The sequence below is a fragment of the Sminthopsis crassicaudata genome, chromosome 3, assembly GCF_048593235.1.
Source record: "Sminthopsis crassicaudata isolate SCR6 chromosome 3, ASM4859323v1, whole genome shotgun sequence".
NCBI lineage: Eukaryota > Metazoa > Chordata > Mammalia > Dasyuromorphia > Dasyuridae > Sminthopsis > Sminthopsis crassicaudata.
The window spans coordinates 9985582-10125001 of NC_133619.1; the positions used below are offsets into that span (position 1 = coordinate 9985582).

Below are 139420 nucleotides of genomic sequence, written 5' to 3' on the forward strand. Positions count from 1 at the left end.
CCCGGTCCAGGACGCCGTCCTCAAAGAGCCGCTTCAAGGTGGTCAGGTCCCCGCTCTGGGCCGCCAGGAGGGCCCTCTGGTCGCCCATCCTGCAATCCTGGCTCACTCCCGCCGGCACCGGGGCTCCTCTGGGGAGCTGCTTGTGCTCCCCAAGGGTCCTGTTTCCTGCGTGGCCGGGAGCGGCCAGCTCTGGTTACCTGATAAGGCTCGGTGGCGGGCAGGCAGATGGGAGGCAGCGGGCAAAGACAGGGAGGAGCTGCAGGAGGGCTCCTTAGCAGGCTCTAACCTCCCAGATGCCCTTGGAGACCCATTTTTGGCCAGGGGGTTCTCTTAAGGTGTGAGGAGGCAGCCCAGGCCAGGACCACCAGGCCTGGAGCAGGCAGGGCAGAGTCCATCAGCCAGCACTTAGGAAGTCCCCCCCCATGGGCCAGGCATTGTGCCGACTCTCGGGCACACTCAGCTCTACCTGAGCGGCTCCTGCATCCCCCAGCCTGCATGGTGTCCTAGGGAGACTGAGCCCAGGCCTCAGTCAGGGCGCATTCACGGCCCAGAAAGCCCATGGTCCAGGCCATGTCTGGGCTCCCACGGGCCCTGACAGGCCAAGCATCCTGGATCGCTCTTGGGGACATCTCCCCCCTGTGTGCGTCTCCCAACAACAGCGTCCCTGAGCCGGCCGTAATCCATCACCAAGGAGGCATTTCCAGAGGCCAGACGAAGAACGACCTCGGAGATAATTGTCTCCCAAAGAAAGATGGGGCCATGGACGGCTGGCTGGTCCCCGTGCGGGGTCCGGACATCTGCCAGAGGAGGAACGCTGTCCATGGGGAGGGGGCGCTGGCTAGGGACGTCACTCTCTCCTGAGGAGGCGGCAGGGGTGGGCTGCCATCTGAGTCTCTGGAGAGAGCGACCCCATCAGGGTGCTCACATGCTCATACATCCGGGGGTGGCGGGAGCTCACATGCTCATACATCCGGGGGTGGCGGGAGCTCACATGCTCATACATCCGGGGCTGGCGGGAGCTCACATGCTCACATCCGGGGGTGGCCATCTGGCTGGGGATGCAGAGATGAGAGAAGGAGACTCCGAATTTCCAGGTTGTGAATCTGGCCCTGCGATCCCCCGGGCCCAACTAAGGTCTCTGGGCCTCGGTTTAGTCACCTGTGAATTAGGGTGACACCTGCAGTATTTCCCACTGGTATGGGACGTTTAACAAACAGATCACGCCAATAACACACTTAGTAACCACGGAGTGGTGAGCCTTAAAGCACAGTCTAAACAGCACCGCTCAGAGTCCTTACTGATTTATAAGTGTGACAGTTCTTTTTTTTTTTTTTTTTTTTTCCTGAGGCAATTGGGGTTAAGTGACTTGCCCAGGGTCACATGGCTAGGAAATGTTAAGTGTCTGAGGCTGGATTTGAACCCAGGTCCTCCTGATTGTAGGGCTAGTATTCTGCCCCCTGCCCCACCTAGCTGCCCCATAAGCAGGACATTTTAAAAGGTTCAAAAGACCCATCGTTTCTGGGAAATCTAATCATTTTATTAATAAGGTCGCCAGATTGTCAATAAAAGAGTGGCCCCTGGGCTGTCTCTCCTCGCCCAAAGACAGTCCTGGTGGCGAGCTCACAGCTGGTGTGAGCGAGGGGCCGACGTCGCCCGTGGCGGGAGCGAGGGGCCCACGTCGCCCGTGGCGGGAGCGAGGGGCCGACATCATGCATGGCGGGAGCGAGGGGCCGACATCATGCATGGCGGGAGCGAGGGGCCCACGTCGCCCGTGGCGGGAGCGAGGGGCCGACGTCGCCCGTGGCGGGAGCGAGGGGCCCACGTCGCCCATGGCGGGAGCGAGGGGCCGACATCATGCATGGCGGGAGCGAGGGGCCGACATCATGCATGGCGGGAGCGAGGGGCCCACGTCGCCCGTGGCGGGAGCGAGGGGCCGACGTCGCCCGTGGCGGGAGCGAGGGGCCCACGTCGCCCGTGGCGGGAGCGAGGGGCCGACATCATGCATGGCGGGAGCGAGGGGCCGACATCATGCATGGCGGGAGCGAGGGGCCCACGTCGCCCGTGGCGGGAGCGGGGGGCCGACGTCGCCCGTGGCGGGAGCGGGGGGCCGATGTCGCCCGTGGCGGGAGCGGGGGGCCCACGTCGCCCGTGGCGGGAGCGAGGGGCCGACGTCAGCCCTGATCCCGTCACTCTTGGTCACACAGAGCCCTTTCTCTTCCAGCCACTCAGCCTGGGCTGTTAGACAAAAGGATCTGTCTCTGCCAAGGGCAGGGAGCACAATGGGCTTCCCCGCCCAGGGGAGATCCCCTGCTGACCCAGGCAGAGACCGTCCCTGCTGTCTCCTCAGTGTCCTACAAAAACCCAAAGCCAGGAGCTTCGGGTGAGCCCCCCGCATGCGGCCTGTTAGGAATCCCTTCTCTCACGAGTCCGTTCACCCCCGCGTGCTGAGTGCACATTCCCACAGACACCGGTGGTGTTGGCGTGCCCAGGGCAGCTCTGCACATCCTCTGCCCAGCTCCCTCTCAGTCCCACAAGCGATGTGCTGCAGAAAGACTGGGAGGGTAAAACTGAGTTCGAATCCTGACTCTTGCCAAACACAATGTGGGGGGGAAGGGCAGTGGACTCTGACTAAGGAGATCTCTGGGTTTGGATCCCACTTCTGGCACTTAACGTCATTAAGCCTCAGTTTCCTTACCTGTAAAATGGAACTAAACTATAGTCTCTATCTCTGATGGATGTTTGATCAGCGTGAGCACTCTGCAAATGATAAAAGGGTTTGTAAGCCTTGAATCTGTCCCTTCAGGCCGTTCCTCAGCCACCAGGCTGAAGATAACTAAAAGCTCACCGTGTTGGGCACTGTCACAAACACTGCCATCTCTGGGCTACGTCCTACCGGGAATACCAAGACAAATTATGAGAATAGCTGCTATTATCCCCCTTTTAAAGATGAAGAAACTGAGGCAGATAACTCTAAGTGACTTGACCAAGACCACTTAGCTCGTGTCTGAGGCAGAATTTGAATTCGGGTTTTCCTGACTGAGACCTGGGATTCTGTGTTCTGTGGCACCCCCTAGTGACCTTTGGGAAACTGAACCCGACAGGTCTAGGGGGCCTCCATTTCCTGGTCAGGCGAACAGCAGCAAAGGACTGATGCTTATGTGGCAGCCTCTCAGCCCTGAAGGCTGTCCCCCGGGCCGGCTCCCCTTCCACTTCAGTCTGGCCCTGGAGCTTTTTCCAGTTAACTGTTTGTCCATGCGGCTGCTGGCTGAAATCAGGCTGAAAAGCATGGGAGCAAAGGCCCAGCCCCCATTCCCTGTGACTGGGAAGTGCCAGAGTGTCACCCTGATCCGGGACGGACACGGGGGGGGGGGGGGGGGGGGCAGCGCTGCCAACACTGGGGGACAGCGCCAATTTATCCGGGGCGGACACTGGGGGCAGTGCCGATTTATCCGGGACGGACACTAGGGGCAGCGCCGATTTATCCGGGGTGGACACTGGGGGCAGCGCCGATTTATCCGGGACGGACGCTGGGGGCAGCGCCGATTTATCCGGGGCGGACGCTGGGGGCAGCGCCGATTTATCCGGGACGGACGCTGGGGGACAGCGCCGATTTATCCGGGGCGGACACTAGGGACAGCGCCGATTTATCCGGGATGGACACTGGGGGCAGCGCCGATTTATCCGGGATGGACACTGGGGGCAGCGCCGATTCATCCGGGACGGACGCTGGGGGCAGCGCCGATTTATCCGGGGCGGACGCTGGGGGCAGCGCCGATTTATCCGGGACGGATGCTGGGGGACAGCGCCGATTTATCTGGGGCGGACGCTGGGGGCAGCGCCGATTTATCCGGGACGGATGCTGGGGGACAGCGCCGATTTATCTGGGGCGGACGCTGGGGGACAGCGCCGATTTATCCGGGGCGGACACTAGGGACAGCGCCGATTTATCCGGGGCGGACGCTGGGGGACAGTGCTGATGAGCCTCTCCAGGCAAAGCCATTTTGCCTTGATTTTCCACAAGGCGTCCCAGCGGATCAGATCCAAGGCCTTGTTCAGATCCCCAAACGTCTCTTTCCTGCTCCCGGCCTTCTCCTGAAGCTGTTGGGCAGTAAATGGCATGTTGACTGTTCCCTGGCCCTCTCTGAAGGCACGCTGGCTCTCAGGTAGGTGACCGCGTTCCAGGTGAAGGACCAGCCCACTGAGGAAGACCTGGCAAGAATCCTGCCAGCAAGGACTCAGAGCATCCTGGGATTGTCACCAAATGACCTTTTCCTTTAGACAGACGGCCCATAGACACTCTTTTATCTCCCCTTGCCATATAACATGGAAAATTCCAGCTTTTGTGAGAGCTGTGGGGCCTCCCCCTCCTCCACCTGACAGATCTCGCCGGAACAGAATCGGCACCAGGTGCTCTGCCCCACAAGGGGAACTCACAAAGCTTTCAGAGGGGGACTGATTTCGCTGTGAGGTAGAGGGTCAATGGTTCTAGCACTGATTGATGAGGGTGCGCTCTCCTGTGTCACCACGACCATGTCCTTATTACTAATCAACGTGGCTAGCAGTCCTGAGTAGTCAGGTCTTTGGTTCCCAAATAGCAGTCAGGGCACCGTGAAAGTACTTTGAATTAGAATATCAGCATAAAACTGAATTTCCCCTGCCATCTTACTGAGCCAAGACTCCTGCATGAGCCAAGACTAATTAGTTTTGCGGGCAACGTGCCCGTGCCTATGGGCCCAGAGCAGAGGCGCGGCCTTCCCTGACCACCCTGCACTTGCTACATGAGGAACAGCGTCCCCTCCAGAATCCCTGCGCTGAAGCGTCAGTGGGGCCCAGTCCCCGGGACTTCCCAACTGTGTTATGTTCCCGGGCTGTCCCTCTCACCTGGAATGTTCCCCTCCTCCCCGCGGCTCTCTGGTTTCCCAGCCTCCCCCGAGTCTTAGCGGAGATCCTGCCTCCTCCTCCCGGGGACGGATGCTGAGGGAAGTGAGCGGAACCGGGAGATCACGGTACACGGCCACAAGACTATGATGAGCAGTCCTGAGGTGATTCAGGCCATTCCCAAGGGTCTTGTGATGAGGAGTCATCTGCACCCGGAGACTGTGGGGACTGAGTGTGGATCACAGCGCAGCATTCTCATCGTTTTGTTCACTTGCGTTTTGTTTCCTTTTTGATTTTTCTTGTGCAGCAAGACGACTGTCTCTGTTTACACATGTTGGATTTCACATATATTTTAACCTGTGTAACATGTATTGGACTCCCTGCCATCTGGGGGGAAGGAGAATTTGGAACCCAAGGCTATGCAAGGGTCATTGTTGACAAATTACCCATGTAGATGTTTTGTAAATAAAAAGTTTTAATTAAAAAATCCTTAAAAAAAACCCCAATCCTACCTCCTCCAAGAGTCTTCATCCTCCTAGTGTTGGGGGCTTCCAGTGTAGCCCGTCTCTGTGTTGAATGAGCCTGCTTGTCTGCATGTTCTCTCCCATTACCTTGAGCCACTTGAGGGCAGGGCCCATGTTTCTGCCTTTTTGTAGGCCCCGAGCTTCGCCCAGAGCCAGGCACATGGCACCACACGGGCGGGCACTAATAAATGCCGGCTAACCCAGCGTCCTATAAATTCCCCAAACTCGACCTAGCTGACTCTACTACCATGAAGCATCCCTGACTCACAACATCTTTGAGGAAGGAAAGGCTCCAGCCCTGAAACAGAGACCCCTCATGCCAGGCTCACTGACCCTCTCCTGCCTCTCTCCTCCCAGAGGGCTGCACCAGTCTGAGCTACCAAGGAACTGGACTGGGCCATGGGCCTTGGCTCTGCCGCCGTCAGCGGCGTCTCCCTCCAGAACGAAAGCTGCCTGGGCCCAGCACCGCGTGAGCCCTCAGCCAGGCCGGGAGCAGGGACGAGCAGGGCAGCCACGACGCAGGCATTAGCATAAAAAGACTTTATTAGCTGAAAACACGGTGGTTTTCCTCGGTAACGAGCACATTGGGCACAATTAAAATAGAGACAATCTGCTAAAAACCATTCCTATTTAGATCCCAGACACTGGACAAAATCTTTGGTGTCTAAGCCAGATGTTTCAGAGCCCACGGCCACAGCTGTCGTCAAGCCTGGGGGAGGGCTCCCAAGAGCCCCAGCTGGAGCAGGCCGGGTCGTCTCCACCGAAGAAAACCTTTGTTGCCATTGGCTATTAGTGGGGGACTCTGGGGCACACAGAAACAGCCTTTGGTACAATTGCTATTCCCCAAAACGCCAGGACAATAGCTGGCTGCCTGGAGTTTGTTCAGCTCCGAGGCTGCCGGAGCTTGGGGACGGTGACCCAGGGAGCTGTTGGGGTGACTTGCTTTCTGGTCAGAATGCCTCCGGAGGGGGGCGGACATCAGTGGACCCCAGAAGGGGAACAGCTACAGCATAGATTGAGAAGTATCTTTTCCTCGGATTTAAAAATCCCTTTTCTTTTTGAGCGAGATTTACAAAGCTTTAAGCATTCCGTTCCTAAAATTAAAGACTTTCCTATGAAAATGACATTTATAACCCTGAACATGGAAATAAAACGGATAATATCATATCCGGCCTCAAGGTGGACCTTACTAGGACTGAGCAGCTCTCATTAAACTTAAGTCTTGAGTTTTATTCCAAACTAAGATTTTATGGACTTGAAATTGTTAAAAAAAAAAAAATCTATTATCTGATTTTGCTGTGCAAATTCACTATGGGCCGGCCGGCCGCCAAAGCCCTGCTTCAGACGGGATGGCCGGTGAGGGACGCCAGCCGCCTCCTTCCTTCCTCTCCCTTTGCCTCCATCTCCACCCAATAGCTCCTGAGGGGGGCTTCCCGATCTGGGTTAGACCTCCCTCCTCCCTCCATAGAAAAGCCCTGGTTCTGCCATGGGATGCCCACCTACGGGGTCCCCTGCCTTCTTTCCTATGAGAAAAGGAGACCCCCAGCGCAGAGCCTTCCTGGACAACTCACAGATCGGTCCCAATTCCTACGCCATCCTATGTCGGATGCAAAATTAAAAATGTCTGATTATCCTAGATTTCTTCTTCTGGGTTAAATAAAGTATTTCCTAAAGTCTTCCACGTTAGCTATTCCAGGACTGGCCGTGGAGTTTCCTATGAGTCAGAGCAGCTTTCCTTCACTGAGGCGGGACCCCTGCCCTCATCTCATGGGGAGACGGGCCCCTCCCCCTGGCGGAGCTGCTCCATCTTCTATGAGTTCAGGCTCTTTTCAAGCTGAGAGACCGCCTGCTTCAGGTCCTCCACTGCCAGGTCCACCTCTTCCTTGGTGGTGGTCCGGCCCACGCTGAGGCGGAGGGCATTGCGGGCCACGTCAGGGGCGATGCCGCAATTCAGCAGGATGGGCGACGGGCTGGAAAGGAGAGCCAGGGCTGTGAGCCGTTTGCTGAGGAAGGACCCACCCGAGGGAGAAAGGAGTTTCTGCCCACTGGCCTCCGAGGCTGGATGCTCGTGGGACTCCTCAATCACTAACTGCACAGCCTTCCCAGGAGGTCCCTACCCCTAGTGGGGGCCAGCCAAATGAGGGGACCGGGCAGCCACTCTCAGCCCCGGCCTGAGAAGGAGCCGGACATTGCTACTGCCCCCGGGCTGAACGTGGCCCCGTCTACGGCCTCCCTCCAGAGCAGACGAGTAAGGGGCCCCGGCTGCCCGTCCTCTTCCCCTGGGGGGGGAATCATTTCACGTTGTGCTCATTCATCTGAAGCACAGAGAAATCCCAGCTAAATCTGGTGGCCCTTGTAGCCTCGGACTGGCTGGGCCAGGGGAGAGCCCCCTGAGTGCCTCCCTTAGGGACCTGGGGGGCAGAGGGACCTCCGAGAAAAGGCGCCTCCCAGCTGGGCCTTCTGGGGCTCCCACGGGCCATCCCCAAGGACGTAGCGCACAGGCCCAAATCTGCCCAAGTGTCAGTGCCAGGGGATTCTGGACCGCACAGAGGAAGCACAGGACCCCAGCGCCCTTTTCCAGGTCAGAAGCCATCCCAGCGCCCCTCCTTCCTCCCCCATGTTGCTTTGTCTCCCACCTTCTCCAAGTCAGAAAACTTCTCCTGAAAGAAGAATACTCACAGGTCGCCCTGGTGACAAGCAGCCCCCACGCTGGCCAGGAGCATCCTGCAGTGAGACAGCACCAGCCGGCCTGCGCACACACACAGACACAGACAGACGTGGCCAATTTGGGATTGGAAGGCCAACACAGAAAGGGAGCCTCTCTGCTATGGAATGAGCTCTTCTTCCACCCCAAAGCCCCCTCACCCTTTCCCTTCTCGTAAGGCAGCAGCCCCCACCTCCCCCCAGGATCTCCCGGGTCCCGGCCTGGGGCCTTGACCTCCAGGAAGTCCCAGGCTTTTCCAGGCACAGCTCATTTGAGAATCACAGGAGCGCAGCTTTGGGCTGGGTTCTGTCACAGCTGCTCTGGGGGCCGAGGGGGAGGAGGAGGATCCCTGTGTCTGGGAGTTCATTTAAACGTGCCCACAGCAGGGCAGTTCAGGGTCAGCAGGACCCCAAAGTCTTGATTTCAGCCATTTTGTTCCCACAGGTCCTGCTCCGTCCCCTACCAGCTGTTAGGGAATGGAAAGGGGGGTCCTGACTGAGCAATGAGGGCCGGGGCCGGAGTGGGGTGCCAGGTCACCTTGCAGCTGCGGGCCGCTGATGGAGAAGTTACAGGTGTTGGCGAGACGCTCAGAGCCTGGGAACAGACTGTTCAGGTGGATCCTCTTTTCAAACACAGCCTGGAAAGACAGGGAAGTTTGGGAAAGCTTCTCACCTGGACACTTCCCCCAGGAAGCTCGCCCCCTCCCAGCAGACATCCATGTGTCTGGGCAAAAGGGCAGATGGAGGGCCGAGTGGGCAGAAGCTCCCTGGCACTCGGGGCTGCCCGCCTGCTCCGGGGCCTGGGCCCGCTGAATGTCTCCCTCTTTGTTACTGTAACAGGTTCCTTCCTGACTTTCTCGGGCTGCATTTCACCCTTCAGCCCAACAGGCCTCCTCCTGGGCCCTGCTCCCCGCCCGGGCCGCCCCGCCAGCCGATCACAGCTGATGCTTCTCCTCCACGGCCCCAAGGCCAGGCCCTACCTGTAACCTGTCCTCCAGGTAATCCCGCATCTTCCTCATGTGGGTCTCATAAGTGTCGCAGTTCTTATTCACCAGCTCCGCCGCCTACAAACAGAAAGCATGGTCCCGGGGCTGCCCCCTGCTCGGGCAGCGCCCCATTCTGGAGCCGCGCATTATTTAATGGAGACACAATCTCTCTTTTAAAATCCAGCCGGAAGTCAGCTTTAAAGAGCAGGATAAATCACAAGATACTAAAGAAGAAATGACAATTAATAAAGAAAGGAGAGAAAGAAGAACAAGAAAGGAGGAAGAAAAGGGGAAAAGAAGAAGCAACCCTCCCTGTGGCTAATTAGTTCCCAATTACTTATCAGAACTTGCTTCAGCTTCAGCCAGATAAACCCCGGCCCCGTCGGCCCCCACACCCCAAACTCCACCACCGGGGTTTCTGACCCCAGTCCCCCGCTCTGAGCCCGGCCTCACGCTTCCCACTGTGCCAGGGGCCAAGGCTGCCCCAACTTGAATTTTCTGTCCCAGAAACACTCACTCAATGCCCAGGGGCCTGTGTGCAAAGTTAATTTTTAATCAGGCAGCGATCAAGGCAGAGAATTGAATAATAAGACATAAAATGGGTTTATTTATAAAAGGCAATTTCACATCTCACAAGTTTTCAAAGCAAGCAATGAACCCTTCCCAGCAAGGGGAACGCCGTGCCAAGTCGCCTTGTATCCAACAGGTGCTTAATAAATGGCCATACAATTTTGCCAGGCTACACGCTCCCTGTGTAAGACCCCCTGCTCTCCCGGGGTCTGCAGCACCCACACTCGGACCAACTAGAAGCTTCCCTTCTACAGACTGCAGGGGAAAAGGCCCCATGAATCCAGTCTGGAGGAGCCCGGGGAGGGCGAGCTCTGGGCTTCCCGTCAGGACCCCCAGCTGACCTAAGCTAATATTTGGCCAAAACTCTGATAGAAAACGATGCCCCAGAGCCATGGCCCTTGTCCCAAGCCAGCCAATGCCCCGGGGCTTCCGGAGTCCTGCGGCCGACTTCCGCTGAGCCTTGGCCATTTCCATTCTAATGGTCCCGAAGTCTACAGAAAAATGACATTCGCTCACACGGCGGCTCCGTTTGATGCAGCCTGAAACTTAAGGCCTGGACGCTTCCCGGGGGATCTTTCCGTATCTCTAGGCTATTCCTTTGGGGCAGCAGATGGGATCTTGGGACAGAATTATACAGACGTGAACATTTTGGACCAATCACCCAACGTGACCAACCAAACTGAGGTAAAAGTCAGCAGCAATTCAAGTCCACTCAGCAAATAGAGACGGACTCTCCTGGGCTCCAGGGACACCCCCGGGTCCCTGGGACCCTCCTCACTCCCACCTTGTGCGAAGGCGCTAAGGACCAGCTGGCAGTTGGGGGGTTTCTAGGCCCTTGCACCCTGGGGGAGACGTGAAGCACCAGAGCCCCTCCTCCTCACCTTGCCGAGCCCAGCAATCATGGGGGTGTTCTCGGTCCTAAAAGAAAGGAGATTTTCAAGATTAGATCCCCGGGAGAAAACAAAATGGCGCTCCCTGACCCGATGGCATGTGGTGGTAGGAGCCAGCTACCTTTAGGTGAATAAATTCATTTTATTCACAAGAGAAAAAGCTTCATATAATCACACAGGGCTTGCCCTCCAGCGAGCGTGCTGCCATGGGAGTCCCAGGCCCTTCTGTGCCGCACGGGGAGCCCCCCCCCCTCCTCTCTCCCGGGGGACCTGCCGCCAGACCGGGGGCCACCTGCCGGTTCACACTAGAACCTGACTCAGGAAGACGCCCGCACTTCAGTCCTTTCTCTCTAGTCCTAGAATGGTGGGAGCCGTTTCCCTGGTTCACGGGTCTCTGGGCAGCAAGAAACAGGTGGGGAGATGGTGGGGGGAGGGGGAGGGGGATGGATGTAAAATGAAAAAAAGATGGGCGGGGCAGGAATCTTTCAGTGTTTTTGTGGAACTTGGGGAGGAGGGGCAGGGAGGCAGGGGAGGGTACAGGTGAACAGGCAGGGCCCCGACCTGAGGGAGGGAAAGAAATGGGGCCTGGGTCAAATCTGGGAAACCAAAAGTTCTTTTATTTTAATAAAATTTGAAAAATGAGCAGCCATTTATGTTCCCATCCTCCCACCTTCCCCAGCTCTCACTGAAAAAAGAAAACCCTTTTAAAACAAGTCTCCATTGTCAAGAAAAACCAGTTCCCTCCTTGGCCAGGTCCAGTCTGGCAGGAGGAGGGCAGCGGGCTCTGCCCCACCCCGGCTCCTCAGGCTCCTGTCCGGGAGTGCTCACTGAGCCGCCCTTCCTGAGAGCCCCAACGGGCCCTGCCCCTGCCCCCACATGGAAATTTGGGGGCAACACTCAAAATCCCCGGCCACCTGAAAGGCCAAGAAGGACCCCCAGTGGGTGTGGGCCTGATGTGCCAGGAGCCCGGTGACAGCAGAAGGCTCCAGCCCCCCCCCTCAGGGCCCATGGCAAGGCCACAGAAAGCAGGGCAGCCCCAGCCCGCAGACCTGCCCAGACCACCGGAGGGTGGGGGAGCCCAACCCAAGGCAGGCCGGGGGAAGGGAGGGTCGGCCAGAGTCTGATTCTTCCTCCCCTGGTGCCGGGAGACTTAACCGGAGGGACCGGGACACTGACCGACCTCTCGGGTGGAACGTGGGGGTCCGCTAACACTAGGACTTGTGTGAGTCTCTCCGTTTGGGCAGCAACAAGCGCAAGGCTGCGGGGGGAGCACCCCCAAGTGGGCACCAAGGGCCCGCTGGCCCCTCCCATGAGCACTCGGGCTCTCGGCTCCCCGGCCATTCCCAGGCCTGTCACAGGCCTCTCAGGAGCCCAGGAAGATGCTCTAGGTCCCCCCCCCCCCCCCGCCCATGTCCGCAGATGCCCACAACATTCTTCTCAGAACCCAAGCAAAAAGCCAGTGTGGCCGCTTCCATTCCCCAGGCCTCCTGCTGGGTCTGGTCTCTCGCTTCTTTTTCCAGAACCAGGGCTTGGGCACCCACCATCCCCCAGGAGCTGCTCGGTGGGCCAGGAAGGAGCTAACCTACAAGGGCAGTCAGTGTGGAACCAGTGAGAGAGCCAGGGCACCGAGGGCTCGGGGCCTTCACGGGCTTCTGCTCCCTTCCCCCAGGGCTCTCCTCAGGGCACTGGCATTTATTCCAGAAACACTCAAAGTGCCAACAATTACCCGCCACAAGCAATCCTCAGAACTGGGACGGAAGCTCCTCGACCACCCAATGACACGCAGAAAGAAGCTAATATAATCTGACCCAACGGCGCCTACTTCAGACCCAACAGCGCCCACCTCGGACCAGCAGTGCCCACGGCCAAGCCACCTTCCGAGGCCCCGGGTCTTGGAAAGGTGAGGTGGAAAGGTCCGAGGGGGAGCAGGGAGGGAGTGACTAATTCTAACCAAGAGCGTCAGCGGACCAGAAACGGCGGGAAGAACCCCGGCAGCGGCAGCGCGGGGACCGGGCCACAGCAGGGCGGGGCTTGGCCATTTTGCATCTCAGGATACAAACCGTGCCAGGTGGAGATGGGTCGTCCTCCTTGGTGCTGGTTCATATTGGGCCGCGCTCGTAAGAGTGAGGAAGGCAGCCCTGATTCACTCCTGCAGAGCCTTGCCCCCACAGCATCACCTCGGGTCTCGGGCACCGTTTCCCCAGGGAAGCAGAAACGGCAAACCAAGACGGTTAGAGGACCCTCGCCCCCGAGGCCGCCGCCCCGCGTCCCGCCTCACCCTGGTCGGAAGTTCCCCTCCTGGCCGCCTCCAAACAGCATGGGGTGCAGCGGGGTGACGACGCCCAGGCCGCGCACGTAGAGCGCTCCGATCCGGGGCCCGTAGAACTGGGAGGAAAAGGCAGAACCGAGTCACAGAGGCGCCCGCGCTCCCACGTCCCCCCAGGACACCTCAGCCCAGAGATCGGGCAGAGGGCATGGCCCAGGGCGGCCACACTGGCTCCATCTCACCCCTGATGTCCCCTCTCCCCAAAGCGGAGCCGTCACTCACTCCCCGCCAGCTTACTTCTTCAAAAGGTAGAAGCTTCAATGGTGGGAAATAATCTTGGGGGTTTGAATCTCCCTCAAGTGGAAACCCTGGTCGCTAGGGTGGGAATGATGGGATGGGAGAACACTGAGAGAAGAGGGGAAAGCTGGGGGTGGTCCGATCCCGACCCCTGCATCACAGCAGGGCCCGTGCCAAGGGTTCAGATGCCCCTGGAGACGGGGAATCCCCCTGACCCAAATCCCAGCGGGAGGGCAGCCCCCAGAAGACAGGAGAACTGCAAAGGACTCCATTCTGAAGACACAAAGGGAACCCATTCACAGGCACAAAAGGGGCAGCGATTGTGCTTCTCTCCCTCTGCCACAGACAATGATCTTTGGGTCAGAAAGGGGAGAACCCACATGGCCAGTGAGCTCTTGGTGCTTCCCTGGACGGATCCGAGTCACCGCGCCTGGCTGACCCCCATCCTGGGTGCTCGGAGCGGGCAGAAGCGGCTGGGAAGCCCCTCGTGTGGTCTGGGGAAGCTCGGGGACAATGGGAGGGGGCCGAAGAGGCGGGGTTAGGGCGAGGGGGCCCCCAGATAGAAGGGACGGTCCGCAGGGCCCAGGCAGGGGACGGGGAGGACTTTTACGCAGTTAGGAGACCTGGTGCTCAGGAGGTGTCACATGCACAGAGTTCAGCCATATTTCACCAAAGCACTCAACAAGGTCATGGACACGTGGAGGGAACAGAGGGGGGCAGGGTCTGACAGCATTAGGTGCAGCCATAGCTTGAAGCTCTCAGGGGAAGGGGGGAACCCAGGAATCTGCAGCCGGAGCTGGGGGTATCTAGATGCAAGTACAGAGGACAGTGTAAGGGATCCAGGATTGGTCTCGGAACCAGGAAGGTTCCCAAGTTCTCCCTCTGTGAAATGGGCCCGTTAGCCCCGCAGGCTCCACCTCACAGGGAGGCGGGGAGGTTCAAGAAGGAAGGACTCTCGGTATCCTGCCCATCGCTTCCTTGGCTTGCCTTTCACCCCGATCCAAAGGAGAGCTTTTGGAAGGCTTAGATCCCCGAGAATCCAAGGCTAGCCCTTGGAAAGTGCTCGCCCCCCAATGGGAATGTTTTACATTCGTGTCTTTGCACCACTACCACAGGCCCTTCCACGTCCCTTGCTGAGTGGGGAGGCAACAATGCTATCCCCTGCCCTCCAGAGTCCTAACTGTGGGACCATCCAGAACTGCCGGGAGACTCTGATGGACACAAGGCGCCTCACAAACTTGCGGGGCTCCAGCAAGGGCACTTGCTCCATATTCTCACTCTCCCGTCCCATCTCGGGGCCTGACTCTTTTGAGTCTCCCCCAAGCCCAGGACGGGGCCTGTATCCTGGGGCCACCAGGCAGGGGAAGGCCCAGATTCTCTCCGTTCTGGGGGGACCCTCGGGCTCTCCTACTGAGAATTGGCTCCGGCTCTGATTGGCTGAACAGCCAACCGTGATCCGAGAGGAAGGAGCGAACTGAACCTCAGCGTGGATCCCCTTCCCACTTTCCACATAAAAGGTGACAAAGAACAGGGTTCTCCACACAATGACTTTGCAGTCGGCGGGCAGAGAACTGTTTTGTTTCTCCAGAATTTATTGAGAAGTGAGCATGTGAGGACGTGGCAAAGGGAGCGGCGCGGAGCCCTCCTTACCTTGTGGCCCACAATGGTTAGATAATCCACCCCCAAGTCCTGCACGTCCACGCGCCTCTTCCCCAAAGCCTGGGCCGCGTCCGTGTGCACGAGAACGGCTGGCAGCCCGGAGGCCGCCCGAGTCTGGTTCAGGGCTTTGATCCGGCGGCTGATTTCAGAGATGGGCTAGAACGGGAAACGAAGGAAGCTTGGACCTCACGTGGCTCTGGTCCCGAAAGGGTGCGTGAAAGCAACCAGAAGCAGACACTGGAACCAGTGGGCACCCGTCACTGGGCAAAAACCACAGGGAAAACCAGGAGATGGACCGGCAGAAATTAGGTGCAGGCCGCCATCTCACACCACACATGGACACATGAGCCGAATGACCACATCATAAACAAATTAGGGCCCTACATGAGTCCTGAAGAAACATATAATTTTAAAAATAAAAAATAAAACGTACTAAAGCGAAAAGAAAATAAAATAAACAAATTAGAGAAGAAGAAATTAATGCTTGGACTATTTTGGGGGAAGAGTTTCACAACCAGACAAGTGAAAGAGAGTACCTTGGAATAAGGCACTGAGGAAAAAAAGTCTTTTCAGTCAATTTCTCCGATAAAGGTAGTTCTAAGATTAGGGCAGCAAGGTGGCCCAGTGGATAGAGCGCCGGGCCCCAAGTCAGGAAGAACTGAGTTCAAATGTGACCCCAAACTCTGTGACCTTAAACTTAACCTGTTTGTCTCAGTTTCCTCTTCTTAAAATGGGGATCAGGATCGTTGTGAGGAACAAGTGAGATTCTAACTGTAAAGCACTTGGCGCAGTGCCTGGCACACGGTAAATACTTAATAAACATTAGTTATCATTGTTATAGAAGAAACCTAAATTTACAAGAGCCAATAAGAGCCGTTACCCAATAGAGAAATGGCCAAAGGCCTATATCGAAAATTAGAGACATCCTTACTAAAGCAACTCAGAAGCTCCACTTCATACCATCGGAGCGATAAAATTGACTAAAAAAAGGAAAATGGCCAAAGTAGCAGAGTCCGGCGCATGAATGTGCTCCTGGGGGAGCTGGGAAAGGCTCCATTCAGTCAGTCAGTCAGGACCTACTGTGCGCCCGGCACCATGAAGCTATTTGGAACTATACCCAAAGTGTGATGAAACCTCACACCCTTGCAGCTGGAGACCCCAGTTCTAGCTTTGTTCCCCAAAAGATCCAAGAAGAGGAGGGCCGTTGGACACAAAAATGCCACACACATGGTGGCGCTGGCAAAGGCCTGGAAACGGGGGGCTGCCACCCCCTGCGGAATGGCTGAAGGAAAACGCGCTCTCTCCAAGAGCTGAGGAGGGCCCGGGTGCCCCAGGAGCTTCCTAAAACCGAAGCGAGCAGAACCAAGAGAAAAGCTCATTGCAAAGACACAGAGCCTGGAAGGGATCGGCCCGGGGACACCTCCTGCAGAGCAGTCCCGCCCTCACGAACCCTTCCTGCTTACCATGATAACTCCGGTCTCATTGTTGGCCAGCATGACGGTCACCAGACAGGTGGTGGGTCGGACAGCCGCAAGGACATCGTCGGCTTCTGCCCGGCCGCTCAGCTTAGACACGGGGACAAAGGAGACATCTGCAGTGAGGGACACGAGGGCCCAGGTGAGCGGCCTGACCCTGTCTCGGGCCACATGTGCTACTTCCCTGCCCTTGCCCATGGCCCACCACATGCAGTGTGAGCTCGTCTGTGTCCAGCCGGGCCCAGCCATGGCCACGGGACCGGCTCTCCAGCCTCCTGCTGCTTGACTGGCCTCATGCCACACGAGGGTTCCGATGCTCTGTCCTTTGCAACCGGGCCTTGACTGCCCTGCCCCCCACCTCCTGCCTCTTCTTTCCTGGATTTCCCACACTGAAAGCTGACTTCCCCTCCCAGTACCGAGGGGGGCCCTGACGTCTCCGGGCACCGAGCATGTAATTAGTTTCTAAAGCAGCTGACCCTACTCTTTCGTATTGTGGGGTCTTTGCTTCCTCAGTTTCCTCACTTGTAATGAGGGGGGTTAGACCCAGTGGTCTTCAACATCAGCTCAAAAAAAAAAAGGCCATGTAAGCACCCACTATGTGCCAGGGCATGGTCTCCCATGAGAGCGGAGGCTTCTTGTGTAAACTCCAAACGCCCCCCGCACCCATCACGGTGCTCCAAACACATTCATTAAGTGTTTAGTGGATGAATGAATGAATGAACGAACGAATGAAGCGTCTCACAAGGACCTCAAGTTTCATTCCGTGAAGGCCCAATGGAAGGTGCCAAATGCTGCCCAGGAGGGGCATGTTTGCTCGGCGTTGGATCAATTCGAGATCCCCAAACTCTGGAAAAGGGAATCAGGATTTAACAAAAACTGGACAGTGGAATGGCCCAAAGGGGCTTGGACTTCACGCTTGAGGAGCAAAAAAAAAAATCTCATATTTGTAAGTTGTGAAGGATCAAATGCACGTGGGATTCCACCCAGCACGGTTTTGAGGAGCTGAGAAAGCTTTATCTGGTCAACGAGTGGAATTATGGGAAACAAAAGTAGATCCAAATATATTGAAATAATTTTCATAGACCAGAAAGCAAGGCACCCATAACATAAAGGAAAGGGGGAAAGAGTCTCGCTAACTATTTCTGGTTGGTCCGGGGCAGACTTCCATCACTACTTGGGCCGGCTCTCCCTCCCTCCAAAGATCCATAGGAAAGCCTTCCTTAAGTGTCTGCTAGGACGGAGCACGGGGCTGGGCCCTGGGGGCTCCAAGGCTCCCTCCAGAAGCTGGTGTAGCCAAAGAGATGCCATGGACACCAGCAGATCAGAACCAAGTCAATGCAAAGCAAATCTGGGGGAAGGGGAGGAAAACTGGGACGAGCCTGCAGAAGGAAATGAGGGGTCATGGGGGATGTGGAAGGAGGAGGAGCCTGTTCAAAGCCATGGAGAGAGAGCCAGAGAGTGGGTGGCCAGGAGGGTGTTTGAAGAGTATTGGAAGGGGGGGGGGGCTGCGCAACACCAAGGGGGAGTGACCTTGGGAGAGGAGGGGTCCCTTTGAGTGGGGGTCTCAGCTTGCACTCACCGGCCACTCCCTCTCTCACCAGCTGCTCCAGGGGCAGGCGGATCGAGTCGTGCTCCACCGTACACGTGATGAAGTGGGGCTTGGCCCTGCCAACCAGTCCGGCCTGCTGCTCGGCCAGCCAGGCCCCTTTGGATCGCTGGCTTTCTTGGAACAGCTTCATGGTGGAGTGGATCACCAAGTTGTTTGACTGTTGGAAGCCGGGGACAAGAGGACAAATCACAGAGGTTAGTTTGCTGCTTAAAACCCTTTGGGACCCTGGCCTTAGACCTTGAAGGGGCCCTGGAGGTCCCCCAGTGCCATTTGACAGGGGAGGAAACTGAGGCCCGAGGCCCGCCTTCCCTCCTCAGACTCGGCTCTCCTGCCGAGCAGCTCTGTTAACTGAGCGCTCTCCTACCCCTCATTTCCGGGGTCTCAAAGAGCCTCTTTTGCCTCAAACCTCCCGCTGTCCCGTAAAGCCCAGGCCTCCCACGTTGAGGGGGGGGTTTGTGATTTAAGCCCTGATGAGAGTGGAAGCTCCATGAGGCTGGGAACATTCTCATCGATAGTTGCCTCAGCACTGGGCAGGGGGCTTACACTAGGTGCTTAATAAATGGCTGCCAAATTAAGCGCCTGATCTAACAACACTTCTCTCTCAGGAGAGGGAGGCTGTGTTTAAAGCCCTTACCTCTGTTCCCCCTGAAGTGAAGATGATATCCTGAGATTTTCCACCAACCATCTTTGCCAAGTTTTCTCGGGCTACGTTGATCATATCCTTGGCTTTTCTGCCTTCAAAAAAAAAAAAAAAAATTGATCACAATTGCTGTAAGACGCCAGATCAACTGTGCTTAAAGGCCTCCTTGGAGGCAGAACCAGTGGACCCCGCCTCAGGGTCAGTTAGCAGCCCACCCTGACCTGGGCACCTTCTCGCCACGAGGAGGTGTCCAGAGGCCCGGGGCTGGACCTCCCTCAGTGATGTAGGTGTAAAGCCAAGGAGGGCAAGTGGTTCTGGGCCCATGTCCGGCCAGGGGCCACCAGGCTCCTCTGGTCCGTGTGTGCAGAATTAGACAAGGTTCCATGTAGCCAAGAGCGAGCGGAGGCCGGAGTGCCACAGTCCCCTCAGGCGGGCCCCCCTGCCTGGCAGTGGTGGTGCTCTAGTGGCCGCCCTCACACATGCACCCACGGATGGGCTCTCTTGTCCTGGGGCCATCCCCCTCTGAGTGACTCCAGAATCCCCAATGCTCCGCATCAAGTCTGGCCCAGGAGTAGAGCTGGCTTTGGGGCCTTCCCAGCTGCTGCCGGTGTAGACCTCCAAGGCCTTTTCCAAAGGGAAGAGCAGCCAGCACCCCCTGCTGCAGCTTGGTGAGGACATTCCACGAGTAAACAGGGCGAAGTCACGGACCCCCAGTGACCATCACAGGAAGGGGAAGGCAGTTGTGTGGCGGGAAGTCCATCTTCATGCTGCTGCAGGCGGTTCCGGGGTAGGGCGGGACGCCAGTCTCCAGGACACCAGCAGGGAGGCCCTGTATTTAGTCTCTCGGCCTGGGCCTGCCTCCCGCCCAGGCAGCAGGATCAGAGGACCTGACCTGTGTACGGCACTTTGACCTTCGGAGGCCACAAACACTCGTTCTCGATTCTGTTTAAAGAACGAGCCCCATGCAGCTGAGGAGTTGTCGGGCTCCAGGACCGGCTCCACCAGTCACCCTGGGCACGCCCACTGACCATTCGAGCCTCAGTTTCCCAGTGGGTAAGACAGAGAGAACCACACTTCCCAGGGCTTTCCCCATGGGGAAACAGGAGCAATGGTTGGCAGGTAGTCCTCATTTGAGATCCCCAAGGGAAGCCCCTTTCCCCGGGGATCCAGTTGCCCTGGTTGGAAATCTGGTCAAACGCAGTTCAGTGCAGGGTGAGCTCCAGCCGGTGAGAGGGCGGGGGCAAGGTCCAGGACGCCCGCTGGGGAAGGCTGCCAGATGGACTAGGGACATTAATGAATGACCAGCAGCGGGACCCGGAGCCAGGGAGACTGGGGGTCCCTGAAAATTCGGGGTGTTAAAACAATCTCTTCCTTTAAGCTTCTATAAGGACCAGATTCACTCTAAGACTGAAATTCAGCACATAAGCCGAGAGGGGACGGCTAACCACGTGATGCCCGCAGAAACCAGAGCTCCATGACTCCGCTGTGCCGGGCAGTGATCCGACTCACAGGCCGGCTTCAAACCTGCCTCCAGCCCTCCTAGCCACTTCTCGGGCAGAAAAGGCGCTGGCCCAGAGACCCTGAGCTCCCTTCTCGTGGCACTTCGAGGTTCTGGGATCCTACGCTTTCCCCTGGGACAGAGGCCAAAAAGGAGAGGGGACAGCGGTGGTTTGAGGATGGCCAGGGGTGAGATCAGCCCCCGCGGAGGAAGTCCCCAGTGGGGACATCATGTAAACAGGGACTGTAGGAGACAGGGAGTGTGCAAAGGACCGGAGGCTCCAAGCCGCCTGGGACAAGGCCGGGCCGACCACAGGCCGCCTGCTGCACTCATCAGCCACGAAGAGGCCAGGCGCCCCCCTCTCCGGTTCTGTCCCTCACCTGCCAGGTAGGGGCTGCTGGGATTCCCCCAGGCTTCCTGCATGGCCTCCGTCACCACCTGGATGACCTCCGGCTCCAGAGGCGTGGTGGCATTGCAATCCATGTAAATCTTCCTGGAAAACAACAAGACCCAGTTCAGGAGGAGAAACCCATGTTTGTCCGTCTATCATGAAGGACGGGCAGTTTCAGGGCAAAGAGAAGAGCATTTAATGGTTCCAGGGCGATCACTGGACAAAGCTCCCACGTGACCCTCCCAAATTAAAGTTGTTTGCCTCCTTCTAGAAGAGGACCAAGGCAAGGGGCAGTGACAGTGACTTGCATGTGAAAGGGACTTAAGGGGGGGCTGGGCGGGTCACCACTCTCTCCTCCAGGGCACTGGGACCAGATAGGGATCAGCAGGCCTGGAGACCTGGGCCTGGTCAAGTTAAGGTCTTTAACAAGTCTCAGTTTGATGGGACTCAGTGATTCAGGCTAGATAAGAAATGGGCCAAGGTAGGGCCTCCTTTCCCTAGTCCTAAAAAAAATCCAGCCGGGAGGGGAGAGCCAGGCAGGAAGCAGCTTTCAGTCACTCCCTCAGAGCGGCAGAATCCAGAGGAAGACTGAGGGAGGGCGGGGGAGGGGGGCAAAGAGAGGAGGGTGGGGGAGGAGGAAGGAGGGAGAGGCCCCGGCCCTTGGGGACCCCATGCTTGCTGACTGGAGTTGCTGCTTTCTTGCCTCAGGGCCGTTTGCACACCCGCAGGGAACTCCCGAAGGGGGGGGAGTTTGCACACCCGCAGGGAGTGTTTGCCCCCGGCCACGTACTGACCATGGTCCTGGACCAGGCCCCGCTCTCGGCTCGGAGGACGCGGAAGCTGGAGAGGAGACGGTTTTAAGGGTCTCCCAGGACCGGGCCGGAGGTGGGGCCTGAACTTCTCCGGACCCTCGGGCCCGTCTCAGATCCACAGAGCAGCCCGGGCCGGGCGGGGGTCCCAACAGAGGCGAGAATGGGCGCAGACAAGGCCCGCCCGCATCCCCGGGAGGGAAGCTCCCTTCTCTGCGGAGGAGAGGGGCCCGGAAGGCCGAGGGCTCGGGCCGAAGGGCGCCCCCCACCCAGCCCCGCGGACGCCCCTGCATCTGGGCCCAGCTCTGGGCAGGATCGGCGCCCCTTCCCCCCTCTCCTCAGGCTGTGGGGCCGTGCCGGCCTCCCCCTGTCCCGGGGATGGAGCCGGGCCCGCGGCTGGGACCGGAGGGGGTCGGGGCGCACCATCCAGACGGGGCCGAACACGTGCTCCGCCGCCCGGCCCGCCCCGGGACAAGCTGGTCCTGAGGGGCCGCGGGCGCGGCTCCCCCGGAACCCAACTCCTCGGGGCGGGGCTGCACCGGGGCCCCCAGAGGCTGCAATCGGAAGGATCGGGGATGCCGGCACAGCCCGTGCTCCCGGGGAGGGAGAGGCGCCGGACAGCCGGACGCGGCCCAGACCCCCCGTCCCGGCATCTCTGGGCAGGTTCTCGGATCTGGGTCTGCTGGGGGGCCTCCGGCCACCGGGACCCCGCGAGGAGGAGTCCGGCGTTCTCCCCCCCCCCCCCCCCGTCCCGGTCCGGCCTAGCGGAGCTCCCCCGGCACCCCCGCTGAGCACACCTCCCCAACCCCCACCGAGGCCGGTCACCCCCCCCACCCCGTCCTATCGATCTCCTCCCTCTGGCCCCGTCCCGCGGCTCCCCCCGGCTTCGAGCTCAGGGTTCCCGCCTCGGCCTTTGGGCCTCAGTTTCCCCGGCTGCCCGTCACCTTTCTCGGGGATAGGTCTCTCCGCCGCCGTTCTCCCCGGTGACAGGCAGGGTCCCCGAGCCTGACCGCACCGCGGGGAGCGCCGCCGCCCCCTCCATGCTGGAGCCCACTGGGGCTGAGGCGGGCACGGGCGCGCGCCTCGGGGGAGCCCCTCTACGCGCACACGGCCGACCTCGCCGAGCCTGGGCTGACAGTTGGAGAGGAGGGGCCGCCGATTGGCAGAGGGCCACCCTTGCAACCAATCACCACCCGGCTTCCCTACCCTTCCCCCCACCCTCCTTTCTCAGGGCCCACCCCCCTGGCAGCCCAGAGAAGGAGGACGGGTATCGATGGGAGAGATGATTGGCGGATAGTAACCCTTCCAGCCAATCACAGTTCTTCCATCGACTTTTCTCCCCGCCTCCCCTCCAGACCTGTCTGGATAGACGTACAAAGCCACGGTCAAAGCCTGGATTGGTCGGTGACCACCATTCTAGCCAATCACTGCCGCGCCCTTCTTGCCTCGAGACTGTTAGATTCAGACTAGCGAGGGAGGAGAAAGAACTGTGAAAATTCTCGATCCGAGATATGATTGGCTAGTCTTGCCACTACATCAGCCAATCGTCACGAGGCTCTTCATATTTCCCTCCCCCCCTCGCGGAGGCAGAGAGGGGAACCAAAGGGACAGCGCGATGATTGGTCAGCGTGGAGAGCTCGGCCAATCAGAGCTCGTACCGAGGATTCGCACGCCTGCCTGTCTACACTCATTCTAAAAAACCCTGGAAATTGACCGGAGTCCGGGGCTCAGCATCCCCGCGCTGCGGCCGTGGCGTGGGGAGCGCTTCGTGGGCAGCAGGACTGGGCGTCCCGAGCTGGAGCCGCCGGCCGGCTCGCACTCAGCACGCCCGCGGCCGAATCCGCTCTTTCCCTTCCGATCCCTCTGCTGGGCGTCACCATTCTCCCGCCCCGGGTCCTCGCCCTGCAGGGGCTCGCGCCGCTCCTCTCTCGCCCCGCCCCTGACTCTCCGCTCGAGACTTGTCCGTCCGAAGCCCTTTGCGGACTCTTCCGGTCAGGAGAGCGGACAGAACAGAAGTCTTGTGGAGACGGACTCATGGGAGCGACTAACCCGGGCTATTGGGAAAGTGAGGTCCCGCCCGCACCGAGCTTCAGCAGCCGGAGATCTCCCGGTTTAAGGTTTCTATAGACATCCTCCCCCTGCCTGCGGACAGGCTCCTCCTGACGGCGGCTCCAGTGCTCGGGGCTCGGTCAGGGAGCCGAATGAGATGGGGCTCCTGCTGGTCGGGAGGGATGAGGGAGGCAGGTTCGCGGTCAGGGACCCAAATGCAGAGGTTTGGCTCCCCTAAACCCCTCGGAGTTCGGCGCGTGGGGGGGGGGGGTTGGGGAGCCCCCTCTGGCGGCGCAGACCCGACCGGCTGGACTGATGAAAAGATTACTATGGCTTTGGGAGGCCGGACTTTGCATGAATAGAATGGCTGAATCCTCAGTGGAGGAGTCCCGACTGAGAGAGAAAGTAGTGGAGGAGTCCCGCTGTGGGTAGAGAGATAAAGTCTCTAATAGAGAGATAAAGTCTCTAATAGAGAGATAAAGTCTCTAGTAGAGAGATAAAGTCTCTAGTGGAGAGATAAAGTCTCTAGTGGAGAGATAAAGTCTCCAGTGGAGAAATAAAGTCTCTAGAAGAGATAAAGTCTCCCTTGGAGAGATAAAGTCTCTAGAAGAGATAAAGTCTCTGGGGAACTGGCCAGACAAAGAGTGGGTGACGCTGGCAGTCCTCCTAATAAAAGTCCTCCTTGATTCTTTGACTCCTGCCACTGTAAAGACCCCGTGGGAGTAGGAACAGCTTCATTGTTATCTGGGTGGGGCTGGTTGGGTCCAGAGCCGGAGAATTATTAGACTTTCCAGACTCCCTTTGTCACTAAGGGGGCATTATGTCAATTTGCACATCTCTAGTGTACATCAGATAAATACTAAATTAAATATTTAATAATGCTGGCCTCAGACACTTTTCATTAATTTTTTTTTTCCTTAAAAAGAGCCATTCTTGACACGTAATTGGTTCAGGGAACTAGCGGCGCCAGCGGCTGCCAGAGTTTCCTGATGGCTTTGGGGGCAGAAGCCCCACTCTGGGTCCTCCTTTGGGTTACTGATCACTGTCACCGGAGTCCCCGCCAAGCAGGGAAGCTACTGAAACGGACGCAGGGACTGATGGGATGAAGTCGTTCTCAGTATTCAGTCACATGGTCCCTGTTCCCAGAGCTGGGACCTTGGGGAGGTCATTTGATCTCCCGAAAATGAACCTTGAACCTGGAGATACAGGAAGTGATGGGGTCTGCGGGAGGCAGCCAGCGTTGGTGACCATTGGTCAAGGATGGGCACGTCCTTTTAGTCTACCCATTGAGAAGGCTCGCTTTTGCTTTTAAACCTTGGACAAGCCGGAAGCTGGCCAGGTTCCAGGCCATGGTGGAGTTGGGACGGCTCCCAGGTGGGTCTGGGCCTCTCCCTGCAGGGACTAAATAAATGCGTTCTTTGCACCTGAAGATGTCTCTGATTAGTTCATTGGGAAGGATGTCCTGCACCTCAGTCCCACACAGTAAGGAGAAGCCAGCCACCATCATGATGTAAGCCTGCAGCACCCCTGAAACACTCAAGGCTTAGGGGCTGTGGGACCCAGCAGAGACGGCCACATGGGCTGGGAGGCCCTTCCAGGAGATGTCCCGGGCCTGCTGGCCGCCCGAACTCTAGGCTGGCCCCAGCAGCACAGGCAAGGCCAAGCAAGTATCCTATGGAACCCAAGGATGTTCTCCTTGCCCCGAGCTGTTGGAGGAGCCGTTCTGAGGGGCTTCTAGGACACCAAGAGGTCAGGGAGGGGACCTAAAGGAAGTCAGGAGGAGAACGGACCCTTGAGTGCCGGCTGATGTTCGAGAGGAACCTTTCATTCTGTCTGTCAATGAGGCAAGCCTTTGGAGTTTAACTCAGTTCTAGGACCTGACCAGTGCTTCTTCAAACAAATTGATGCCCTGGCTTTCGGTTGGCCGTGGTGTCTCCGAGCTGTGGCTGCTACAGCCCTCTTAATTGAGGAAGCCGCTACACTCCCTCTTGGCCAGTCTCTGGAGGTCCCCACTCCCCACGGGGTCCAGACATTCTGGAAGCTAAAGGCCATTGGTGGCTGCCCAGTGGAAAGCTTCCACAGCAGGCCCTGCTGCTGGACGCTGCTCTGAGCGTGCCCGCTCTCAGTCCAGCCCCCTGTTTCCTGACAGCACATGTGCCATTATTCATAGTTGTGAGGCACTTTAGGTGCTGGCTACTCCAGCTGCCCTGACTTAAGGGACATTCCACTTGGCAACCCCCATGGATGAATAGTCTATTTATATTGTTTTGTTGAAATTGGGAAAAAGAGGGCAGCTAGATGGTGCAATGGATACTTCCTAGCTGTGTGACTCTAGGCAAGTCACTTAACCCCTCAGCAAAAAAAGAAGGAAGGAAAGAAGGAAGGAAGGAAGGAAGGAAGGAAGGAAGAAAAAGAGAGAAAGAGAAAGAAAGAAAGAAAGAAAGAAAGAAAGAAAGAAAGAAAGAAAGAAAGAAAGAAAGAAAGAAAAAAAGAAAGAGAAAGAAAGAAAAAGAAAGAAAAAGAAAGAAAGAAAGAAAGAAAGAAAGAAAGAAAGAAAGAAAGAAAGAAAGAAAGAAAAAGAAAGAAAATTGGAAAAAAGAAATAGTTTCTCTGTGGTCAGCCTTAATAGCACTTTAGAGGCATTCCCCTTGAGACCTCTGCAGGGAGGGGACCTCATTGCCCTCAGCCAAGCTTTAGAACTAAGGAAAGGACTGAGAGCTAACATCTGTGCTGATCCCAAATGTGCCTTTTATATTTTACATGCCCATGGGGTCATATGGAAAGAATGGGGATTTTTGACATTAAACATTGCCCTATTAAGCATGCAAAGGAAATCTCACAGCAGCAACATCCACCAGCCTAGAAAATTCTATTATATTTTGTAAAGGACATCAGAAGGGGGCTCCCTTTGAGCCAGGGGTGACAGCTGGCAGAGTCGGCCATCAGAGCTGCTGCACGGTTGACCCTACCCATGGCCCTGCCCCAGCTCCCTGACTCATCTGTCCAAGAACAGGCCTTGCTAAGGGGAGGGGATTTACTCTTTCTCCCTCTTGATTGATGGTTTCAAACACTCTCAAGCCAGCTTTGAATCCCAGAAGTCAGCCAATGGAAGCTACTCCCTTTGGTGAAAAATGCTTTTCATTCCCTTATAAACATAATTAGTCACAAACTAGGAAAAACCACTAGACAGGTTTGTCATGCCCAAGTAAACCCTGAAGGGGCCTTTAGCTCCCCCCACCCCTCCCTTTTCCATATCCAGGTGAGGACGGCCAGGTAAACTTGACCCATTCCCCGAAAAGAGCTTTCCGTTCGCTTCTGGTTTTTGTTGGGTTAGAGGCCTTGCAAGCCAGAAAAAGCCCAGGTAGTATTGAGGTACTTCCTAAGAGAAATTACACCTGACTCCGGCCCATCTGGCTCCCTGCAAAGCCCCGAAGATGGAGGCCAGGAAGATGGAGTTTGTGAGGACAGCCAGAGGGCCTCGACCCTGGACCAAGGAACAGACCAAAAGAGTAAGAAAGACAGAAGGGGCTGGGCTAGAAAGGGCTTTGAACGTCCGAGAATATTCTCCAGAGGTGTTGGAGGTCAGGGAGCTGCGGGAAGTTAGAGAGTAAATAATTAGAAGTGATCACACATTCAGAAGAACTTTGGTGGCAGAAAGAAGGATGGATTTTTTGGGGGGGAACACCAGGTAGACCACTCCCCCCCCTGCAGGATACTGTAATAGTTCAGGTGTGAGTCAGTAGTATCTGCATCAGGGTGAGGAAAGAAGGGGGCACTTTCAGGAGATGGTGCAGATAAAATGGACAGATAAAAAAATCAGATATGGGGCAGCTGGGTAGTATAGTGGTTAGAGCACCAGCCCTGAAGTCAGGAGGACCTGAGTTCAAATGTGATCTCAGATACTTAACCGTCCTAGCTGTGTGACCCTGGGCAAGTCACTACACCCCAACTGCCTCTGGAAAAAGAGAGAGATCAGATATGGGGAGTGAAGGAGTGAGAAGGTTCCCAGGTTTTGAGCCTGAGAACCTGGGAGCACGGTAGGGTCCTTTACAGTAACAGGGAAGGTGGGAGAGAAAGGTAATTTAAAGGTGAAGATATTAAATTCTGTTGGGGCCATATTGAATTTGAGATAGGAGCATAAAGGGAATGTAATCAGCTAATTAGAACCACACTGAGAGACTTTGCTAGCTAGATTAAGAGAAGCCACTAAACACACTTCACTTGGCCGAGTCTGCCATAAAACCAGAGAAACATGGGGTTAACAAGGTGGGATCCACAACCTTGAGATGACCGTGAAAGGTCATTCGGGTCAAGGGCCATCTTCCTCTGGACCCCAAGGCCTGCCCCTGGAGCACTGCCCATGTCAATCCCAGTTTCCTCAGTGACTCCCAGTGACTGTCCCAGTGCTCCCTGTTCTGCCTGCCTCTATTCTCTGGGGGTAACATGGAGGCCTGGGCACTGGGGGGGAGCCAGATACCCTGGGAGCTTACCTCAGGAAGAGCTAGGCCTTTGGGAGGAAGGGATGGGCATTTATTTGGTTTCCATAATTGTGAAAATTAAATTGGAAAAATAAGACAAATTAGAAAGTTGAAACCCTCGGGGACGTTAAAGATTAATCAAGGGTGGAGGCTAGTTATCCCCCCCCCCCAAACAATGTAAACTCCTCGAGGGCAGGGGCTGACTCCTGTAATCAGGGGTGGGGGCCAGGAATTTGAAAAGGATCTCTAGTTCTTTCCTCCAGCTAGAAAGTCAGCTCCAGGGGGCAGGGACTGGCTGTGTGATGAAACATCCAATTAATGGAGAATTGGGAGGAGCGGGAGAACTGCTCTCCTGGACCGGAAATCAAGTCAGGCCTTTGAGTTTCCAAGTTGTGGCACCTCACCTGGGCCCCCACTCTGCAATCTGCCCCAGTGAGCAGTGAGTCACTGGAGTTCTGGGTAAGATTTTCTTTCTTACATACATGAAGTGGGAGAGGAAATCATTTTAGATGAAGTTACCTCCGGACTATGCATTTCAGAGGGCATGGCGGAAGGACTGGATGGTGTTTTGTTGAAACTTTGGGGAGTGTTGAGGATGCTGGGAATAAAGAATTAGGTGATAGACGGGTGGAACAGAAGACTTGGGGATGCTCTGCAATAGTGGGAATCATTGGTACATAAAGGGGAGAAGGAGACAGGGAGGAGAATGTTCATCTCTGAGTGGGGGGAGCCATTCCTTTTCCCAGCATCCACAGGCTGTGGTCAAACAGCTAAAATGATCAGGGGCGAGGTCCCTTCGGAGCTATCCTAGCTTGCCCTGTTCTCAGACCTGAACAACAACTCTAGAGTGGTTTTACTTCTTGTATCTGTGGACAGTTCATTTATTCAATAATTCATTTCATCTGGCATTTATTAAGCACCGACTATGTTCCGGGCTCTGTGCTAGGTGGCAGGGAGTCACTCACAAGTGAAACAAGCCCTGCCCTCCAAGGGCCTTCCAATTGACCTGGGCTGGGTAAATTGTCCACACATGTCAGAAGCAGTCTCACTTTGGTGTCAGGTAATCTACAGCCTGTGGTTCTGGTAGACTTTGGACTTCACTTTGGGCCCAGCTTCTGCCTTCAGCCAGGAATACATTGCATAGAATAACAGCAAGATTGTGCGGTGATCAATTTTCAAAGGCTTGGTTCTTCTCAGTGGTTCAAAACAATCGCCATAGATTTTGGAGAGAAAATGCCATCTGCAGCCAGAAAAAGAACTAAGGAGACACATGTAAATCAACTATGTAAATCAACACAAACTCTGTTGACTTTTTTTCTTTTTTTTTTTTTTTTTTAATCTTTCCCATGGTTTTTCCTTTTTGTTCTGATTTTCCTCTCTCTACATAATTCCTAAAGCAATGTGGATTAGAAATAAACCAAAAAAAGAAATGCTTTTCCACTGATTTGAAAATGTAGAGGTTCTCAGTTCACTGAAAAAAACATCTAAAGAATTCAACAGAAGGTCTCTTAAGAGGGGGGGCAATTGTACCAGCAGAGAAGCTTTCTGGCCTTGGTGGGAAAGAATCCAAAAGAGAGACCCTTCCCCATGCTAAAGGACTGTGTGATGGAGAAAGAGTGGAGACAGGTTCTTCTGTGAAGTATTGCTGCCACCTGCAGGAAACACTGTAAAAGGAACTCTTACAATGGTCCCAAAGACACCCCCCCCACCTCATTTCAAAGACATAGTAATGCCACAGGATCTGATGCAGCAGGTGCTACTTTCAGGGAATTTTTTATTTAATTTTATTTATTATAAAAAATAATAAATAAATGTTATTTGTCATAACAAATAATAAACAAATATATTATTTATTATAATAAATTAATTATAACAAATGATAAAATATATTATAACAAATAATACATGTTATTTATTATAATAATTTATTTAAATGTTATTATAATAAATAACTGTGTTATTTATTATTGTAAATGATAAATATATTATTTGTAATAATAAATAATAAATAGATATATTATTTATTACTATATCTTTAAACCTGCTTTCTGGAGTTCATACTGTCATCAGAACTGAAGTCTCATCGTCTGCTTTGCCTTTTGGCGCCCTATTTTGTAACTGGACCTTTTGTTCCCAGACAAGAACTGTCTCCTCGTACTCCAGATGATAGCTCTCCCTAACCTGAGATCTGCATTTTGTTCTTTGTTTTAAATACGTTATTCCTTGTATTTCAGTATAATCGGCTTTCCTGTAATCATAGGAGTTACTTTTTGCATCTAAATAAGGGGACCACTATCCTTAGCCTGCTGGCCAGTTGTCACTGAGATCTGGAACCAAAGAAGTTCAGAACTCCAGGACCAAACTTTTGCACCTTCTCTGACGCTTTCCAATTTTGTGCCTGTGGAGGAGCCATCCAATTGGACTGCCTCAGTTTCCTTAATTACAAAATGAGGACAATGGCTTTTTGTTCACCATCCCACATGGCCGCTGGGAAGAAAGCACCCATGAAAACGGGGGCTCTGAGGGTGAGCTCCGACTCCTGCCAGCCTTAGGAAGGTTTGCCTAGGGAGCGGGCGCTGCCCGTTGGAACCAAGTCACCCACACCAGACACAAAAGGGAGCTCAAAGGCCCACTATTTTTTCCTCTCAGACACATAGTAGGAAGGGGTCTCCCCACAAGTGAATATTCCTCAGGCCAAATTTGCCTCAATTATTACTCTGAAATCCCCAAGAATCTCCTGAGCATTAAGAAGACTCCAGTACTTTAGGCTGGTCTCACTTGGTCCTTGATACTTTACTCCTCTTTGTCCCCCCGGCCTCCATACAGACTCCAGTCCGTCTGAGCTGCAAGGCTGGCTTTTGTCTTGTCCAGTTCTTACTTTCACACACAGAGAAAAAAGACAGAGACAGACAGACACAGAGAAATAGAAACATAGAGACAAATAGAGAAAAGAGACAGACACAAAGAAAACAGAGACAGAGACACAGAGAGAGAGAGAAAGGGAAAGAGAGTCCTGCTCTTAAGCAGCTTGCCCTCTAATGTGTGGGGAGACTACACAGAAAAGGGAACTGAAAATGGGTGGGGAAAAGAAGTTCCTTATGAGTGGCAATGACTAGAGAAGCCCAGCTAGGGGAGAGGGGAACCCTACAGGCTTTGATCTCCCTTTTACTCTTGACTCATACTTGACCGAGCCTATATTGGCCCTAAGCTAGCTCCCCAGACTTGAAGCATGCTATTTTTCACTTTCATTTTTCTCTTTTAATTTGTCGTCTTGCACAAAATGACTAATAGGGAAATGTTTGACATAATTGCACATGTATAACCTATATTGATTATTTATTCTCTTGAGGAGGGAGGAGAGAATGAAGGAAAGAAGGATAACATTTAGAACTCAAAACTTTAAATAAGAATGCTAAAAATCTTTTGGGGAAAGAATATCAATTATTGTCTCAAGAGAGCTAACAGTAAGTTCTAAAAATCAAAACTTCATGGTTTTAGGTGGGTTTTGTGATTAAGGGTCACTTATCCTTGATGTAGATGAAAAAAATTCAAGGATCTATATTTTTATATTTCTAGAACAAGCCACCTTCTTAGGTCAGCTCTGAAAAGCTTCCTTCTAGATCTAATTCTTTTTTTAAATAATAGCTTTTTATTTACAAAATACATGCAAAGATGGTTTTCAACATTCACCCGTGCAAAATCTTGTGTTCCAAATTTTTCTTCCTCCCTTCCCCCATCCCCTCCCTTAGATGGCAAGTAGTCCGATATATCCAAACACGTACACTTTTTCTATAAATATATTGCCACAATTATTTTGTTGCACAAGAAAAATCAGATCAAAAAGGAAGAAAAACGAGAAAGCAAACAAAAAACAAGGAAACAATTAAAAAAAAAAAAAAAGGTGAAACTGCTATGCTGTGATCCCCACTCAGTCCCCACAGTCCTGTCTCTGGGTGCAGATGGCTCTCTCCATCACAAGTCCATTGGAAATGACACCTCGCTGTTGAAAAGAGCCGAGTCTGCCAGAATGGATCATCTCATAATCTTGTTGCTGAATACAAGGTTTTCTTGGTTTTATTCACTTTTCTAGATCTGCTTCTGCACTCGATATAAAATAGAATCATGTTATAAAGAACACATAATTCACCTGAAACGCCAGAAAATTTCAGCTGTTGCCTCACGAGGGCCTGAACTGGAAAATGAATCTTTGTCTCTTTATTATTAAATAATTCAACAAAAATTTACATGTAAAATTCTTAATCTAATTTTGAAAATTGTGTCCCATTTTTCATCAAGTGGCATCTGCCACTACCCTTATGAACATAATGAAAGACCGTAACAGGGCAACCCCTTGGAAACTAAATAACTCACCAGTTGTGAAGTTTCATGGGCTCTATTATTTTGTGATCATTCAAACTGATTCCTCCCCATCCTAGCAGTTTAACTTAGTCAAAAATCATCCAGAGGGTTTTAGCTTCTTTTACATTTGTCCTTGCCAAATGAGGAGAAAGGCAGCGATATCAGGAGCATTCGTTTTGTCTGATTTCAGGCGTGAGTCATGGGCAGCCAATTACATGGCACAATGAATGTCATAATTAGCCTCAGAATTAGCCAGACAGGAAAATATCTTACTCACCGAGACGGAGACCAGACAAGAGTGTTCCAACTTCACCTTCACAAGGTCATTCTCGTCAGGCCGTTTCCAGAATATCGGGCGGTGAGACCCTTGTCAGAATCCATGCAGATGCTTGGGTCTATGACATCAGAGGCTTTAGAGCTTGGGAAGAGTTCAGCCTTGGTCAGAGTCTGACTTGGCCCAATAATAATCTTTTTCTGCCTGTGCTCAAGGGGTCCAAGCCAGCAGATAGACGCCAGTGGAGGTGATTCACAGATACTCACATTTACAAATGGCCATCATGCACGTTGCCCCTGGTGTGTCTGGGATCACCCATCATGCTTTGTCACCCAGACCAGGGAGATCCTTTTAGCCTGACATGGAGTTCTCACTTCACAAGTTCATACCCAGTGAATACTTGGTTCATAATAATATGAAAACAAAGGGCCTTGCTTTTATAAGGTTTGATACTAAAATTTGCAAAAAGGCATGTAAAATACAGCATCATCGGCTGGGAGACCTTACTTTGAGGACCCAAAATAATGCGTCAGTGGGAGGGAGTCCCAGAGTAGGAGAAACTAAGGAGTCAGGCAATGGTCACCCGTTGGTCAAGAGGAAGTACAAAAACCAGCTGGGGGCTCTCCAAGGTATCTCACCCACATTAGGTTTAGACATGGAATTGGGGTAGCGGGATGGAGCTACCTTTGTGGCCATGCAAGTGAGCTTTTAAGCTCAGAAATAGTGTTTACCTTCGAGGCCCGTTATAAAGGCCTATTATGAGAATCTTCTCATTATCCTTTTTGACTCATGTAAAATGCCAAACTGACACCGATTGGAAGAGAAGGGCCCAGAGGAATCATTTCTCTCTTTTTTTTTTCTGAGGCTGGGGTTAAATGACTTGGCCAGGGTCACACAGCTAGGAAGTGTTAAGTGTCTGAGAACAGATTTGAACTCGGGCCCTCCGAGGCTGGTGCTCTATCCACTGCCCCACTTAGCTGCCCCAGAGGAATCATTTCCTCACCCTGAGAACATCAGAATCTGACATTTGTCAAAGGTTCCCGAACTCCCCCGAAACCATTCGGGCTGACAAAAGCATTAAACTCACAAGTTTATTGAAGGCAATGATGAGCACTGGAGGCTCACACCTACGCCCTTGGGAAGAGACCACCCATTTTTCTTGTGCATCCCCCTCCCACATTTTCAGTGTCTACACAGTAAAGTCCTGCCTCCTAGGTCTCCGATCCCGGAGGCCACAATGACCGGTGTGGACCCCCGCCTCCGGTTCCGTTGGAGGCTCCCTGGGCAGCCTCCGCAGCCTCTCTTCACAAATCTGGCACCCGTGTAGTTTCCTCGCCCCGGTCGGGATGCCTCAGTAGGGATGTTCCCTCAGCCCCATTCTGCCAGGACGTCCTTCTTCCCGCGTAGGGATCCTCCCCGTGCTCTCCCTCCTGGGCCCCCAAGCTCCCTTCCAGCCCCATGTACGAGGAGGGTCTCGGTGCCTTAAGTCTCAGGGCCTGGATCTGGCCGGGGGCCGGAGGCGGCAGCCAGGAGCAGGAGCAGGGAGGATGCTGGGAAGTGTTGCCCTAAAGCAAAAATCAAGAAATGAGCGTTTGGGAAATCCCAAGATGGGGGAAGCGGGAGTGGGCAGGAGAGGTCCGAGTGCCGAGCCAACCGGCCGAGCCTCGTCGGGCCGGGAATGCAGAAAGGGCGGAGAGGCTGCTGGGAACTGCTGGCCTCTCTCCCGGCCGGAGGAAGCAGGGTGAGTTGTCCCGGTCCCCCAGGGTTTGCCCGGGCGGATCCCGCTTTAGAAATGTCGCTTTGGCCCCGGCGCCCGGCAGAAGGACGAGCAGAATCCGCCCGCCTCCGGCGGTTTCCCGATAAGGGGGTGGCTGCTCCTCGGTCGGGAAATGCTCAGTTAGCTCTGTCATCCCCATCCCATCCCTCCGCGCTTCCTCCCGGCCCCCGCGGCAGGTTCTGGGCGGGGTTTCTTTAAGTGGCCCCCTCCCCCCGCCCGCCGCCCTCTCTGCCAGGTAGCCTCGGTGCGGATGCTGCATTGCGCCGGGCCGGCGCTCCCCCTCCCCCCGGCTCCCGAGGTCTCGCGGCGGAGAGCGGCGTGCGGTGCGGGGGGAGGGCAGGGGGGCTAAGTCGCTTTTCTTGTTCATTTTCTGGGCAGGGCGCTCCCAGGAGCCGAGCCCGGACCCCCGGAGCCCGAGCGAGTCGCGCGGAAGGCAGAGCCGGCTTCAAAAGGGAAAAGACAAGGACACTGACTCCCCTCGCTCCGTCGGGGTAAGGACAAGGATTTCTGCTATGGCTAAAACGGCTTCGGCGGGCCCCCATCCTGGCGCTTCGCTGCGCCTCCCGTCCCCGGAGAATCCTGGTCCTGCCCCGTGGCCCGGCGCGGCCCCGCAACTGCGAGCGCTGCGAAAAGCCGCCGGCGGGGCACGGGCTTTACCCGAGAGGAGGCCGGGAGGAGCACAACTGCCCCTCGGCCCCGGATCCAGGGAGCCGGCTCCGGGAGGCAGGGCAAGCAGCTTCTGCTCACCATCCGGCCTCTCCCCCAGCTGGAAATGTGGGATGCTGTGCGCCCTCCAACAGCCACTCTCCCCCCTCACACGTGCTTCCCACCAGCCCAGCAAGGGCTCTCCCCCTCCACGAAGCCTTCCGTGATGCTTCATCCTGTGGCGATGGGATAAGGGGGGTGAGGGAGAGGGAGGCGGCTTTACACCTCCGGGATGGAAGGACAGAGCTACCTTCCAGAGACAGGGCCGGGGGGAAGAGGGAAGGATTTGGGGGGGAAGGGCAGGCAGAGTTTAAAGTCTCCAGGACATCCAGTTGATGTCCAGCGGGCAGCTGGCGAGAGCGGACTGAATGGGGGGAGACTGAGGCTGGGGCTCCGGGTGGAGAGCAGCAGGAGTGTGAAGGACAGAAGAGGCCTGGGCCAGAAGCTTGGGGCAGTGATCTGGAGCATGATGGGTGAGAAGAGGAGGTCAGAGGGGAAGGAGCCCGGTCATGCAGACCCAGAGGAAGGAGACCCCGGTGGGAGGGGGCCAGCAGGGGTCGGGGAGGATGGGGAAGGAGAAAAGTCCCTCTCATCTGGAGACCCAGACCACCGGTCCTTTGGAGGGAGCAGTTTCCGTGGAAGGGTGAGGGCGGAAGCCGGACCACCGGGTGAGGAGGGAGGGGCCCTTAGCTTTCCCGAGGTTGGGGTGATCACCCAGGGCGGGAACCGCAGGCGTTGGGAGCGTCTCGGGTTAGTTTTTTAAGGTTGGGCGAGACTAGCTTGTCTGAAGGTAAGTAGGGAGGGAACCAGTAAACTGCTAAAAGGCATGATGGAGGGGGCCGTCTACCGAAGGGCATGGTGGGAGGGAAAGGCCGTCCTCTGGAGGGCCTGGTGGGAGGGCTGCCCCCCTTGTCCGCTACGAGAAGAAGGGCCCGGGAGCTCCCAGGGCAAGGCCGCCATTTTCTAAATCGGGCCAGGAGGGAGCGTCCATTTCACAGGAGGACACGGGGCAGGCTGACTCCAAAGCCGAGGTGCCCAGGGGAGTCCCCTCCAAGCTCTGAAGGCAAGACTCCAAGTCCACGTGACCGCCATTGACCGTGTCTAAGGACTCTGGATGGGCGGGGGGAGGGGGTCAGCTTGGGCTCCAGACATCCCCCAGAGTGGGGAGCTGCGCATGGCCCAGTCCAACCCCGGCTTTTATAGATGGCGGCCATTTCTCCCCGGGACGCCGCCTGGCTACACATTCCCCATTCGAGGCCCTCCATTGAGAAAGACACCCATGGGTGACTGAGAAGGGAACAGAAGCCGGAGGCGTCCGGGCCGGGCCGGATCCGAGGGCTCGGAGCCTTTGCTCTGCCTTCCTCGGTGTCCCCACCTGCACAACGAGGGCGGTTGGCCCAGAGCAGGCCGAAAGTCCATTCCAGCGCTAAGCCCGGCTCCACGAATGGGGGCGGGGAAGGGGAGGGGCCTGCAGCCGAGCTTCCTTGGGCTGGAGAAAGGGGACCCCCGGCTGCACGGGCAGATGCTTGGGAACGCACTGCACAGACCCTCCTCGCTCCCCTTCCCTCCCGCTACACGCCTGTGTGCGCTCGGGGCTGGGGCCGGCCGCCGTTTCTATGGTTACCGAGCCCTCTCTCACCCACGCTGCCTCTCCGTGGTCCCGGAGGATAGATACGTTTTCTAAACGGTCTCCTCCGCTCCCGCCCACTAGGCCGCGTCCTCTAGTTAGGGGGAGAGGTCTTCCCGAAAGAGGAAGGGGAAGGAGGCAGATTCCCCCCCCCCTGGAGCCCGTAATATTATATTGGCATGGAATGGGGCGGGGCGGCTCCAGAGGAAGACTGTGATTGGGTTATGGTAAGTGATGACTCCTCCCCGACCTGGGTCCGCCCCTCTGCTCCTGCCTGGTAGGAGGGGCAAGGAGTTGGAGCACGGGCCCAGGGAGTTGGACTGGAAGCTTGCTGAGGGCTTCCCACTGCAATAAAGAAGCCCGTGTCGTGTGGAGCTCTTAAGTAACTTTTGCCACCATCCCTTCCTTTTGCAAATGGGGAAACTGAGGCCCATAGAGAGGGCAAAGGCCAAAGCAGCTCCTGGCTGCTCTTTCCTGTCCGAGGGACCTGCAGGCTCATTAGGAGCATCTCGAACTCTTCTCCCATGGCCCTGACTGCTAGGGAAAAGTCTCTTAGTCTTGGATGGGCCTTTGATAAGCATTTGCTGATTAATCAATACAGGAAGAACTTAAGGGATGTGGGGAGCTGATGGCTCCTATGGTGGGGTTCAGCCAGTCAGTCACAGATCTGGAGCTAGAAAGCAGCTCGGAGGCCAACTCCCCCATTGCACGGATGAACAAACTGAGCCAAACTAGGTCTGCTTGGATGTCACAGATAGGGGGCTTCCTGACTCTGGCCAGAGTAGGTACCAAGTGTGGACCACCGCACCAGTGTGTGCCAGTGTCCAGAAATGCTCGCATCTGCTCTAAGGAAACCGCTGCAGGAATGCTAAAGGGTCACAGTTAGCGCTCTGCTTGGGCCCATTAAAAAGGTTCCATAAAGGTCCTCTGTGCCGGGCCGGCCGGCTCCCTGGGAGAAGAGGGGAAGGATGTTTCAGAATCCCAGATGGGGACCGAAGGGTTAAAGAGGAGGCACCCAGTGGTCAGAAGCCGTCCTGCAGGGGCTGGGCGCGCCTCTGGGCAGTGTCCGATGGCAGAGAGCTCCCACGAAGCCTCCTGGTTGGCGGGACAAAACCAGTGAACTCCGGAGACCTCAGTCTCTGCTCCGGCTCCATCCTTTCCCAGCGGAGCCCCAGAGCAGTGCGATGACCTTTCCCGAGGTCACAGGGAGCTGGAGAAGCCGGGAGGGAGGCGAGGGCCCTCTCCTTCTGTCTCCTTGGGCCGGAGCCCTCTCTGAGGAGGAAGTTCTCTTGTCTCATGATTGTGGCTCTGCCCAAGTCCCACCCTGGCGGTTAAGAGAGCCTGAAGAATAGCTTGGCAAGCTAAGTAGCCCCGGGGGCACCTCGGCTGGCATGGGCCCGCCCTAGCCCAGACCCCTTCCTGCCCCTCTGACACCGTGTGAGTCCCACAGGAAGGGGATGGGGTGGGAGAGGTCCCCAGAAACCACGGCCACACCTATGCTTTCTCTTGGCTCCTTTTTGATGCTGTTGATAAGACGGTTCTGTTTTTTACTTTTGAATTGTCCCAGTTCTGACCGCGTAGAGCGAGAGCTGCCGGGCCGGAGATGGGGGCCGCCCAGGTGCTCTGGGGGGGCCTGGGCTTGCTGCGGATCGCCTGGTGTCTTCTCCCCCAGACCGGTTACCTGCATCCCGATGAATTCTTCCAGTCTCCCGAAGTCATGGCAGGTAAACCCCCTCGCCCTTAAGTGGCGTTTTTTTCTCTCTATTTATAAAACAATGTTTATGATGCTTTAAAAAAAAATTAGCAAGGGAGCAAACAAGGGCCCTTTAAATGCCGTAGGAAGCCCATGTTCCAGGTGCTCCGGGAGGCTCTATCCTCTCAAAACCCACTGTTCACCAGCCCCCCCACCCCCACCCCGTGGCTGCTTTTACCAGTCAGAGGCTGCATTTAATTCGGAGCAAAGGCACGGCAAGCAAAGGTGCTTTTGTGGCCCCCTCCCTGCACCTGGGGCGCCCTTTCCCACAAGTTCAAACACTGTCTGAGGGAAAGGGAGACACAGATAAGGATCCAGCGTGGGAATCGAGTGCCGGTCCCTTGGCAGTCATTTTTAAAGTTCTTACTGGGAGCTGGGCGTACAGAGACAAAACCCAGCCAATTATAAGGTGCCCTCCCTGGGAGCCCTTCCCTTGGAGGGCTACAGCACGCTACAGATACATGAACATAGGGTGCAGACCAAACTGCAGTGACGTGATTGGGGGTGGGGGTGGGAATGGCCTCCTGAAAGGGCTGCCTTTGAACTTGGAGGGCTGGGAGCCCACGTGGGCCTAGGCACAGAGGGCCCTGCTTCCACATGTGCCCGTGGCCGGGGCTCCAGTGCTCATGTGCATACATCAGCAGGGACAAGGGCTCACGCTCTGAGCTGTCCTTCAGGCGGAAGCATCCAGACATGGTCCCCGGGGGAAGGACATCTCCTAGGCTACCAAGGACATCATGAGGTGTGGTCCCGGAGACCCGAGTTCAAATCACCAAACGTTAGGCCTATCCCCCATTGCCTGCCTGGGTCTCGGCTTGCTCATCTGTAAAATGAGAAAATTAGACAAGTGACCTCAAAGACCCTATAAATGGGATCATGGCTCCATCACTCTGTCAATAAGCATTTATTAGGTGCTTACTGTATGCCAGGCACTGTGGGGCGCACTGGCTACAGAACTCTGGAAGAGCTCTGGCCTGCCCCTGGGCAGTGGCTAGTACCAGACCCTGGACTCTCCTGCCCCTTGGTTCTCTGCCCAGACCTAAGAGGGGCTGAGAACTCAGAGAGGAAATCAAAATGACACCTTGGTTTTCACCACCATTTTCCATTTGGAATGTGGCCACAGCCACAGCTGCAGACATGAGGAAAGGCAGCCTTGGCAGGGTTGGAGCTGGGCCTTGAGGCAGAAGAGAGGCAGGCGGGTCAGGGATAGCTCCGGCAAGTGCCTGGGGATGGGAGATGATGCAGTTGGGTGTGAGTGGGGCTTTCAGTCTTCTGAAGCCCCTCCTTCTCATTTTACAGATGAGCAAATTCCAGGGTCCCCTCTGCAGAGCCTTTCTCAGGTTCTGTACCTCTGGGGCACTCGGGGTGTCCCGGGGATCCACTCTGAACCCTTGGTCTCAGCTGAGTCAGAGGCGCCAGGCCTCCCACCACCGGCACTGGGGCCTCCCCTCCTGCCAGGAGGGAAGAGAAGTGGTTCTTAATGATTCCTAAGCATCTGTAGTGAAGTGGGGCGGCTGTGCACTCAGTCCCTGGAGGCCCAGCTCCCAAGATGCTTGCCTGGGTTCTTGCTGATGACCACTCTCTGAACCAATCTGGGAGCAGGGCCCCGGCCCACCTGGCAGGATGGAGAGGGCCACAGCAAACAGCTGAAACTGGGTGAAGGGCAGACCTAGGCAGGGCCCGGGCCCAGTCCCCACCCCGGAAAATGACCTCCTTTATTATGCCCTCCTCCTAGTTGGACTTCCTGTTAGAATGGGAGCTTCTTGAGGGCAGGGGCACAATTGGCTCTGGAAACGTTTGCTGTTTTATTTGTTGTTCATTTTTTCACGCCTGTGACACAGCAGACATTGCTAGGTACTGGAGACTCGAGGCAAAAGACAAAGTCTCTGCCCTCGAGAAGCTTCCATGGATGCCTGCATTTACATGGCCCGGCAGCGGGGAGCCGGGGCTCTGCCGTCCAGGCGGGCCGGAACCCCAGCTTCCTACCGGCCCCTCACTGGCTTCTCTCTCCTCTGGCAGAAGATGTGCTGGGCCTGGAGGTGTACCGGCCCTGGGAGTTCCTCCCGGGCTCCCCTTGCCGGAGCGTGCTCTTCCCGCTGCTGACCACTGGCTCGGTCTTCTGGCTGCTGGGGCTGGCGGAGCAGCTGGGCCTGTGGCCCGCCGCCGTCAGTGGCTACAGCCTCCTGGTGGGCCCCCGCCTGGTGTTCACGGTGCTCTCCTTCACTCTGGACTGGGCCGTGTACCGCGCGGCCCCACGCTGGGGGGCTGAGCCTTGGCCCGCGCTGCTGCTGCTGGCCGCCTCCCACGTCATCCTGGTCTTCTACACTCGGACCCTGGCCAACTCCGTGGAGGGCCTGCTTTTCACGTGGCTGCTGGTGCTGGTGGCCCCGGGCACCGACGGGAAGGTGAGTGCGCGGCAGCCCGGCTGGCTCCTGGGCGCTCTCCTGGCCACCGGCTTCTTCAACCGGCCCACCTTCCTGGGCTTCGCCCTGCTGCCGCTGCTCTTCTGGGCGGGCTGCGGCGCAATGCCCCGGAGTGCCAAGGCGCTGGGCTGGAGTGCGCTGGAGCTGCTCCCCGGGGCCACGCTGGTGGCCGGCATTTTTGTGGCTGCAGACACGTGGTACTACTCATGGCGCCTGGGGCTGGACTCCGGGCCAGTCCTGACGCCTGCCCACTTCCTCCGCTACAACCTGGACCCCCAGAACCTGGCCCGGCACGGCACGCACCTCCGCCTCACGCACCTGGCCGTCAACGGCGTCCTGCTTTTTGGGCCGCTGCACGTCTCGGCTGTGATGGGCGCGTGGAGGGCGCTGAAGGAGAGCTTGGGCTCGCTGGCTCAGCTCCGGGCTCGCTGGCCGCAGGCCGCCGTCCGCCTCTGGGACACGAAGACTGTCCTCCTGCTCTTCTACTTCGCCCCGCTGGCCCTGCTCTCCCTCTTCAGCCATCAGGAGCCTCGATTCCTGGTGCCGCTCCTGGGGCCCCTCACCCTGCTCAGCAGCCAGAAGAGCCGCGGCCTGGGCCCGTGGAGAGCCACCTCGGTCATTCTCTTCAACGGCCTCGGGGCCCTGTTCTTTGGCTGCCTGCATCAAGGCGGCCTGATCCCCTGCCTGTCCCACCTGGAGCGCAGCATCCACTCGCCGGAGCTCAAGGGGCAGCTCTCCCACTACACCCTGCTCTTCAGCCACACCTACATGCCGCCCCGCTACCTCCTCCGCCTGCGCGGGCAGGAGCCGCCCGTGGAGGTCATCGACTTGGCCGGGGCCGAGAGCGGGACCCTTTGCCAGACCCTGGAGCAGCTGGCCAATCAGCCCATCTGCAGCAGCATGGGGGGCGACCGGCTCTGCCGGATCTTCGTGGTGACCCCCGGGACGGCCAGGGAGGCTGCGGCCGGCTGCCCCTTCTCCCTGAAGAATGAGACCCGGCTGTTTCCCCACTTGACTCTGGAGGACCCTCCCCGGCTCTCGGCTCTACTGAGCAGCCGTTGGAAGGACTCCCTCGGCCTCTACATCCTGGAAGTGGGCGAGCAGAAGGAGCAGTGACCCTTCTAGAAAGGGGGCGGGCCTGCTCACATCTTGCTCCCTTCCCCTCCCCCGTCCAATAAATAAGAATGGTAGAGTCCCGGGAGGGGCACGCTGACAGCCTGGACAGCACCGGGGTTCTGGATGACCAAAGCGAGTGTCCGTCTGGTCCCAGGCCAAACCAAGCCAAAGACGAAGTGGGTCGGCCTGGCTTGTCCCGGGTTATGGGAGATCCGGACCACTAGGAGTCCATGTCACCGGAAGAAAAACTGAAGTAACTTAGAATGTTGAGCCCGAAAAAAGATGGCGGGCAGGGGACAGTGGAAGGCTAAGGGAGGGGGTCTAATCGGACCGATTACTGTCTGGATACACTGGAGGGCTTTCTTATTTGGGGAAGGGAGTGGGCCAGTAGGAAGAACAGAGACCAAATGGTGGAGATTTCAGTCAGAGACATCCCTGGATGGAAGAGGCGAAGGAGGGGCTTTGGGCCAGTTAGTCCTTATTTTGCAAGTGAGGAAGCAAATGCCCAAAGGAGTCAACTTGCCTGATACCCTTTTCTTAATTAGCATGCAGTGCCTGGTACATAGTAAGTGCTTAATAAAGGGTATGTCCATCCATCTACCTGTCATTTCTCTCCATCCCCTCCAGCTATCTTCCTGTCTGTTTATTTGTGCAAAGATGGGGTGGCCTGCCCTGTGAAGATTGTTTCCTGCCACCGCCGGGTGAATTATAACCAATAGACTTGAGTTACAGACCCCAGGGGTCATCTAAGCGCTACAGCAGTCACCATCCCCTTTACAATATCCTCAATAAGGGGTTATCCAACCTTGACCACCTCCATGATGGGGACCTCACTACTTCCCCCGGAAGCCCATTTTCCTGTTGGGCAACCATCAGAGCTGGGAAGCCTGTTCCTTAGGGTGACCTTAACTCCCACCCTAGTTTAATCTCCTGGGGCTAAGCAGCACAAGTGCACTCCCTACTCCACAGGAAGCCCCTCCAATTATGATGCTGAGCCTTCCATTCTTCAGGCTAGACGTGCCCAGTTCTTTCAAACCTTCCTTGGCCATGGGTACTAGACTGCTCCCCCTCCTCAGGATGCCCCAAATGTTCCCAGATCCAACCGGATCATGGGGAAAGATCGTCTTGATCAGGCAGAGGAGGGGTAGTGTCGAGAGAGTCGGGCTAAATGATCCCCTAAGTCCCCTCCTGCTTGTTTCCTTCCCTGTATGGAGGCCGAGTGGAACCTTGCACCTGCCAGGCCAGTCCTTGTGTATTCCTAGTCAGTCCTTGGACTTCTCTCTCAGCCAAAGTCCATGGGCTCTCAATCAAGGTCAGCTGAGCATGAGCTGGCCTGGGCGAGGGGGCACACGAGGGGAGCCCAACTCCCTGGTGCTTTGTGAACGTGGCCAAACATGGGCGTTTGCCATACATGTTACATACATGAGCTACCCAAAGCACTTTGGATTTGTTCTGTGTCACATTCCTTACCAGACTCTTGCCAGTAGAATGCTTCTCTCCCTCCGTAAGACTGGAAGCGCATGTTCTATGTTCATTAAATGCGAATTTACTTTCTTTGGATTATAATGAAGTCTCGTGTCACTGACTATGTAGAATAACGAGGAAGGGAACACTTTTGCCAAGGAGGAGGGCCACCAGATATGGTCCTAGAAAACAGAAGGATCTGGGAAGGGGAGATGAGGAGGGAGAGAGTGCTGGACATGGGGCAGGGGAGAGTATGACCATGCGCACACATCCGGAAAAGGCTCATCAAGTTCAAGGATGCAGGCTGGCATCCACACTGCAGGAAGGGCTCTTGGGAAGATATTTGGTAGCTAGGTGACAAGACTGGTCATTCAAGGCAAGGATTACCCCACATGGGGAATTCCCAGCAAAAGAGATGGGTTATTTGCCTCCTGTAAAGGGCCTCCCCCCCATTGGTCTGAATGGACCCATGCTGGGCACCATATCCCTTGGGGGAAAAAAACTATTAACATTGAACTGAAGTAGAGAAAGGGGGAGGTGACAGATTAAAGGAGCCACATTTTCGGGAAGTGGGGAGCCACTGAGTTCATGGAACACAAATGAGACAAAGCTCCTGGCTTGCCAGAACATGGCTACCTGGGAAACCCAGGGAGGAGGCACTGCCCACTCTCTGCTCCACTCGACTGGGTGGGCAAGTTTCATTGAACCAAGTCAAGGGTGCCTCGGCCAGCAGGGGATGTGGGAGCTGGCCAAGATGGCTGCTCTCTTGGATGCTGAGTTCCTGAGAAGACCCACAGATGAGCAGGAGGGATGGGGCAGGGAATGTCATCCCCACCCCGTCTTGGGTGCTCTTTAGGCTTTCTCAAACTTCTCACTCAAGTAAGACCCTCCCCCCCACCCCAAGACTGGCCAAGGTTTAATCAGAAGGTAGAGCTGGATGTGCTGAACCCTTCATTTTACAGAAGTGTAAACTGAGGCTCCCCCAAGCTAAATGATCCCAAGCAGCAAGGTCCCCTCTCCACCACTGTTCTGCCTCCTGGGGGAGTTTGCCTTTAGATAACCCAAGTAAGGCTAGAGAGGAGCAGTTCATCTTGGTCCTTTTATCATTCAGAAATGAGAATTTTGTCTCAGTTGCCCCCACTGGGGCAGGAGCTGACCTGGAAAGCTGGGAAGACAAATGAGCTTGCTCCTGGCTCCAGCCCTCCCACGGGGTCCCCCCTTCCCTGTGCTGCCCAGGTCCTTCAGAGAGTCGGAACACTGGTGCACCACCATCCTTGGGTCCTGGGAAAGGTCATGCATGGCTAAGCAGGAGAAATGGGCCACCAGAGAGATGTGTGGGGCAATGGGACAGCCCGGGATTGGGACATGGTGTGTGTATGTGTGTGTCCCCATTGTGTTGTGCACCTGCATGCGTTGCACATATGTGCCTGTGGTAATCGAGGTTCTGGGGGACCATCTACACAGTGGTTCTCACACTTTTTAAATAGGGGGTCAGTTCCCTGTCCCTCAGACTGTTGGAGGCCAGACTATAGTAAAAACAAAAGCTTACACTGTGTCTCTGCCCCTCGGCCCATTTGCCATAACCCAGCGGGGAGCATCTGGCCTGTTTGAGGACCCCTGATCTACGAAGCTGGAAGACCACTGAAGACAGAGCTGCCTCCCAGGTCCTCTGGTGGCACACTAGTGCCCTGTGTCTCACCCACTGGGAGCCCTCAGACTCAGATTAGAAACCATCTGATCCAAACAGATGAGGAAACCGAGGGCCACAGTCACACGGGCTCTGACTCTGGGCTCTCCAGGAGGGAAGCGCCAAATGCCAGGCTCAGGCTTGGCTGGCAGGGAGGGGGGTGGGGGCAGGGTCACGGGAGAAACACAGCAGGGTAAGGACTTTCCATCCCTTTGCTGCCCCTCATTTCCTTTCTTCTCACACAAAATCTGGATGGCCTGTGATGGCAACATCTCAGAGGTGGCGAGGCAAACGGTGAGCTCGCCCTGAGAAGGGTGGTCTGTCCCAGAGTCTGAGGGGCTTAGCAACTGACTGGATTCAAGGCAAGAAACCATGAATGAGGGGTTCACAAGCCCTGGATACTGGGGGACGGGTGGGGAGTTGCCGGGTTATTGTGGCTGGGCTAATTCCGAGGCTCCGGCAGATCACTGAAGGAGACCTACCCCGCAGAAAGGTGGCACCAGGAGCTCTGGTTCTCAGGGAAGGAAGCTCCAGAAGTGATTAAGTGCAAGGCTAAGGAGTGACACTGGCCAGAAAGCGGGTTGTGTTTACACCCGGCTTCACTGGCCCCTCTGAAGAAAAACAAGCCAAACTCCGATGACCTCGGACCAGGCTGGCCAAGGGCCACCCTCAGCTCCCTGTCCTGGGGGAGGGGGAAGGAGAATGATGCGCCTGGAAAGGGCAGCTTAGCAAACGCAGGTCAGATCTTGCAGGTCAGATCTTCCTCCCCTCCCCTCCACTGGAGCTGAGCCAACCTGGACACTCACTCCAAGTGGAGGACGGCCCCCTGCTGGGCATGGCCGCAGTTGCAGGACGCTCCAGGTCACCTTCGCACAGGCCTGGCTTGCACAGAGCGGGGAGGGAGGGTGGACTTAGGTCGGCTCTTCCTAGCTAGGCAATCCCACACCGGCGGCGGCTCTTCACTTTGCGGTCTGCTTTATTTGATCGCGGCCTCCAGCCACAATTACTGATTTCTCCCAATCCCAACCGAGTGTCTCGGAACCCATGGAAGTCCCGGCAGGAAAACAGCAAACCACATTTACCTGAGCCCAGCCCAGCCCAGCTCGGCCCGGCCTGGCCAGGCCCCTCCCCGGGTCCTAAGCAGGAGGGGGCCAATGAGGCACTTGTACATCCACCCCCGCCACGATCCCAGCCCCACGGGGCTGCCGGACGCTCTCCCTTCCCGCTCAGGAGGTCCTCGAGGTTCAGAGGCGAAAGGTCGTGCGCTCGCGGCCTCCTGCCCCAAACCCCACGGGTCACGATCACCAGTGGGAGCTTTTAAAGGGCCCAGCGTCCGGCGGCTCTTCTCCAGGTGAAAGGTGATGATGGCAGGGGAAGGGTCGAGAAGCCCCGGAAGCCCATAAAGGGGAGCTAGCATAGCGTCCGTCCCTCCTCCTCTGTCCAGGGCGGCTGAAGGTCACAGGAATCCAGCAGAGGCCCAAGTCCAAGACCAGCCGGATTCGGGGAGCAGCGGGGCAAGTGACGTGAGGGGAGAGCCCCAGTTCTCGGCGGGGTAGGGGGCAGATGGCACGGGGGGGGGGAGGGGAGTCCCCTTCCTCTGCTGGCGGGAAGGGGCCGCGGTTGCCGGTACGGGAGGGCTCCCTCTTGTCGCGCCTCACTGTCTCGGTCCCCGGCCCGGGCCGTCCTTGCCCGCGGGCGGCGCCGGCCGCTCCCGGAGGCCGCGGCGGAGTTCCCGGGCGAAGGTGGCCCCGAAGCGCGCAGCGCGTTCCGCGGGCCCCCGCAGGCTCCGCGTTGCCTCCCGGGCCCCGAGCTGGGCTCGCAGCACCGTGAAGGCCGTGAGCTGAGCCGCGCGGCGGATGGGCCGCGACTCGGCCAGGCGCTCCACGAGCTGCTGCGTGTTGATGAGAGAGAGCAGGAGCCGCCGCAACACCATCTTCTCAGCCCTGGCCGGCCCCGGCCCCGGCGCAGAGAGGGAGAGCACGAGCGCGGAGTGGTGACGGCACGCCGGCGCGGCCTGGTGACGTCAGCAGGGCTGCGCCCCCGGATTGGGCGTCGCCGTTTCCGGTTTTCCCCGGAAGCCCGGCCTCCGGGCCGCCCCCAGCCTCCGGCCTCTCCTGCGGAGCTCGCCGCCGCCTCGGGCCAGCACCCCCGTCATGTCGGGTGGGCTCCTGAGCGCGCTGGACAGTGACTCCTACGTGCAGCTGGGCCAGTACCGCGACCAGCACTTCCGGGTAGGCCGGGGGCGGGGGGCGGAGGGGGATGGCTGGGCGCGATCCCGCCCTCTCGCCGAGCGTCTCGCCCAGGCCCTCTCGTGGGGAAACTGAGGCAGCGGGCCCTCTCGGCCGCGGGCGGGATCGGCACTCAGGTCCCTCCTTCCCCCACCCCCTGCTCTCCCACCGGCCCCCGGAGGCGGCTCCCTCGGAATAAAAGCCAGCTTTTAGATGGGGGGAGGGCCTGAAAGTGGCCCAGCGTGGAGGGATCCGAGGACATGAGTGTCAAGCACTTGGGGTGACCGGGAGAGCGGGCCAGACCTGGGGCACGACCTCTGCTAAGCCCACAATTGGGAGAGCGAGGCTCGTGGAGCGGGCACACAGTGTGCTGTCACTCCCTGCCCCCCTCCCCCGTTCCAGCTGGACACCGGCTACTGAGGCCCTGGATTCGAGTCCTGACTCGTGGACACTTCACTTTGGGTTTTCAGATCACACCCGTACCTGGGGGTCCCTCGGGGCCCTGACCTCCACTTCATCTGGTGATCCCCCCAAACCTCCCGGGATTCAATGCACATCTCTGACTGTTGATTCTCAGACCTACCCATCCTTCTCCAGCTTCTGCTGGCCTCCAGTGCATTTCACTTTTGAAACATCTTTTTTTTTTTTTTTTTTTTTAACCTTTGAAATCTCTCTCCTTAATTTTATCTCTGCAACATCTATCAGTTTCACCTCTGAAATCTCTCCTTGATTTCACCTTTGAAACATCTCTTTTCATTTTATCTGAGATATCCTTAATTTCATCTCTGCAACATCTCTCCAATATCTGTTGATTTCACCTCTGAAACATAGTTGACTTTACCCCTGAAATATCTCTGCTTAATTTCATCTCTTTAACATGTCAATTTCACCTCTGCAACATCTGTCAGTTTCACCTCTGAAACATCTGTTGCTTTTATCTCTGAGATGTCTCTCCTTAATTTCATCTCTGCAACATCTCTCCAATATGTTGATTTCACCTCTGAAACATAGTTGACTTTACCCCTGAAATATCTCTCCTTAATTTCATCTTTTTAACATCTGTCAATTTCACCTCTGCAACATTTGTCAGTTTCACCTCTGAAATCTCTCTCCTTGATTTCACCTCTGAAACATCGGTTGCTTTTATCTCTGAGATGTCTCTCCTTAATTTCATCTCTGCAACATCTCTCCAATATGTTGATTTCACCTCTGAAACATAGTTGACTTTACCCTTGAAATATCTCTCCTTAATTTCATCTTTTTAACATCTGTCAATTTCACCTCTGCAACATCTGTCATTTTCACCTCTGAACTCTCTCTCCTTGATTTCACCTCTGAAACATCTGTTTTGATTTACCTCTGAGATATCTCCCCCTAATTTCATCTCTCCAACATTGATTTCACTCTGAAATATCTCGATATTGCCTCTGAGATATCTCTCCCTAATTTCATCTCTCATCTTTCAGTTTCACCTCCGAAACATCTGTCAACTTCACCTCAGCAACAAACATCTGACCATCCCCCTCCTCTTCTCAGACCCTGTCAGCACTCTGGACTATTGCAGTAACTGGGGATGGATCAGCTTGTTTCGAGTCTCCCCACTCCAGTCCATCCTCCAATTCAGTCACCAAAGTGATTTCATGAAATACCAGTGATCATGTTACCATAAATTTCAGGGTTTTTTTGTCGCTTCCAGAAGTAAATGTGAAAAGTTCTGTTTGGTATTCAAAGCCCTTCATTACCTGGTCCCCTCTTACCTTTCCAGTTTCCTTAAACTTCACTCCCTGGCACTCTTTGACCCAGTGACCCTGGCCTCTTGGCAGTCCACAAATAAGAACCTCCCTCTCTCTACTGTGGGAATTCTCTCTGGCCATCCCTCATGCATTCTAACTTCCTTCAGGTCTCACCTCTTTTAATGTCCATTCCTTCCTTCTGTTGATTACCCCTATCTCATATCTCATATACATCTTTATTTTACAGTTGTTTGCGTGCTGCTCCCTATTAGATTGTGTGCTCCTTGAAAGCAGGATCTGTTTGCAGCATCTGTCTGTGTCCCCAAGGCCACACATGTGGTGCTTGCTAAGTAAATTCTTGCTGATTTGACACATTTCTCAGCTTTAATGCTGCTGTGTGTGAAGAGGGTCCTAGGCCAGAATGCTCTGGTGCCTCAGGCCACACTTGTGATGTTGCCATGATTTCTTTCAAATTCCAGGGTGACAAGAAGGATCAAGAGAAATTATTGAAGAAAAGCTGCACCTTGTATGTTGGGAACCTGTCCTTTTATACCACTGAGGAACAGATTTATGAGCTCTTCGGAAAAAGCGGTGACATCAAGAAAATCATTATGGGCCTGGATAAAGTAAAGAAAACAGCATGTGGGTTCTGCTTTGTGGAGTATCCTTAGTGGGCCCTTGAGGCCTTGGATGCTGGATGGAGGCAGTGAGCCACCAGCCTTCGCGCGTGTGTGTGTGTGTGTGTGTGTGTGTGTGTGTGTTTCTTTCTCTGAGTAACTGCAGAAGCTCACACAGGTGTCACAGGTAGTTTTCAATGTGTTTAGCTTCTGTACTATTTGGCTGACTGGGGTGCTCAAGAAGCAGCTTAGTGTTGCTCACTCTGCAAGGATGGAACTGCGACTAATGCTGAACTTGGTAGCAGGAAGTTTTGGTTCCAGTTTTTCCAAAGGCAAGTCACTTAATCTCTCCCCCACATTCCTCATCATCATAAATAGGAGTTAGACTTGTTAGCCAGGCTTAGCTGTTGAGCATTGGGGAGCAATTGTGAGCGTAGAAGGTGGAGCGACATGTTGAGATTGTTGCTAGAAAAAGATTCTGGCCAAGGCCTGTCAGGCCAGGCTGCTGCCAGTGAAGAACCGGCTTGTGGAGAATGCTTGAGGACAGCAAGACACAAAGCTGAAGCCCAGCCCAAGAGGAAGTCTTCCTCTGGCTGAAATTTGGTGTCTGCCCTTAAACTTCTTTTTTCTTAAAAAAAAAAAAAAATATATATATATATATATATATATATATATATATATATATATATATATATATATATATATTTTTTTTTTTTTTTTTTTTTTTTAATACACATTGCTTTATGAGTCATGTTGGGAGAGAAAAATCAGAACAAAAGCAAAAGGGAAAAACCTTGGAAGAAAAAAAAAAAAAAGTGAACAGAGCATGTGTTGATTTACATTCAGTCTCCTTAGTTCTTTTTCTAGATGCAGATGGCATTTTCTGTCCAAAATTTACTGGGATTGCTTTGGATCGCTGAACCACTAAGAACCAAGCCTTTCATTGTTTTTCATCGAACATTCTTGCTGTTTTATGTACACTGTATTCCTGGTTCTGCTTGTTTTGCTGAGCATCAGTTCGTGTAAATCTTTCCAGATCTTTCTAAAACCAGCCCACTCATCATTTTTATATAAAACAATATCCCATTACATTCATGTACCACAGCTAACAGCCATTCCCCAACTGATGGGCATCCACTCCTTTTCCAGTTCTTTACTACCACAAAAAGAGCTGCTATAAACATTTTTGTACACGTGGGTCCTTTTCCCTCCTTTATGATTTCCTTGGGATATAGAGCAGTAGAGACACTGCTGGATAAAAGGGTATGCACTGTTTTATAGCCCTTTGGCCATAGTTCCAGATTGCTATCCAGAATGGGTGGGTCATCTCACAACTCCACCCACAATGCATCAATGTTCCAGTTTTCCCACATCCCCTCCAACATTCATTATCTTTTCCTGTCATCTTAGCCAGTCTGAGAGGTGTGAGGTGGTACCTCAGAGTTGTTTTAATTTGCATTTCTCTAATCAATAGTGATTTAAAGCATTTTTTCATATGATCATATAATCAATGTGATTAATTTCTTCATCTGAAAATTGTTCATATCCTTTAACCACTTATCAATTTGGGAATGACTTGTATTCTTATACATTTGATCCAGTTCTGTGTATATTTTAGAAATGAGACCTTTATCAGAAACACTGGCTATAAATCTGTCCTTAATTTTAGGATGTTTGATATCATTAGTTCCTTTGGTACTTTCCACCTCAATTTTCCTAAACTGTAAAGTGGGGATTATAAGAACACCTGCTTCATGGAGTTGTGAGGATCAGATGAGATCCAGGGCCTGGCACATAGCAGGTGCTGAAAATGCAAAAAATTCTCGGGTCTTTGGGTGAATGCATTTAGGCTTAAAAAGTTCTTTCATCTGATTCTTGTCTTAATTCACTTGGGATGAGTCACTTTTAAGCTCAGATTTTATGTGTTCAGCTACATTTGAAAAAGTCATTGCTTTGGACATCTTTATTGACATATGTTTGCAGAAGTACAGTCTTCTCTTCCTTAATACTTAACACCAAGATATTACTCCAGAGCAGATGCTGAAAATGCCATGCGCTATATTAATGGGACCCGTCTGGACGATCGCATTATCCGAACTGATTGGGATGCCGGCTTCAAAGAGGGCCGCCAGTATGGACGAGGACGATCTGGGGGCCAGGTAAGGTCCCTGAAGTCAGACCTCTCTGAGGTTTTCCCATACGATTTTAGCCGTATTTCCCTTCTGAGAATAAATATGACTTCTCGAGTTTGGATTATCGGTGAGTTTTTGTGGCATCTCATTCTCCATGGGACTGTGACAATGTCTTCTGCCTTTTCTTTTCGAGGTACGAGATGAGTATCGAAAAGACTATGATGCTGGCAGAGGAGGCTATGGGAAAATGTGCAAAATCAATGAGTGACGGAAGCCCTTCATATACAGACAGAGGACGTTGGCTGGTTGACGGATCCCTCTGAAGAGCAATGCTCGAGTCTCAAAAATAGCTGACGTAGAAGAGGCTGTCTTTGGTTTCTTTCTCTCCACACAGGAATTAAGCCCCAAACCTCCACTTGGCTTTTTCACTCTGAAAATCATTAAATTTCCGAAACTAAGCAAGTGACTGGTCCTGGTGTTGGAACCTTGAGGTCTGGTCGCTTGTCCTAAGGAACAGTTAGTAACTGAGTAGACTGTTCATAGATACTAACCCGATATAGCACAGAATTGGAAAAGTTTTTATATGGCGATTACTTAGTGTTCACAACTTGGGAGTGGGCATTTAGGGAAAAGATCCTCATGAAATTGATAAGAAAAGGGCTTAATGATCTGTGCTCTCTGGCAATAGTCTATAAACAAGGAGATTTATTTCTAAATCTTTTGAAGATATTCCTTTTTCCCAAGGTGACTTTTAACTCATAAAGATACACAGGTTATTAAGGAATTCTTAAAACAGTTCTGTCTTAACTCGAATGATCCGACAGTCCCAGAGAGAGGGCTCTGCTCTCGTGCTCAGAAGGGATGATCTAGAAAGAAATATATATTTACGATATTAAGCACATCCTTCAGCTTCTACTGGGAAGCTGGTCCAAAGGATGTGAGCCTAAGAGCGGAAAGAAACAGGATCTCCTATGGGAAATTCAATGAATTCTAAAGGGGTTCATTTTAACTTTGAAATTGGAACAAGTTGATGTTAGGCCTGTTGTACTTATTTATTTTTTTTTACTCAAGTGGGAAGGGTTGAAAGGAGAGCCTGAAAATCAAGGAAACAAAACCTTTATAATCTGAGAGGTCAGATAAGTTTCACCTAGAACAGATTTCCTGGTCAGTGAATTGAGTCCACAATTAAAGGATGCGGTCAATCTCTCAGCATTTGCACTGCTGGTAAAAGAACTGAATTCTTGTTGAATTGTGCATCTGAGATGATGACTTGGCAGGGCCAGAGCAATTTATCTTGACAAAATTTCCCCGCAAAGTCTATTGGCTTTCTTGGGGAGTACAATTGGGAGCTAATAGCAGAAAACCCACTGTGATTCAATTAAAGAATTTTTATCCAAGGGCAAAAATCAAGAAGGACTCAAGTCAGCCAGTACCTTGCCATCTTTTCAGTGACCTGTGGCTTAAGAGGACTGGGGAGGAAAGTTCTCACAGGGAAACATGTCGCACTTTTGCATGTTAAAACTATGACCAGGTAATTAGGTTGTAGAGTTTACACGAATTGTCTCATTTCGAGTGACCCTAATTTGTATTTTGTGATCTCGGTCAAATCGTATTCACTTCTTAATTTTGGGTTTGCTGATAGCGAGGAACAGTCACTTTGTGGGCTGGGGAAGAGGCTAATTTTTTCACACCCATGGAGACCTTGGCTTTTATTTTTTCCCCTGGAGTTTTCTTTACAGGATAGTTTTAGTTGTGTGTTTTACTTTCATTCTGTGATAAATAGAAAGGTTGAATTTCAGTTAGTCCTTAAGAAGAATTTTAGAAGGGACCATGCTTTTCCTCCTGAGTTACCCGGCCAGATCCCCTTCCAATAAAGCTGTAACTATCCCTCCATCTTTTGCTGTGTGTGTGTGCTGCTGTTCATCTACTTTAAAAACAGGTGGGAAGGAAGTGGTAACAGTGGAATGAGGAAGGCAATGTTCTGTACCCAGTCTCCAAGGTGTTTGGCTTTGCTGAAAAACTCCCTGAACCTTAGGGACAGTCCTCCTGTGGGCGGATGACTTGGACCACAGCCTGGGAGAGTGGAGCCATTGTACTGAAGGTGCAGACAGTGGAGGGGGAAAGAAGCTTCTATCTTAAAAGATGGAAACCTCAAAAGGGCCTAGTACTTATTTTAGGAACAAGAGTCTGAAGAAAAGTGGGTTGGTCTAGATAAATAGTGCCAGAGAATGTTTCTCCTAGGATTCTGGTCGTAGAAGGCAGCAGTGATGAGATACGAAAGTCATGGAGGTGGAGAGCTGTCAAAAAGATTCATAGGCCCGGGCCAAATCTGAGTCTGGAGCAAATTACAAGGCCCTAAGGATTTAAGTTCCCTAGTGGGACTGGCCATTGACAGGGGAAGAGACTGACCTTTTATAGGAAAGGCCTCCAAGCAAGGGATGCTAGCTTCTGGTCAGTCAGTTCACACAGAACCTGACTTGGCCTCCTAACTGTAAACTATAACCGGGCCTCGGGTCAACATAGGTTATACACGACAGTCCAGAGGCCCACGGAGGACAAAGCAGTCCTGTCACTGTCCCTCCCCGGGACTCACCTGGACACTGGGTGGCTAGGAGGGACATGGCCTTTTGCTGGGGTCTGTTTACTCCATCCTTAGGAAAAAGAGGCCTGCCTCAGGAGCTCCAGAAAAAGGCTGGCTGGAGTGCCAGAAGAGGAAGGCCTTGGATCTTGCATAGCCTAAGCGCCACATTCCCAAGCCCACTCATCTGCAGGATTTGGAGCTGGGTGACTCAGCTGCAAGATGGGGGCTTGGGAAAGGCTGTTTGCATGAAATGAGGCCATTTCCCCTAGAAGCCTTGCTAGAAATAGGGAAATTGTTCTGCAGCTGTTGGGGAGACAACAAGAACACCCAACAGTCGGCCTATGGGACACGTGGAGCTCCTGATGACCAACTTGTCTGCAAATGGTAAAACTTCTGAATGCTGAGAGCCCCGAGTCCATCACTGGCTTCTCTCCCTCCTGATAAAGGGATGAACGCCATGTCTGGGTGCTCCAGGGCTTGCTAAGCAGAGGCTTTGAAGCTGGGTTCATGACGGTGCCCAAGAGCAGCTGCGAAAGCCCCAGCTTGGTGGCTGGGAGGAGGGCTGGCTGCCTCACGTTCCCCTTTCCTCATGGTGCCTGGCTCTCCTTAAAACACTCTGGATTTCTCTTTTGTCCCCAGTCCTCTGCAAGGACCTATCCCTTTCCCTCCTAGAACCTGATTGTAGCACATAGTATTTTCTGAATTGATGTTCCCCCAAAATCATGAAACAAAGTTAGTTTCACAGGTGAGGAAACAGAGCAGCAGCTCCTAAAGGTGAATGGCCCCCCGGTCACAACGTGGCCCCGAGCGGCACAAGCCGATCCCCCGGTCACGACGTGGCCCCGAGCGGCACAAGCCGATCCCCCGGTCACGACGTGGCCCCGAGCGGCACAAGCCGATCCCCCGGTCACGACGTGGCCCCGAGTGGCACAAGCCGATCCCCTGGTCACGACGTGGCCCCAAGTGGCAGTCTTGTCTTCCAGCCTCCTAAGGTAGGACTGATGTTTAACATGTCCAGGGAGGTTTCTGGGGGCTTGTGCCATTTCAGCTAGTTTCTGCCCAAGCAGGTTTTCTGAAGTCCTGTAAGATGCCAGAATTATCCGGCAGGAGTTCATATTGCTAAAACTGCCGGGGTTTACTTAGGTGTGGATACTGTTCAGGAGAGACCCTTTTATTCAAGTGCCATGGAAAAGTTCTCCCTGCACAATCAGTGCTAGTCAACACAAAAAGACAGAGATTTATAAAGTCATTAGTTTATTTCTCAAAAAAATAGTTTACTAAGTTCCCCCCCGCAACATTTCACTGTTCACTACGTTTGATAATGGAATTGTACATCATCACAGCCTTTATCTACAGTAGCTATAGCTTGGTCTGACGCCCTGGGTGAAACTCCTTTCCTCTCAAGATCAAGTGCCAGCAAATGGCCGTCTCCACTTTTCCAGTCTCCCCTGGCCAAGCAGCTTCCTGCCTCTTATCGGTCAGCTGTCATTCCAGGTCACCTTTTCTCCCAGGAACAGCAGGAGGCCTTCTTTCTGTTCCTCCCCAGGACAAGCCACGGCGCAGGTCCAGAGCCATCTCCTCCCATCCAGGGAAGGCCCGAAGCCCCGGCCCTCCTGGAAGGGAAGCCGGGCTCTTGGCCATCTGTCCTAGTCTAGCAATGGAGAGCGGGCCGCCTGCGCCCGCCTCCCCCCCCCAGATTTCTCCTCTTGGCTTTCTATCAGCTTGCTCCTGCTGGGGGGACCCGAGGACCCTCTATTTAAAGCAGGGAGAAAACACGTATGACAAAGTCCACAGGAAATGTCTTCACCAGTGGAACCTCTCCAAGGGGCTGAACAAGAGTTCACTGAAATGGGATGGATCGAGTTCCATGTTTTTTACTGTAGATTAATCAGAAGGCAAACTGGAAAAAAAAAAAAAAATTAGTGCAGCCAGAGACACGTGGATAGTCCCCTGGCTGTTAAGGGCACATCTGCTCGTTCAGTCCGCACAGAGCGCTGAGCTTGCTGCGACATGGCACCCGCGCTTAGACCGACCCGGCCACAGGCGCCCGGGAGGGCATATCGGGGCCAGGCTCACAGTGATCCGACAGCCCCGGCGCCGCTCAGACTGTCCTTGCCGGGAGGGAACAAGGGTCGCCGTCAGGAGGATAGAGGGCGTGCCCTCTGACCTACATGGAAGCCGGCAGGGATGGGTTCAAAGAACCTGCGCGATGGTGGCACTTCCCGAACTCCACGGGGAGCCAAGTCCTCCTCTGCAGCCCCTGCTCGAGCCTCCTTGTCTCAGCACTGCCATCCAAGTTCTTTGGTGGCCCACGGGCAAGTGGGCAGGAAGGGGAAGGACTTGGTCCCGGGAGACCCCACTGCCGGGGCATCCTTTGCTCTGGCTTCCCATGCCGAGTGAACGGCGTGTGGGGGCCAAGGCCAGCCTGGTGCCTGGAACTGGGGAGGCTCCTGGAGGACTCTGCATTTGGCGGTAGAAAAGGCCTTCGGACTGTCCAGCGGTCACGCTTTGGTTTTGCCAACACAGAGGCTTGGGTGAGAGAGCAAACCTCTCCCCCTGGGATTTCTGGGAGTCCTGAAAAACTATAAATACACGAGGGCAAACACATGGGAGAGGGTGGGGAGGCAAACCGGGATGAGCTCAACAGAGGTTGTGACACTGATGGGTGAGGTCTCCTCCTCCGGGGCCTGAGGTCGCCCCTTTTGCAGCCCTGGCCCACGCCCCCTGCTCTGCTGGGGTGAGACCCCCCCGAGGACCAAACACTGAGGATGGCATGAGGAGACGGTGCTTGGGTCTGAGGTGGCTTGGGCCCTTCTGGCCCCCTGACCCTGCAGCCCCGCTTCAGCTGTGCCTTGTGGGAATGTGACACCGCGTTCTCATCTCCTGCCTGCCCCCGGCATGCGCCTGGGCCTAAGTCAAGGAGCATCTGCCGTTCGCTCTGCACTCCCCGAGCTTCGGGCACCTCTGGCCACGCTGGGCTTTTCTTAACCTTCCAAGACAGACAGACGGTCCAGCCGGTTTCACGCACATCCAGTTATTTTCGCTTTTCATGTAAAGACACGTGTTAGGAGGAGAGCCAGATTCAAGACGCAAGATCTGCTTTTTTTCCACCCAAAGATAGAGTCACTTCTCTCTGCTGAGGTGGGGGGGTCAGGCCAGGGAAGTGGGGGTGGGGAGAGAGAGTGGAGGAGAGTTACCTAACAAACAGGGCAGGGAGGGAGTGAATGAGAAAGGCCAGAAATGGAGCTCCTGGCCCTCTTGGGCCTGCCCAGGGCCAACAGTCCAGAAGGAAAACCCAGACTGAGTGCTCTTCAGGCCGGCTCGGGCCAGAGTCCCGCAGTCAATGACCGGACGCTTCCTGGGAGATCCTCCCTGTCCAGAGCCCAGAACGAGGCTCCCGAAGTGCCAAGATGGACAGTGATCGTCATTCGCCGCCTTCCTCTCCCCACAGGCACAGTGGACAGGCGACGTAAGGCAAGGGGCGACTCGCACAGGGCGCTCCTGCTTTTCAAATGTAAAACTGGGAAGCAAAAAGGGAGGGAAACATCTGCTGCTGCTTCCTCTGGACGGAAGTCTCTCGATGCCCCCCGTGGGCAGGGCTCCCCAGCATCAGCTGCGCTCACCATCCCCGCCCATCTGTGTCCTCCGTGGTCCGAGGCCTCGTTTTTATCACAAAGGGACAAGGGCACGTGTGGTGACAAACCCTTCGAGGACAGAAGCTCCCCACACGTGGCTCAGTCTGGCCCTCAGTGATGTTGAGGGAACCCCGAGAGAGCTGCTCCCCAAGGCAGGGGCAAGGCCGGAGGAGGCAGACTCTAGGACTCCTCGGCAGCCGGATGGTCCCGAGCAGACTGGATTTGAACGCAGACCCCGCATCTGTAGGTTCTGAGCCTGCCTGTCAGCGCGTGGGCTCGCTTCCTCTGGCCGAGCGGCGAGCTGCCTTGGCTTTTGTTTTTAATACTCGGCACCGCATGCTTGGTCGATGGGCATGCGTTCATATAATAAATATTAAATACGAGAAGGAAATCCACATAGTGAGGGGGGAACAAAACAGGATGTGAGGGGACGTTACATGGTGGTGGAGGAGACAAGCCAGGGAGAGGGACCAGGGTGAGGTACGCCGAGGGGCGTTGGGGATCCGGGCTCTGGGTGCCCCCGCAGCCCCCTCGGGCCGGCCACGGCGTCAACTGCCTCAGTCCAAGAGCCGGCGCTCGCACAACTCCTTGTAAATCCTTCTCCGGACGCGTGGCATGTCTTCTTGGGAGAACTGGAAGGGTCGCTCGAAGGCCAGGCACTTGCAGTACTGAAAAAAGCAGCCCCCAAACTCAGAGTCCCCCCCTTGCCTGAGTAGCCCCTGGGCGCCCCTGCTGCTCACAGTGCCCGCTCTGCGCAGCTTTCCCCAAACCCAGCTGACTTTGGGTGGACCGCACCACCCGCAGGGCTGCCTGTCCGCGTCCTGGCCCCGGGGGCCGCAGGGCCGAGCAGGGGACCCCCTCAGAGCCACCGAAAGGCTGAGCCTCGGAACTCTGGACATCTGACAGAAAAGGAGCAAACACTCTCTCATCCTTGTTACTGGCTAAGGGTGAAAACTGGCCGTGAGCGATGCTTCCTGTCCTTCCGAAGGAGCAGGGGACCCCCCACAAACACCCGACTCCCCTGGGCCTTGGCGGAGGTCTGAGGGGGGCCGCTTACCTGGAGCACAAAGACTCCACAGTCGCTGTCGTTTTTCTGTTGTGGAATGCACTGGGGAGTGGGAGGAGAGAGGAGCGTGACTCCAGCGGAACCGGGCCCCAAGCTTCCAGGTGAGAGCCACCCGCTCTTTTGGGGACCCCCCCCACTGGCTCTTTCCCGGGCCGGCCCCCCACCGCTGATCCTCAGCTAAAGACCCTCGAGGGAGAGCTGAAGCCTTGGCTCCGTGTGGACCCCGAGCATCAGGGGAGCCCCCACTCCAGGCTGCCGGCCTTTAAGGGCCCGCTGTGAGCACTGCACTCAGCAAAGAACAGGACCCGCACTACTGCAAAGCCCCCGTCCCAGTCACAGCCCCCAACCTTTCGGACCCTCAGAAAATCCTGCACAATAGAGGAGGGGTGCAGGTCCCTCTCCCCCAGCAAGCTGGAACCTGGCTGCTGCCCCCACAGCTTCTCCTGCGCATGTAAGGCACTAATGGGAGACTAATGGGACGAACGCCGCCGCCCCCCAGGAAGGCCAAGCCAGGTTTCATGGCTGGGCCTGCAATAGGCTGGAATGGGGGCGGGGCCTGGCCCTGGCTCCTCCCTTCCCCCCTCCTTCATGGGGAGAGGGCTTTCCATCTTCCCAGCCAAGGGGCCCCCAACCCAGCCAGGGGGGCCTGACCTCTGAAATGGGAGTTTGACTCCACTGGAAGAGAGACCACAGCCATGCCCTCTAAAGCTTAGCCAAGGAACCCCAAAATAGGGAGGGGTCCCAAGGAGCACAGACAAGATCCTGACCCCCTCTCCAGAGGGGCCTTAGCGTCCTCTCTCCCCGCTGCAGTGCACCCCAAAGCCTTCAAGTCCCTTTGGTTGTGGGAGCGAGCCTCTGACCTCGTCCTGTCTGCTGGTCTAGGAGCATCTGGGAGGGCACTGGGCACACAGGCCTTCCCCACCCTCCATTCTTGCCCCGAGAGGCTCCCAACCAGCCTCGGGAGCATTGGGATCATCAGAGTCAAAAGGGTCAAAGGAGCTGACGGAGGCTGCCAGGCAAAGGGCCACGCTCGAGCCTGGGGGCTCCGGGGTGGTGGGTGGGCCGGTGGCCCCTCGCCCCAAGTGCCTTTTCTCGCACCCGTGGCCCACTCACCTTGGTCACAGCTGTCTGCCAGCCCTGAAGAAACTCGGGCCGATTCTTTTCTCTCGCTTCCGTCAGCAAATACTTTCGTATGTTCTGAGGAGACAGAAACCCAGACCCGGCCTGTCTGCCTGCTGGCCTCCGGCCCCGCTCCTCCCCGGTCCCTCAGCGAGGACCCCCTCCACATCTGGAGGGGCACCAACTAAGGCAGTTTGCAGGGGGCCGAGAACGGCTAAGGACTGAAGGGCATCACAACGGCACGGTCGCTGGCCCTGCAGCTGATGGATGAGGGGCGGGGGCAGGGTCAGCTTGACGAAAACATCTCCTGGCTTCTGGCCATCCCCGAGTGCTCCCTAAAGGCCTGCACTGCCCCCCCCCCCCGCCTGGAACCCCTGACTACAACATGAGAGGCCCCGGGGCTAGGGGAACCATGGTCACCGCCACGAGGCCCAGGCCCTGAGGTTGGCCCTTCTTGCACCAGAGGCCAAATGCTCAGTTTGAGGCGGAGGCAGGAAGCCCCCACTGGGCGCCTCCATGGAGAAGGCCAGAGGTTGGAGCCGCCACTCCTGGGCCTCCAAAGGCTTCACCTGCCACCAGGGTCTAAAAATCTCATCAAGGGAACAGGTGATGGCTGGGAATGGCAGGGGTGGGGCCCAGTGGAGGCCTTGTCTGCCCCCCCCCCCCAGGGAGCGGGTCCCCCCCCCCCCCCGCAGAGCCTCTGGGCTGTCCCGGAGCAGCGGATCCCTGGCTCACCTCCACACAGAACTTAAAGTGGATGCCCTGGGAGTCGTAGAAGGAGATGATTCGGTTGGAGAGCGTCACGGTGATGAGGGACCAGTGCACCTCCAGGTGGATGGGGATCAGGAGGAGGCTCTTCTTGAACAGGTCCACCTGGCCGGGGGAGAGGGGACACTCATCACCGCGGATCCCCTCGGATCCCCCGCTCTACACGGACACAGACTCCCCATCTATATATATAGACCCCCCCCCACTCTACACAGATGCACACTCCCCCCCACGTGGTTGCACAAAGGTGGGGTCACTGCCATGGATGCCCACTCCAAGCTCCAGTCTGGCAACTGTGACGCCCCCTGACCTTGGACACCGGACCCCCCTGTCAGGAGCCCAGCTGTGCTCTCGCTCCCTCGCCCTCTCAGCTGACCTCCCCCATAGCGCACTGCAGCAGGGAGGGGACCCAGGCTGTGCCGTGCCGGATGCTGCACCTCGGGGACAACTAGCTGAGCTGGAGGAGGCTGGCTGTGGGGAGGGGGGTCCCGAGATGCTACAGGGGAAGACCAGAGGTCTTTCCCATGTACTGACGGGAGTTCTGCCTGTCTGGAGAGGGAGGGCCCAGGGACAGGTGGCCTTCAGCCGTCCTCAAAAGGCTCACCCCGGCCCCCGTGGACGTCCAAGACCCGGCCCTCTTCTCCCTCCACGCTGCTTGGTTTGCTGACCCCAACTGCCCTGGAGGACTCGCTCGTCACCTCTCGTGGCCTTTGCCCTGACCCAGTGATGCTGAGCGTCCACCCTGGCCGGGCCCCCCACTGTAGCGCTGCCCTCCCTAGTGAACGCCCCCATCCTCTGAGGAGCACCAGGCCTGGGGGAGGAGCCGAGCCGCCTCCCCGAGGGCCCGCAGCACGGCCTACCTTCTTGGTCCACCTCTTCACGCCATTGTATCCTTTGGTTACCAGCTGTCTGTGGAAAAAGCTGTTGAAGAAGTGAACCTGAAAAAGGCCAGACGGGAGCGGACATGTTAGATGGACAGCGGCATGGGAGGCCGAGCCCCAAGCCCCAGGAGGCCGCAGGCAGAGCCACTTCTCTCCTTCATCTGCCCTTCCCAGTGGGTGCAGGCGGCGTGAGCCCCATCAGTGTGAACTTTGGGCAGCCCTCTCCCACCTCTGTGCAAGCTTGGGGGACCCTGCTTTGACTTCTCAGCCAGAGGCCGGAAGACCAGGCTTCCAAGGCTCTGTTCCCCTCCTGCCGGACTGATTGGGTTTTACACCTCCTAGGAGGGTCCCTGACCCTGAAGCACCTCGTCCTTTGAAGCCCTGTCCTGCCCCTCCCCCATGGGCCTCTGTCCCCCAGCTCCGAAGAGGGGCCTTTGGGACTTCCTCCTTCCTCCGGGCTCCTGTGGTATGTTTACACCAGCCCTGCAGACCCTGATGGGTGCCCCCCAGGGAGCAGGGACCCTCTGAGCCCACTCATCTGCTCCCTTTGGGCAGCCCCCAAAAGATGAAAGAGCAGGGGCCTCCTCTAAGGGGGCTTCACTCACCTTGTCTGGAACAGCGTCCATTATCAGCTCACCATACATGTTGATGACCTGAAAAAATCAGACTTCCCGGTCACCTAAGGCAGCAGGAGCACGTCCGGTCTGGGCCCTGCCTCCCGCCAGCTCCAGCCCCGTCTCAGAGGAGCCCTTGTCCCAAGCCCCGGGGGCACCAGCCTTGGCGCCGGGCCTGGAGGCCCCCCAAGAGGTCTCCCGGGATGGCCCCTAAGGGGGTTGCATAGAACAGCCTCAGGTAGTCCCCAGTGCCTACACACAACAGGTGCCTAATGATTACTGCCACAGGTGTGGGCCGGTGGCTCCCCAAGGCCGGAGACGGCCTCTCCTCCCCCGCGGGTGGGCCCAGCCGGTTTGAGCTCTTTGTGGCTCTCGGCAGAGGGGAGGAAGCCCCCCCCCATCCTCATCCCTTCTCGCACCTGGTCGTTGAGCCAGTTCTGCCCGTCCAGCGTGGCCAGGTCGTCCATGTCCAGCATGTGCCTGTTGTAGAACACCCGGAAGTTGCAGGTGGAGGACTTGGGGTGCCGGGCCCGGTAGTTTGTAATCTCCCGGTTGATGAATGGCTTTCTGAAACACAGGGAGGGAGGAGTGAGAGGGGAGGAAGGAGGGAGCTCCCGAGCCCCCTTTTGGCCGATTGGGGGAGACTCTTCAGACCCAGGGCTCGGGCAAACAGACGGGACGCCCAGTTTCCCAGGACTCCCAGGGATCCCTCTCTACAAACCTATTGGAAAAGTCTTCGTTGAAGACCTCTTTCAATCTCCCGAGAACGTCTTTCTCACAAAGGGGAACCAAGCTGCCATATTTCTTCATCACCTCATCCAGGAACCCTAAAGATACACAGGGAAGACTCTTAAAGATGAAGTGAGGAGATGCCCGTACTGAAGTCGCCCAAAGACGGTGATCTCTGACCTCTGAAAACATCTCCAAACTGGTGCTTTCTTATCTTTGCTAGAAAAGCCAAGACAGCTGCGGACCCCCGGTACCCGTTACACGGGGAGATCCCCGCAACGCTGGCCCCCCAGGCCCATCAGCAGACGGGAGAGGAAGGTTGATTCCCAGGGTCAGCACCCAAGTTTGCTCTCCTGCACCAAAACCCCAAATGGTTTCAAACCTCCACTAAAACAACCAGCAAATCTCCTCTACAGTCCGGCCCAAATGGACTGAAGAGGGACCGTGGAGGTCCGCTTCCCTGAGCCCAGGGCCCCCCCGTCGGCCCAAGCCCCAGCCGGGACTGCCGGGAAGGCTTCCCGAGGTCTCCCCCACAGCTGTGGGCTGCCCGGGTCTCCGCTCCTCCTCTGATGGTCAGGGGCCTCTCCGGTCCCTGCCGTCCCCTCTGAGCCTTCCTTGGCACACTGCGTCTGGGACGCGGACACCTGAGCTGAACAAGCCCTGGGCCAGTCCGTGAAGCTCCCTTTTTGAATGGTGAGCTCGGGGTTTGGGAAGAGGGGGGCCCGTCTACTCAGATGGAAAGCCTCCCACAACTTCAGAGTTCAGGGTCTGGGAGCAGCTGCCCCAAGGCCCGCAGCCCTCGCGGAACCTGGCTCTCGGCCCGCTCTGTGGGGGCAGGACCCGGGTGGTTCCCAAGGCCTCCAGCACACAAGGGAAGGGGGGTCCAGCGACGGCAGCCCAACCCAAGGGAGGACCCCTTAATCCAGAGCTGGGCCCTTCCTCCTGACCTCGGGGAACCAGGGCTCTGGGTCAGTCCCAAACCAGGCTCACTGACCATGAGGGGATCACACTTCCTCACAGACCCTCGGCCCACCCAAAGCCTTGGGAGCTGGGGGACCAGGAGAGGCTGCAGGGGTTCTAATGTCTCCAGCAGCTGTGGAAACAAGCGGGGGCTTCCCATGAGATCTCAGGCGGAGGCCTGAGAGGCCAGGCTGAGCGCTGGGCATGGGGGGAGGGCGGAACTTCTGGAGGGAAGGGACACAGTGGGAAGCCCAAGGCCCCCCCATCCTGGGGAAAGGCAGGGAGAGCCCGAGGGCCCCCGGTCCTGGGGGAGGGCGGCCAGCGTACGTACCACAGAGGCAGGAGGACAGTTCTTCGTCCTTCACAGAAGACGCCTTCTGAGTGCTCTTTCCACCTCCCACCTGCCGCCCCCCCTTGAGGCCCGTGGGCTGCGAGGGAGCCTCCAGGGGGTTCTTACAGTACGGGTGGTCCAGTAACTTGGCACTGAAGATGCTGCGGGGGCGGGGAGCCTCTGGCTCCATGGGGTCCGGGCCCCCCAGGTCCTGCTCGGCCCTTGGGGACGCAGGCTCCTCCGCCGGGACCTCGGGCCCGCTCCCGCCGGCCTCCTCTGGCTGGTCGGGCAGGGGCGGCTTTACCTCGTCCTCCCCGTCGTCCCTCGCCTGATCCTCCGGGCCCACGGTGACGGTTTCCGGCTCAGTTTCTGAGCTGAGAAGGTCCCCGGGGTGTTGCTCCAGCGAGAGGCTCTCCCCGGTCAGCGCGGCGCTGAGCGACGAGTCCCACTCCTGGGCCAGGCTGCTGCTTGGCTGGCCCCCACAGGGCTCCGGGCCCGAGCCAGCGCTCTCTCCGGCAGGGCCGCCGCAATCCATCTCTGGGAAGGGGGCCGGAGGGAGCAGAGAGGGGCTGTTGGGTCCTGAGAGAGGGAGGGAGCTCCGTGCGCCTCCCGCACAGCCCTCCGGGGGCTGCTGCCGATGGTCCCTGGCCAACTTCTGCACCCAGCTCCGGTGCCGGCCCTGGCGGAGCTTGCACGTTCTGCTCCTCGTCCTGAACCGGGGCGACCGCAGGATCCGGTAGCGGAACCTGATCATGGACAGTTTCTTATACAGCCGGAGCAGGGACACCCTCCTGGGCCTGCGTGGGCTGGGCTGGGGCCTCCCCGCGATCAGGGACGGCCGCTCTGGCTCCATCCTGTGCGAGTCCAGCCCCGGGAGGCAGTGGCAGCAACAACCATTTCCCTTGCGGCTCCTCAGGGTGACTAAGGAGGGGCTGGTCTCTGCCCGGCCCTCCCCGCTGGCCGTCCTGAGCCCGCCGAGATCCTGGGGGTCCGTCCTCTGCTTGCAGCCATTGGCCACCCCCAACACACTGCCCACTGGCAGTCCGGCCGCCGCCTTCCGGAGCTCCTCCCCTGGCCGGCATTCCTGGGCGGAGCTCTCGACAGAGGCGGGCAGGCTCCCCACGGGGGGCCCCCGGGCGTGGGGGCTGACGGGGCCGGGGCCCGGCAGGCCTTGTGGAGTGGCCAGGGTGGTGCGGGTCTTGGCAGCCAGGAGTGTGTGGTGGGCCCGCTTCCTCTGCAGCCAGAGGGCCTGCCGGCGGCGCTGGAGGGAGCGGTAGAGCCTGTGCCAGGTGCTGCGGCTCTCCTGCTTGGCATGGAGGAGGCAGGACCTGTTAAGCCCCTCGAAGCCGGACGCCCACTTCTCCGAGAAGGCTGGCAGGCGGCCCCTTTTGCCGAGCAGAGTTCTTTGCTGGCCTTTCATTGTTCTGGGGCATTATGGGGCCCGGGCACAAAGCTGGGGAGAGAAAGAAAGTTACATTTTAGCACAGGCCCGAGGTCAAGGTCTTAGAGAGAAGGGGGGCCGCGGCCCATCCCGACCTTGGGCCTCCTGGGTCTCACCCAAGGAGAAAGCGCCTGGGAGACACCTGGGCCGAGGCGGGCGGAGGGGCCCTGCACGGCGCTGGGGCTGACATGAAACGGTCATGCTGCCGGGGTGGGGGTGGGATCGGGGGGTGTCTGTGGCCAAGGCTCAGGGCTCCTCTCGTTCTGGGGGCAGCCTGGGCCCCGGGATCTGGCAGGAGTCTGAAGACATTAAAATGTAGGAAAATGTGAACAAAAGAGAAACTGCCACAGTGCCCAGGGTTCTCTAAGTCACCGTTTCCCCTCCTTGGGGAGGGCTCAAAAGCCCTGCTTTCTATCTGGGTTCCACAGCCCTTGTCTAGAACCTTAAGTGTAGGAAACAGAAGGCAGGAGGTGACAAAGGAAGCAAACCAGACTGAAGTCGCCACCAAAATGAGAAGCTGGGACTGCAGATCGGCCCCGTTTGTGGATTGAGGACGTCACCAATGCCTCCAAAGGTTCCAGAGGGTCCGGGGTGACAGGGCAGGGAAGGCTCCGGCAGAAACACAAGCAGATGAACTGAGACGGCAGCCGGATGTGGAGGGGGAAGGGCTGGCCATCGAGAACGAGGCTCCGGCCCTGGCTGACCTCCTCCTGGATGTCTCTGGGCCCTCTACATCCTCCTTTTGCCCTTGGGCCCCGCAGAGGGAGAGGGTCCCTGCAATGGAAAGCCCTGGGCGGGGGCGCTCCTCGAGGTCAGGGCCTGGCTTTTGCCTCCCTGGGTCCTTGGGGCTGAGCAGTGACTGGCACACAGCAGGCCGGTCCAGCCAAGCCCAGGCCCACAAGGTGAGCGACACGGTGGGTTCTAAGTGCCCCCCGTTCATCACCGATCTCCTCTCCAGACAAACCCCTTCACTAATAGCAGCGGGTAAAGGGGAGGCCGAGCCAGGCAAATTAAGGTGATGAGAATAACTAAGCGCTTTATGGGCACCAGATCTCGCCCAGCTGGGCATCCATCCTCTGTGATATGCCTAAGAAGATTACAGAGCTGCTAATGCAGCTGATGAGCTAAGAGGATTCTGTCCAACAAGACCAAGACACCGTGATGAACCCCATGTCACGACGGAGGAAGCCCTCCCCCCCCCCGGAATCCCCGCTCTTCGTCCTTCTGAACAGAATGCTCTTCCTGGTGTCTGTCGGGCGCGTCCGTCGCCACCTGGGCCCATTTGGTACAAGGCCTGGGTTGCGTGGGCCTCGGGGCAGCAGAAGGGAGTTCTGCCCAGACAGCCTCCCGAAGCCTTTTCAGACCCAAATCCAGTGAAACGCTCAGAAACACTCGGAGCCGAATCACGAGATAAACAGACATTCAACAAAGGCTCCTCCTGAGGGCCCTTAATGCCCAACAGAAGCGTTGCTGACCTGCATTGGGGAAGGGAGTCTCCATACCAAGTGCCCCCACAAGACCCGGCGGTGCTGGCAGTGCCCCTGCAGTGGGCATTACCTAAGTAAAACGCCCAAGTCCCTTCCCTCGTCAGAGAAATCTGGAAATGTGGATCTGAGTAGCGTGCCTCCTGGGGGACCCCGGGCCCTTCCATGTGAGGGCCCTGCCCTGAGCCCGACAGGAGGCCATTGCGGCAGGATCCCCAGCTCAGCTCCCCGACATGCTGGGGAGGGGGATTCAGTGTAGCTGTCGCCTCCACGGCTCAGACACCCAGAGATTTGGGGCTCCAACAGAACATTGAGGAGTCTGGGTCCTTTCTGGTCTAACCACTAACTATAGAGCAAAGGTTCTCTGGGCCTGGCTCCCTCCTCCCTGAGAATCCTGCCACACCAGGGTGTGGAAAATAAACCAGTAAAATTCCATTACAAAGCCCCAAAAAAGTCTGTGGCAAAAATAAGTCCCGGTGAAAGCCTCCCCTCATTTAGAGCAACCTCTGAGACTAAAATAAGTAAACAGCAATTGCTAGCTGCCTGCAGGAGAAAACGGCAGGTCAGATAAGTGGGAACCACGAGTATCTCTGAGCCAAAAAACGTCTTGTTCCTCAAGGAAGACTCAAGAAGCATTAATTAGCCATTCACTGGCTAGGGAGAGCATTTGAATTCTTAAAAAACCAAACCCCAAATCCATAAAACTCTTTTCCAAAAAGGAGTGACATTAAACACCGCAGGACAGGACAGGACAAAATAAAACCGCCTCCTCTCTCCTCTCCAGTTACGTTAAGGTGAAGCCGGAGCAGGGGGGGGCAGCTCTGGGCCATGAGTCTGGGGCCGGGCCTGGGGCAAGCACAGGACCAAGGCCTCATCTCTGCTCTTCTTGTCTGGCTCACGTGGCTAGAAACAAAACAAGATGAACCCAATCTGACCTTCCAGTTTCTTTCTGGAGGCCCCAGTCTCCCATCTTGCCCCGGGCCCCATCTCAGGACGGCTCTTCAGCCTCCCCGGGGCCCAAGACCGGCCCTGACCTGAAGCTGAGAGACCTGAATTCCAGGGACCCCCGGCTTCACCCCACAAGCGCCACGCTCCGCCCAACAAGCAGGGATTTCCTCAGGGTCTTTTGAAGAATGGCATAACACCGAACCAAAAAACTGTTCTTAATTATAAATTAAGAAGGGCTGTTAAAAGTCCACCCAAGATTCGGCTCTTTCCCATCATGACAAGTCATTAGCCAAAGGCAGCAGATTTAAATGAGGATAAGACCAACTAAGGAAGCCCTGCTGCTTCTCCGTGCTCAGCACTTCCCACAGACTTTGGACACCGAATGCAGCCAGAGAGAGAACTGTGGAGGCTGAATGTCAAGCAGCCCGGAGCAGTCACTCCTTTTTCTTTTTCTCTCTTTTGGATTTTCCCTTTGGTTCTGATTTTTCCCTCCCAACATGATTCATAAAGCGACGTGTATGAAAAATTAATAAATCTACTAGGAAAAGAACAACAAAAAACAAACTGAAGGAGGCCTGGAACTGCTCTGCCAGGGCCACAGCACCTCTCTGCGGCCCGATCTTGGAAACTTGCTGACCTTGCTCCGAGTCCAGGCGCCCGGAGCTGCTGCCCAAGGTCGCCCGGCAACGTGCCCGCTCATGGCCGGAGGGGCCTCCGACATTCTCCAGCTTCTACATTCAGGTGATTATGTGGACACCGTTTAGATCGTCAGCCACGCTCCTTCTGAGGGAAGCAAGTCCCCCAAACCGTGAGAGCAAAAGCGGGCTTCCTTTAGTTCTGGCTCCCGTGACGGCGCTGACAACACGGAGAGGGAAGGTGGCTGGGGGGAGGGCAGAGGAGGCCGGGACCACCAGGGGGCTGGGAGAGCACCCGAGGAAGTCCCCTCGGTGACTCAGTGCGCCGGCCAGGGGCAGTAAAAGGCAAAGGGGGGAGACCCAGAGAAAGAAACAAGTGGCTCCCGAGGCACAGGACTGAGGTGCAGGACCCACGGACTCAGGGGGACGTACGAGGTGGGCCGGCGCCGTGCAAGCAACTGACCCTCCGGACTCGGCTTTCCCTGCCAAAGAGGAGGAACCACCCGAGCTGTACTGTTCAAAATCACAGGAAGCAAAACCAACACTAACCTCCCAGAACCCCGCCTGCTCTGGGGCCCCAGCGCAAGGGCCCCTAAACAAAGAGCAGCGGAGTGCAGGGCCGGGCAGCTCCCAGGGAGGGAACCAAAGTCACCTCCGGAAATAAACGTGAGATCAGGTTTCCCTTTCCAGCCAAGATGGGGCAGAACTTGACACTGACACCACCTTCTATCCACCCACCTGCCCACCTATCTACTCATCCATTTATTTATTTATCCCTATCCATCTAGCCATCCATCCATCTACCTGTCTACCCATCCATTTACCTATTTATTCATCTGTCCATCCATCCATCCATCCATCCTCTCCTCCATTTGTCCGTCCATCCTCCCCTCTGCCTGTCCATCCATCCATCCATCCATCCATCCACTTGTCCGTCCATCCTCCTCTCCATCCATCCATCCTCCCCTCCGCCTGTCCATCCATCCATCCATCCATCCATCCATCCATCCATCCACTTGTCTGTCCATCCTCCTCTCCATCCATCCATCCTCCCATCCATCTGTCCATCATTCCACCCTTCCATCCATCCTCTCCTCCACTTGTCTGTACATCCTCCCCTCCATCCACTTGTCTGTCCATCCTCCTCTCCATCCATCCTCCCCTCCGCCTGTCCATCCATCCATCCATCCATCCATCCATCCATCCATCCCTCCGTCCTCCCCTCCATCCACGTCCTTCCATCCATCAGTCCATGCATTTACCCACCTACTCATTTAGCTATCCATGGGCCTGTCCACCATATGTTTATCCACTTATCCATCTACCTATTCCTTACTCCATCCACCCACGGCCCGGGGGACGAGGACGGGCCGCCTCCTGTGACTCAGTGCCCGGAGCCCCGCTCGCTGCATGACCTCCCCTTGGCCGGTCTCAGATTTCCCAGCTGTAAAATGGGTCCATAACGGCTGCTCCCGGCCAAGGCTGTGGGGGGTCACCCTGGGGCGCACAGGAGGTGCCCCTTACGTGCTCGGACGGCTGTCAGTCAGTGAGCACGGCCCCTGTGCAGAGACCCAGGAGCCACCTTCCCGGCGCTCAGGAACTGGGGGGAGGGGGGAGGGGTGGCAGAGAGCTCTCTCCTGCCGTGCGGTGTGGGCACGGCGCCCCGGGGTTCGGTGGGCAATGTGGACGTGGCATCCTTGAAATGAAGGAGGCGGTGTGGGCTCGGCGCCCCCAGGGCTGAGGAGGGCAGCGGGGACGCGGCCCCTCCCCCCCAGTTTAAAAAAACCCCGTGCCCCCGGGAGTGGCCCCTCCCAGCTCCGCCACGCCCTCGGCGGCCCCTCCTCCCCACGGACCAGAAGGGGAAACGGAGGCCAGCCCCGCCAGGGCGTGGGAGGGGCTCCGCTTGCCTCAGTTTCCCCCGGAGGCTCGCCGGGGGTGGGGGCGCCAGTCTCCGCGGGGAATGAGGTGTGTTCGGCCGGGAGGTCCCCGCGCAGGTGCGGGTCCGGAGTGGCCGCGTGAGGCGCCCGGGGCGGGCCCAGGGCCGCACGCCACCGCTCGCGGGGCGCCCTCCCGACGTGCCGGCCGCTCGCCTACCTGCTGGCCCGCTCGCGAAGCGTCCTGACGCTCCTCCCTGGGCCCGGCTCCGTCACCGGCCGCGGCCGCCCTAAGAGCATCCCGGCGCCGGGGTCACGTGGGCTCGCCCCACCCCGCCCCCGCCCCAGGCCCCGGCCGGCCAGGAGAGTTCTCCCCAGGCGCCGCCGCCGCCGGCGCGCTCTGAGTGCGTCACGGTCGCGCGACCCGCTCAGCTCGGGCACAGCCGCCGCCGGCGCGCTCTGAGTGCGTCACAGCCGTGCGAACACGTCTTACCAAGCAAGCGGTCTCCCGGGACTATGCCGCCGGCGCGCCACGATGACGTCACACGGCGCGACTTCCGCCAGGCCAGAAGCCTCCGCGGCCTATACCTCTGGCGCATTCTGAATGTGCGTCATACTCCCTCTCTTTGCAGCCCCTTCTCCCCCGCCCTCCTTTGCCCTCTTTTCGCTCCGCCCCCAGGCTGGGCGGGCTCGAACAGAAAACTCCGCCTCCTTCTGGCCGGTCATCCCGCCTCAGTCACCGCGGGTTCAAATCCCCCTAGTGACATTTACCACCCTATGGCCTGGAGGCGCTCAGTAAAATGAGGGGACTGCATGAGGAGCCGCTGAGGAACTCCAGCCCTGGGTCTGGCTCCACCAGTCCCGGGCTCAGTTTTCCCGTCTGTAACACGCAGGGTTGGAGCTGACACCTTCCAAAGGAGCCCCAGGCCTGCCCGACGCCCTTCCCCCAGGCTCTCCCGCAAGTGTGACCGGTGCCTGAGGCTGCGTCCCCGCAGTAACCGGCCGGGCCGCGTCCGGGAACCGCGTCCTTCCGGTCACCCAGGCTTAAAGCCGAGGAGCGGAGCACCGGAGGCTCGGGCCCCGCCCTCGGGCCCCCGAGCGCGGTGTGAGGGCTCCCCGAGGGGAGAAAGGACACCCAGTCCCCGCGAGAACCAAACGGAGTCACGGCGGCGCTTTTAATTAATGAGGTGCCGGACACCAGGCAGCCGCTCCGGTTAGGGACGGCCCAGCGGGCGCGGGCGGGAGCACGAGGGCAGTCCCCGAGGTGTGGCGCGCGGAGAGGCGCGAGGGGGCGCGGGAGCAGAGAGGGGCGCCGAGCCGGGCAACGAGGCGCACGGAGTCGTGCACAGAGAGCGCGACCAGAAGAGACGCGCCGCGTCAGAGAACGAAGCCGGCCGGAGGAGGATAAAGTGTCCCTCCCCTCTGCAGAGGCGGGGCCCCGGCTGCGCGCCCCCGCGGGTGCTCGCGCTGTTTACACGCTTTTTTGTCTCTTGTTTTGAATTTTTTGTTGTAAGAGAAAACAGGAGGGGGGAGGGGAGGGACGCTGCTGGGAAGGAAGGGAAGTTTAAAACCCGAGCGATTTTTTTAAAAGACCAAAAACCTTGTACTGGAAGATCCCCGGATGCTCCGCAAATAGTTGTCAGAGCGGACCGCTCAGAGTCGTCTCTCCTCCCTCCCCTTCCTTCCTTCCTTCCTTCCTTCCTTCCTTCCTTCCTTCCTTCCTTCCTTCCTTCCTTCCTTCCTTCCTTCCTTCCTTCCTTCCTTCCTTCCTTCCTTCCTCCCTCCCTCCCTCCCTCCCTCCCTCCCTCCCTCCCTTCCTTCCTTCCTTCCTTCCTTCCTTCCTTCCTTCCTTCCTTCCTTCCTTCCTTCCTTCCTTCCTTCCTTCCTTCCTTCCTTCCTTCCTTCCTTCCTTCCTTCCTCCCTTCCACATCTATCTCCCAAGGATATCTAGGGTAACAATTAAAAGGATATTGAACAAGAAACATGTTATGTTAAAATACAGTTTCTAAAAAAGTTACAGTTTCTAAAACAGCAGCCACCTCCTCTCTAACTCGAAGTTCCCAGGTCCCTCCTGGGAAAGCCCGGAGAAGCCTTCCTCTCTGGAACCAGTATCTCAGTCCTTGAATATGAAAGTGGGGGTGCGAGGGCAATCCACTTTGAGACTACAGTTTTTCTACTGAACCATATAGACATCTTCCCAAAGGGGAAAAAGTAGGAAAAAGGTTTTAGACTCAAGATAAGATTGCTTCTTAATATTTCCATTTGAGCTAAAAAGCAGGTTTTTTATATTCCAGCCAGAACTCTGTTTTCTTCCTATTTCTGCAATAAAACGTGATGGGGGAGTCTTGTTTTTTCCCTTTGGCCGGAGCCAGACGCCCCTTGTCCACACGAGGGGGTCAGCAGAGATGGAGAGGGACTGTGGCCAACACACCTTAAGGTGGGGACGAGGGAGGCGGCACCTGCTTCCTGAGTGACTCTGGGAAAGCTTGTGGATGACATTAAGAATGGAGGATGGAAAGAGTGTTCTTCACAGAAGCCATTCAACCCTGCTTTTTATCCTCCAGCTTAAGACTTTGTAAGCAGAGAGGCTTGACCTTCAAAAGTGTGATTACACCTGTCAAAGGAGATTCCTCTCACAAGCATTTATTAATCACCTAATGTGTGCCAGGCACTGAGCTTGGATTGGGAACACCCCCCCACACACACACACGCGCGCACCCTCATGGAGCTTACATTCTGCCTTACTTGAAACCATTTGGAACTCCGATTTTTTATTACATAAACAAGATGGAGAGTAGGAATTATAAGCTTCTTCTTAGACCTAGTTCTAGAAGAGGAAAGCCATTGAGACTCAGAGGGAGCGCTCTCCAGGAAACAAAAGGGCCCAGTTGGGAAGACCCCAAGTCAGCCTTAATTACTGCACAGATGAGAGCCGACTGTGAGACAGTGGAATTTAGCTTTGGGAAACAGAAGATGATAAACCTAATCTCACCGTTACCCCCAACACCTGAGTGACTTGGGAGAAGTTATTTCTCTTGTCTGGCCCTCAGCCTTCTCATCTGGAAAATGGGTTGCCTAGCCTTCGTCCTAGGCATTCGTGGATATCAATTAGCTGGAGGTTATTGATGGAAGGATCTGTCTCAGTGAGCCTGGAAAGAGAAGACCCAGGGAGAAACGTGCCGGCCCAGAAAGGACGCTGGATTTACGCCACCACTTCGTGACCCTCGCACCTCTTTGTTCTGAAGTGGAAAATTGGGAGGCTGGCCCAGATGCTCCCTATGGGATCACCTTAAACGCTAATATTTAAAGAGCTTTCCCATAGGAGGAGTGGTGGTGGGGGGGGACTACTTGGCTCCTGAAACAAGAGCCTTCCGCAGAAGGGGCTGCCCCTGGAGGGGATGGGACTGCGGTCCAGTGTCTTCAGCTGGTCTGGTTGTCCCCGGGTCTAACGGGAGTCTTCACTTGGACTGGATGGTCACCCAGGCTCCTTCCAGCTACGGGAGCAGCGATTGGGCGAAACTGAGCCCCGGTCTGCTCCGAGGCTGACTGGCTGTTGCCACGAGGTCGGCATCTCACAAGACGAGGTCCCAGGTTAACAGGGAAGCACCGGGGCCTTTTGGGCTGGCCAGAAAGAGAAGGGGAAAACACCGGCGTGAGCCTCAGCGCCCCTGATGGAGCGTGCCCAGAACCTCGGCCAAGGCACTGCTCCACCGCCTGCAGAAGGAATGGATGAGCCAGGGATGGATACCCGTCTAAAGCCTGAGGTTGGGGTCCCTTTGCGTCTCCTGGGGTATCCCCAGTACTTAGCACAGTGCCTGGCGCACAGTAGGTGCTTAGGAAGAGCTCGGGGATGGACTGGTTGACTAATGGCTTTTGGCCTCAATCCCATGTGCTTTTAGGAATTGGAGATTTGGAAGAGATGATGGAGAAAATCAGTTGTGAGGTCCTGTGGGCTGATGGTTACTGCTGAGCCCCCTCCCTAGCCAGGTTGGCCCTCAGTCACTGTCCCTGGGACCTCCAAGTCTCATCAGCCTAACAGGAGAGAAGGAACGAACTCCCTGGGTGGTCTCTGTGACACATGGGATAACCCAGGGGGTGAGGGAGCCTTAGACAAGCGGATGGGAACACAGGATGGTGGGAGTAATGCTGAGAGACCAGAGTGAAGAAACACAGGGGGTTGATTCAGAGCTGAAAGGTACCCAGAGGCAGTTTATTCCAGCTCCCACATGGGCAGATTTGGAAACTGAAGATGGGAAAGGGTTAATGCTTAAAAGCCACACAGGTAGTCTCACAGGTGGGATTTGAATCCAGGCCTTCTGACTCCGGAACCTGTAGATCCTGTGCATTGCCCCCTCCTGCCTCCCTCCAAGGACAAGGGGAGGCTGGCCCAGCAGGCTTATGTTCCGCTGGGTGAGCAGATCCCAGCTCCCAGCTCTGGACTAAAGACTGAGAAAAGCAAACCTGGCTCTCTCCTGAGGGTCCTGCCGTGGAGGGGAGTGAGCCAACCTTGAATTAGGAGACCCAGCTAGCTGTGCAGCTCCAGGCCAACTAGCTAACCTCTCTGTGGCCGGTGAAGTCCCAAGTCTTGGGCAGCCCTTGGGGGGGGGGGGGGATAAAACTGGCAGTGTCCCTCTTTTTTGGGAACTTTTAATTTTTTTAAAAGTCTGGACATAGAAAGATCTCCAAGCACTTATTGAGCATCAGAGAGAGATATAAGTAGAGAGTCTAGTGAACAAGCTGGGGTAAGGGACCTAACAGCAAACCCATAAGGCACTCTCCCTTTTGGCCGTGCTGGCACTGGCATTTGTTCCCAGGCCTCCCCAGCCCAGGGGCTGACTTGGGCTAGCCCCTTGATTGCAGCCTGCCTGACTTAGCTCCCACTCCCTGGGAGGTGTGTGTGGGGGACCTTTACCTTTGGTCACTCTGTGGAGGATCCCCTCAGGGCGGGCCCTTCCTGGGATGCACTGAACTCATTTGAGGCCTCTGGAGAAGGAAGAGCTCAGACGTGAGTTTGCTGTAGAATCGGGGTCCCCAAAGGAGGCCCCTCAAGAGACTGACCCTGGCTAGAGCTCTGTTTAACAGAATTCTTTGTCTCCCCCTTTTCCTGGGAGCTTCTCAAGGGTAGGATCTGTCTTTGTACCCGCAGTTCTTAGCACAGGGCCTGGCGCACAGTAGGGACTTAATAAATGCAGATGGATCGATTGATTAGTGACTTAAGTTTCATCATTTGTGACCCATCCTGTGATGATATTCAGTGATGGAGGAGGGGGCTGTATTTCTCTTATGCTGAGAAGATGGCATGGGGGGGCAGGCTTCAACAGCACATACACATGTGCACACACACATACACACTCCCAGTCTCCCCATATTCTTGCCAATCCCAGCTCTCATTGACCCAGAATCCTCCCCCTGACTCACAATCTCCAGCTCTCTCACTCACAACCTGCTGTTCCTCCCCCATACCCCCCACAATTCCTGGCTCCCAATCCCCCTCTTTCTCTCTCTCCCTCTCTTCCCAATGACTCTGTTATTGTGCCCCCAAAGCCGGCCCCTGCCACGCTTCCTCCTCGTGCCCATCCGGGATGGTTCCTAAGCACAGTCAGGATGCCCACCGGGACCCACCACAGCCTCCCCACGTTGCCCCCCTACCTCTGGCTGGCGTGACAAGGAGCAGGTGGGACTTGGCGCTCTTGAGGCGTTTCTGGCCCCAGAAGGTGACAGTCTGTACTTGGACCTGGTAGGCGGTGCCAGCCCCCAGGCCATCCAGTTGCACTTCAGGTTTGGCCTATAACAGACACATCAGGACACCTTCAAGATAGCTTCCTGGTCCCCCAGGACTGACCCCGGGGCTCCCCTGGAGTTTCCCAGATTCAACAAGCATCCATTCCACTCTGACACTGGACAAGGGGAGGCAGTGGATAATGGGCCAGTCCTGGAATGTCTTGCTGTTTCCTTCTCCAATTCATTTTACATATGAGGAAACTGAGGCAAACAGGGTGAAGCAATTTGCCCAGTTTTACCCAACTAATAAGTGCCTTACCCCTGTGACTCTCTGGCTCCTCAGTTTAGGAGAAGTTTCATGTACTCCTGGTGTCCAGGGCCTCCAGAGGACCCTGTAGTGATGAACAGCTAGAACCCCTTCTGGAGGGGGATCCCAGGAAATGACAATGCTGTGGGTCCCAGCACGGTTGGTGGTGACGTTGCCTTTTCTGAGATTCTGGGGGGACCCTGGAGGTAAAGGAACTGCAGATAGGGATGGTGGATGGGAGGGGAACAGGACAGAAAGAATCAGTATGTGAGCCCTTTTCAGTTAGTCAATCAACTTTTTCATGAATAATAAGTTCATTAATTTAATCATTAAATGCCTACTATGTGCTAGGTAGTGTACTAAGGTCTTTAATCACAAGTTTGATCCTTTGGGAGGACTAAAAACCACTCAGGGTTTGAACAAGTCTGGTTCTGAGTCTAAATCCAGATGCCTGATGGCAGGATGAGGGTGAGGGGCCAGGACTTAGGGGGTTATAAGAAGGGGTGACACAGCAGAAGGCCCTTTGGGGTAACATCAGCTCCCAGCTTTGGGGGACGGTCTCATCTGATGCTGTCCCTCTGAGCTTGCTTCGTGTCTGGTCAGCTCCCACCCTCAGCCCTGCCATTATCTCACACCAAGTCAGGGCAGGACTAAGGGTAACAACTCCTACCGCTCCTTCCCCCAGTTCTCCGAGGGAACAAGCAGAGTTTGAAGGCCCACCATGAGATTGTGCTGGCCACGTATCTCTTTAAAGCGTCACAAATTATCGATTGCCGGCCTTGGCCTCCACCGGGCATTCTGTTCCTTCTGAGTTTGTAGCAAATGTTAGAAACCACCAGTTCACAACAAAACAAAGTGTTCTTGGGAACTTCAGGAGACTGGAAACTTTTATCTCTTAGGATCGTTACTTTTCCCCTAACTCTCTTGCAGTTTGTGTTCTGACCTCAACATTCCGCTGAAACTGCTCTCCCCCTTGTTAGCCAGGACCTCTGAAGGGCCAGATCCAGGGGTCATTCCTCTGGACTTCTCTGCGGTCTGGGACCCCCTTGGGCACCCCCTTTTTCTTGACACTATTTGGTGACCCTGTCACCTGCTCTATCTTCCTGGCTGCATCTTCATTAGCTCCTTTTGGGTGTCCCCTGGGTCTTGTCCTGAGTGCTTTGCTCCTATTTTACTCAGTGGTAAATGGTGCTGATGATTCTCAAATCTATCTCTCTGGCCCCAAACTCTCTGCTGACCTTCAATCTTGGGTCTCCAACTGCCCATCAGACACCTAGAACTCGAACAGTAGACATCCGAAACTCACTATGTCCAAAGTGGAACTCACGATCTTTTCCCCAAACCTCCTGTCCTCCACCTTTTCTGTTTCTGCTTCTGTTTCAGTCCCCCAGACTCACAAGCTGGGATCCATCCTGGATACCTCACAATCTCTCATTGTCCCGTCACCCAACATGGCACCATTTTCGCCTCGGCATCATTTCTTAAATATGCCCCCTTCTCGGGAAAAATTGGAACAGAAGTTCGTGCAAGGGATAATGTTATAAAAAATTACCCAAGCAATGGGTCAAAAAAAGTTATAATTATAATTACAAAATAAAAAAAAATTAAAAAAACATGCCCCCTTCTCTCTTCTCATGCCATCGGCATTCTGGTCCGAGGTTTCATCCCCTCGCACCCTGATGAGTCTGCCACTGGGTTTGCCGCTCCAAGCCATCTATTAGTCTTTCAAATTGAGCTTCCCAAAACAGGTCCGACCACATCTCTTCCTACTCAATGAAGTGGGTCCCTATTTCCTCCAATATGAAGTATAAAATCCTCTCTTTGGTTTTTCAAGGTCTCCATAAACCTGCCTTTCCCTAACTTCCAGTCTTTTCATACCTCACTCCTCATTCCACCTCTTGGCTTCCTTCAAGTCCAGTAAAATCCACCATCTGAGAAGCCTGCCCTGATTCCCCTTAATGCCAGTCCTCTGCTGCTTATCCCTTGTGATGTAGATCTTGTTAGTATCCAGCTGTTTTCCTATTGTCTCCTTCATTAGATCAGAAACTCTTTTAGGGAGGTTACTTTGTAACTGAGGTTACCAAGAAAGGCAACAGATAATCCCTTCTTTTAGGGAAGGGATTATCTTTTGCCTTTGTAACCTCAGTCCTTAGTACAATACCTGGTATACAGTAGATGATTAATAAATGCTTATTGGTTCTTTTAACTTCTCTTGACTTGAGTTTCCTCATCTGTAAAATGAGGACTAGATGGCCTCTTCAGTACCTTCTAGATATAAACCCAGGTTCCCTCTTGACACATTCCCAAAGCATCCATTCATCCATCCATAATTCATTATCCAACCATTCATTCATCTAGCCCTTCATTTATTCATCTATCCAGTCAGCCATTCATTCATTCACCTATCCATCCATTCATTCATTCATCTGTTCATCCATCTATCCATCCATTCATTCACTCATGTATTCAGCCATCCATAAGTCATTATCCAACCATTGACTCATGTAGCCCTTCATTCATTCCTCTATCTAGGCATAAATTCTTTCCTCTATCCATCCATCCATCCAGTCATTTATTCATTCATTCATCTATCTAGCCATCCATTCATTCATCTATCTAGCCATCCATTCATTCATCTATCTAGCCATCCATTCATTCATCTATCTAGCCATCCATCCATTCATTCAAACCGTGCTAGCCCTGAAGGATGTACACAGCTGCTAAGATATACAAACCAAGCTGATTAAATCTAATGGAGTGACTGGATGATAGAGGTAGCTATAATCTCCAATAAAATACACTTAGTCCATCAGCGGAGTGAAAAGTGCTTGGGGCGGAAATGAGATCACTTGGAGGAGATCAGACATCACTGGTGCTCAGGGAGTGAGTGCCTCTGTCTCGGTGGAGTCCTACCAAACTCTGAGGCCATTTACTGCTTTTCCCTCCTCAGCCAGTCACCTGGAAGTATCTGCCCCACCTATTGGTCTCCATCACGCTGGAGAGAGGAGAAAATTTCAGCCCTTTCAGGGTGATGAAGGGAGGAGGTTCAGCTGGAGGGATTAAGTCAGTAAGAACTTTCAGGTACCCAGGACAGTGATGGGTGGCTTTGGCGCCCTCTACTGGATTAAGTCTGGCCTGGTCTTTGCCCACCTCTGGAAGACTGGACGTGTTTGCTTGGAGGGGTGAAGCCCCGGGTGCCATGGGCATTCACGGCTGCCACTCTGAACTGGTACCATCTGTTTGGCCCGAGGTTGTCCAGCTGGGCGCTCTCCTCCATGGTCTAACAAAGCAAAGTCAGAAAAGTTGCAATGTTTCCAGCCTGTACTAAATCAGACAGGGATGGTGTTTTTGACCAGATTGGAAACTGAGGCTCTGTTTTCTTGGGAGGGGGTGACAGGTTAATGAAGATACCAATTATGGAGATTGATAAGGAAATTATAGAGATGAGGGGGACTTTGAGCATCATCCAGTCCAAGTTATAGGCATAGTTGGGGAAATAGAGACCTGGTAGGTCACTGGAAAGGACGGTTTATTTGGAGTTAGAAGTCCATTTCTGGGGTCCTGAATCTGCCATTTCTTCCCTGTGCTCTCCTGAGAAAATAACTTCATCTCTCTGGGCCTCAGTTTGCTCATTTGTAAAATGGGGCATGGACCATTTGGCCACTGAATTTTTTATAAGATTATTAAGATATTATCTGTCAAGAACTGTGGTAAATTTTAATAATCGTCCCTCCCTTCTTTCTTCCCTCCTTTTCCTCCCTCCCTCTCTCTTTCTTTCTTCCTTCCCTCCCTCCTTCCCTCCCTCCTTTCCTTCCTTTACTGCTTCTGACTACTCCGGTGGGGTGATTCTGAGAAAGTCTCCTAAGCCCCCCTCTGTGCCCCAAGCCTTTTAAGAGAAGAAAGACTAGGAGCAGATGCCAAATGCCTCGAATGCCTTAGTGCAGGCAAGTCTTCCCTGGGAGCTCGGAGCCACTGAAATCCAAGGTTACCCAAATGCAAAGTGCTGCTACAGCTGCCTGAACTTCCCCTGGAGACCCTGTTTTCTGCCCCTTTTCTGTTCATCTGGATAAGGAGGTGGTGAGAGAACTGGTCCAGGGGATATTGACAGGCCTAGAGAAAAGCGCCTGAGACCCAGTTCAGAGGAAGTGAAGAGACCTACCACAGCTACCACCTCCCATTCAGTAGCCTCGTCCTCACTGGGGTGGAGCCCCCAGTGCCACCGGCTCTGCAGGATGTAGAATACGGGTTCTATGGAAACACTGGACTTGGATTTCCAAGAAACTTGGATTGCTCCACTAGACCGCTCCAGAATCATGAGACCTTTTCTAGGCTTCAGTGGGACACCTGAAAGTCAAATGAAGTAAGTTAAAGAGATATGGAGAGAAAGGGAAGGAAGGGAGGAAGGGAGGAGGGGGGGAAGGAAAGAAGGAAGAAGGGAAAAAAGGAGGGAAGGATGAAAGGGAGGAAGGGAGGAAAGAGGGAAGAAGGAAGGGACAGAGGGATGAAAGGAAGGAAGGAAGGAAGGAGGAAGGGAGGAAGGGAGAAGGAGGAGGGGGGAAGGAAGAAAGGAAGGAAGGAGGAAAGGATGGAAGGGAGGAAGGGAGGAAAGAGGGAAGAAGGAAGGGACAGAGGGATGAAAGGAAGGAAGGAAGGAAGGAGGAAGGGAGGAAGGGAGAAGGAGGAGGGGGGAAGGAAGAAAGGAAGGAAGGAGGAAGGGAGGAAGGGAGAAGGAGGAGGGGGGAAGGAAGAAAGGAAGGAAGGAGGAAAGGATGGAAGGGAGGAAGGGAGGAAAGAAAGAAGGAGAAAGAGGAAAGAGGGAGGAAGGAGATAAGAAGGAGGGAGGGACAGAGAGATGAAAGGAAGGAAGGAAGAAAGGAGGAAGGAAAGAAGGGAGAAGGGAGGTAGGCAAGGAAAGGGGGGGAAAGGAAGAAGGGAGGAAAGAGGGAAGAAAGAAAGGAAGGGAGGAAGGAGGAAGGGAAGGAGAGAGGGAGGGAGGGAAGGAGGGAGAGAGGGAGGAAAGGAAGGAAAGAAGGAGAGAGGACAAAGAAATAGAAGGAAGAAGAAAACAAAGATGACTCGGATTTTGTGGTTATCTGTGACAAGCTCCCAGGGCTTTTTGTGGTGAGACCAATATGGAGACTTCTCCATACCAACCGTGCTTTCTTTTTGTGCAGATATATAAAAGAGAAAGAAAAACAAAGTCCAGGGAACTCATGAAGACACGTTCAAAGTCTCTCCATGTTCACGACTTTCTCCAGCAATGGGACACTTAGAAGAGACAAAAATTGGCTGCTGGAAAGCCATCTCTGTATTGGGCGAATCCCAGGAAAGTGCCACAGAAACTAGGCAGAAAGGCTGGTGGTGGGCAGGCTGGCCTCCATCCTTGCAGAAGTGGGAAGGGCACTGGGACCCTCCCCAGGTCTGTGAATCCTAAGTCTTTAGGGAGCACAACTAGGAATTGCACTTATTTTGTTAAGGCCATCACTTACTGAAAATCACAATGAAACTCAACTGTCTTCATTGAATGAAAGAAACAAAAATGTAATTAACTTACTATTTAGAAAATTTAATTCAAACTTTTCTTTAAAAACGAGAGAAGTACCAAACTGTTTTGGGGTACAGGTTCACTGGCCTCCTCCTCATCCTGCTCCCCTCAAAGCCCTCCTTGCCCATCCATGCCTGTCCTCCTCTGTTCCCAAGCTCTGCCTCTGCTATGGTATCATTGGCATTTTGCCCTTGCCCTCTCCTAGGCATCCTTGCAAAGTCCCGATGGGCTCTGGAGTGCCAGTTTTTACCTCTATTCATATTGTCTGGAGCCTGGCAGGTGTGCCCGCAAGCATTGGAGCAGCATTTCCTGCTCCCTGGGCATTCACGGTCCACACTGCAGCTCTGCACGCAGGCAGCAGCAAAGCCGGACGCCCTGGCTGAGGGCGGGCAATCTCCTTGCTTGATGGTCTGCAGGGTCCTCAGGAACTGGCAGCTGGTCAAGCACTCGTGTTGAGTCTGTGGAAGAACGTGCTGGCTTAAATGAGGGTTAAAGGGAGAAATCCATTCAGGTACATGAATATTTCTTAAGGGATCAGTGTGGGAAAGCCCTTCTGCTTGAGGCCGGAGACCCAAGGAAAAGAGTGAGTCTCTGGAAGGGAGACCCCGGGAGCAGGGCACTCTGGGGGATATGGGTACCATCTTGTATTAGTGAGAGGCCCATGACATTCACAAAACTGACAACTGGAAGAGGCCTTAGGATCATGGTTTGATTGTTCAGAGCAGAGTGCTTAGCACCTGCCTATTTGGTACTTAATAAATGATTGTAGGATTTTAAAATTCTTTATTTCTTAGTCTAAGGAGCAGATTTGGAAGGAAAAGCCATCCATCTAGAGCTAGGTTTCATTTTTTTTAAGTCTGCGACTCCTCATTTCTAGTACTTAATTCCCTTATTAATGAGTGGGAGAATTTAAATGCTTTTCCCTTGAGTAGTTGAGAGCTCAGAAGAAATCTTTGCCATATTTGATCTGTTCACCCATGCTTAGAAAGCTGATACGTGTGATGTAAAAAATTTGTCCCTCTTCTCCTCTTAGCTAATGATCTACCTGGCCCCATTTGTGATTGAGCCTGCAATCAATTTTTCCATGATAAGAGTTCCTTCCTTCCTCTCACCTCCACTCTTCAGTTAATCACGAAAGTCATGACATTTTTATTGACCCAATTCATCCATCAAAAGAAAAAACTTAGGTATGGTTTTCTTTCAAATTGAGAGGATTGGGCTATTGAGTAAAGGCAAATGACAACACCTAGGAGATTTCTTGTGATGACCTGATACATCTGGATCCTTATATTAGAATTTCAGTTGGTCCAATGGTGAGCTCAGTCAAGCGCTGAACCGGATTGGTGGCGAAAAGGTGGCTCATTTCAGTCAAGCTTCCCAGTTATGGAATATGTTTTGGAGGAGAAGTCTCAGTTTCTCTCTGTCTCTCTCCCTCTCTTCCCTGACCCTGTCTCTCTCTATTTCTGTTTCTCTAAGGTTTTCCCTTCTTTTTTTTCTCTTTTACTTTGCATTGACCTTGTTATCAGAAAGACTGAACACAGGATGGATAAATACAGACAGAGGCACAGATTTATTTCAGGCATAAATAAGAAAAAACTGGTGCTGGTACAGCTCAGCAGCTATAACTCCCAAGGACAGAGAAACTCCCCATCCAGAGGTCAATGGAAAGGAGAAAGGACAGAATTACCGCACATAACTCCCAACATTGTATTTTCAGGGCATCCCCCACAGCTCTGCATGGCTTCAGACACTGCAAAAGTCAAATGAAAGGATTCTCATCAACAATCCATATTTCACTCCTCCTCTTTCTGTTCCCCACCTTTGCCCCAGGGCTTCAGGCTGAGGGGTCTAACTGTCCCATTGATCAAATCCAACAGAGACATGGGAAATTGAGTAAGATGCTGTCTGGAGAGGGCCATAAACAGAAGGATGTGTGTGTGTGTGTGTGTGTGTGTGTGTGTGTGTGTGTGTGTGTGTGCGCGCGCGCGCGTGCGTGTGTGTGTGTGTGTGTGTGTGTATGAACATAAAAATAAAACACTTTTTATACAAATATAATCAGATCTAAAGAATTAAAATAAAATTTACTGTTTATGGATAGGTAAAGTCAACATAAAATAACAATTTTACCTAACCTAGTTATTTATTCAATTCCAGCTCAATTAAATTACTAAAAAATATCTTTCTGAGTTAGAAAAAAATAACAACAAAGTTCATTTGGAAGAACAAAAGGTCAGTAACTTCAAAGAAACCAAGGGAAAAAAAAAGATATATCAGAAGCAGATTCAATAATATCAGACCTTAAATTATATTAAAAGGTGAGAGTATTGTTGAAGTGTACAAGGGATAATTTTGACTACCTTAAGTTTGAACTTTCTTGTATAAATAAAACTTGTGCAGTAAAGAATAGAAGGAATGTAGAGAACTGGAAAGACTTTCATAGATAATCTCTCACATAGGCTGTGATTGGGTTGAAATATTGCTATGGTGTAGGAAACGATGAACTGGTTGATTCAGAAAGACCTAGAATTATGAAGGAAGATGCTATCTACCTTTAGAAAAACAGATGACAAGTGGAAATAAGCATTCTTACACATATGTATGTGAAAAATAGATGTGTATGTTTATAGATATCTATGTATATGTTTATATACACATATCTGTGTTTAATTGTAATCTTCTTTAGGGTGGGGAAAAATCAAGTAAAACATGCCCAGGGGAGAACAAAAGAAAATCTACCAGGAAGCAAAGAAAAGCTGACAGCTTTAAAAACAATGTGTAGTATTTATTATATAGGCTTTCTTGAAATGGAAACTTGTTGCTTTATATTTAATCCTTTTTTATGTTCTGTCTCATGCATGCCAGTTTTTCTTCTTTTCCCATTTTCTATTTAAATTAAATTTTAAAAATTACAGAAGAAGAAGACAGAAGAGAAAGAGAAGGCAGAGGAAGATAGGAAAAGGAGAAAAAGGAGAAGAAGAAGAAAGAGAAGGAGGAGGAGGAAGAAGAGGAGGAGGAGGAGAAGAAGGAGTAGGAGTAGGAGGAAGAGGAAAAGGAGGAGGAGGAGGAGGAGAAGGAGGAGGAGGAGGAAAAGGAGGAGGAGGAAGAAGAGGAGGAGGAGGAAAAGGAGGAAGAGGAGGAGGAAGAGGAGGAGGAGGAGAAGAAGGAGGAGGAGGATGAGGAAGAGGAAAAGGAGGAGAAGGAGGAGAAGAATGAAGAGAAGAATGAGAAGGAGAAAAAGGAGGAGGAGGAGGAGGAAGAGGAAAAGGAGGAGGAGGAGGAGAAGGAAGAGGAGGAGGAAAAGGAGGAGGAAGAGGAGGAGGAAAAGGAGGAGGAGGAGGAGGAAAAGGAGGAGGAGGAGGAGGAGGAGGAAGAGGAGGAGGAGGAGGAGAAGGAAGAGGAGGAGGAAAAGGAGGAGGAGGAGGAGGAGGAGGAAAAAGAGGAGGAGGAGGAGGAGGAAAAGGAGGAGGAGGAGGAAGAGGAAAAGGAGGAGGAGGAGGAAGAGGAGGAGGAAGAGGAGGAGGAAAAGGAGGAGGAGGAGGAAAAGGAGGAGGAGGAGGAGGAGGAAAAGGAGGAGGAGGAGGAAGAGGAGGAGGAAGAGGAGGAGGAAAAGGAGGAGGAGGAGGAGGAAAAGGAGGAGGAGGAGGAGGAGGAAAAGGAGGAGGAGGAGGAGGAGGAAAAGGAGGAGGAGGAGGAGGAAGAGGAGGAGGAGGAGGAAAAGGAGGAGGAGGAGGAGGAGGAGGAGGAAAAGGAGGAGAAGGAGGAGGAGGAGGAGGAGGAGGAGGAAGAGGAGGAGGAGGAGGAGGAAAAGGAAGAGGAGGAGAAGTAGGAGGAGGAGGAGGAGGAGGAAAAGGAGGAGGAAGAGGAGGAGGAGGAGGAGAAGAAAAGGAGATGAAGGAAGAGAAGGAGGAGGAGGAGGAGGAGGAGGAGGAAAAGGAGGAGGAAGAGGAGGAGGAGGAGGAGAAGAAAAGGAGATGAAGGAAGAGAAGGAGGAAGAGAAAACTTTGAGTGTGTCTAGACTTTGTGGTGACCTTGTGAGTTCAAGAAATTCAGAGAGCTTAAGTCCTTATAGTCAGAACTGAATGATGCAAAGCAGGAACTGCCACCAACAAAAGGGTGACCCAAGCCTGGGCCACTTCACTAAAGGACAAGTACTGGAAATTGTTTGGAAGGTGCAGAGACAAGGGAAAACCTAAGATGTCTAACAGGGAATTCCAGAAATTGCTTTATGTTTAGCAGGTTTTTAGTAGCAATCTCCCAACGCGATATAACTCCTTGTTTAGTTTGTCTTACTATCAAGGCACATTTGTTTTCTGTTTACATCTTTTGTGTGGGGGAAATAAAAGCCTTCCAATATTTGATTTCTATCAATCATCCAATGAATATCTTTCCTCTTATCCAGCTTGAACCCAAACTTAGGGCTCATTCCTGAATTAGAAGTTTAATGAACGGAACAGTCTTATTTCCTTCTCTTGAAGGGCAGACTCCCCAAGGATTGAACCCAGTTGGACAACATGTGTGAGTCCAGAACAGAGAGGCCCCTTAGAGAGAGGATAAGAACAAAGCGTATATGGACCTCCCAATGTTTCATTCATGTTAGGAGTTATTGTACAGAATTTTATGTGCCTTGTTCCTAATTTTAAAAGCAAAGGAAAAAGAATGTTTTTCATATTATCCCCTTTCCTAGTAAAATGTAAGCCTCAACGATTCAGCTGCTATTTTTACAGATTGTATTTATTTTCATTTTTAAAAATTTCCTCAGTTGCTTTTATCCTTCAGTTGGACAAAAAAATCTCTTCCTTCCTCTTCCCTCTTTTACATTCACTGTCACGTAACATTGGAGGCTGATGTTCAGATGATTGATCTTATTCACAGATTTTCACTAATCTAATAGTAATAATAATAATAATAATAATAATAATAATAGTTATAGCTAATATTTACTTAGCACATTAAAGTTTAGAGACCCTCTGCCCCTGTCATTTCATTGAATCTTCTCATCTATCCTGGGAGGGAGGTACTGTTACTACCATTGAGGCACAGGGGGATTAAGTTATTGGCCTAGAGGGACACAGAATGTAATCTTGGGTCTTTCTTGTCCCTTATTCTCCCTGCTGTTCCATCTAGAAGTACTCCCTGCACTGTTTTTACTTCTCTGATTTTACCATGATAACGTCTTCATATTTCCTGTGGTAATTTAGTGTTTGCAAAGTGTTTTTCACCGGGGTCTTAGGAAGTAGGGAGGCAGCTATTATTCTCCCAGGCTTTTTAGGAGAGAAAATAAAAACTTAGAGAGCTAGTAATGGAGTAGGATTGGATTCAGATCTCCTGATTCTTGAGTCCAGTGGGCTCCATCTACAATGCTATGATCAAGACAAGAAAGAATTCTAATGCAATTTGAAAATGTCTTTGTCATTATTGTGTAGATTGACTCAGCACTAGATTGAAACTAGATTGTAACTCAGAAGTCATAGAGTCTGACTTCCCCATTTGCAAAATGGGGAAATTGAGGCTCAAGTGATGTCTCCAGAGTTACAGAGATAAAAAATGTCTGAGGCAGGTTTCGAAGCCATATCTTTTTTTTTTTTTTTTTTTTTTTTTTCTCTGAGGCTGGGGTTTAAGTGACTTGCCCAGGGTCACACAGCTAGGAAGTGTTAAGTGTCTGAGATCAGATTTGAACTCAGGTCCTCCTGAATTCAAGGCTGGTGCCCTACCCACTGCGCCACCTAGCTGCCCCCAAAGCCATATCTTCTTGATCCTAGTATACTGCACTTGCATTGGTGACCCCTTGCTAGAGAGGCGGCTGAATCCTGCCTCGTTTCCTGCCTATCACATGGCAGTGCAATGGGGGTTGTGAGTCCAGCTCCATTGGCATCTGTCTTGAGGAAGTGGTTTACATTTTTTTCAGGTTCTCTCATGCTCTCCCTTGGTTTTGAAAGACATAATTAGATGGTGTAGATCCATCCTGACTCCCTGAATTTCTCTGTGAAAACAAAACAATAACAAGATCCCAAGCCATCGAGCATGGTTTACATTTCTGTTACAGCAATCGCAAGAAGGCTTTGCTTGAAAGGATCACACAAAGCTAGAAGGCAGGAGTCTGAGTTTGGGAGGTCATGCTGCAGTCCCTAACAGGATCACGCACAGGAGTGAGATGCTGCCGTCCAAGGCTTCCTCGACACATCCCGTCCACAACAGAAACCCATTTATTCTTATCTCCCAAGGATAGAAGGGCCTGTTATGTTCCTATCTGGGGACAAGAGGGAGAGCCTGTAAGGAGGGAGAGGGGAGAGGCAGGGAAATGTTCTTTCCCAGAACATGTGGGCCCAAGATGCTCTGTTGTGATGAGAGAGACTTCCCTTTCTGCTCAGCCCCCACCTTCTGATCTACTTCAATGTGGTTCTCAAGCAGGCATTCTGGGAAGGGTGGGGTCTTCTCTACTCCCATCCGCTCTCAATGGTTCATGAAATGATCCAGATCATGGATTATTATGTCCTTCAGTTTCCCTTCCTTCACCTTCCTGCCTGTCTTGTTCCTAAAGGGCTGGCCATAATCTTCTAGCACTCATTCCGTCATCCGGGAACCTAAGGTCCTCACCCTTTTGTGGTCTCGCATGCTCAGCAGTGAGCCGCTGGAGCACTCACTCCTAATGTGGATATGCTTACTTATTTATAAGTAACATCCCTAGTACTGCTAGTACTTATGCACACACTAAAACATTAGATCAAAGCCAGCTATTCTTATATCATAAAACTTAACAGAGATCGAAAGGAAAAAGGAAGATAAAGATAAAATTATCTTTAAGCCTAGAGACAGCAGGGAGGCACTGGAGTGTTCTGAGTTGCTTATTATTAGTTTGTTTCTTGATTCTCTGGGCTATTACTATTCCATCTCTAGTTGCATGCTAAGGTCAGATATCCCCATGGTCCTGCTGCCCCCTCCTCTGAACAATGAGCCCCTGCCCAGAATCTCCATTCGAGTGCCCAGGCCAACCACACTACATCTAATTCGACATGACACTTCATGGGGGTTTCCCTCTGACTGGTGCCCTCCCCACTTTTCAGCTCCCTCTGAAGTGTCGCCTCTTTCTATTATGGGGACTGGCAGATGGATCGGCAACGAACATTTATTAAGCACTTATTATGCACCAGGTGCTAAGCTTAGCATGGAGGAGATGAATCCAAGCAAGCAAGTCTAAGGCAGGAAGACAGCACTCAAAATGGAGCTGAAAACCAGCTGGGGAAGCTCCTTGTGTTGGGGCTGGGGTGAAAGTTCAGAAAGACAGAAATACAACTTGGAGAGGAGTTGAACTCTTCCCTCCAAATGGAGAGGGGGACCCCACAATGAAAGAAGAGGACCAGCAGGATGGAGGAAAACTTCAGGGGGAGGAGACTTGAGGGAAAGGTGGATGTTTCAGGGTGCTGAGCAAAGTTCCAGGGTGAAATTGCCACCAAGGATTGGGGCTTTGGGGTCCAGAAAGCACAAAGTTATTTCTTTTCCCTTATATTTGTATTTCTAACACTTGGTCCAGAGCTGGGCATACAATAAGTGCTTAATTAATACATTAATTAATTACTTTATTATTTAAAAAAATTTTTTCCTGAGGCAACTGGGGCTAAGTGACTTGCCCAGAGTCATGCAGCTAGTGTTAAGTGGCTGAGGTCACTTATGAACTCAGGTCCTCCTGGCTTCAGGGCTGATGCTCTCTCTACTGCACCACCTAGCTGCCCCAATGAATGCTTCATAAATGGTCTGCTGACCTGTGTATGTATCTATCATCAATGTGTCTATGTATACCTTTATGTATCATCGATGTATCTAGATTCCTGCATCTATGTAACATCTCTTGCTCTTGCATGTATAGATCATCTATGTAATATCTATATTACATATCTGTTATTAGATTATATATAACATAGATTACATCTATCTATATCTCCATGTATGTAGCTATGTATTTGTCGTCTCTCTCATGTACGCATGTATCTATTATCTATCCATATATGTCACCTGTCACCCATCTACTTGCATGCATGTGTGTATCATTTAATCTATGTATTATCTGTGTATCTATCCTTATATTGGTCCGTTACCTCTTTCTGTCTCTCTGTCTCTGTCTCTCTTTGTGTCTCTCTCTCTATCTCTGTCTCTGCTTTTCTCTCTCTGTCTCTCACATAGAAAGGCCCAGACAAGACTCTCCTTCCTCCAGAGAGCCGCTCCAACTCTGACCTAGAGTGGAGATTCTCCCTTCAATCTCTCGAGTGCCGCCCTCTTTTATCTTCCCAGAGAATGGGCGTGGGATAACACAAAGGCTTCTGGGAAGAAATACTTCAACCAATGAACTTGCTCCTCCTAAGCATGCAAGCTCCTCCCCAGAAGTTCAAAGGGGTTAAACTCCCAGTAAAGGCCGGAACTAGAGAATTGTTAAGTACTGACTTAGCACTTAGTAAGAACCTAACAACATGGTCAGCCCTGAACTTTAGGGAAGTCACCTTGGTAGCTGTGGAAGAGGGATTGATGCAGGGAGAGCCACTAACAAGCTATCCTAATGGTCCGGCTGACCAAGATAATGACTGTCTAGTCGTTGTTTGCCCTTTGTTCTCAAAGAGGACCATGGGATCAGGGAGGTGATGCTGTGACATGCAGGTGTGTTGGACTGAAGTGAAGGAGGGCTGTGTAAGGTCGCCTGCCTCACTTTCCCCTCCCGACCCATCTGGATCACTAACTGGGTGAGTAGAGAGGAGAGGACATAGAGAGAGATGGGAGACAGCAGAGACAACATTTGGCCACTGGTTTGATGTATGTGATGAGAGATAATGAGGAATCCAAGATGATGCTGAGCTTATGAACTTGTCTGACTGAGAGGTCTGCAGCACCCTTGATAATAAGAGGCAAGTTCGAGTTAGGGTGAATATTGGGAATAAGACCAGAAGGAGATCTCATACATATCCACTAAGTCATCCATGTCGACTCACCCCATGGGATTGTCTCTGTCTTACCTAAAATAAAAAGGAGGAGGTGGGTCTCCTCCTATGAGTCACAGCTCACCCTCCAAAGGATGCTGGGTATGTTGGTGGTCAGGGTGAAACATGGGGATAGTTTCCTGTGCAGCTACTGGTGTGGAACTTGTAATTGTCCAAAGGGTGTAGAAGAGGAAGGGTGGGAACTTGCGCAGAGATGGAGGGTGTGGAATGGGAGAGAACCAGTGTGTACAAGTAGGGGGAGGTCGAGCTGGACAAGCCCCATGATTTGTCATCATGGGAAGGGTAACACGCTATTCATCTCCCTACCATGGCTTCTGACACAGGAAACCAGTGTTAACTTTGTAATATTTGACAATTCAATTCAATTAGGTTCAGTTTAGTTCAATTCAATTCAAGAATTATTTATTAAACTACCATTATTCTAGGCAGAGTATCGAACACTAGACATACAAAGGAAATCGTCCCTATACTTTTTGTATAGTAACTTTTGTATAGCTACTTTTTGTAAGTAAGTAAGATACAACTCACCCAAAGAGGAGTAAATAAAATAATTTGGGGCAATCAGTCCTAAGCACACGGAATCAGGAAAGGTCTTCTAGAAGGAGGTAGCATCTGAATGAAGCTTTGAAGGCAGCTAAAGACAGAAAAGTAAGGAGGGAGAGCAGTAGAGGCAGCGGGGCAGCCTGTGTGAAAACATGGCGGTGAGAGAAGCTATCATGTACAGTGAACAGAATGGAGACTGGGTTGCTTGAATATGTGGGGGAGACTGGCTGCTGCGCTACCATGGGCCAGAAACTTGTAGATGGGGACAAGATGCATCAGGGAGACGTCCTATATGACAAAGGGACTCCCAGTCCTAAAGGAAGTCATGGCCAGGATGCTCACAGGACCAGCGGCTGGACATGGTGCGCCATGATGGATATAGACCTGCTGAAGGATGGCCCCCATCTCTCCGCTCCCATGGCCTTGACCACAGTCCAGATCCTCATTCTTTTTTTTTTTTTTTTTTAACCTGGATTATTGCTATTGCCTTTTAAACCTCTCCCTGCCTCTGGCCTCTCCCTTCCTTCCTCCCTCCTTTCCCTAGTGGTTAAAAACAATCTTGCCCAAGTCTGACTGGGTCATTATCCTCCTCATAAGCCTTGAGTGGCTCTTCCTTGCCTCTAGGACAAATCCAAACCCAATGGGCCACCAAGAGAGAAGAGCTGAGAGCTGAGTCTCAGCTCCGGGGACTCCCCACCCTTCTCCCAACTGGATGCTCCCTGGGGTCCCCTTCAGATCTGCTTACTGGCTATATTTTAGAGCACTCCATTAGGCTGCCAGTTTTTCCATTTCACACAAAATTATGGTAACTCATAAATGTTCGTATCCTGCCCATGTATACTGTGGCTGCCTCTGGAGATGCAAATGGGCATCTTTGGACAGTTGGCTCTGCAGGATTTAGTTGGATGGGAAAGTTTTCTTTCTAGCTTGGTGGCAAGAGCCATTACTCTAATTAATGAGTAATTTGTGCATTTGGATAAACCTAATAGGCAGAGCTTTAAATGGAACTTTGGATCTTTGGGGCGACGGGAGGGGAGAGGGATCTGTTTCTAAACTAAGGTGCCTACTGCTGTGTGAACCAATTGGGACATGGTTTGAGTGGGATGGCGCAATCCCTCATCCCTCCCATTTTCAGCAGAAAGATCCAGGGGGGTTTCCTTTCAAAGCGTTATTCTAGCCCAACTTTTAAACATGTCACGGTTGAGACAGCAAAGCTCTGGGGTTTCTTCTCCGTCCCTGGTGGTCTTCAGTTGGGAAAGAGGTTTCCCAGCTATCAGCAGTTTTCATCACTGATCTGGAGACAGGCAGCCTTCCAGCTTCTTTTCTGAAATGCAGAATGTTTATTCCACTCTTCCAGTGCAAAGAAAGTCAGGCTTGAGGAGTGAGTCCAGTGGAAAATTCCCATCCCTGTCTTGTTTCTTCCTCTCTTTCAAACACACTCTTCAAAGGAGAACCACAGAACCACAGAAGGCTGGAGATGGAAGGAACCAGCCAGCCAGTCGAACTCATTTGAAAGAGGAGGAAGTTTAGGACTGGGGGATTTATGTGATTTGTAGAAATGGAGCCAGAACCCAGATATCCTGACTATGATGCCCAGGCTTGTGTGCTCATGGGAAGTCCTTGGAGTTAGGGGTAGGGAAGTAGAATAATGGAACTGACTGTAGTGTATGGAGTCTCACCAGCTATTTCAGACAAAATGGTAGCCAAGCTCAGAGAGACTTACATCAACTGATGCTGAGTGAAATGAATGGAACCAGAAGATCGCTGTACACTTCAATGTTGTGTGAAGATGTATTCTGATGGAAGTGGAAATCTTCAACATAGAGAAGATCCAACTCACTTCCAGTTGATCAATGATGGACAGAAACAACTACACCCAGAGAAGAAACACTGGGAGGGGAATGTAAACTGTTAGCACTACTTTCTATCTACCCAGGTTACTTATACCTTCGGAGTCTAATAGTTAACATGCAACAAGAAAATGGTATTTACACACATATATTGTATCTGGGTTATACTGTAACACATGTAAAATGTATGGGATTGCCTGTCATCGGGGGGAGGGAGTGGAGGGAGGGGGGGATAATTTGGAAAAATGAATACAAGGGATAATGTTATAAAAAAATTACTCATGCATATATACTGTCAAAAATTATAAATAAAATTTTTTAAAAATGGTAGCCAAGCTCTATGAAATTATCGATAAGATTCTACAAATCAAATCAACATCCACTGATGCTTGGTGACTTCAGTGAAAAGGAAGGGAAAGGTGAGGATGGGGAAAATATATGGGCAAGAAAGTTCAGGAGAAAAATGAGAGTCCTACCCCTTGCTGTCACGAACACTTTTGAAAACCAGAAATTCATGGGTTCTGGGGTGGATGAGAACAAAATACTGTCACAAAGAAGGAAACTGCTACAGTTAAACAGACGATAGAGCTTCTTATACACATGTAGTCAGCCCCAGTCAGACATTGGTACTAAAAATCCGAATTTAAAGTAAACAAGAACCTGACTCTCTTCACACATTTCCAGTTTGTGTGTTTGTTTGTTTGTTTGTTTTTTTACTGAGGCAATTAGGATTAAGTGACTTGCCCAGGGTCACACAGCTATGAAGTGTTAAGTGTCTGAGACTAGATTTGAACTCAGGTCCTCCTGACTTCAGGGCTGGCTCTCTATCTACTGTACCACCTAGCTGCCCCCATTTCCAGTCTTTTTAAACACTCCCTCCAGCTATACTGGCCTACTTGCTATTCAGCCTCCTATCTCCAGATTTTTGTCACCATCACTCTTGCCTAGGATTCTCCTCTTTAGATTTTCTATCAAAGCTCTCCCTCTAGTCGTACTCCCTGCCAAAATGTATATCCATAGTCTTCTATACAGATGGAGCACCCAGCCATGTAAGTATTCCGACTTCTAGGCCAGGTTGCTTCCCCGAAAACTAGGCTGGCCATTTAACTTCTTCATGCATGAGAGGAACTTCTGGGTCTCTGCCAGCCCTAAATGTTCAGGGACTCCTGGCAGGGGTATAGGGCATTCACCAAGAAAGGTTGACTTGTCCAAGAGCCATCCAGGAAACTCAGAGTCTGTCTTAAGTTAAAATCAGTTCTGCATCAAATTTGATTTAATAAGAATGCCGGGGCTCTTGAAACTCTCAGCTTTGAAATGTCAACAGCATACTTGAGGGTCTCTGCTCTCCTTGATGTGTTTGCACGCCTCTCGCAAACGTCCCAGCAAGACACATGGGTGCTGAGAAGTGCTGCCGTCTTCCCACGCTATTAATCAAAGTGGCGACGTGAACACAGAATCCTCATTATTAAGAACATTCCTTGCTGTTAAAAAAATGCAATTCAGCATTCTGGGGAAACCAATGTGGTCCTAAAACCCATGAGTCACATGGAAGAGGATTATATTCCTCCAGGATCCAGAGTGGCACCCAGGGAAGGCACAGACAGCCTGGCACTTCTCTGGGCTAAATAACGTGGGTGGCTAATTGGCCGGTTGGCTGAATTCTGGAGACCCTTGGGTTCCCCTTTGCTTCTTGGGGCTGGCTCATCTAGAAGGAACTTGTCAGAGTCAGAACACCTGGAGGTCAGGAAGAGCCACATCTCAGAGTGATGTTTTCAAATGTATTAAATAAAATATATGGAATTACTTTGATTGAAGTAAACTACCAAGATACTGAGAAAACAAATCTGTAGGCCCCAAGTTAAGAAGACTTGACCTAAATGATTTTTTGTGGCTCTTTCTAGGTCTAAATCTAACAATCCCAGGGTTAATTAAACACATAGGGCGGTCTTAACAGATTTTTCCTATCATGTCTCCTTGGGCTGTCAGTCTGGCGCCGTCAATGGACCTTTCTCAGAATCATGTTTTGAAATACATAAAACAAGATACAAAAGATTGTGAAAGGAAGGCTGCAGATAAAATTACCAAAATGTAGCAACAATAAAAAGTTTGTGAACCTCAGATCAAGAACTCCTATAGAAGGGGCCAATAAATGCATCTCGATTGACTGATTTCCACTACTCCAGAATAAGCCACATTTCTAATTTAGTAGAGAACACTGAGGCTAAAATGTCACAAAGATAAAATAGATGCTTAACTTTGTGGATACTACCCCTCCAATTTCTCCCTGACCTATGTGCAAGTGACAAAAGAGGGAAGTGTGAGTGCCCCCAAGTCCCCTGATGTCAGCGCTTTCCCTTTTTATTTTTTTAATTTTCTTTTTTTCTTTTCTTTTTCTTTTTTGTTTTGTTTTGTACATTTCCTTTCTTGAAGAGAATAGTCTTTTGTACTTAAGGAGTAAAGCTATAACTAAGATGGTGATGGGCCAATGAAAGAATGTAGATCATGGTTCCATCTTTTCCTGAAGGGGAAAAGTGGTGGAAGGCAGGAAACCAGGGGGAGAAGAGGCAGGTAGCTAGTACCCAGAGAAGCATAGTAGTGGGGAAGAGCTGCTCACCTGAGAACATCTTCGGTTGTTACTGCACCAGGTCAGAATCTCATCGTTCTAGATGGAAAAGAGAATAAGAGATGAGCTAGCATTAGTCCCAATGTGCTGCTGGAACTGAGGGCATCAGATCTCGGGAGATTAGGATCGAGCCACGATCTACATTTCTACACTGGCCCATCATCACCTTTTTTCCCCTTGAAAAGATCTGGCCAACAAGCCAGCACAAGACAAGGGCGGCATCCAGAAACCATCCTCCATGTGGAGAAGATAAGAAAGGCAGAGGAGGAAGGAAAGGGACTCCTTAGGCTCTGGGGACCTGGGTGTGAATCCAGCTCTGATGCTCACTTGCTATGTGACTTTGGGGAGGTCACAGCCTCTCTGGGCTGTAAGAGGAGGGGAATGGACTAGAAGGAGTTTAAGGTTCCTCTTCTCTACATATCTGTGGTTCCTATCATTGACCTTATCCATAAAATGGAGATAACATATCCACTTCACAGGACTGCTAATAGCTTTGACATAGGGCTTTAAGGTTGGCAAAGCACAGTAGAACAAATATCTCATATAATCCTCACTACACCCCTGGGAGGTGCTTTTTATTATATAGGGCACTACATGCCATCATGGTTAGAACACTGAACCCAGAGTCAACAACACTTGAGTTTAAATCTGACTTCAGACACTTAGCTGTGTGACTCTGGGTAAGTCACTTACCCTATTTGCCTCAGTTACTTCAACTGTAAAATGGAGGTCACAATAACACTTCTCTCTCAGTTTTTATGTGAGGATCAAATGAGATAATATTTATAAAGCACTTAGCCTAATGCCTGAGCCCATAGCAATTGCTATATAAATATTTATTATTATTAATTTCTCAGGGATGTTGTGAAAACCAAAAAAAACCAAAATATTTATAAGGCACTTAATTCAGTGCCTGCACAAAGCAAGTACTATTTGAATACCAGTTATTATTATTCTCATTTTACAAATTGAGGCAGACATCAATGAATTTACTTGTCCAGCTAGGAAGTATTTGAGATTGAATTTAAACTCAGGTCTTCTTCTTCTTTTTTTTTTTTTTTTTTTTTTTTTTTTTTAGTTTTAAACTTAAATACAAAATGAGAAAAGGGAAAAATTCTATGTATATAACAGACCATAAGAGAGGAGGTAATACAAAATAATAAATTTCCATTTCAAGAAAAGCTATATTAAAAATACTACACATTGTTTTCAAAGCTGCCTTGCTTTTCTTTGCTTCTTTGTAGATTTTCTTTTGTTTTCTGCTATGTAATTTTTATTTTATTTTATCCCCTCCCAAGAAGGCTATGATTAAGCATAGGTGTGTGTATATAAATATATATATATATATGTGTGTGTGTATAAATATATATTTATATACACACACACATATATATACATGTACACACAGCCATAAACATTTACATATACATATACATTGATATATATATATATATATATACATACACACACACACACACACACACACACACACACACACACACACACACATATATATATATATATATATATATGACTATACCATACTTATTTCCACTTGTAATCTATTTCTCTGAAAGCAGATAGCATCTTCTTTTAGAAGTCCCCATCTTGCCCTGTTTTTCTAAACCAGCCAGCTCATTATTTCCTATACCACAGTAATATTCCAACTTAATCACATTCTGCCTTAGAGTTTGTCTGTGAAATTTCCCTCTTCCAATTTTCTACATTCATTCTATTCTTGGCTACACAGGTCTTATTTATACAAGAAAATGTTAAGATAATTGAAATTATTCATTTTATGCTTCAACAATGGTCTCCCCTTATACCTTATAATATTGTTTAAGATCTGATACTGATGATTCTACTTCCTTTACATCTCCCCTGCCCCTTCTTTTAAGTTTCTGACCTTTTGTTCTTCCAGATGAATTTTGTTATTATTTTTTTCTAATATATATATATATATATATATATATATATATATATATATATATATATATATAAAGCAATGTAACCAGGATAACATTGAATAAACAGGTGGATGAAATTGTCATTTTAAAAAATTATATTAGTTTTACTACCCCTGAACAATAGATATCACCTTGATTATTTAGATCTGAATTTATTGGTCTAAAAAAGCATTTTATGTTTATGTTCATATAGTTCCTGCATCTGTTTTGGCGGGTATATGCTCAGGTATTTTATAGAACTCCGGTCTTCTCGATTCCAGGTCCAGCACTCTGCCCATTGTGCTACCCAGGCTCTAAGTGTGATGAGGGAAAAACAAAAAAACAAGAAACAAAAACCTTTGCAAAACCTTCAAGTATTATAGGAATGTGTTATTACTATTTAATTTATTTTATATTATTTACTGATCATGATTAGGGCAGCTAGGGGGCGCCATGGTGTACAGACCTCCCCAACTAGAGTAAGGAAAACTCAATTTCATGAGTTTAAATCTAGCCTCAGACACAATCCGGGATAACCTAGGCAAGCCACCTGATTTCTCTGTCCCTCAGTTTCCTTATCTGTAAAATCAGCTAGAGAAGAAAAACCCAGGAAGAGTTACGACATGTCTGAAAAATGACTTACAACTACAGAATTGATCGTGCTTATTTTCCCATCATTATTGTCATTGCCAATAAGCCATTATCAATCACCATTGTTGTCCTCATTGTTATCAACCATTTTTTTTAATAATCCTAGCAGCATTTCTGTAGCACGTTGAGATTTGAAAATACATGATTTCAGTTAATCCTCAGAACAACTTTGGGAGGGAGTTGCTGTTATTATTCCCATTTTAGGGATGTGTAAGCTGAGGGAAAGAGCTGTTAGTTGACTTGATGAGAGTCATACAGCTAGTAAGTGTCTTGAGTAATTTTTGAACAAAGATCCTTCTTACTATGAGTCTATCTATCTATGCTAGTTTGCTTCCTCATTAATATATGCCATAATTATTAGTACTAATCAATCATTATTGTCATGATACTTATCATAAGTCACGTTTTACAAAGTCATGTTTTTGCTGACTCCAAATTGGGTATTTTCTATGAAAGGTTAAAAAAAATCCATCTTTTAAAATTCCTACAAAGTTTAATCCAGTTTTAATCATCATTTTCTTCAACTTTGTGACGTTCATGTTGGTCCCATGCCATGCTCAGATTCTGTACGGTCCCGGCTGGAGTAAAGAGCACGTTAGCGGGCAAGTCTCACATCTCATCTCTCATCATAAGTCAGGGTTAGAGTAAAGACTATTCTAAAGATACTTCTTGTTATTGTTATTGGTTTTAAGCCAAGCACAAAAAGAAATCTAACTATGGGAGGTGAAGTTGTACCTGATTCCATCCAACAGTCTATGGCTGGCAGTTAAAAGGTCCCATGGGGCAGCGTCGCTCCAATCCTGGGCCCCCGAACATCTGAGAACACTCCACAAAAGGAGAAATCCAGGAGGGAGTGACACACCTGGCCTCCCGGGGACAACGAATGTATCTGCTGAGTCCCCTCTGGCTGCATGGCTCACGTCCCACTCCTGGTGCTTCCAGACTGATCCTCAAGCTTCCCTGGCTCCTCCATTTAAAAGTGGAGAATGATCCTGTCTCCAGGTTCTGCCTCATCGATCGACGTGAAATAGAGCACGTTTTGCTTTGCCAAGTTCCCAGGACCATGAAATGGCATTAATGATTATTCAAATGAGGACCATTGATTATACCTCCACCAAATCCCATAACTAGAGGCAAATCGATTTCTGGCTCTGAGTCTCGGTTTCTTGACTTGTAAAACAAAAGAGTTTGATTACCTGACTTTCAGGCCCCTTCTAGCCTGAGCCACTTCCCTTCCCTAGCCTCAGTTTCCCTATCTGTAAATGGGTCTGGGGTCTCTTCTCCTTCTAAGTCAGATATTTTATATCCCACGCTCTCTTTCCTTCTCTAAATTCACAAGGTTATTGTGAGCCTCAATGATGAAAGAATGTGTGTAAGGGACTCAATAAGTCTATAATAATCCACTCAGCGGGATGGCCATGAACTCCCATTTTGTTTTCATAGCATTGACCACAAAGCAATGTCGGCTTGAACCAATGTTCCCATCCCTCACTCAACTGTCTGTAATTGGGGCAGAGGATGGCGACATTCCCATAAAATCCTCCCTTCTATAAAAGGCATGCACCATATACCATCATCTGCTCCCCATTATCAACCTCCTGGAATCAGTCAATGCAAACACCCCCAGTGCCATGTCATGCAAGCACCAAGGGAAGATCCATCCCCATGGCTGCTCCCACACGCTCAGGGAATGCTTCATTTGGGATGGCCGAGTGTATGAGGGCTGGAGCTTCAGCAATGGCCCAGCTTCCTCTGCTGCACAGAATTACTGGTTCTGGAGCTCGGAGAGCCATTGAGGCAGCATGAATTCTTGTCTTTGTACCTCTGGACCACAGCGTGCTCTCCCTGGGGTATCATGAAATACTGCTCCTGTGCTTCCCAACAAATGGGCCGGTGTTGGCCGAAGAATGACTGAACTACAAGAGAACTGGCCACTGCTACGAGTGTCTGAGGCAAAATCTGAGCTTCCTCTCCCTGCTTGCCAAGGCCTGCCCATTCCATCTTTTACATATTCCCTCTTCTCTCCTGTCACAGTGTCGCCTGGCCCCAGGACTACTGCAGCAGCTGCTGTGAGTGTGTGTGTGTGTGTGTGTGGGGGGGTTGCCCGCCTGAGGTCTTTCCCCATCCGAATCCTTCCTCCATTTAACCACCAGAAAGATTGTCTTAAAGCTCAGGCTGACCATAGCACCCCCTTCCATTCAATAAACTCCAATATCGAACATCAGATCCTCTGGATCCTAGTGCTCTTTGCAGCCTGTGTCCCTCCTCCCTGTCCAGGGTCCTGACACCTTACTCCCCCAACACACTCTTCCATCCAGAGACATTGACTTCCTGGATGTTTCACCAACAAGACTTTCCATCTCTTGGCTTTGGGCATTTTCTCTGGCCATCCTTCAGGCCTGGGATGCTCGTCCCCCTCTACTCTGACCACTTCCTTCCCAGACTTCCTTTAATCTCAGCTAAAATCCCATCTTTACAGAAAGCCTTCATCAACCTGTCTTAATTCTAGTATCTCTTAGGAAGGAAGGAAGGAAGGAAGGAAGGAAGGAAGGAAGGAAGGAAGGAAGGAAGGAAGGAAGGAAGGAAGGAAGGAAGGAAAGAAGGAAAGAAGGAAGGAAGGAAGAAAGGAAGGAAGGAAGGAAAGAAGGAAAGAAGGAAGGAAGGAAGGAAGACAGGAATATATAACATAATAATATAAAAATGTTCTGTTTAATCCTGTCTATAGCTTGCTTTGTATATATTTAGCTAAGCTGGTCCTGACTGGCAAGCAGAAAGTTCACCTGCAGGCCTGTCCCTGAGGCTAGTCTAGATCAGAAGGACCTCCTAGAGCTTGGGCACTGGTGGCATAGTCTTTGAAGCCTCAAGATTCCTTCCATGTGGTTAAGAAACCATTTTCTGTCTTTATAAAGGGCCCAATTAATTGCATTGGGCAACAGTTGCAGAGAAATAGATTTCAGCTTAACATAAAGAAGGGCTTCCTAACAGAGAGGTAGCCACTTTGGGAGTGGAGAGGCTTCAAGCAGAGTGGTCTAGATGACCACTCATCTGGGATTTTGGGACAGGATTTCTTGTTCATGTATGAGTTGGAATATATAGATCCTCCCTTGGAGATCCCGTGAGTATGTGAAAGTTGCACAAAAAATGGAATTATTGTAGTGGCAAAGAACTAGAAGCTGGAAGTGCTGGGAACTGGTCTATATATGCAAAGGAACATTATTGGGCCATACGAGTGAAATCCAGAAAGAGGACTATGGGAGCTAAATGTGGACCACAACATAGTATTTTCACTTTTTTACCTTTTGTTGTTGCTTGTTTTTTCCCCTCTCCTTTTTTTCCCTTTTTGATCTGATGTGTGTGTGTGTGTGTGTGTGTGTGTGTGTGTGTGTGTGCAGCCTGATAACTGTGCAAATGTGTTTAGAAAAATTGAACATGTTTAACATATATTGGATTACTTGCTGTCTAGGAGAGAGGGGAGGTGGGGAGGGAGAAAAATGTGGAACACAAGGTTTTGCAGGGGTGAATGTTGAAAATTATCTTTGCAAGAATTTTGAAAAATAAAAAGCACTTATAAAAAAAGAAAACATAAAGCTAATCTATATTGGATCAACAATTTTGATTATCCAACTATTTAAAAAAAAGAGCGATGAAAGGGAGAATTTCAGAAAATCTGGGAAGATTTTCTGAAGTTATGCAGAGTAAAGGTGCAAGAGATGAATAATTTATGCTGTAATAAAAATACTGTAAAAATAAACCACCTTTAAAAGACAGGGGTTTTGATCAATGTAATGACTGGCCATGACTTCAGGAGACTGATGATGAAGCTCCTGATACATCCTGACAGAGAGGTGACAGCTTCAAGGTTCAGAATGAGACAGACAATTTTGGCCAAGGCTAATGTGGAAATTGATTTGACATGACTGTGAATATGTGTCCCAAATATTTTCTTTCCTTCCTTCCTTCCTTCCTTCCTTCCTTCCTTCCTTCCTTCCTTCCTTCCTTCCTTCCTTCCTTCCTTCCTTCCTTCCTTCCTTCCTTCCTTCCTTCCTTCCTTCCTTCCTTCCTTCCTTCCTTCCTTCCTTCCTTCCTTCCTTCCTTCCTTCCTTCCTCCCCTCCTGTTCTGAACTCTGCTGAGTCCTCTCTTGCCTGCATAACCCAAATTATTCTCATATCCACCAGTCTTTTATGGCATCCCCCTTTGACACTCTGCCTATAGCCCTGTTTGTTCTCTTCTGGTATCCTTAATACTCTTTGTCCAGCATAGGATGGCAGCTGGGTGAAGCCATTTATCAATGGAAAGAAATATTAAAAGGCTGCTATTTCTGTTCATAATGAGAAAAAAAATTGTGTCTGCAGAATAGGAGAACAGATTATTCTTTTCATTATTAATAAAATAAGAGCTATGTGGAGGTGGGGATAGAAGAAAAAGGAAATTATCTGCTGGTGCAAGGCTACAGGTAACTAGGGGGTAGCGAGATTCTCCCTCCCAAATTATTTAGGTTCTGTTTATATAACTAAGTGACCATACCTCCAAGTAGCAGGAAACATTCATCCATTCATTCAACAAAGAATTTTTTTTTCATTCAACAAATACTTAGTAAATATTTCCTATGTGCATGTTAAACAGTGTCTGGAATATAGTACGCATAGGCTCTACATACACACATATGATATACATGATTATACACGTGTGTGTGTGTTTGTGTGTGTGTGATTCTTTAGTCACTACTCCATTTGGGATTTTTTAGGAAAATATGATACTGTAGTGGCTTGTTATTCCTTCTCCAACCCCGTTTTTTGCTGAAGCAAATAGGGTTAAGTGACTTACTCAGAGTCATGTGGTTTGTAACTGTCTGAGGCCACATTTGAGCTCAAGTCCTGGTACTCTCTCCACTGGGCCACTTAGCTGCCATCTATGTCTATATCTAATCTACATTTATGTTCAATCTACACCTCTATCTTGGAGGCAGCTAGATGGCATGGTGAATAGAGTGCAGACTCAAGAAGAACTGAGTTAACATTCAGCCATTCAACCTCAAGTAAGTATTTATGTCTATAAACGATACACGTTATATTTATGTCTATAGACGATACACATTATATTATTTATGTCTATATAGGATACACCTTATATTTATGTCTATATAGGATACACATTATATTTGCGTCTATATAGGATACACGTTATATTTATGTCTATATAGGATACACGTCATATTTATGTCTATATAGGATACATGCTATATTTATGTCTATATAGGACATACATTATATTTATGTCTACATAGGATACACGTCATATTTGTGTCTATATAGGAAACATGTTATATTTATGTCTATATAGGATACACTTTATATTTGTGTCTATATAGGATACAGTTTATTTTTATGTCTATATAGGATACACGTCATTTTTATATCTATATAGGAAACATGCTATATTTATGTCTATATAGGATACACTTTATATTTATGTCTATATAGGATACAGTTTATTTTTATGTCTATATAGGATACACGTCATATTTATGTCTATATAGGAAACATGCTATATTTATGTCTATATAGGACATACATTATATTTATGTCTACATAGGATACACGTCATATTTGTGTCTATATAGGAAACATGCTATATTTATGTCTATATAGGATACACTTTATATTTGTGTCTATATAGGATACAGTTTATTTTTATGTCTATATAGGATACACGTCATTTTTATGTCTATATAGGAAACATGCTATATTTATGTCTATATAGGACATACATTATATTTATGTCTACATAGGATACACGTCATATTTGTGTCTATATAGGAAACATGCTATATTTATGTCTATATAGGATACACTTTATATTTGTGTCTATATAGGATACAGTTTATTTTTATGTCTATATAGGATACACGTCATTTTTATATCTATATAGGAAACATGCTATATTTATGTCTATATAGGATACACTTTATATTTATGTCTATATAGGATACAGTTTATTTTTATGTCTATATAGGATACACGTCATATTTATGTCTATATAGGAAACATGCTATATTTATGTCTATATAGGACATACATTATATTTATGTCTACATAGGATACACGTCATATTTGTGTCTATATAGGAAACATGCTATATTTATGTCTATATAGGATACACTTTATATTTGTGTCTATATAGGATACAGTTTATTTTTATGTCTATATAGGATACACGTCATTTTTATGTCTATATAGGAAACATGCTATATTTATGTCTATATAGGACATACATTATATTTATATCTACATAGGATACACGTCATATTTGTGTCTATATAGGATACATGTCATATTTATGTCTACATAGGATACACTTTATATTTGTGTCTATATAGGATACATGTTATATTTATGTCTATACAGGATACACGTTATATTTATGTCTATATGCTCCCCAGGGAGGCATTTGGGCATACATACACACATACACACATGACCCTGAGAGAAGTTCAGCCCAAAGGCTTCTGGGCGGTTGTTCTGAGATGTAGTGGAAGACAGAGAGACAAGAGGAGGGGATGTCCTGGACGGGAGATCAGATAGGCCGGAGAAAGGTGGGACCCAGGGTGCTGACGTCAGGGAGGGGAGCCCTTGACCTAGGAGGCCGGACCAGGAGGGATCCAGCTCCAAGAGGGCGGCGGGTACGGGAGGGAGGGAAGAAAGAAGCCCCCCGGGGCAGGCAGCCCCTCTGGCCGCGCCCCCTTACCTGGCCGGGCCCCCTCACCTGCAGATTTGGGAAGGCCAGTCCGAAGTGGGTGATGTGCAGGGCGAGGCACCGGGAGGAGCACCTGGCTGCCAACAGCGCCCGCTCCGCCGAGCCCCGGGACGCAGCCCGGCCACCGGCAGCCGCTAGCCCCGCCGCCCCCGCCAGCAGCAGCAGCAGCCCCAGGAGGCGGCGCCCCTGCTCCCCCCGCATCGCGCCCCGCTCCCGTCCCGTCCCGTCAGCGGCCAGGGGAGCGCTGAGCCTCTGCCTCTGTCCTGGGGAGAGAAAAAAAAGAGGAGGGGAGGGGGGCAAGGAAGCGAGGAAGGGGAGGAGCAGAGGAAGGGGGGAAAAGGGGAAGGAGGGGGAAGAAGGGGCAGGGGGAAGAAAGGGAGACAGAAGCAAAGGGAAAGAAGAAGAGGAGGAAGGGAAGCAAAAGATGATGGAAGGAGGAGGGGAAGAAGCAAAGCAAGGGAGGGTGAAGGGAAGAGCAAAGGAAGAGGAAAGAAGAGAAGATGGAGAAAGAGAAGAGATAGAGGAGAAGAGGAGGAAGGGAAAGGAAGAGGGAGAAGAGGAGGGGGAGGGATAATAGAGAGGAGAAAAAAAATAAGAGATGAAAAAGAGAGAGAGAAAGACACAGAGACAGAAAGAGATAGAGAGATGGAGACAGAGAAGGAAAGGAAAGAGAAGCAGAGAAGAGGTAGGAATAAGAAGAGGAAGAGGCAGGGAGGAAAAGGCTTCCCGTCCCTGGAGGTCTCTAAGCATAGGCATTAGATGACCCCTGGATGGGTGCTTGGACTGGCTAGCCTCTAGGGCCCCTCTGACTTCCAAACTCTGGGATGTTGGTGAGAGGAGAAGGAAGAGAAAGGGAGGAAAGAGGGGAGAGAAGGGGAACAGGAAGAGAAGGAAGAGAGGGAGAAGGTTGAGGGAGAGCAGAAGGAGGGATGGAAATAAAAGGCACTACTCGCTTCCAAAAGGGCTTAGAGGCTCAGTTGTGAGCCCGGACATGCTTTATAGATCTCAGTGGCAGTGAAGGGCAGGATGAGATCAGAGGACCCCCTGCTCTGCCTCTGCCGGACTGTGTGATTTTAGGCAAGTGATTTCCCTCTTTTAGGTTCAAGTTTCATCTTCTGTAAAAAGAGGGGGTTGGTCAAAGGTTTATTCTTGCTCCAGGTCCTACGATTCTATATCTGACAATATAGCAATGGGTGAATCGCTGGCACTTGAATGTTCATAGAACTCTTTATTCATCTCCTCTTGGGGCCTCTTAGCATCCTTTGGGGTGGGGGATGGGAGCCAGTCTTAATTTTATAAACAAGAAAATGTAACTTGAGCATGGCCCAATCCCATTCCTCAGTGACAGGTGAGGAAAGGATCTCCAGAGAAGGACAGTCAGTTCTTGAGGTCTCACACCCAGGGCTTCTGACTGTCCACGTCAATGGTCTTCTCTGTCTGCACCCCTAGACAAGAAAAGGCTGCTCTACTCTTGGGTTTTCCATTTTCCCATTTGCTTACTTTTTTCCTTTCTTCAATAGTCCACAAACCTTTGGGATCCCTTAGTATAGGGAAATGAAATCTGATGAAGGATTCCAACTCAATTTTGTTGGTTTTTTGTACTCTAATAACAAGAGGGGTATGTTTCCTTTTAAAAACCCAGCTTGTCATCAGTCTGAAGAAAGCCCTGATGGGAGCTGAGGGTCCCCTCCTTGGTCCAGAATTGGCAATTGAAGCATAATTGTTTCCTGAGGAGTTTCAAGTACTCCTCCAGACTGATGTGCCAGTGTAGCCAATGAGACTCAAATGTGGCCTGTTTTTACTTAGCATTTCAGAGCATTTGCTGCTGATATAAAACTGGATGAGGCCACAGGGGAGGAAAGTGAGATCATTTTTAGTCCCTGAAAAAAAGTTCTAATGAGTAGATACACAAAGAAATGTTTACGCCTGGGAATCACAAGCGGAATATCGGAGTCAGCTCTAACCGGCTCAGGAGGGCCAAAGATTCAGTTTTCAGTGTGAGGACTTACACCCCACAAAGTGACCAACAATAAAATCAGGACATGCTTCAGTGCTTTCTTGGCTGTCTAGACTTAAGAAAGTGATGGAGAAAATATTAATGATGCAGACTGAACTTCAAAGTGCTTTATAAGTACAGTCAGTCCTCACCATTTTCCTGTTTCACTTTTGAGACTTAAAGCATTTGTTTATTTTATCCATAACTTCATTTTCACTTTGCTGTTGGCAGCCAGATACAGCTGTGGACTGCATTTGGGTACAGCAGTCTCTTCAGTCTGCTAAATGCAGATATTTATCTCTCGTCACAAGGGAGCTGGGTCACCATGGGATGAAACCAAAATGGGCCAAAGTCCCTTTGACCATCTTTGGGATATTGCCACCATTTCCCCTGCCTTCCTCCCTGTGGCAATAGCACTAGTCCTCAGGTTCAGGCCTTTTTCCCCTTAATACCTGGTCTTTAGCACACAGATAAGAGGAGACTTTCTTCCCCTGGACTATGGAATGGAGCTCATCTTTATCCTAGGGCTCCAATGGACTTGTTTCCATCCTTCTTTCTGAGTGTCCTTCATTTTGTGATTATTTCCTCAAAACAAAGCTGGCTTGTTATGAGCTCCATCTTTCTTCATACTGAGATTCTGGCACTCTGACCCTTCCTGAATCTGTATTAAGATAACTAGATAAAGGGCAGCTAGATGGCGCAGTGGATAGAGCACCAGCCTTGAATCCAGGAGGACCTGAGTTCAAATCTGATCTCAGACACTTAACACTTCCTAGCTGTGTGACCCTGGGCAAGTCACTTAACCCCAGCCTCAGGGGAAAAAAAAAAGATAACTAGATAATATGCATCAGAGACAGAATTTGAATTCAGATGGTCTCATTGAAGGGAGAGTTACTCTTTCCACCCTACAATGCTGACACACTTCAAGTCATGCACAATTTTTATCCTAGGGAGTTGGTTGACTGCAGTCCAGTCTTTGTGAGCAATGCAGCCTGCTCTGATGAAATAATCCCATGTAGACTTCAGAGCATAGGAAGGGCTATGGATACCGTTCCATATGTGCTTCATAAGATGTACATGCCATCTACCAGAGATCTTCCCCTAGCTTTGCATTGTCAGAAAAAAGTCCACATGATTTAATTTCTCCCAATATTTGGGATTTAGATAATGTTGCTTAAAGGAGAAATTCCCTGTAATACATTTCTTTTTGAAGAAAAAAACAATTAAAAATCCTTCCTTTTTTCTTTCTTCCTATTGTGCCACAGTTTTCTTTTAATGTCCTGACCCAGTTTTCCTAATTGTCCTATTCAGTTACTCTGCCTCAGATATAACCATTCCCTCTTAATGTTTGATAGGATAAAGGTCTTATATTTTAGACCTATACTTATTCCCTCTTAATGTTTAATGGGATAAAGGTCTTTATCCATTTTAGACATCATTAGAATAACAGGAGCCTCTCCATACCTCCCTCCATCATCTTATCCTAGGTGCCTCCCCCCATTAGGTCATCCCCATCCAGGTACTTCCCCTATGAACCTATAAAAAATCTATCTGACATTGGTGCTGGATTCTTTGAGATGATAGTCTCTTTCAATCCTGGGACCCACCATGGATCCATTTGGTCCCAGTAAATCTCTCCATTTAATAAATTCTGTGTTGAATACTCTCTAATCTCTTGCTCAGTTTCTCCTGCATTACACTTCCTTCCTCCGTTCCTCCCTCCCTCCCTTCCTCTCTCCTTACCTTCCTTCCTTCCTCCTTTCCTCTTTTTCCTCTCCCCCATCTCTCTCCTTTCTCCTTTTCTCTTTCTTCCTGATGGGTTTGGAGTTCAAAGTTCATTGGACTTGGAGCCAGGAAGATGAGTTCAAATCCCACCTCAAATACTTATTAGCTAAGTGACCTTGGACTTTACCCTCCCTTAATCATTTGGGGCCTTGGTTTTGATGAGGTTTTGAATGAAATTAGGTTTAATTGAGGTCTAGTGGCAGGTTCGGGGAACAGGGAGTCAAATAGAGCTCCCCTGCAAACTCTTTGGATTCAGCGCAAAGATAGAGTTAAATGAGGTCAAGTGGCAGTGCAGAGTCCCCTGTAAAGGAATTTACAAACCCGAAAACCTAGATTGACAAAAAAGGTTTATTGTAGGGGTTTGGAAGTGAAGTTAAAGTCTAGTTAGTAAAAGGTGAAGGTAGAGATAAAAGGGCACTGGAAATAGGATTCCAGTGGACAGAGATCCTTGGCAGCCACAAGTAAGGCTTCCATGTTAGGAACCTCTGCAAAGAGAGAGAGCTCTAGCTTGGCTCTTTTATAATGAGAGATTTAGCCAAAGGGGCCTGTGGGTGATGTCCCAAGTTGGCTCAGATCTGGGTGGGGGTTGTGAGAGCCCAGATCTCCTATTGGAATTCAAAGGGGGTGCTTTTGACAGGATTTGTGAATCAAAGGTCCTAGCTTCTTGAATTGATAATGCATCAGCTAGGAGGGGCTGGGAATCAGAAAGGAATAAATCCATCTGAAAGGATTAGTTTCTTAAAGGGAGCACAAGCCACATCAGTTTCAACAGCAAAATGAAAAAAATAGGATTGAGAAGCCTCTCAGATTCCTTTCAGTTCCAAATCTGCTACCCTGATTTATGAAGTTTGATAAATTGCAAGGCCATTGTAAAAACCATGACAGAGGTCATTGTTTTGAATAGCATTTATTTTTTTTAAACCATATCCTTCTGTTCTCAAAGTGGGCTCCAAGGAGCCCCAAGAAAGTCATGCTGCCTCTCTCTCCCCCTGCTTAGACCATTGTTAACCTATAATTTGACCCTTTCATTTGGGGACATCCATCATGTTCAATGGTCTTCATTCCTACAGAAAATAATGTGTGGTCAGATGACTTCCTGTTGGCAAGACATTCAATAGCATCTTTCCAAAGAGATAAAATTGAGGGATGGTGAAACACATGGGGTTGATGCAAATTTAAATATCCAGACCTGAATCCAAAGACTTGTGAAATTGAGGTAGATTTTGGTTATTCTTGTTGGGTAAGGGTCGTCTGATAGATGCTTGTCACCCTCATAAGTTGTGGGGGAAAGTCCCTAACTCTGGGTTGGTAAGCAGCTAAGTCAAGCACTTCATCCTACTGGGGAGATTTTTTTTTTTCTAGAGCTGTCCTAAGCATAAGAATAGAGATTTAAAGATTTTTGTCCCTGGATGCAGCCATGAAAAACATACCAGGCATTTTTGTGATTTCATTAAAAAGCCAGAGAAGGACCCCTATTTATATCCTTCTTTAATCTTTCATCCTGGCCTAGGGATGACCTTGGGGGCTCAAAAACTAAGGGCTGATTGAACCCTGTTGCTCTTCCATGATCATATGTGTGTTTTAACAGTTGCCTTTGATCCTTTAAACCAGGGGTTCTTAACCTTTTATTTGGTGGCTCAGACTCTGTGGTCAGTCTATTAAAACCTTCTCAGAATCAAAGTTGAGGGAAAATAAAGCTGTAGGGTTTTTTTTCTGCCCAAATTTCAAGATCCCTCTGAAATCTATCCACAGATCCTCTGTGGGTCTGGTACTCTTAGGTTAAGGAGCCTTTCTTTAAACTGAGTTAGTAATTGTGGCAATGCCAGTGAGGGAGATAATTTGGGGCTGGGGTGCTTTTCTGCTATTCCTCTTAGAGACCACCCAAGAGACAAGTACAAGGTCAGTTAGTTTGGGTAGCTACCATTAGGTGCTTCCTTCTTGCTGTTAGTGACAAGCTGGGGATCCTATTACACGGCCAAATGGTAGTATCTGAACCCCTGAATGAGGTGATGGCAGAGTTTTTGCCCTCTCTACCCAGCTTCAGCCTTCAAATGGTCACTTCCAAGATCATAGGCTTAGGTCTGGAACCAGAAGGCATCCTACAGGCCCTCACTCTACAGAAGAGGAATTTGTTTATATAGAATACCACTAAATAAGGCTTTCCATGATGGAAAATTCATGTTCAGAACTCTCAGGGCTGTCTAGAATTATGCCAGAATACACAGATTGTGTCCTATTGATGTGGGTTGTGCTTCCTTTAAGAAACTAATCCTTTCAGATTGATTTTGTTCCTTTCTGATTCCCAGCTCCTCCTAGCTGATGTATTATCAATTCCAGAAGCTAGGACCTTTTGATTCATGAATCCTGTCAAAATCACCCTTTTGAATTCCAATAGGAGATCTGGGCTCTCACAACCCCCACCCAGATCTGAGTCAACTTAGGACACCACCCACAGGTCCCTTTGGCTAAATCTCTCATTATAAAAGAACCAAACTGGAGCTCTCTCTTTGCAGAGGTTCCTTACGCCTGGCTGCAAAGGATCTCTGTCCACTGGAATCCTATTTCTAGTGCCCCTTTGTCTCTACCTTCACCTTTTACTAACTAGATTTTAACTTTACTTCCGAACCCCATAATAAACCTTTTTATCAATCTAGGTTTTCAGGCCTGTAAATTCCTTTACAGGGGACTCTGTGCTGTCACTAGACTGCATTTAACTATGTATCCATGCGCTGAATCAAAAGGGGTTACTTTTTACCTAACTCTCATCACATTGGTGCTGATAATGCCAAGGTCGCGGGTTCGATCCCCGTAAGGGCCACCACCTGATGAGAGTGCTTTTTGACAGGATTTGTGAATCAAAAGGTCCTAGCTTCTTGAATTGATAATGAATCAGCTAGGAGGGGCTGGGAATCAGAAAGGAATAAAATCAATCTGAAAGGATTAGTTCTTAAAGGGAGCACAACCCACATCACTGTATCTGACCAACTAAGTGCAAACCACTCACAGGTAGGAACTTAGAATTCAAGCTTTTCACTGAAAGAAGACTTCAGATTCTTGACTCTTGGGGTTTCTGGACAGTTGGTTATAGAATCTACTTGCTAAAAATAAGGCTGTTAGGGAATTCAAGGAAATTCATTTTTAAAACAATTGGCCAACAAGAATGTCACAGAAGTCTGGGGTTCCTTTCAATGCCGTTGACTGAATTAGCAAAGTATTAGAAACTGATGTCTACTCCCCTGGTCACTGAGGTCTGTATTCTCCATGGATACATAGTGAGGGGCCACAAGGCTGTTTTCTTTCACAAGTGATTTTTTGGAATATTCCAGAGAATCAGAATTATAGGATATCTCTCCCAGAGATCATCCAGCCCAATGGGAACAGGATTCAGTACCACGTTGTCTCTGGGCACAAACAATCACTTGCCTTTTGCTTGAAGAATCCAGTGAGAGAGAACCTACTCCCTCCCCAGGTGGCCATTTCAATTTTGGCCAATAATAGGAAATTTTTTCTGTGCATAGAAGCAAAATTTGTGTTTCTAGTTTCTGAACCATTATTCATCATTCTCTCTTCTGGGTCAAAACAGTCACACATTTGATTGAGAAATGTAGATCCTGCTGTGTCTCTTGCTTTTCTGAGAAAACTCAGGTATCACTTTTCTCATGAGAGCAAAACACTCAAGAAGTTTTTTTTATTTTGGTCACTAGCTCTCACTCCTCAAGGCCACCCTGTCCTTTTATGGTTCCTTCTCAGTTACTAGTCTTAGCCATAAATGTACACCTTCAATCCTCATGACCTCTCAAATCTCTCCAAAATAGGAATTATGCATGAATTAAAACAGTGTGGCACTTCACTAAGTCTAAGAAAAAGGAATTGAGTACCCAGCTTTAGTCAATTCTGTCTCCAGAGAAGTCACTTAGGGCCAGAGATGGAGGCTGGTCAACAGTGAATTGCCCACTTTGGGAGGAGGCTGAGATGATTTTGAGATCAAAGTGATTTCAAATTCATAGTCCTCAGCTGGATGCAGTTTATAAAACTTCTGAGTGATATGTGGAACAAATTAGAGGAAATATATAGTAAAATAAACAAAATGCAAACTATCTAATATTTGTGGTTTTTCTAAGTCAGTATGTGACCCAGAGGGATCGGTTTCTATTTGAGTTGGATACCACTGGTCTTGGATAACAGGAGCCCCAAATGAGGTAAAAACTTGGTGAAATAGCAACAGAGAAGGTCAATAATCCCTAGCACATTAACTCAAAATCCTCTTCCTTACCGTCTATTATACCCCAACTTCAGAGACACACAACCTGACCCATAGTTTTGTAATGGAACCCAGCTCTACCCCTCCTACAATCTCCACTCATTTAGCTCTGGAAATCCAAATGGGCAATGCTCTCAGGATGCAACAATGTTGTACTAGTGCCCTGTGACAAAACTAAGCTCAATTAAAATTTGGGAACAAAGTAGATTAGAGCAAGGTAAATGTTGAACAGTTTAGCACTTCACCAAGTCTAAGAAAAAAAGAGCTGATTACTCAGCTATAGTCAGTTATGTCTCCCCAGAAGTCACTCGAAGCCAGAGATAGAGCTGGTCAACAGTGAATTGCCGATTTTGGGAGGAGGCTGAGATGACTTTGAGATCAAGTTTTCAGAGAACTCACCATCAAAGCAAAGGAAGAATAATAAAGAAAAATGACTGAAACCATCATAGATTTCTGAAAAATGTTTAAAAAGTCATTTAAAGACCTTGAGCATAAGCAAATAAACCAAGAGGGAAGGTTTTGATAAAAGCAGGGAATATGGACTCCAGATCAGGTAAAAGAGTCCAGGTACCTATGAAAGGAACATTTTTAATGAATACTTGATGAGGAGGATAGTTGTATAAATTTCTAAGCATGAAGTCATTGTAAAATACTCCTGAATGGCTGAAAAATAAATAACATTTATATAGTTTTTGCTCTGTGTCATGTATTGTGCTAAGTACTTCACAATTATGTTACTTGATCTTCACAATTCTGTGAAGTAGGTACTATTACCCATCTATATCCATCAATTGGGGAATAGCTAAACAAACTATTGTGCTAAAAGAAATAATGAGTAGGATGCTCTTAGAAAAACCTAGAAAGACTTCCATGAGCTCATGTAAAGTGAAATATACTTGGTGCAAAGTAACAGCAAGATTATATAGCATATATATAATGCTATACAATAATTAGGCTATGCTCAGCAATACAATGATCCAAAACAATTCTGAAGTACTTACAAAAAAGCTTTTCATACCCAGAGAAAGAATTGATTGTGACTCAGATTGAAACATACTTTTATTTATACTTTATATTTTTTGAGATTTTTCTTTTACAACATAACTTTTATGGAAATGAAAAATATGTTTACTTAACATTCTATTTGAGATGTCTGAAAGGCAATTGTAGATGCAAGATTAGAGTTCAGCAAAGAAATTAGAGCACAAAATGTAGATTTGTGTTTTATTAACATAAAGATGGTAATTAAAGGGTAAGGAAATAAAGCAACCAAGAAAAACAACAAAAACAGAGACCATGAAAAACATTTCTTACTAAACACACAGAAAGAGACAAAGATGATTACAGAAGTAAAAAAAAGCGTGATGGTGGAGAAACCGATCTGAAACATCACAGGCTAAACTTTACAACACCTTGCCTACAGATGAATCAATGGTTTTTCCCCCAAGTGAACTGCAAAATGAGATGGTATAGAAAAAAGGGAAGAGAAGGAATAATATGGAAATAAGTGATGTATGCTAGTTAAATTAGAGGTTAACAATGAAAGGAAAATAACTTCTGTAGTCTTCCAAAAAGAAAAAAAGCTATAGAAAAATGGGTAAGGAGGAAAATAGAGGGATTGAAAAGAAGGCTAAGAAAAGCAGATCATATATATCTTACACTTGTGGCAGTAGATGGATTATTAAGAGATAAGGAATAGTGGCCATTTTAAAATATAAAGGAACTACTAAAAGAAAGAAAAAATAATAAAACAAACCTTCTGATCCTGATGAATTTACAGGAGAGTGGTGTTAAACTTTTAAAGAATGACTAGCAACCATACTACCAAAAAAATTCTCAAAAATTGAAAAAGAACCCTACTATATTTCTTTATAAGACACATATAATTCTAATAACTAAACCAGGGAAAAAGAACTGTTAATAAATATCATTAATAAATACTGATTTAGCAGTTTTAAATAAAATCCTCTAAAAAAGTGATTCACTCTGCAGTGATTCATCCAAGAAATCATTCATTATGGCCAAGTTGGATTCATATCAGAAATGTAAGGATAGTTCAATGTCAGCAAAACAATTAACATAGTTAATTGTATTAAAAATAATCCCCAAATATCCCAAAACTAAATGATTACCTCAATAAATTAGGTAAAAGTCTTTCACAAAGTACAAAACTAGTTCGAGATAAAAATTCCACCATATAATAATAAGTAGGACCTTTTCAATATCATAAAAATATCTAAAAGCAAAAGCAAGCATTATATGTAATAAATATGAGAGAGAAACAAAGATACTCACTCTTCCTTCTATTAATTGATTTAGTTCTGAAAATTTTTACAATAGTGATAAAAATGAGAGAAAGAAATTAAAAATAGATTAAAGTGGAGGTATTTCTTGATGATAAACAAAGAAAACTTATTTACTTAGAAAACTCCATAGAATTAGCAAAAATAATAATTGAGAAAGTTAATACCTTCAGCAAAGTTGTAGACTACTAAACAAACCCTTAAAATTCAATAGCATTTCTATATGACAATAACAAAACACAAGAAATAATAAAAATAATCATAAAAAGGGAAATCCCATTGAAAACAACTACAAAATGCACAAGCTGTATGGGAATTACACTACATAAAAAACTTGTATAGATTCAATTTAAAGTGCTTCTTACATAAATAAAGAACAATTTAAATAGCTGGAAGAATGTTCAGTACTCATGGCTAGGCCATGTCAATTTAGTAAAAATGATAATTCTACCAATGTTAATTTATACTTTTAGTACTGTCCCAAATTACCAAAGGACTATTTTATAGAACTCAATAAAGTAATAACAAAATTCATTTGGAAAATAAAAGATCTAGAACATCAAGGGAGATTATGAAAATAGATAGGGATGAAGGAGATAATAGCCCACCTAGACTTCAATCTATATTATAAAGCAGCAGGCTTGAAAACCATTTAGCATTGGTTAAAAAAATAGAGGTAGATCAATGGAATAAAATATACAAAGGAAAAGCAGAAAAATGGAATTTGATAACCTGGTATTTGACAAACCAAAAAAAAAAACCCAAAAAAACAACAAAAAACCAAAACAACAAAACAATGGTTATTTATGAGAGAACTTTCTATTAGATAAAGATAACTGGGAAAACTTGTAAGTAGTCTGGCAGAAATTAGGCTTAATCCAACACTTTACACCATATTCAACAATACATACATGGATCTAAAACCTTAATATTGATGATTGTTCTAAGAAACAAATGAAAAAAGATCATATATCTCTCACACCTGAGGGTAAAGACATAGAATCTTTTCTTCCCTCAATACTATTTTATTTTTCCAATTACATGTAAAAATAGTTTTTTAACATTCATTTTTGTAAAATTTTGAGGTCCAAATTTTTTCACCCTCTCACCTCCTCCCTCTCCAAGACAACAAGCAATGTAATAGAGATTATACATGCAGAACCATTTTAAACATATTTTTATGTTGTGAAAGAAAAGTCTGTGAAAGCTGAGTCTATCATGGTTGACCATCACACAGTCTTTCTGCTCCCATGTACAATGTGCTCCTGGTTCTGCTAACTTTACTCAGGATCAATTTATATAAATCTTTACAGGTTTTTCTGAAACCTGCCTGATCATCATTTCTTATAGAACAATAATATTCCATTATATTCATATACCAAAATTTATTCAGTCATTCCCCAATTGATGAGCATCCATGCCATTTCCAATTGCAGAGCTTTACACATTATCTCTGATTCTTACAACTCTGAGAAATAGGTCCTATGATTAGCCCTATTTTACAGATGGGGAAACTGAAGCAGAGAGTGATTATATGACCACTGCTAGTAAGTATCTCAGTAGGTTTTCCTGACTCTAGATCTGGTGAGCTATTCCCTGTGCTGCCTACCTGCTTATAACACTGGAAGTCACATAGTTTTAGGGATAAATGGGACCTTAGAAGTTGTCTTACTCTTTCCTTTTACAGATGACAGTGATGAGACCCACAGAAGTACTCTTTGTCTAAGTTCACATAGGTAATAAATAACAAAAGCAGGATATAAATTAAGATCCCCTGTCTCCAGAAATCTTTCCTCTGTATTTATGGAGTGCCAGTTCCATACAGGGATGTGTTAGTTGAATTCTCAGCAGTTGGATAATCTGGGCCCATAAAAGTAGGCCCTAAAAGGTGTAAGGTAAGGTACAGAATTCCCATAGTGGGTATTCTCCATGATTTCCTTTTTTTTTTTTTTTTTTACATCCTAACAAGGTTGGGTGCTGGCATTGACTGAGTCTTCAGTGCCTAAGGTCAGATAAGAATGGCACTTTCTTCTGCTGGTCAAAGCCTAGTGGCCATTTGCCTCTCTGCAAGTTTACAATGATCCCCTCTGGTAGAACTAGACTCAAGGAACCAGGGATTTTATCAGAATAGACTCTGCTACCTTCCCCCCCTCATCTGAGACCCTCAAGGCTGCCCACCTCCAGAAGACAGAGTGCTTTCTTGTTTCTATAAGAATAATATGCTGACCATGGACTTGGATTTCATTACATCAGAAAGTAAATTAGGCCTGGGGTATTGGTTTTGGACTTTTTACAAAAAAGGTAATCTCTCTCATTTTCTGATTAGAAATTGCTCCTGTGGGTTTAGACTTTGCTCCTTAACTTTTCCCCTCCCATTAAGTAAATTATACTCCCACATTTCACTTGGCTGTAAGGCTTGCTTTCCCCTATGTCCCTCTTCCTACCTCAGAAAATTCTATATGTTCTCAATTCACAGCAAGTAAAGTTTCTGTGCAAAATGATATACATAATAAATATAGGATAAAACATAGGTTTGTGCAAACAGGACAAGAAGGCTTCTGGTGTCCATGGTCAGGATGTGCCAATACTAACCCCACAAGCCCACAACCCATGCTTGTTTCTGCAGAACAAGGATATATATGAAGTCAAGAACCTATTATAGGTAATTTTAAAAAATCATCAACTTTGACTGAACTTTAAAGATTTAATTAAAAATTGAACATTTGGCTAGTTTCCTAGATATTAGAAATAAAAATGATGACCAGTTGGAGGGTAACCAATGAACCCTGTAGAGCTGGATATATGAAGATCAGTTGAATAAACTGGGAAAATCAGCAGGGAAGTCTTATTCCCTTATTATTATTTTTTTTTTTTAACAGAAGAAGAAACTCAGAATAAGGGAGATTATGCCTTGCTCAAGGTCACATAGATAGTCGACTAGGCAAATGAATAGAGTGCTGGATCTGGAGTCAGTGTTGTTCAGTTGTGTCTAAACTAATTCTTTGTGACTCCATTTGGGGGTTGTCTTCACAAAGACCCTGGCATGGTTTGCTTTTTCCTTCTCCATCTCATTTTACAGATAAGGAAACTGAGGTAAACAGAATGAGGTGATTTTCCCAAAGTCACACAGCTAGAAAGTATCTGAGAATGGATTTGAACTCAGGAAGATGAGTCTACTGTCCACTGCACCACTGAAAGACCATGTTCAAATTCTGCCTCAGACACTCCCTAGCATATGCTCCACAGCAAATGACTTCACCTCTGATTATCTCAGTTTCCTCATCTATGAAAGGGTACAATAATAGCATCTATCTATCTCCTAGGGTATTGTGATGACAAAATGAGACAATAAGTATAAAGTGTTTTGCAAACTTTAAAATTGTCTATAAATGCTAGGTCTTAGTTATTATTAAGTACGGAAAACATGATTTGAACCCAGATCCTCTGGTTCCAGAGTTAATTCTTATTTGAACATACAAAGCTGTGATGGCTATCTCCAATTATCCCATGACTCTTATATGAAAAGGGGTTAGGTTTGTTTTATTTAACCAAAGAGAGCAAAATTAGGAAGAAAAACATTTTGACTCGATGTATGAATTTTTTTTTTTTTAATCAGAGTTCTCCAAAAATTAGAATGAGCTACTTTGGGAATTGAATTTTCTCTGGATGATCCACCTGGAATTCTTATTCGGGTATGGAGTAGACTAGAAGTCTCTGGACTTCTTTCTCATTTTAAAATTTTGTGATTTAGTTTTCTGGATTCTCAGTTTCCTCATAAGTAAAATGTAGAGGTTGGACACGATGAGTTTTCAATTGTAGGATGGATCAGAGGTCTAAAATTGAAAGGGGCCTTAGGTCATACAAGCCTTTCATTTTACAGATAAAGAAGAGGAAGTGAGAGTGACTTTATCAATGATCATTTTAAGAGCTCTAGATGGCGGAGATATAGAAATATCCCTGTCTGGGTCATGGATACTTGCAGTTCCTATGTCCCAGTCAGGGGGGAGGAATAAATAAATATGCATGAGTGTTCAGTGGGAGGAGTCCTCTCTCCATCATTGTTAGGTGAATGACAAGTGACTGAGCCTCTCTGGTCCCAATTGTCCCCAAATCCAAAAGGATCCTTTGATCAAAAATGCTCGAAAAAAGTAAACTCCCAGAAGAAATATAATGGACTAGGATCATAGGCAAAAGGATTAGCATTGGCAAGATGATGGCACATCGGGGCACCTCATTTTAGAACTAGAGTTTAAGAATAGAGAAAGTTAAATGGGTTTGAGGTATAGAATTAGGGGGAAAGAGGGAGCTCCCCATAGATTGCCTCCATTTTCTTGGTAAAGTATATGGTTAGGTCCTCTAGTGAGAAGGGATAGAGGACAAGTGCACTGACTTTAGCTTGACTGGTGCTGTATTGATGGGTCTGACTCTGGACCATATCCCAAACTCATAATGATCCTGGTCAAATAGAGCTTTGCCCCACGATGGTGATATCTAGGGAAGAAATAGGATGGGGCAATCCAAGCCATACTACGGAGCTTTTTTGTTCAGGCAGGACAGTAGAAGGGTAAGGAAGAAGACCTCAGGGAGAGATACCAATGTACCGTTGGTGGTGGCCATGGGGTGGTATTTGCTCATGAACTGAATTTAACTGAGGCCGAATTGCACAAATTCCTCAGCCTCCAAAGTCATTAAATCCAGTGGCTGGGCAAAAGTCAGGACAACTGTCCCTGGCATTAGCTGTGCTGAGATCTTGGTCTCTTCAGTGTCTGACCGGCCGCTAAGCTCCCTACAACGCCTGCTTCAGCTTACTTCCTGGCCATCGGAACATTAAGCCGGTGGAAGTCTTCCTGCACTTGGGGCAGACACTTCTCTAACTCATTGATAGTATAAGACTAAACCCTCAACCTGATTTAGCAAGTCTGCCAAGGTGGTTTCATTGGTGTGTGCCCACTGCCCATGCTCCAGCTTCTTGGAGCCACGGGTTAGAGCTAGGTAACAGCTGGCACTAAAGATGGATGAGTAGCCCTTAAAAGGGCTCAGCAACTCTGACCCCAGAGCAGAGGTACTAGTCTTCCTGAACACCTCTTCATCCCCATTAATTTACTACTTATTCGATCATTTATTTAAGCAAATATTTCTTTTCCCCCAATTTTAAAAACTTTTTAATATAAAATTCTGAGTTCCAAATCCTATCCTTCCCTCCTTCACTTTCTTTCCCCTCCCTGTGATGTGCTGTAAGCAATCAGATATAGATAATACACGTGCAATTATGCCAGACATTTCCATATTTGTCATTTTGTACAAGAAAACTCAAATAAAAGAAAAAATTAAAAAAGTGAAAAATAGCCTGTTTCAGTCTGTATTCAAACAATATCAGTTCTTTTTCTGAGGGAGCTTTGTCATTTGTCCTTTGGGATTATCTTGAATTATTATATTGTATAGTTAAGTCCTTCACAATTCTTGGAACAACATTGCGGTTACTGTGTACAATATTTTCCTGGTTCTGTTCACTTCACTTTGCATAAGCTCATGGAAGTCTTTCCAGGATTTTCTATGACCATCCTGTTGTTATTTCTTATAGCACAATAATATTCCCTTACAATCATATTTCCCAGCTTATTTAGCCATTCCCCAAGGGCTTTAATTTCCAATTCTTAGCCACCGCAAAAAGAGCTCTCCCTCCCTCCCTCCCTCCCTCCCTCCTCCCTCCCTCCCTCCCTCCCTCCTTCCTCCCTCCCTCCCTCCCTTCCTTCCTTCCTTCCTTCCTTCCTTCCTTCCTTCCTTCCTTCCTTCCTTCCTTCCTTCCTTCCTTCCTTCCTTCCTTCCTTCCTTCCTTCCTTCCTTCCTTCCTTCCTTCCTTCCTTCCTTCCTTCCTTCCTTCCTTCCTTCCTTCCTTCCTTCCTTCCTTCCTTCCTTCCTTCCTTCCTTCCTTCCTTCCTTTTTTCTGAGGCAATTGGGATTAAGTGACTTGCCCAGGGTCAATAGCTAGGAAGTGTTAAAAGTCTGAGGTCAGATTTGAACTCAGCTCCTCCTGACTTCAGGGCTGTTGAGCGACTTAGCTGTCCCTCAGTAATACTTTCAAGCAAACACTAATTAAGGGCTTGTTATGTGCCCAGCATTTTTGGAAGAAGCTAGGAGCATGGAAACTCAAGTAAAAGCCCTTATCTTCAGGTGGCTTCTATTGTACCAAGTGAGGCAAGATCTCACCTGGGCAGTGGGAAGACCTCAGCAGCCCTTCTCTGGTCCAAGGTTTTCTCCTTGCTTGATCCCCGAGTGGTGGAGACGTTTGGGGATTGGTGTTCTGGGAAGCTGCATCTCCTGTCCCACCATAGTTTCTTCTTCCTCATGTTGGTGAGCAGTCTGATGAAGTCTGTGGATCCCTTCTCAGAACAATATTTTTAGGTACATAAAATAAAATATTCAGGATTACAAAGGAAACCAAGTGTATTGAAATATAGAGATCAGCAAATTTAAAAAAAGTTTACAGAGCCCAGGTTAAGAATTCCTGTCTTAGGATCAGTCTCAAAGGCTCTACTATAATTCAGGTATAGACCAAGCTATGGTCACCTTCAGAGAAAAATCTCTCAGAGAGTTACCCTCCTGTGCCAATATGGGCTGCGGGTATAGCTTAATGCGAAGATTTTGCTTCCAAAGAGACTAGAAGTAGAAAGAGTGGCCCTTGTAAATTTCAGCCCCTTGGGAAATGACCCAGCCTCTCCACATAGTTATAGCTCTGGTTTTATCAATTGGTTGGTGAATTAATTGACCTACAGAGATGATGCTTTGGTCCCACTGTTGGGAGTCCATATTCTGGAAGTTTTATATATATATATATATATATATATATATATATATATATATATATATATATATATATATATATATTTTTTTTTTTTTTTTTTTTTTTTTTCCATTAGAAGAAGTTTTGAGAAAGGCAGTTTTCAAACTGGAGGAGGTACAGATGGCCATTGACTCCTCTGCGTGCCCTGGCAGGAAAACTACCTTTGGGGAAGATCATTAACTTCTTCAGAGCAAAGGCCCTTTGAGGACCACTTGGCTCCTTGGCCCACCTACGGCCCGCAATGAAGAGTCAGGTTGCAGAAGCTTTACGTGTACCTGGTGCTATCCCCTAAGAATTCTGGAGGATATAACCATGCAGGCAGGAAAAGCCGGTCATGGAGAAGATGGAGGTCTTTGCATTGATCAGGCTTTCAGGAATGAGTCTAACTAGAAATATGGTAATCATTTACTCCTTATTTGCCATAAAAGCCAGGTCCAGAGATAAGCTCAGCATTGGCTAATTGGGGATGAAAGTCAACAGGGGGAGAGGTGGCTCTGGATATTTGATTTCCAGGTAATGTCTTTGTTTGAAGTTGTGTGGGTGGAGGTCAGGTTTAACTTTGGAGATCTTAAAGCCAATGAAGTCCATGCCTAAAGAGGATCAGAGGAAGTGGGGATGTTTAGCTTGGAAAAGAGCAGATATGGAGAAGACAAGATGGCGCTCCTCAAGAATTTGAAGGGCTGTCATAAAAAAAAGACATTGGACTTATTCTACTTGGCCTCTAAAGGCCAAACTAGGAGCAGCTGGTGATGATTCTGGCTCTTTCTACACTTTCAGAGTTGCCCCAGAGTGAGCAGAGTGGGTTACTGTGGGGAAGGACACTTTTCCCCTCCCTAGAGGACTCCAAAGAGAGCTTGGGTATCACCTGCAGGCTGCCAAGAGTTGTCTTTTACAGATAGGAGTTGTGTTAGATGGACTCAGAAGTCCTGAGATCGTGGAGATTTTTGCAAAGAACTCATCAAGCAAAAAGCATGGATTGGATAAGTCCCCAAATCTATAATACTTCTAGAGGTCAGAGTTAAAAAAGACCTCAGGATCCAGGTAATACAATTTATTTCTTTACGCATGAGGAAACAGAGGCCATGAGAAGCGATTTTTTTGAGAGTCATAAATAGGAGGGACAGGATTGGAATCCAGTTTGTCTGATTTCAGACTCAGGGCTCCTTCCCTTATCCCTTCCTTGATGCCCAGTTAAGCAATGTGAGGCCCTTGCAGGGATTCTCATGACAATCCTGGGAAGGACACTCGAGGGCAGAGACATCAGAGGCAGAGTCTGCAGGTCACACAGGCCTCCCCCTCCCCCAAATATTTCTTAGAACTTCCCTAACTGAATTAAAATCTCATTGGGAAACATTTAACAAAATAAAAAACGTAATAAAGCACAGAAAAATGTGATTAAGCTCATACACAGTGGCAGAAATCCATATGACTTTGATGATATCTATCGTGACCCTTTTTTAATTTCAGAGTACACCAAGTGCGCCCCAGGTCCTCCTGGCTCTGGTCATGCTGCCTCTTAGTGACAGAACCCATGATTGACGACCACCTGACAGTCTCAGATTTATCTATCATGTGCTAGGCCCCCTATCACGTCTGTCGCTTTCCCGCTACCAGACACACCAGTGGGGGCTCAACCTTGCTCAGCTCCCCACCACGTTGAATGTCTATTTTGTGCTGAAGTCATTCCATTGGGAGCAGACTTTGGAGCCTCTTCCCCCATCCCTAACCCAGGGACATTGATTTTGGCAGAATTTTCCCGACATCCATAAATATTCGGACCCTGTTTGCTTTTCCATTTCTGCTGTTTGCAGAGATTTCTTGGAACCAGTACATCCAGTCATTGTGCAATGTCCCTATCCCCCTCCAACCTATAAATGAGCAGGCATCTCAGAGCCCATCCACCTTTGCAGCGAGCCACTCCTGAGGAGGTCAGCGTCTCTTGGCCCAAGCCATGAGGTCCCTGGTAGCCTTCATCTGCCTAGCTCAGCTTCTGAGCTGGGCCACTGCTCTGAGTGTGCCCCCCATAAGGGACCCGAACTGTGACGACCCAGATGTGGAACAGGCCGCCTTGGCAGCCGTGCAGTATGTCAACAACAACCACAAGCATGGGTACAAGTATGCTCTGAATCAGGTGGACAAGGCCAGAGTGTACCAGCGGGTGAGTGAGCCAGGGCCTGGGGGCTGCAGGGCAGGTGGTGCCGGGTTGGGGGGCTCCAAGCTTTGACTGCCATTTATGGGAGCTGGGTAGCACCATGCCCAGCTCTGCCTTGCCAGCCGTGTCCTTTGGCAGATGGGGCCAGTTTGTCCAGGTCTTTCTCCCTGGGCATGGGTCCCATGGAGGCAGTGACACATTCATGCTTGATCAGAAAACAGGACCCGAGTTTGAACTTAAAGTTGCCAAGTATGTACCGTGCCAAGCAATGTGCTTGGTTTTGAGGATAGAAGGGCAAAAATACTGCAGTCTGTCCTCGAGGATCTTGCATTCTATGAGAAGTCAGAAGGGCCAGAAGGCTGCTTTTAAATGATGAGTATATTTAATTTATATTGTATTACTTGCCATCTAGGGGAAGGAAGTGGAGGAGAAGGAGAAAAATTTGGAATACAAGGTTTTGCAAGGGTGAAGGTTGAAAACTATCTTTGCGTGTATTTGGAAAATAAAAAAAGCAATTATAAAAAATAAATGATTGGGCCAAAGCAACAGGGTGTGGGAAGGATGATCTACTGAAAAGATCATTAGAATGGGATTTAGGAGACTCATTTTTTGTCCTGTCTGGCAAGCCATTTATTCTGTCTCTATCCTAGGTCCCCAAGGAGTGCACTAGGGCAAACATAAGACAATATACCAACGAGAGAACTTTGTAGAAGGGAAGGTTGTATTCACTTGGGAGTTTGGTCTCTGCTGGTGACAGTTTCAAAGCCTTGGCTGTCCCATGATGCTCAGTGGTTGTCTCCATTCTTGGGGGTGCTGGAGTCAGCCCTACAGGCTCTCAGGGACTTCAATTTTTGCTTGGGAAATCAGCTACAAACAGCTAGAGTGGTTTGGCTGATGGTCTCAACTTGAGAAAGTATTATAGGGAACATTAATAATGCAGATGGGATTGAAAAGTTCATCTCGTAATGTTTTTCTCAGAGTCCGTTGTTAGGTACAGCATATTCCTGGCTAATTTGCGATTCAGGAAGGGCTTGAAATAAAATCACTTTCTCTTATCTGGAAAGGCAAAATGGTTCAAAGTTTTGTCATCAGAAGTCATCTGATTACTCAGGTGAATGGGTTTGGGGACATCATGCTTGTCTGGATCTGTTATCCATTCTGGAAGAGGGCTTCCTCTCTGAGTAAGGGTCATTGCCTCAATAAACTTTTTGATTTGAGCTTGCCAAAGGCCAGACTCTGTCCTAGGTCTTACAGGGGAAAGAAGAGAAGAGGGATAAAGAGGAAGATAAACTTGGAAGACACAGGTCTCGCCCTCATAGAACTTATGATCTTGTAGAATTGCTGATTTCTGAGATGTAAGGGATCTTACAGCCTCCAGAGTGCAGCCCCTCTCCTTTTGCCATTGATACCCAGAGAGATGCGGTTCATTTAAGGTCACAGCCTGCCATGGTAGAAATTATAGAAAGCTAAGATTCTGACTCCAAAAGGCAGAATTAAGGTGGGCCTCATGGGAGGCAGCGTTTTCAACTGAGCTTTGAAGGAAGGGAATTCTCCGCCGTGAAACTGAACGAGGAGATCGAATGTCAGGCATAGGGGACCGCCAGACCGAGGAACAGGGATGAAAGACAGGAAGATGTCAGAATTGGATTTTAGAGAGCATAAAGATCATGATAAGACTAAAAAGATTGAAGCCAGGTTGTAAAGGCCGTGGCAAGTTAAGTTAATCACTGATTCTTACGAAGAGTACTTGGAATGAGAAATGGAAACTTAGCCATTTCGGAGTTCATTCTTGGGTACCAGATTTCTCTCTCAGAGGCAGGTAAACGGGCAGGTAAACATTGGGGAAGTGCTAATCAAGTATACCCTGTCACACGTGTTCATTCTCACTGCTCCCTCTTGCAGAGGCCCTCCGGAGAGATGTATCTATTGGAGATAGACTTGTTGGAGACCACCTGCCACGTCCTGGACCCAACCCCACTGGAAAACTGCACTGTGAGGCAGCTGGCAGAGCACGTGAGTGTCTGTGGAAGGTGGGGAGGCACACAGGAGCCCATTTGCTGCCCCTGGGAAGTCTGGGCTACCTCTCCACTTATTTACTTCAGTTTCCATTTTGAGACACTCCCTTCCAGATGCTCCCTCAGTCCAGGACTTGTGAGGTTATTGCCTGGAGCTCCTGAACAGCTCTTGCTAGATCGAGGGGTCTTCACAGCTTCCCATCAAGTGTTTGCATGTCCAGTTATCTAAGCAGTGTTTTTTTTAGGTTCTCATTTCAATAATGGGTGGATACCGTGCCACCAGAAGTAAATGTAGCAGTCTATTCCTTTAGATTTTTCTCTTCCCCCTCCTCCTTTCCCTAATTCTTTTCTTTCTTTTTGTCCTCTTCCCTTCTTTTTTCTCCTCATTTCTTTTCCTGTTTTTCCTCATATTTCTTCTATTTCTCCTTCTCTTTCTTCCTTCCTTGCTCATATTCTCCTTTATTAGCACTTTCCTTTTTCTTTTCTTCTTCCCCCTCTCTTATGCCTTTTCCCCCCTCTCTTATGCCTTTCCCCCCCTTCTTACCCCTACTCCTCTCCCATTTACATGTTAAATTGGAGATTTCTTCAGGTTTTCAATTCATAATCACCCAACCCGACCCGACCCGACCAGACCCGACCCATCCCCTTTGGGACCATAGGTCTTTTCAGTTCAATTCAACAGTTCCCAGTCTTTCCCAAGGTGGGGATGATTGAATAGCCATGAAATGGAGGTGTTTTAAATGTAACATCTCAGGGCATCCTTTACAAGTGGAATATCCCCTTAAAGCACAGTCTAATTTCTGTTTCTTAGAGGATGAAAGTATGGGGGCAGCTAGGTGGCTCAATGGATAGAGCACCAGCCCTGAATTCAGGAGGACCCGAGTTCAAATCTGGTCTCAGACACTTAACACTTCCTAGCTGTGTGACCCTGGCAAGTCACTTAACCCCAGCCTCAGGGGAAAAAAAAAAAAAAAAAAAAAGAGGATAAAAGTAGTTGGTCATTTCCTTCCACACCTTGGGATCTGGGGCTGGTATACACCTAGAGTCCCAGGCATTTATCCCTTTGTAATTTAATTCAACAAGTGGGTGCTAGGCTCTGAGGACGTAGAGACAAAAACCAAACAGTCCTTGTCTCCAAGGAGCTTACCATCAATTGGGGATGGTAACAGGGACCCAGATAAATACAAAATAGACAGAGAGTAAGGGGAGTGGGTTGGATCAGGAAAGGCCTCATTACTGGAATAGAATCAGGAATTGTGCTTTGAAGCTAATTAAGGCCTCTGTGAGGGAAAGGATGGAAGGGAAAGCCTGCCATTTTGAAGGTGGGATGGTTGAGACAAGGGAGAGTAGTGACAAACCATGGCGATAGAGACTTGGCTGTTCTTGGTGTCCTGCCAGCAAAAGCTACTGGTCTTACCATAGACTTGTGATCCCAAGATTTTCTGCATTTACTGGTGTGTAAAAGCCTGACACCAAGATAGCTCCTATTGCTGGACAGTCACCCGGCCCAGGGTGCACAGGGAAGGCTTGAGGTTGGGTAAGAGGAAGGTCTTTGTCCTCTCCCCAGCGTCTGTTTTTCTCCTTGAGAGAAGGGTCCAGTCCTACACCACCATGATTCTTGGCTTATCTTTCCTTAGGCTGTGGAAGGAGACTGTGATGTCGGTGTGCTGAAAGTCAATAACCAGTTTATAGTAACGAATGCCAAATGCGAGTCCAGTCCAGGTATGTTTCTGGGGAACAGTGATGGAGAAAGAGGCTAGAAAATATTTCTGGCAAAGTTGCTTCATTATCGATGAATACACACTACTTTTTTTTTTTTTTAAACTCTATGACGGTCCTGGCTTGAGGGTCTTTCCGTACTTAAATTTTCTGGAGTTGGGGATTTTCAAACTTTGGCCAATGGTTTGGCGATGATCCAAAGGGTGAATAACATTCATAACAAGTAGGATAGAGAGGAAACACCAAAATCATTTAGCATTTTATTTTCCCACCACTTATATGGAAAAACAATTTTTAACATTTGTTTTTAAAACTTTGAGTTCCAGATTTTCTCTTTATCCCCCCCACCCCCCCACCGACCTCTTAGAGAATATTTGATATAGGTATACAAGAGGGAAATACCAACATCTAACACTAATTTTGAGTTTTATGTAATTTTAGTTTTCAAAGGCTTTGAAAAATCTTTATATTAAGTGAGCAGTTAGAACAGAACCATGAGTCCTGGTATTAGTTAGTTGGGTCTAGGAAAGACTGAACCATGCAAGAAGATCGGGACTAGCACTGTTTGACTTCCAGAGTAGAACGGAGTGGTGGATGGGAGCTTACAGAATTTTAGGCTTGATGTCAAGATGAACTTCTTATAAATCAAAGATATTCCCAAGGAGAATGGGGTGGGCTTCCCTCACTTGAGGGCTTCAGAAAATATCATCTCTCCTCCTACCCTACCCATCCCCCAAATATTCTCCAAGTGAAATATCCAATCTCCTTCAGGTGATTCCCATAAGATAGACTTCACAGCCCTTCGCTCTGCTGATTGCTCTCTCCAGCTGAGCTGTATTCTCTCCCAAATTACTGGTTCCATTTCACAAATGAGTAAATTAAAATGCCACAAAAAGATACCATTTGCTCAAAGCTATCAGTCTTGGAGAAGAGCTGGAAAATAAGTCTCTAAAATGACAGCTCTCCCATGAAGCTTTGCAATGTATGGCTTTAGTTTTGGGATCTCAATAAGCTATCTGAAATGTTAGCCCAGCCCAGTCTAGCATCTAGTCTAATGACAAATCTTAAGTGTCTAATGTATGGAGGGTCTGTATTAAATGCTGGAAAGATGAAGACAAAGACAAAAAAAGGAACAATATTTTTCCTCAGGGGGCTGGAGATGAAATGTATGTGTGTGTGTGTGTGTGTGTGTGTGTGTGTATGAACACAGAAAAAATAAAAGTAAATACCAAATATTTGGGGAAGGGAGGATTCTAGCAGCTGGGGCAAGCATGGAGAAGCTGACTTCCAGCTGACTTGAAGGGAGCTAAGGACTCTGGGAAGTGGAGGAAAGGGAGGAACCAAGTACTTCAAAGCTGTAACAAGGAGCACAAAAGATGACTGAAGCCCTGGGGAGTTTCTTCACCATTTCTGAACTACCTGGACAGTGGAGGAGAGGACCCAAGGGATGACGGGTCCTGAAAGCCAGTTTCCTCTCTTTTCTGATAGACTCAGCAGAAGATGTTCGCAAAGTCTGCCCCAACTGTCCCCTGCTGGCCCCCCTCAATGACACCAAGGTGGTCCACGCCGTTGAAGCTGCCCTGAATGCTTTCAATGCCCAGAACCACAGCAACTATTTCAAGCTGCTGGAGATCTCCAGGGCTCAGTATTCAGTAAGACCAGCCAGGGTTCCATATGGGCTTTGGGAGGGGAAAGGGGGGATTGGGCAAACCTTGGTGAACACTGACCCCTTCTGGTTATAGTAATAGAGGCTTATTTGACTACATGTCTATAATATAATATATAATAATATACACACAATGTTTCTATATTGAATATAATATTCTATACATATATAAACTTATATAAATAATAATTACTATGTTACAATATAGTAACATATAATATAATATATATAGCTATATGGAAGACATCACTCTGTGTATGAATATTTACAGCAGATCTGGGGGGCTAAGGGGATGGAGAAGGAGTGAGGATTGACTCAGGGGAGAGCTGGCGGGGAGGTAGGGGCTTCCTGGAGATAGGGAATGGATCTCCTGGCAGATAAAAAGCCGTAAGCTAGAGAGTCAGGGCACCCAATGCAATCCAGTCCAATGAACATGAAGCATCTACTTTGTTCAAGTGCTAGGACGGGCACCATGGCAAGCTGGGTACAGGAAGCTGACAAAAGGAGCTGATCCCTCCCCTTCGGGGTGGGGGGATACATTCTATGGGAAGTCACCTATATCATTATCTGAGAAGAAAGGAGCAAGTATCATCCACTATGGGATCCTTCCATTTAGTAACAAGTTCATTACTTAAGTAATGAATCAATCCAACCAGAGATCCTATATCAGCTCCCCCATTCTACAGACTGGGAAACTGAGGCCCAGGGAGATAAAAGTCATACAAATGTCCCAAGTGGGAAGTGGACTCAGATCCTCTGATTCCAGAGTCAAGGTTCTTGCCATTGGGTCTCACTGCCTCCACCGTCTGCTTTTGTAAAGCGTGGATAGGACTGATTTTTTTTTTTAAATTATAGTTTTATTTACAAGTTATATGCATGGGTAATTTTCCAGCATTGACAATTGCCAAACCTTTTGTTCCAATTTTTCCCCTCCTTCCCCCCCATTCCAGATGGAAGGTTGACCAATACATGTTAAATATGTTAAAGTATAAATTAAATACAATATATGTATACATGGATGGGACTGATCTTTAAATTATTAGAGTTAAGAGTTATATCTCCCAAATATTTGTTATTTTACTAATTATTATTATTACTATTATTATAATACCATCATAACAAATGCTTGATTATTATAGGTGTTACCTTTTGATAGGCTTGGGGACAGGAGCTAAGATTTCATTGGGATAGGAGAACTCCTGAAGAGAAAACTCTCCCCCGATGCAGATTGCCACTCATCCACTCCCCTGCAGCTTCTCAGTCTTAGGGAGTTGCCTCTGTTATGGAGAGCCATCTTTCTCTATTCCTCCCCTCTGCCCTCCATCACCACTGTCGTGATTAATGGGACCAGTTCTTTAATTCCCTGGGTGTCCGTCACCATTCGTCCTTCCCCCATCGCTGTCCCATAGTATGACACAGCTGAACGAGCACTGCATCTTGGGAGATGTGGGTCTAGATCAGACTAGCTGACTCTGGGCAAGGTAAAGTCAGTTTGATTCTAAAAAGGACATGAGACTCGAGCATGCCCTCCCATATACCTGGGAAATAAGGCAGCTAAGTGGCTTGTCAGCAGGTACAGCCCAGAATAAATGAGAAGCTGGCTCCAGGCCCTTTGCAAGCCTTGGGAAGCCCATCTTGTTCCCTGTCCTTCCCTCTTCTGCTTTGGCCAGCAGGTAGTGGGAAGAGTCCACGACTTGCTCTTGTGCTCTCGGACTCGGTTTGCTTATCCGTGAAGGGGGAGGATAACATTGCGCTGCCTCCCTGTCAAGGCCATCACAAGGAGGGCATCATGGTTATGGAAGTGGTTGTGATGGTCTTTCTCTCTGTTTCTGTCTTCAGCCCCTTCAGGCTTCGGTCTACACAGAGTTTGTGACTGTGCCCACTGACTGTGCTCCCACAGGCGTGATTGACCCGGCTGCCTGCAACCCGCTGCCAGGCCAGGTAAAGAGAGCCCGGTGCAGCTGGCCCACAGCCGTGGCGGTCCCTGAGCTTCCAGACGGGTGACGGCACCAGGCTGCGGTTCTTGTAGGAGTTGGGGTTTTGCATTGCTGCCTATTGCTTTCCTCCTCCACCCCAAAATCATGTCCCAGAAGCCAACTCTCTGAGGGGTCCCTTCCACCTTGCCTGGCTGGAGCTTAGAAAGCAGCCTTCACTTACTGGATCCCCGAGTCCCTGAGTGGGGGCCCTCAGAGGCCATCTAGTCTGTCTTTGAGGACCTCAACCACAAGCACCCCATTCTGGAGTCTTAGAGAGGACGCTTGTTCTCTGGGGTCCTTCTAAGCATGAGAAGCCTTTCTCAGGGGTGCAGACTGGCTGACCGCTGAGATTCTTTCTTTCCCTTTGGGGCCTAACGGCTTTCCCCCTGAGCCCTGGGCCTTGCTCTGCCTGCTCTGATGGATGAGGCTGGACCAGCTGTGGCCCCCGTCTGTTCTGGAGCCCAAATCCCAGGATGTTCCTGCTAAGGCCGTCCAGTCAGGGGTCAGAGTGGAGCATCTCCACCCAGAGGGCCCCGTTCCATGGCGATAGGAAAGAGTAGACAGAAAAGAACAAAAAGCATCTCTGATGTTAATCGGAAGTTGGGGGAGACCCCGGGAGGCTGAAGAGAAGTCCGCTTCCTTTGACCAATGGTATTCCCTTCTTTTGGCCAACAGCATGGCTTCTGCAAGGCTACACTCACCCAGAAAGCCGGCGGGGAAGATGTCGCTGCTACCTGCACCGTCTTTGCAGCTGCGGTATGGACCTGAGCTCTGTCCTTGGACATTAAGAGTCTCTCACATATCCCCGGCAATTACAAGGATGTGGATCCTGTGAACTCCTCCCTGGGAGGATCCAGGAAATGGGCACGATGCAACACCTATCTGTGCGCCTGTCTCCAGGCAGACCTGGTGTCCCTTCAGCAGCCGGTCCTCGCACAGGGATCCCGGCTGGCTCAGAGGCCCCTTTCCCTGGTGTGGCTCTCCTTCTCCAGCCACAGGGTCACACGTGGGATTCTTAGCCCTGGGTCTGCTGTATTTGGAGAGAAAAGGGAGAGTCACACAGGGATTAAGTGCTTGAGCAGGGATTCAAACTTGGGTCTCATCTGATAGTCTCTCCACAGAGTCATGTAGCTGCTTCCTCTTTTTTTGAGAACCCAGAAGCATAGGTGATTTGCCCTGTCTCTACCCATTACACCACACTGCCTTGCTCATGGGGTCAGCATGAAGCTCAAATAAAGTAATGAATATACCATCATCCCACACCTCAAGCCAGCTCCTGCTGAGCTTTCTGCTCACCAGTGCAGAAACTCCAGGCCTGGTGCTCCTTGCCTCCTCAGGGGGTTAGTGTCGCTGGGTACCCATTTCCTAGTTGTGCTTGGAGACTGAGGCCTCAGAGGCTTCCTCTTGGCTCAGGGTTTTGCTAACAGCCTGGTAGAACCATAAGGGATCTTGGCCATCTCTGAATAGGAAGTTGCCAGGGGGCCTCCTCAGGTGACCATTCTGTGACAAGTCACCTGGGAGGTAGGAATGAAGGGCGTGGCTCTATGCCTTCCAATAAGATGCTGGCAACAAAGTAGAGCCAGTTGGGTTAGGAAAGATATCTGTCTCTCACTGACCCAATGGCACCGGATCTGCTCTAATACTTCTGACTTTGGGTGACCACGGCCAGGACATTTCCTATCTGTGAGCCTCAGTTTCCCACTCTATGAAATGGAGCGGGTCCCTGTACCTCAGGGGGTTCCTGTGAGCGGCAATGCACCTTGTCAAGGCGACCAAGTGCCCACCATCATGGTTATGGACCTGGGTGAGCGGAGGGCAGAGCCGGCCCTGGAACTCTGAGGGGATAGGTCTGGCTCCACGTGGGGCTCTCGGGACTGATGAGGCACTGCCGTGACTCAGGCGAGAGGCCCAGGAGGTAACTCTGGTACTGTAATTGGACCACAAGGGCATACCAACCAACACACATTTATTAAACACTTACAGGGTACCAGGCCCTGGGCTAGGTGCTGGGAATACAAAGTTGAAACTTCCCTTGCTCTGTCTGGGGAGCAGGGGGTACAGAGGTGTATATGGGGGTGTGGGGGTGGATGGAGAGGCACATTCTTGTTTTTCCTTTATTTTTTATCTATGTATCTATCTAATTTCTTTCTTTTCTTTCTTTCTTTCTTTCTTTCTTTCTTTCTTTCTTTCTTTCTTTCTTTCTTTCTTTCTTTCTTTCTTTCTTTCTTTCTTTCTTTCTTTCTTTCTTTCTTTCTTTCTTTCTTTCTTTCTTTCTTTCTTTCTTTCTTTCTTTCTTTCTTTCTTTCTTTCTTTTTAAAATTTGATAATGGCTTTTTCTTTTCAAAATATACGCAAAGAGAGTTCCCAGCATTCACCTTGCAAAACATCGGGTTCCAATGTTTTCTCCTCCCTTTCGATCACCCCCTCCCTTAGATGGCAAGAAATCTGGTACAGGTTAAACATGTGGGAAGACACATTCTATCCTTGCTCTCCCATCCGCTGGGGACAGCTGCCCAGCCCTTCCCTTTCCAGAAGTTTGTAACCCTGGTTCTGCTGGTCCAGGCCACCCTCCTGTGCTTATTTTACTGGGTGGGGGGTGGGGAGAATAATCCTGGGATCCTGCCCCATTCTTCTATGTGGAGGGAGATCGGGACCAGCACAGTGATTGCATCCTTTTGTTTTCCAGCCTGCGGTTCCTGATGGAATAGAACCCTCCCCGGAACCCAGTGTGGCTCTTCCAGCTCATTTGGATGAATTACACTCTGTACTTCCTGGAAATCCCATTGTGAGCCATTTGCCCCATCACGACCTCAGACATTCTATTTTGGGGGGGGCCTCCTTCGAATCTGCCTCTGGGGAGCGTGGCTCTAATCCAGGGCCCGCGGCACCAGGGCCTGGGCCTGCTGCACCAGCCATCCCTCTCTGTCCCGGACGAATCAGGCATTTCAAGATCTAATCTCATTCCCAGCTCTGGAATGAAGCCATTGCCTGCCTTGTTTTCCTATCTTTACAACTATAGCTGAGGGGGATAGGAAATAGGGCTCCATTTGGTCAAAACTGGGGACTGGGGTGGGAGTTCAGGGAGGAAATGGCCTTTTCTGGGAGTTTCTCCTAGCTCTGGCTGGGGGAGGGTCAAGAAAAGAATTTCTAAATCCTCCTTCCTCCCCATCCCTTCTAAGACAGGAGGGGATAAAGGAATGGTCACATGGAATGGACAGGGCTAGAGACTCCCCAGTTCTGAGCAAGGATCCCCATGCCCTGACTTGACACCCAATAGACACTAGATGGTAGTCACTGTACGCTCTGCCTTCTGGGTTGCTCCGTCACAGCAAAAAGAAATGTGATTTGAGAGGTGCTATTGCCAACCTGGTGGCTTCCTGTTAAGAAAACTACCTTAATAAACAAAACTTCTGAAAGGACGGTCCTTATTATTCCCTCTGTCCACGGCTATAACCGAGATGTCTTTCACCCCCTGGGTCTAAAACGGGAATGGAGGGGGAGCTGTGTTGACAGCAAAAAGAACTGCAGGGACAGTGTGAAACAGAGGACACAGTGGGCGGCCTGTTGTCCAGATATATCAGCAAAAGGGAACCCCAGGAGAAGGAGGGGATATTAAAGAAGGGGAGTTTCAGTACAGGCTGAAAGAAAGCCATACGCTAGCAGTTGGGAAGAAACATGTATCCCCCTGCAATGTCAGAGACCCGAGCCAACTCCCTGTACACTCCACCTTAGTTATTGCGTTTTCTCCATTTATGCTCTTCTCATATATAAAATCGCAATCAGAAACAAACAAAAAATTCAGGTCTAATCTGACTCCATGTGGAGGTCGATGATGGCAGCTCCTCTCTTTAATTTGGATTGATTGATATCTGGGTACCAATCTTTGGATCCAAAGATTCCAGATCTTAAGCTCCAAGGGACCTCAGAGATCATTGTTCCACTCTTTCACTTTACACGGGGGGAAACTGAGGCACAAGAAAGTTAAAATCACTTTCCCCAGATCACAGTGAGTAAGTAGCTTGAGTGAAGTTTGAATCCAGGTCCTCTGATGGCAAATTCAGCTGCTGAATCCACTGAGCCATGCAGAATCTCAGAAGAAACCTTGATGACATGGACTATGGATGCCTCCATCTTGGTGGTCTGCATGTCAGACAAAGCCCTGTTATACTAGCAAATACAACATATGTGCAAGTCAATGTGGAGTGGGAGGAAGTACTAACAACGGGGGGGGGAGGGGACAAGGAAAAGCCTTGTAAGGAAGGCTGACAAGAAGCCCTTTTTGTAGGGAGGAATTCTAAAGGAAGAGGTGATGGCAAGGTGGATCCCAAGCAGGTAGGATGCACAAGTTTAGGGTCAGAAGCAGAGTCTGGAAGTAAAGTCAGGATTAGGGTTAGAGCTGCAACAAGATGGAAGACCTGAATTGGAGTCCAGAAGGGAACTAAGGTGTATAAAGTATGGTCAGGTGGACTAGAACCAGATTGTGAAAAGACTTAGTGTCTGCATTTTATCCAAGAGGCAATAGGGAGCCATGAGAACTTCTTGAATGAGGGAGTGACTCAGTTTGACTTGGGCTTTAAAAATATCACTTTGTCAACTAGTCAGATGGACTGAGATGGGATTGAGGTGAGGTTAGGGAACAAGGATGAGGCTGCTACAATTGTCCAGCTAAGGAGCTAAGAAGGGACTGAGTTAATGTCTGTTTTTGAATAGAGCCATGGGTTCCTAGGATACTAGATTTAGGGCTGATATGCATCTCACAGCTCATCTATCCCCCTCCTCCCATTTTATGGAGGAGGAAACTGAAGTTTAGCAGTTAAGTGACTTGTTTTGTATCACTTAGGTGATCTTGGCAGAACTAAGATTTGTATCAGACTTGGGGACTAATAGTGTAGGGAATGGGGGAGCAGCAAAGGGAGATAGAAGAGGTGAGGATGCTTCAAATGAGCTTAGACTTGCCTTGAAAGCCCTGACCCACTCAGGTGTTGGAAGGCCAGGCCATGCTTAGGGCTCCAGGACCTTTCAGCACTCATGGTGTGGAGATGGCAATCAATCATACTCTCCAGATGTGCACAGCTACTTTCAACCTGTCCATGGTGTTGGTCAACTATGATTGTGCGGCATGTGTGGTGATCACTGGGCAATGGAACAGGTTTCCATGGATGGACCATGGACTTGCTGAAGTTCTGGCCATCCATAAAATGATGCTGGAGACCCAGATTAGCCCCCATGTTCACTGCCCTTTGGTTGCCTGAGGCTAGAAAGCCTTGGTTGGGCAGGAGAGGGGCAGATGTGCAGCTGAGTGGGTGTCTATTGGTTTTTCTCAGAGAGTTAATGAATAATACCCACAGTTGTGTGGTGATTTAGCTTGAGAACATCAAACACGCATGATGCCAGAGTCAGAGTGTGGAGGGGAGCTGCCCCTGGACTGAGTGGTCAGGAGGTTTTCCCATCATGCCCCGTGTGACTTTGAGGAAGTAATTTTTCTTTATAAATTTTTTTGACAGTATATATGCATGAGTAATTATTTTTTTTATAACATTATCCCTTGTATTCATTTTCCCAAATTTTCCCCTCCCTCCCTCTACTCCCTCCCCTTGATGACAGGCATGTGTTACAATATAACCTAGATACAATATATGTGTGTAAATCCCATTTTCTTGTTGCACGTTAAGTATTAGATTCCGAAGGTATAAATAACCTGGGTAGATAGACAGTAGTGCTAACAATTTACATTCAGAGGAAGTAATTTTTCTGTCAGTATCTTCTGAGATTCCTTCTAGGGCTGGATCTCAAATCTGGTGACAGGGAATCTGGGGGTATAGACACACCATAGTTTGCTAGGATGACAGGCCCTTCCAATCACAACTAATGATTTCCCTCAAGTCAGTCATGAGTTCTCTCCTCACTTACTGCATTGGCTCCTCCCTGCCTCCCTGCCTCCCTGCCTCCAGTCCCTTTCCAATCCCTCTTCCATGTAGCTGCCATATTCATCTTCCTAAAATACAAATTTGATCATGGCACATTTCTGCTCAAGATGATCCAGCCTCTCTTTCCCTCTGAGATAAACTCCAACCTCCTGCTTTAGCACTTAAAGGTCTTGAATGCTGACTCCAATCTATTTCCAGCATGAAATATGGGCTATTTTTTATTAACCAACTTGGCCTTCGAAGCACTGAGTATACAAACACAAGAAGACAGCCTCCCTTCAGCTTACACACTCATTGGGAAAGAAAAACTCATATACGGGAGCGATGATGGCCAGGAAGATGGGAGAGGCTCCGAGCTGGGGAGCAGAGTCACAGGGAATTAGTTGGCATATGTCCTTTCCAGGAATAGTCACCTGGATGTGATTACCATGGCCTAAGCAAGAGGTGGACACAGTGGGGGAGGATGCTTGTGGAGATATGGCGGCAAGATGGCCAGAGAGCATAAGGAAGGTGCAGGGCCCATCAGTGTCATGGCCAGTGGTGTGCTGGGCTTCCCAATCAGGACTGAAAGGCCCAGAGTGGAGCTCTGAAGGCCTAGTAGTCTGTGGAGCAGGCCAGAGCACAGTGACCTGATAAGGAGATGGTGGGAGAGGCTTAAAACAGTCCTGTTGGATGGATGCATTGACATGATGATGATAGCGATGGACTGGACCTATGACTGCATTAGCACAGGAAGGTCCAACTCCCAGGAAAAGGAGAGAGAGAAAGCAGTGCATTTTGGGAATAAGGTGGTGGGGGGAACACACTTTGATTTTGAGAATTGCTGCTTTACAGAATGAATTTTCCTGTGACCTTTGAACTTAAGTGTAGTCAGGGCAATGGAGGATACAAACCCAAGTAAGACCCTTTGAATTGGGGGCAAAGTTAGACTATGTGACTATAATAATGATAGACTAATAAAAATAACAGGATACTGGTCAGTCAGTATATTCACATTTATGAAGCACCTACTATGTGCCAGGTACAGCACTGATATGCATGATCATTCAATTATGAGATGAATAATGATCACCACAAGATCATATCATTCTTTGAAAATAATAGGAGAGAAAGAAAAACAAGTAGAGAGACAGCATGTGTGAAAGAGAACAGATTTCAAAGTCAGGAAGATCTGA

The 139420-nt window shown here is 50.1% G+C and overlaps 8 protein-coding genes across 10 annotated transcripts in view; 3 read left to right on the forward strand and 5 right to left on the reverse strand.

The window, feature by feature from the left end:
* Positions 1-140, reverse strand: part of ESPNL (espin like) — a 36822-nt gene extending 36682 nt beyond the window's left edge. The window contains exon 1 of the mRNA XM_074298002.1: positions 1-140. This exon is cut by the window's left edge and continues 206 nt beyond it. Coding sequence (XP_074154103.1) covers positions 1-88 — 88 coding nt within the window. The 5' untranslated portion in view covers positions 89-140.
* Positions 141-5927: 5787 nt separating this feature from the next.
* SCLY (selenocysteine lyase) lies at positions 5928-22343 on the reverse strand. The gene is made up of 12 exons (XM_074298007.1): positions 22140-22343; positions 20376-20488; positions 18492-18592; positions 17828-18014; positions 16237-16364; positions 14765-14929; positions 12830-12936; positions 10543-10579; positions 9086-9169; positions 8644-8743; positions 8082-8151; positions 5928-7372 (listed from the first exon to the last, which is right to left on the reverse strand). Exons 1-12 carry the CDS (start codon positions 22235-22237, stop codon positions 7213-7215), a joined length of 1350 nt encoding a protein of 449 aa, XP_074154108.1. The 5' UTR covers positions 22238-22343; the 3' UTR covers positions 5928-7212.
* Positions 22344-34000: 11657 nt separating this feature from the next.
* PIGZ (phosphatidylinositol glycan anchor biosynthesis class Z) lies at positions 34001-43322 on the forward strand. Of its 3 annotated transcripts, XM_074298004.1 has the most exons (4): positions 34001-34096; positions 34511-34623; positions 38032-38188; positions 40237-43322. In XM_074298004.1, the coding sequence occupies exons 3-4, from the start codon at positions 38068-38070 to the stop codon at positions 41754-41756; spliced, it is 1641 nt and encodes a 546-aa protein (XP_074154105.1). In that variant the 5' UTR covers positions 34001-34096; positions 34511-34623; positions 38032-38067; the 3' UTR covers positions 41757-43322. The 3 variants fall into 3 exon arrangements, with proteins under 3 accessions (XP_074154105.1, XP_074154107.1, XP_074154106.1); XM_074298006.1 differs by lacking the exons at positions 34001-34096; positions 34511-34623 and adding an exon at positions 35430-36691; XM_074298005.1 differs by lacking the exons at positions 34001-34096; positions 34511-34623 and adding an exon at positions 36719-37901.
* Positions 43323-45865: 2543 nt separating this feature from the next.
* NCBP2AS2 (NCBP2 antisense 2 (head to head)) lies at positions 45866-46925 on the reverse strand. The gene has a single exon (XM_074298009.1). The coding sequence runs from the start codon at positions 46838-46840 to the stop codon at positions 46562-46564; it is 279 nt and encodes a 92-aa protein (XP_074154110.1). The 5' UTR covers positions 46841-46925; the 3' UTR covers positions 45866-46561.
* Positions 46926-46974: 49 nt separating this feature from the next.
* Positions 46975-53510, forward strand: NCBP2 (nuclear cap binding protein subunit 2). The gene is made up of 4 exons (XM_074298008.1): positions 46975-47138; positions 49348-49529; positions 51506-51644; positions 51811-53510. Exons 1-4 carry the CDS (start codon positions 47061-47063, stop codon positions 51883-51885), a joined length of 474 nt encoding a protein of 157 aa, XP_074154109.1. The 5' UTR covers positions 46975-47060; the 3' UTR covers positions 51886-53510.
* Positions 53511-55435: 1925 nt separating this feature from the next.
* On the reverse strand, positions 55436-71029 carry SENP5 (SUMO specific peptidase 5). Its single transcript, XM_074298003.1, has 10 exons — positions 70904-71029; positions 64302-65754; positions 63003-63108; positions 62701-62848; positions 62273-62320; positions 61647-61724; positions 60754-60891; positions 60013-60096; positions 58891-58941; positions 55436-58501 (listed from the first exon to the last, which is right to left on the reverse strand). The coding sequence occupies exons 2-10, from the start codon at positions 65719-65721 to the stop codon at positions 58391-58393; spliced, it is 2184 nt and encodes a 727-aa protein (XP_074154104.1). The 5' UTR covers positions 65722-65754; positions 70904-71029; the 3' UTR covers positions 55436-58390.
* A 3151-nt stretch (positions 71030-74180) lies between these two features.
* LOC141561840 (anosmin-1-like) lies at positions 74181-105805 on the reverse strand. Its single transcript, XM_074301942.1, has 10 exons — positions 105614-105805; positions 96245-96292; positions 83944-84006; positions 82507-82714; positions 80871-81055; positions 79862-79991; positions 76724-76926; positions 76333-76468; positions 75596-75666; positions 74181-74304 (listed from the first exon to the last, which is right to left on the reverse strand). The coding sequence occupies exons 1-9, from the start codon at positions 105803-105805 to the stop codon at positions 75602-75604; spliced, it is 1230 nt and encodes a 409-aa protein (XP_074158043.1). The 3' UTR covers positions 74181-74304; positions 75596-75601.
* An 18872-nt stretch (positions 105806-124677) lies between these two features.
* AHSG (alpha 2-HS glycoprotein) lies at positions 124678-135734 on the forward strand. The gene is made up of 7 exons (XM_074298010.1): positions 124678-124948; positions 126845-126955; positions 128595-128679; positions 130165-130328; positions 132182-132283; positions 132994-133074; positions 135005-135734. The coding sequence occupies exons 1-7, from the start codon at positions 124742-124744 to the stop codon at positions 135272-135274; spliced, it is 1020 nt and encodes a 339-aa protein (XP_074154111.1). The 5' UTR covers positions 124678-124741; the 3' UTR covers positions 135275-135734.
* The last annotated feature ends 3686 nt before the right edge of the window (positions 135735-139420 follow it).

Coding starts and splice junctions, on each gene's coding strand:
- LOC141561840 (XM_074301942.1), bottom strand. CDS start 105,805: ATGCGGGGGGAGCAGGGGCGCCGCCTCCTGGGGCTGCTGCTGCTGCTG. Junction 79,992..80,870: donor AATGGGAGGTGGTAGCTGTG/GTAGGTCTCTTC, acceptor TTGCTTTGTTAG/ACCATGGAGGAGAGCGCCCA. Junction 76,469..76,723: donor GGAGCCAGAGAGTCACAGGG/GTAAGGCACTTA, acceptor TGTCTGTTATAG/GCCAAACCTGAAGTGCAACT.
- PIGZ (XM_074298004.1), top strand. CDS start 38,068: ATGGGGGCCGCCCAGGTGCTCTGGGGGGGCCTGGGCTTGCTGCGGATC. Junction 38,189..40,236: donor GTCTCCCGAAGTCATGGCAG/GTAAACCCCCTC, acceptor CTCCTCTGGCAG/AAGATGTGCTGGGCCTGGAG.
- AHSG (XM_074298010.1), top strand. CDS start 124,742: ATGAGGTCCCTGGTAGCCTTCATCTGCCTAGCTCAGCTTCTGAGCTGG. Junction 126,956..128,594: donor TGAGGCAGCTGGCAGAGCAC/GTGAGTGTCTGT, acceptor ATCTTTCCTTAG/GCTGTGGAAGGAGACTGTGA. Junction 133,075..135,004: donor GCACCGTCTTTGCAGCTGCG/GTATGGACCTGA, acceptor TTTGTTTTCCAG/CCTGCGGTTCCTGATGGAAT.
- NCBP2 (XM_074298008.1), top strand. CDS start 47,061: ATGTCGGGTGGGCTCCTGAGCGCGCTGGACAGTGACTCCTACGTGCAG. Junction 47,139..49,347: donor ACCGCGACCAGCACTTCCGG/GTAGGCCGGGGG, acceptor TTCAAATTCCAG/GGTGACAAGAAGGATCAAGA. Junction 51,645..51,810: donor GAGGACGATCTGGGGGCCAG/GTAAGGTCCCTG, acceptor TTTCTTTTCGAG/GTACGAGATGAGTATCGAAA.
- SENP5 (XM_074298003.1), bottom strand. CDS start 65,721: ATGAAAGGCCAGCAAAGAACTCTGCTCGGCAAAAGGGGCCGCCTGCCA. Junction 63,109..64,301: donor ACTGTCCTCCTGCCTCTGTG/GTACGTACGCTG, acceptor GTGTATCTTTAG/GGTTCCTGGATGAGGTGATG. Junction 62,849..63,002: donor AACGAAGACTTTTCCAATAG/GTTTGTAGAGAG, acceptor CCTGTGTTTCAG/AAAGCCATTCATCAACCGGG.
- SCLY (XM_074298007.1), bottom strand. CDS start 22,237: ATGGAGGGGGCGGCGGCGCTCCCCGCGGTGCGGTCAGGCTCGGGGACC. Junction 16,365..17,827: donor GGTGAGAGAGGGAGTGGCCG/GTGAGTGCAAGC, acceptor CCCTCACTGCAG/ATGTCTCCTTTGTCCCCGTG. Junction 12,937..14,764: donor TAACCATTGTGGGCCACAAG/GTAAGGAGGGCT, acceptor TTTTCCTCCCAG/TTCTACGGGCCCCGGATCGG.
- NCBP2AS2 (XM_074298009.1), bottom strand. CDS start 46,840: ATGGTGTTGCGGCGGCTCCTGCTCTCTCTCATCAACACGCAGCAGCTC.